Here is a 144,179-nt window from a genome sequence, read left to right as displayed (position 1 = left end):
ATACCAGTGTGACCTCATCTTAACGAATTCTGTCTACATTGATTCTATTTCCAATAAGGTCACAGTCTGAGGGACCAGGGGTTAGGACTTTGACGTATATGGGGTGTGCACAGATTTCAACCATAACATTCCTGCTGCTTTCAGGATTAAATTGATAGTCCTTGACATGGCACATGAGGTCCTCTTGTCTCAGCATCCCAGTCATGTGTAGCTATTTGCTGCTCCTCGGATGCCCCACATCCTCTCGCCATCCTGGGATACCCCTAATGCTGGCCCTTGGCCGCTTCCTCACCTAGTGAGCTCCTATGCACACTGCCACTCAACTTAAGCATTCCTTACCTGGAAAGCCTTCTCTGCCTTATCCTGGGGCCTTCAGCTGTTGTCTTCTCTATTTTTTATGCTATTGTGTGGGGATGGTTTGCTTGCCTGGCTTTCTGCAAGGCTGTGCCGACCATGTTCTTATATGCAGAGGTGGGCACCAAGCAGGCAGCAGTGTTTGGTGAGTCAAGCATCCTGAGATCCTAGAATGGCACCACAATCCCTTCATCTCACTTGCAGGGTCTTCCATGGAAACCGGCTCCAGTATTTCATATCCAGCATCTCACTTCCAGGGTCTTCCATGGAAACCGGCTCCATTATTTCATATCCAGCTGTGTCTTCCTTTTCCACCCCCAGCCTCATCTCTGCTGCAGGCCAACCAGTCTTCCAACCACCTGGCCTTGATCCTCTATGTCCACCATTTGCAATGGCCATGCTGAGTCCTGGGCACCCCTAGGCCCGCTCAACTGTCAGTCTGTCCAGGAAACCCACACTTGTTCGTTCTTATAGACTGAACTTAGTCAAAACCTTGGGATGGTCCCTTCTCTTCAAACACTCACAGTCTGAGAAAATACTTTGAAAAGAGTCTGAGAAGTATTATAGTACAGGTGTGTTTTCCACGTTGTAGGGGGCAGAGTATGGGGAAGGATTTAGTCTGGGGGGAAAGTATCTGACTTTTAAGTTCTTTCTGATTGATGTTTATTTATTTTTTTTCCACTCAGGATTGTGGTGTATTATAGCAAAAGGATTCAGATTAAAGTCAGCCAAAGGAGGAGGAGCACAGGTCAGGGCCCAGGAGAGTTGTAAGCAGGTGGCTTTCAGTCACCCTCTCTGCTGTGTGGACAGTGTTTACCGGTCCCAGTGATGGTGTGTGATGATATACACAGAGTACTGACAACCAGGGGAGCTCATCCTGCCTTTGGTGTCCAGAGTGTTCTTGAGGCTCAGCTGTATCGACATGCTTGACCACCAGTGTGTCTGACCTTAAACTCCAGGCCCTTCAAAGGTTGAATTGATAACATAAAGAAGATTAGTTTCTTTTGTGGAAAGAGGTTGGAGGCTTCTGCTCCAAAGAAACTCCAAGGAAAGGCATTTAAAACAGAATCCCTGGATGCCCAAGTCCCTTCCATAAAATGGCATAGGGACTTTAGTCCTGGGGTTAAGACTACATGATCCCAGTGCAAGGGGCACAGGTTCCATCCCTGGTCGGGGAACTAAAATCCCACTTGGGCATCCAGAGTTTGGTATCCATGGAAGGTCTTAGAATCAGCCCCTCGAGGATACTGAGTGACGACTGAACGTCAGCCTTCCTTTAACTCCTGATCAATAAGCAAAATTAAATACATAGATGACAATGTAAACTCGAACATCCGTAGAATATTGGACTATGTTAAGGAAGCCATGTTAATTTTAAAGCTTAATAATGTTAATAAACTCAGGTGTTTTTTCCTTAAAACAAGAATCTCTGGTTCTGCATTTCTTTTCCTCCTCTGTCCAAGGAAGACAGTGGTGAGACCTACAGGAGAGTTGGGAGGTGCAGCTTTGTTTAAGCTGGAGAGCCATGGACCCAAAGGCCCAGAGGAGATGATGGTGGAACTGAGGCAGGGTCAGAGGCAGGCTAGGGAAATTGGGCACATTCAAGCCTCTCTCATAGAAATCTGCAGAAAACACCTACATTGTGTAATCTGAAGTAGAAGTTTCCAGAAGCTTAGATACCTGCATATTTATCAGTACCAACACAGAAATATGTGATTGCAAGAGCATTTGCTATTTTGAATTCCCTGCGACAGTACTGCCCTCAACGAAAGCGTTGAGGAACTGTGCCTAATTGTGCAGAATAGGGGACTGATCTTCATGCAACTTACGGGATAGTTACCTTTTCAATCCAGTCAACCCAGGACAGAGCTCTCCAGCTGTGAGAGCTGCCCAGAATACATGCTTGTTGACCCAAATGCGTGTCACACAAATGGTGAGAAAAGACACGACAGTCCCTCAGTTTTGAGCTGCAGGAAGTAAAATGGCACTGCAGACAGGAGAGGAAGTGTGGTTTAGTGGTCAGAGCTGAAGGCTTATTCTGTTTCATGTTCTATCATTGACGTTTCATCAAACTTGATTTCATCTCCATAAAACTGAGAATAAAAACAAGCCATGGGTCAGGCCTATGGATAAATTCAAGGCTAAAACCTTGCAAGGCTTTAAATGAAAATCATGATTTTCCCAAGACAAAGCTTTCTTTTCACTTTGATCTTCTAATTGACTATGGTGTTTAAAAAAATAACTTTCCCCTTTTGTTGGTTTTCTACAGTCAGACAAGTATCCCATTCAAGACACAGGACTCCCTAAAGGTATGTACAGTTAATGCAACAACTTGTGCTTGTGATTATTCCCCTGTCCTGAACAAAGCACTAGTCAGAGTTAAGTTTTCATTTGTTAAAATTGTAGAACAGAAACATACTGATAATTTAGTGAGTGATTTGATCATCTGTAGTATGAATTTTTTTATTAAAATCTAGAAATGACTTTAGATTGAATGATACATCAATTTCCTATGGTGTTTTTGGCGTGCTTAAAATGAAGACAACCAGGACTGTGGGTTGCAAGTGACAGAAATATAACTCAAATTAGTTTAAAAAGCGGGGAGGGGCAGGGACTTCCCTGGCAGTCCAGTGGTTAAGACCCTGAACTTCCAATGCAGGGGACACAGGTTTGATCCCTGGTTGGGGAATGAGGGTCCTGCATGCTGCGTGGTATGGCCCCAAACCAATAAAAAGAAAAAAGGGGAGGGGAAGGATTTGGTGGTTTAGAGTCTCTGAGTCTGTTAAATCCAAACATTTAAAATGGTGTCTCTCTCTCCCTCCCTTTCTCTTTCTTTTCCTCGTCTCCTTCTTCCTCTTCTTTCTCTCCCCACCCTTCTCTCTGTCTCTCAAGCCTCAGCCTTCTGTGTTGACTCAATTCTCGGGCCAGTTTTCCCCATGTGGTGGGAAAGATGGTCTCTGGCACCTCCAGCTTCACCTGGTGCTGCTTACGACAGTGGAACAAGAGGGAGCCTTTCCCCCGCACACATGGCTCCGTTTTAGGGGCAGTTGAGACAGGAGCAGTTTCGTCATGGGGCGATCATATTGATTGTGGTCCTCAGGAGGATGGAGGGCTGACCAGGTCTGAGCCTTGAGGTTAGATGGTACATGTAGAGGGCATGGAGACAGTTCTACTCAAACCACAGGTTCCGTTGCCAGACAAGGGGAAAGGGATGCTTGTCAGGTCCCAAAGCAAAAAGAGCTTTCTTTCATGATCCACAGATTAACATCTCAGATGTGGTGCAGACGCATCTGAAAGGAGCCTGAGCCTGTCCAAGGCTATAGTCTGCAAGGCTGTATCCAGTAAGGAGAACGAGCTGGTGGCCATCACACCGGAGCACTTGCCTTATGTTCTGCTGACAACTGAGGGTGAAGGAATGGGGTGGGGGGCAAGCAGATCTGACCAGCGTCAGAGTTGGCAGGGCCTCCCTGGCTTCCTGGAGAGAGAGGACTTCCCAGCACAGCCTGCTGTGGGTTTCCCCAGCCTCCTTGTGGTGATGGGTATCACAGGACTGCCAAGCTGCAGGTCGGAAGGGAGCTCCCTACCAGGGCCCATCTGTGGTCAAGTCTGTGGTTCTGCTGAGTCCCCTTCTCTCATTCTCTGCTCACCAGACTCCTCCCCCTGCTTCCTGAAATGACGTCAGCACAGTGTCACCCAGGAATGGCAGTAGTATAAGGGAAAGAGCCTGAAGGCCGCCTTTGAGCCCAATTCCTGGTTGTTCTAGGGGAGGCTGGCTTCCTGCATGTTTCCTTTCCCTTCCTCTTCTCCCTGAATGACTTCTCGGCATCCTGAATTCCCCACCCTGTGACTGTCTAGTTCAGCAAGAAAGTGAGAGGCGCAGGGCAAGACACCAGCGTAGATAGGAAACTATCCTGGGTAGTATTCACTGGACTTCAGGGAGGGTGCAGTGAAGAATTGTCTGGGGAGCTAGTTTAAAATGCAGGTTCTGGGCCCTGCTTCTCCAAAATCATCATGTGGTGGGTCTAGGATCAGGCCCAGAAACCTGTAGGGTTTTTTTTTTTTCACATGTTTGTTGTTTTTTTAATTGGAGGATAATTGCTTTACAATGTTGGATTCGCTTCTGCTGTACAACGAATGGAATCAGCTATATGTATACATATATCCTCTCCCTCTTGAACCTCCCTCCCAAACCACCCCAATCCCACCCATCTAGGTCATCACAAAGCACTGAGCACAGTTCCCTGTGCTTACTGCAGCTTCCCCACTAGCTATCTATTTCACACGTGGTCGTGTGGTAGGGGAGGGTGAGACACAGGGGAGATTAGGATTGATACCTGTGTTTCAATGCATACCTGAGTGAGTGGGTCTCAGACCTCCCTTTGAGAGCCTGCCCAAGAAGCTTCAAGAACGTGGTGTACCTTCCAATGGGACATGTAGGAGAGAACCGGCTGACAAACCTCACCAGCTCTGAGAGGACTCAGCAGATGACTTCGCAGCTTAGGACAAGGTAGATCCCACCTCCCAGGGTGCTCATGAGAATCAAACACAAGAATAGCGCCTGGCACCCAGGAGCTTCAGACAGGGTGGAGGGAAGTCTGGCAAGAGAACTGGGATCAGTCAGGGTTGAGGACTATGGAAAGCTCTCACAGCAGAGGTGAGAGTGGAACCACTGTTTTAAGCACAAACTGAGCCGCAGTGACTCTGGAAATGCATTGGCATGGTTTGATCCATCTGAAATCTTCTTTTTTAAATCATCTTGAATGTGATTTCCTGTTTTAAGAGAAAAAGATTGTTGCTTAGCAGCCTGATAATACAGTAACTGTACTATAACTGTTTCTTCAATAATTTAAGTTTTACAAAACTTCAATTAAAACGGTGGTGAGTTGACAAGTAACATGACTGTTAAAAACCATACTCTAGACCTTTCCTCTGTCTTTATTCGTGGGGTAGAAGAGCATTATTAAGCACATAATTTTTCTCCAAGAAATACATGATCTTAAATGTAATGAACCATGTCCGGAAGTTTGAAAACTTACTCCAACATTTGCATTTGATAATACAACAATTTAATGTCTGCAGTATTTTGTTAAAGATACCATAATGGAGCCAATATCAGTATTAAATGATTATGGTAATTTTCTTGTTGTTTTTAGGAATACAAAGCCCACATAAATTAGTGAAGAGACTAATTTATAGATTAAAAGTGAATGTAATCAAATTATATTAAGTACAGATTCAGACTCTGACATGTAAGTGAATTCTAGGGGACTACTATATTTAATAGAGGAGTCATTTGTAATTAGCTTGAACCATTTCCATCTGATTAAAAAGTCTTCAAAATATATTTTCTTAAGAAAAGAAGCATGTTTCACAAAATCTTCATCCTAATTCTAGTATATTCCTAGTTTCCCCACGGACAATATAACACTGTTCCTCAACATGGTCCAAACAAAAATGGGTCTGAATTTTGTGTTTTTTACCATAAATCAACTGTAGGCATCTAGTGTAATTTCAATGATCAGCATATTTTTGAGGTAAAACATGCTATAATCCTTGTTTTCTTGGGAACAAATATGTAGCTTCTGACTCCCCTGATTTTAGAGATTTCAGGCTGTTCATTATGTCAAATGTCTGTTATAGGTTCTCTGTGACAGTCCTTAGGCCCTAAACTCGGGACTCATTTAAGATTGGGGTTCACTATATCCTGTAGAAACTACTGGCTTGAGGATTCTAGAGGGAATGTGGCTCTTCACATTTTGAGAGAAAAATGTCTTTTGAAAAGAATTCTGATATTTCAGCTGCTATTCCTAGTGAGGGGAAATTGTACAAAAATATATTTGATTTAATCAAAATTTTATCGCCTTCATTTTCTCTGAGTTTCATTGTTCAAAAAAAATGATATAGCAAATATAGAGTGAAAGAGAAATAGACTGATTTTATTGTTAATAATTTTGTGTAATTTGAACTTCAACATGGGTGATATTTGGAAAAATTTGTTAACAAAATGTAGTAGTTCAGTTTGGAAAAGTTAGGAGAAAATAAACAAGTACTGAGGAAATCACTAAAATAATTCAGAAGTGCTGGGTTGGCCAGTAAGTTTGTTCGGGTTTGTCCATAGGCTATAACAGAAAAACCCAAACGAACTTAATGGCTAACCCAATAAAAATGTCTGCCCCCAAACAAGCAAGCCAATGTATTGTATTTTATGATTTCTCATTTTGCCGATTGATTGATGGTATTTTGCTATTAAGTTTGTTTTAAAATGAAACTAAAAACCTCTCTCGTCTGCGTGATATGATGTTACCTGGTCCCACTCATCCCACCAGCTCACTGCCTGCCTCCCACCCATCCTTGACCCAGACTCTTGGCAGTCTCCTATTACAGCAAACCAACAGTTAAACCCCCTCCCCCAAATTATAATCCCCTCACCCAATACAAAGGTGACCATTCTTTGAAACTTTTTTCTTTACTGGAGGGTGGATGGGAGGGAGAAGGTTACGACCACAGGAGTGTTTGGGAGGCCATGTAAAAAAAGTTGCCTTTTAATTTCAAGTTAACATTGTGTTGGGAAATAAAAAGCCCTGCCTTTTCAAAAGGGCTCGGGTAACGGTGATGACACTGGCCGTTGTGAGGGGCTTCCCGGGTGGTGCCAGTGGTAGAGAACCCGCCTGACAGTGCAGGAGACATAAGAGACGTGGCTTTGATCCCTGGGTTGGGAAGATCTCCCAGAGAAAGGCATGGCAATCCACTCCGGTATTCTTGCCTGGAGAATCCCATGGACCTGGCAGGCTCCGGTGCATGGGGTCACGTAGAGTTGGACACAACTGAAGCAAGTGAGCATACACAGCACGCACGGCCATTGTGAGAATTAATATGAATGGAAAAAATGTCTGTCACTGTGAAAAATCACTTTAGTATGCACCTGAATTCTATGGGGGTACTTGTTAGGTGTCAGATTTCTGGACTCCCCAAAGTTCCAAACCAGAAAGTCTGGAGGTGGAGCCCAGGAATCTGTATTTGTTAACAGAGTCAAATGATTCTCATGCAAGAGAACTGGAACTGTATCATGAGGAACACAAGCCTAGGTGAGATCTCCACTGCTCCAGCTTAGAAAGATATGGTGTAGGGATTTCCCTGGTGGCCCCGTGGCTAAGACTCTGCCCTCCCAACGCACAGGAGCCGAGTTTTATGCCTGATCAGGGAACTAGTTCTCTCATGCTGCGACTAAAGATCCTGCATACTGCAACTGAGAACCAGTGCAGCCAAATAAATTAAGAAAAAGATACCATATGGAATCGTAGTAAAAGATTGTGCTTTTAGTTTAAATTTTGCACATAATAATATTAAGGGAAAATGACCTTTTAGTTAGAATCATGTAGGCAGCAATAAATACAGCCCCTTACATGAACAAATCTATCAGCTCAGTCTGTAGTAGGTCAATGCATGTTACAGAATGTAAAAATAAATAATGGATGAATCAATCAACCTGTCATTCAGTCCTAACTTTTGAACCTTGAGTTAAGTGATTCTCTGTGTAAGGCTTTATAACTCTAAAATTTTACATGCCACTAAACTTTTGTTTCATAGTATACTGTATTTCTGTCAGCTTTCAAGGTTAGTGTGATACTGAATTCTATGGTTAAAGAGTAAAATCTAATGGAAAAATTCAGCTTTTTTTTTTTTTTTTTGCCATATCACATGATATGTGGGACCTTAGTTCTCTAACCAGGGAAGGAACCTGTGCCCCCTGCAGCGAAAGTGCAGAATCTTAACCACTGAACAACCAGGGAAGTCCCCCAGATCAGCTTTTAATGTATTTGTCTTCACCACAAATTGGGGAGCTGTGAAGTTACCACATATGTAAGACAGCGTAAGAATGGAATTTCCTTCCTCACAATTAATTATGAGAAGTATTAGATGTTTCACATGTCCATTATATTCTTCTGACTTTCACTGGCAATCCCCACTTTAGAACTGAAATGGTTTCAGTTTGACTTTTAGGAGGCTGAGCTATCAAGATAAGTATAATCCCACTCCCTGATCTCTGAAGGGCTTAGTAAACTGTCACACAGCCAGCACCCTGGAATCTGATGTAAGATTATCAGAGGGGAAAGTGAATCACCTGCTGTTCACTACGTTGGCCAGGGAGGGATCCTGCCATGGGGCTATGAGGACGGCCATGCACAGGACATCTGGCGGGTGAGACTGACAAGCAGCTTATGGGTCACGGAGCCTCATGGCCTGCGGGAGGACGATGCTGCACGCCACGCAGGGTCATACAGGGGCTGCGCTTGGGAGCAGAGTGAACAACCAGGGGCTGCGGGTGACAAGGCTGTCCTACAAACGGGTGTGTGCCCCAGGGCTCCTGGGGAAGGATGTAATTGTCTGAATAATTCAGTGGTCTGGCATGGAACCGAAACCCACCCCTCAGGAATAAGCAAGGGTTGTGCCTGATCCTCTTGAGAAGGAGAATTGTTTAGCTGGGGTCTTGTCCACAGGAGCAGAGTGAGGAGGGGAACTTGTAACTGGGCCACTCAGGGTCCTCCTGGTTTTACCAGACGTAAACAGAATGTAATATTAAGTCTTCATTTTAGGCCTTATACTACAGAGCATGTGCTTTCTTTGTCAAGCTTAGCATTTTTTTTTTTAATCCATAGAAGAGGAGTGTGATCCAATTACTTTGAACTGCCCAGCAAATTCCGATGTGCAGCACCAGGTAAGAATAATGTCAGTTATATTTTTACCCCTAGGCACTTGGTAATCCAACTAGAATTTATTTAGTAATTATCTTCTAGAGCTTTAAATATAAAGAACAGGATTTTTGGATAAGTTTGGAAATGATCTTTAAGAATCCCAGTAATGTGGTGTGTCTATATAGCTTCTGTTACTTTTAGTAACTGGGTAGCTTTACTCTACTCTTTGAAATAAATATTATCCATATGCCAACAACAGACCATCAGAGTTATTGAGTTAGAAAGGAAAGTTGCTTTCTTTTGCCTATCGTTGGTATGCAGTGGATGGGAACTTTTTCTTAAAGCCTCAACAAAACTGGGTAGTTTCAAGACAGTTTTGTAACGTTTTGTAAAACTTCTACTGCATTCACGTACCAAGTTTTAACATATTATTGTAATTGTCCTTTTACAAAATACAGCTGTTGTTTTCTGCTTTTAAAAGAGTGCTTGTTATTTTAAACTTCAGATCAGACAAAAATGTACCAAAATGTTGAGAATCACTTGGCACCTTCTACTGTTCACCTTGTGAGGAATAGTAAGTCCCCTACATAGGAATGAGATCTGTTCTGAGAGCAGTTCGTAAGTCTGATTTGTTCGTAAGTCTGATTTGTTCATAAGTCCAGCAAAGTTAGCCTAGGTACCCAAGTAACATAATCGGCTATATAGTACTGTACTGAAATAGTTTTATAATACTTTTCATGAAAATAATATATAACAAAGCAAACACGAAAAATAAAACATTTTTAACCTTACAGTTTAGTACTTTGAAAAGTACTGTAGTATGGAGTACAACAGCTGGGGCTTCTTAGCACCACCAGCTGCATCACCGCTGCTTTTACGTTTGCTTCCAGACATCCTGGGCTTGAAATAAAGGCACTGTACTACTGCCCACATACAGTAATGTACAGCAAAGTTCACAAAAGCACAGCCACTTGTAGGGGATGCACGCACGTGACAGTGTACATCAGACACGTGAACTAATTTATGTGATTGGACGTGTGAACGCACATTCACATCTTTGAAAGTTCTCAGCTTGAAGATTTGTATGTAGGGGATTTACTGTACATCCTTCCAGAAGCTTCTCTGGGTCACTGTGTGCTTCAGTTACTTCTGACACTTCCCAGTCTATCTCTGTTTACTCCTTCAAAGCACATTGGCAAAACTACACAATTCCTCACATCCGCCTAACTATAGTTAGGACATTAAAAGTCTCAAAAAGGATGTCTTGCCTCAAGACAGACTGGCTGGGTCCTGCTCCCTCTGTAATACCAAGTTAATTGTTAACAAGACTGATTTGAAGCTTACCTTGCCTGGAGAATCCTACTGACAGAGGAGCCTGGCAGGCTGTGGTCCATGGGGTCACAAAGAGTTGAACACGACTGAGTGATTAACTTTTTTTTTTTTTTAAGTCTTGCTGTTAAAGCATCAGTCAGTAATAAATCAATAATAGTGATATTCTTAAATAATCAAGTCACTTTTGTCATAAAGCAGACTTATACAGTAGTTGATAAGATAAGCAATTTTAACCATAAACACAGTTCTCTTGAAAATTGTCAATAGTGCTACTTCTAACTTTAACTTGGCAGTCTTTAGTCACCAATTGGGAATACCATTTTCTTATTTATTAATCCTGATACTCAGCATTTTCCTTGGAATTATAACCCGATGCTGGACTTTGACAGTGACTGAATTTCAACTATTTTAGTGAACTTTAGGTTCACAGAAAACTTAGTATAAGTTTTTCCTTTCTTGCAATCCTTAATTTGTTTAACAAAGTTTTGCTCCTCACATTTTTTTGTGACAAGATACAAGAATGTTATGTTGTTTGTTTAGTTTTAGGGATTTTCCAAAATCATATAAGATTAGATACAGAATATGTTTTAGGACACTGTTCAGTATATTTTCTAATTTTAGTATTATAGTTCTGGTTTGATCAAGTATACTGCTGCTAAGCCGCTCCAGTCGTGTCCGACTCTGTGCGACCCCATAGATGGCAGCCCACCAAGCTCCCCCATCCCTGGGATTCTCTAGGCAAGAACACTGGAGTGGGTTGTCATTTCCTTCTCCAGTGCATGAAAGTGAAAAATCAAAGTGAAGTCGCTCAGTTGTGTCCGACTCTTCGTGACCCCGTGGACTGCAGCCTACCAGGCTCCTCCGTCCATGGGATTTTCCAGGCAAGAGTACTGGAGTGGGGTGCCATTGGCATCAAGTATAGACTATCTTCAAAGATGGAAAAAGGATTTTTCAACTAAAAAAGCAGGGTGTGTGCTCCGTCACTTCAGTCGTGTCCGACTCTTTGCAGCCCTATGGACTGTAGCCCACCAGGCTCCTCTCTCCATGGGATTTTCCAGGCAAGAATACTGGAGTGGGTTGCCATGCGCTCCTTCAGGGGATCTTCCTGACCTGAGGATCAAACTCGTATCTGCCTGCATCTCCTGGATTGCGGGCAGATTCTTTACCCACTGAACCACTTGGGAAGGTCCCCCACCCCCAAAAAAGGGGGGGACCTATTTGAGACTTTTATTTAAGTTCTGTTTTAAAACAGGATGTCATATATACCAATAAAAAGTAGCACTGTACCTACTACTTCAGTTGGTTATTTCTTTGCATAATCTGTAGGACTTGTTCTAACCGCTAGGGATCTTTGAACCCAACTTGGCAGTTAGAACAAAGAAAACTCACTAGGGGAGAAATGTTTAAAAAAAAAACACACAACAGCACTTAATTTTCTGTAGCTCCGACTTTAAAAGCAAGTTGAAAATACAGTCTTTAGAATATTTATCATTTGCTGTTTCTTTGATTTTTCTAATTTATAAACTAAAATCCATTTGTATGTAAGATCTAATTTTAACCAGGTTTTTTGAATGATGTCAAGGGAAAACATTGTGATGTCCTGTTTGTCAAAAATGGAAAACTGACATCTCATAAAATTTCATAAAGGATCCTTTTAGTAATTTGAAATCAATACCCCATCAATTAGAATTATGCTACTTGTCCAGTTTGTTACAGCTGGTACTTACCAAGTCTGTGTCCTGAGCTTGGGTATTCTTAAATGTGCAATGCTCAGGGTGGGGGTTGAGGCGGTGGGGGGCGTAGGGAGGAGACCAGACCCAAGCAGAGCTTCTAGGCTTGTTGAACAGCAGTGTACACAGCGTTAGATTCTAGATGTGGCTCTGGTTCTGCTGTTTAAAAAATTTTTCATGGTTCTTTATGTTTAATAGAAAATATTTCCCAGAACTTTTAAATCAAATAATAAAATTTTAACTACATGCACACATGTATGGCAAATGATAGCAGAGCAAAATTTGTTTCAGTTTTTAGTTAAGAATCTATGCCAAGAGGAAACTGAGATAATAAGAAAAATAGTAACTATGAGGATGCTAAGTTGGAGTTAGAGGTTATGAAAAAATGACTTTTTCCTCTGTTTATGCTGGTTATTTGGTTTTACCAAACTATAATTTTTTTAAGTTTTAAAAACCACATTAAATGATTGGTATTGGTATTATTGATATTATATTGATACCATACCATATTGATATGGTATTATTAGTGTGATACTAAAATATGATGTTGCTAATAAGGGAAACCACTGTAGGGTGTATAGGAATGCTCTATATTATCTTCTCAAATTTTCTGTAAATCTAAAACTATTTTGAAACATACATACACTCACACGTATAATATTTTTTAAAATTTATTTTTCTTTTTTGGCTGTGCTGCACAGCATGTGGTATCTTATTTCCCTGATGAGGGATGGAACCCCCACCCCTTGCTGGGGAAGCAGAGACTCTTTTTTTTTTTTTAACTTTATTTTACTTTACAATACTGTATTGGTTTTACCATACATCAACATGAATCCGCCACGGGTGTACACATGTTCCCAATCCTGAACCCCCCTCCCACCTCCCACCCCATACCATCTCTCTGGGTCATCCCAGTGCACCAGCCCCAAGCATCCTGTATCCTGCATCGAACCTAGACTGGTGATTCATTTCTTACATGATAGTATACATGTTTCAATGCCATTCTCCCAAATCATCCCACCCTCTCCCTCTCCCATAGAGTCCAAAAGTCTGTTCTATACATCTGTGTCTCTTTTGCTCTCTCGCATACAGGGTTATCATTACCATCTTTCTAAATTCCATATATATGTGTTAGTATACTGTATTGGTGTTTTTCTTTCTGGCTTACTTCACTCTGTATAATCAGCTCCAGTTTCATCCACCTCATTAGAACTGATTCAAATGTATTCTTTTTAATGGCTGAGTAATACTCTATTGTGTATAAGTACCACAGCTTTCTTATCCATTCATCTGCTGATGGACATCTAGGTTGCTTCCATGTCCTGGCTATTATAAACAGGAAGCACAGACTCTGAACCACTGGACCTCCAGGGAAGTCCTGAAACATACATATATTTTAAAAACCACACTAAATAGAATTTAGAATCTAGAAAAATGAAAAGACTCATCCAACATTCTACCACTCTAATATAATTATTTTTGTCATTTTAATGTATTTCTTATATATTTTTATCTGGATAATTATTTTTAAAAAAACCTATTTGCAGACAATTTTGCATCTTGCTTTTGTTGTATAATATGATCTCACAAGTTTTCATCCAGTTTGAAAACTGGATCTCATTTCATCCAGTTTGAAAACTGGATCTCATTTCATCCAGTTTGCTGCACGCCTTTACCATCCATCAATGGCTGCATGATACTATCACCTCTGATATTTATTGATAACAGAAATAGACTTGAGGATGTGTGCCTAGGGGCAGGGTGAGAGCACGCCTCATAGAAGCAACGCTCTGAGGAGAGTCAGCAACAACTAACTTTGCCTGGAGCTGAAGTATTGCAGATTGAGGCAGTGAGGCTGGAAGATCATTTGGATCCAGGACCCTAGAACCTTAAATGCCAGAAGGAGGCAGATGGAAAGTGTTGGTGGCTTTCAGGGATGGTCCTGTGACCAAATCTGCGACCCTGGGAACTGGAGAGAGATGAGACTCGGCCTGTGAGCAGAGAGGGATGCTTCAGTAGAGGATTAAGGGGGAAGATAAGATTTGTGTGTTGTTAGGACTGAGACTGGGTTTTCCTGATGGCTCAGATGGTAAAGAATCTGCCTGCAATGCAAGAGACCTGGGTTTGATCTCAGAGTCAGGATCCCTTGGAGAAGGGAATGGCTACCCACTCCAGTATCCTTGCCTGGAGAATCCCATGGACAGAGAAGCCTGGCCAGCTACAGTGCATGGGGTCGCAAAGAGTTGGAAATGACTAAGCGACTTTCACTTTTCAGGATTGAGAGTTGTCTGTTTATGGACTGCAGAAAAAGGAGATTGAAGTCTGTAGAGTTGAGATGTGTGGCAGGAAGTGATTGGTTTAAGATGCCTGCTTCAGGAGGTTACAGTTGAAGCCCGAGAGGAGGATGGGACTGTCAAGGGGAGAGTCCTTGTTGAAAAGCAAAGAGAGGTGCCAAGGATGGAGCCTTGAGGAACACTTCCGTCTGGAGTCCAGAGGAAGAAAAGGAGCTGAGCGGCAGAGAGAGCAGTGGCCACAGAAGAATGCTGTGTGTGGTGGAGGCATCTGTACTTTGCAACACTTTCCCGGTCGATACTCAAATGTTTGCTGATGGTCTCATTATCTCTCCCCATGAGCCAGGGACTACTATGTCTTTTGGCTCATAAGTGTATCCTCAATGCCTAGCACATAGTAAGTCTCTATGTACGTTGAATAAAGACAGAAAAAAGTCAGGGTTGGGCATTGCTTCAAGTGCCGAGGAAAGTACTGTTAACATCATCTTGTAGTCAAGGGCAGGCCCTACAAAGACCCCTTTGCATTTGTCCTTTCAGATGTTACTTTCAGGAAGGACCTTTTAGGAAGGAACTCAGTTATAGGGACAAAAACATAATTACAAAAGGCTTGAGGAGTGAGTGGGTGATAAAGTGTAGTTTTGTCAGATTTACTAAGGTAGCAAGGAAAAGTAGTAAGCTTTTATTTAAAGGTGTTGGAAAACATGGCAAAAGTTTCTTTTTCTAAGGATGGGAAACAACAGATTTTAAAGGATATGGTGTCACCAGGAGTGTAGAGATTAAAGATTAAGAGGGAAAACAGAGAGAAGTGGAATAATTAATGGGATTTGTTTTCCCTGGGAAGGCAGAGAGGATTAATTTTCTTAGCAACTATCTACCAGTAAGTCCTTAGCATTTTCTATTGGAGAAGACACAGCACACTGATTTCCCTCAGGGAATTTGTAATCTGGCAAATGAGATATATATACACCCATGTTAGATAAATAAAGATACCAAAAACACAGAGGGAGGAGTGGATTTTAAAAGTAAGAACTTCAACACTTTTTCAGAGGCAGGACGAAAAGAAGGGTTAGATGGGAGAAAGATAGAAACTTCTTTTTTAGATGTAAAGGCAAGTAGTTGAGTTAGTCAGTGTCAAATTTGAGTTGTGCCTTGAATCGTGACATGTGGATGGAGCAGGAAGAAAGGAAATCCAGCAAAGATATCAGGGGACTAAAGAGTTTGTTCCATTCATACAGCACTGAGGCCATAGGCCTTCTTGAACTTGGTAGTGGTATGACAGTGTTTGATAAATGGGAAATAGATTGCAAGAGGATAGATGATGACACTTCCACCCACCCACCCACCCATCCACCCACCCACCCATCCACCCATCCACCCATCCATCCACCCACCCACCCACCCATCCATCTACCCACCCACCCATCCATCTACCCACCCACCCATCCATCTACCCACCCACCGACCCATCCATCTACCCATCCATCCACCCATCCATCCATCCACCCATCCATCCACCCACCCACCCATCCACCCATCCATCCACCCATCCACCCATCCTCCCACCCACCCACACACACACCCACCCATCCACCCATCCATCCACCCACTCACCCATCCACCCATTCATCCACCCATCCATCCATCCATCCATCCACCCATCCATCCATCCACCCACCCACACACCCACCCATCCATCTACCCTCCCACCCACCCACCCACACACCCATCCACCCACCCACACATCCATCCATCCATCCATCCATCCATCCATCCATCCATCCATCCACCCACCCACCCATCCACTCACCCATCCATCCACTATTTGAGTCCAAGAATGTATCACCACTACTGTTAAGTGCTAGGGGTGTACAGTGATGCACACTCAGAGCTTTCAGTGAAACTGAGCATTTTTAAATCTCCCACATGGAAAGCTGAATCAGAATGTTTAAGCTAAGAGCCTTTCCCTTAGATTCTCAGAGTGTCTCAACACAGAAATATAGAGAGAAAAGAAAAGAGAGAAAACACTGACTGAACTCGTTCAATAGGTAAGCAAGCTTCTTACCTGTTGAAGAGAGACAGACTTGTTTCTCCCACTTTAGCGTACCTGTCTCTCCACGGTCCATGTTTTCTCCAACTGCTACCATAGGAGGTGCTGCTCCAGCTCCTCCCGTCCAGGCTGCCACATAACGTTGAGCAGAGTTCTCTGCACTATACACAGGACCTTGTTGGTTATCCATGTTAAATACAGCATTGTGAACTTTCATTTTCAAAATGACCCTATGGGGGATATACTGTTATTCTGCCCATTTTACTGAGGCACAGAGAGGTTGAATCATTTGTTTAAGATCACACAGCTATTGCATAGTAGAGCCATACGTAGGCTGACTCTGGAGTCCATATTTGGAACCGTAACCAGCCTTACCATGGTCTTTGGAGCTAGACAGACCTACCAGGTCCCTAACTCTGCCACTTAGCTATATCACTTTGAACAGTTAGTTCACCTCTCTGTTAGTTTCCACCTCTGAAAAATGAGCATAGTAATATGTCTCCTAGCATCCAGTAGACTGGTTAGTATATTTAAATGAGGCGAACTCCATACAGTAGCTAAATCTCTCATCCAATTCATATCTTTTCTCTTCACTTCCAACTCAAGCCTGATATGAAACGTTGAGGCCCCCAAAGAGGGGCAAGTGGCCTTGGTTCTCCTCCCCTTCCGCAGCAAGTGGGAATAACACTGCAGTTACCTGATCTGGGCAAACCATCCCCAGCTGAATGTTCACCTTTGCCTCCAACAGCTAACCCTAGGTCCTTCTGTCTCAGGAATATGTCCTGCACCTCTTACCTTGGGCAAGGTCCCACACAGGCTAGGTCTCCCAGTGGCAGAGCGGTTGGGACTGTGAGCATCCACCGATCAACAAGCAACAGGCTAAGAGTGAGAGGCCATTTCCTGCTTTTGGCAAGCACCCCTGACAAGCGGTGACCTTGAGGCCCCCCTTCACTTGGCTTGGGGGTGGGACAGAGAGCCGTAGGGATAGAGGAAGGAAAGCAGCCTCAGCTCTCAGTTCTTCTACCGATTCCTTCAAAGAAATCTCTCCCTCTTGTATCAGCTGAAGGCTGGTCCTTTGGGATTAACCGGGCCCCTCTCTGTGGGAGGTGTGCTTCCCGTCCTCTATCCTGTTACATTCTATGCCATAGAGCCACTTGAGCTTCCTGACTGTGGTACTTTGAGCTTGTTTTACTGTTCTCAGTACTGCTGTGGTGGGTGTGCATGCGTCAGTCCCCACCTTTAAGGCTATGTATTTCCTTAGACTCCATTTACATCTCTATTAGGTTAGACCTAACAGACCACACTGCCAGTTCTTCCACTAAGCAAGTTATAAGGGCTTGAAGTCTATTTCTAGTCATAAATACCACCAAATTTTAAAAAAACATGCTGTCTTCTCTATGGAAAGCCTAACAACAGCTAACTGATTTCTTCAAAATTAAACAAGCCTTTCAAAGTTAATGTTCCTCATTATGTTACTCTGAGTCAGTGGAGGGGGTGGGGGCACAGGGAACATCCACCCAGTTTTAAAGCACAGAAGCTCCAAGAATGCTAGCCCACTGATAAGTGTTACACCAAGTATAATGCGATGGCCAAGACACCGAAGCCTAAAAACTCTCAGTTATTGATTGATGCTAGAGTTGCAACCCCTGGAGATGATTAATTTTGTATCTTATTAATTTACCAACCAAACAGAAGTCTTTTATTTCTAAGGACACATGCTTTGCTATCTTAGGCAGGACTCTCCCCCGACCCCATAGCCTTGACCCTGCATAATACCCTCTGGACTCCCCCCTTCCTCCCAGGCCTTCCACACACCCTCCATTGTGACAGAGGCTGGAGTCCTGTCTATGTTGTACCTTATATCCTGACCTTTTTGCCACCTGATACTAAAGCAGAGAGAAGGCCTGGCCTTGCTAATCCTGACCATTTAGATAGTGGGTTTGGACTTAGATGCCCAAATTGACAACTTGGCATCGCTAGAGCTAAAGTGGGGGTGGGAGGCATAGAAATCACATTGTTTCATCGAGGGGACTTGAGCCAGTGGCTGAGTGGCAGAGTTAGGACCTGGCGCCTTCCTCATCAGTGCCCCTATGCCTAGCATTTCTGATCCGTAGCAGTTGGTGTTATCAGTTGTTACTGGGCCTCTTTCCTGGCCTAAACAAGGGGAGATTTTAGGCTTTTCCACAGTTCTCAGTGCTGTCAGTCTGGCAGACCACTAGTGTAAAAACTTTGGAAACAAAATTGGTAAATAGAGGGGTTGCTCTTTTTTTTAAATTAGGCTGAGAGGTGGCTGGCAGAATCCCATCCGGCAGCCTCATTGCCTTGGCAGAGGTAGCAGCCCATCAGACCATCTGCAAACCTGAAGCAATTACATGTGTTTTAATAACAGGGAATGGGCCCACCAGCAGTTGCCATGGATGGTGTGTTCTGTGAGTCAGCCCAGCAGGCCCCTACCTGCCCTCCTTGATACGCAGCAATCCTTTCAAGCTCCAACAAGATCTGTTTGATCAATTGGCGAGTCCTTTTGTTTGTTCTCTAAGGGAAAAGCAGATCATTCTGCATTTAGAAAATATTCAGTAGCTCCTTACTTCACCCTGATGGAAGTTTAGAGATGTGGAACCAGATAAAACTAGAGAACTTTGCCCAGAACCTATATTTGGCATTTTTCAGGTTTTTTTTTTTTTTTTTTAATTGTCAGATATTGTCTCCTGGTTATTAATCAGATTTTCTTACTTCTTTGTATGATTTTTAAATTCTTTTAAAGATTTTTTTTTATGTAGACCATTTTTGAAGTCTTTATTGAATTTATTACAATGCTGTTTGTTTTATGTGTTGATGTTTTGTCCTGGAGGCATCTGAGATCTTACTCTGGGACCAGAGATCAAACCTGCACCCCCCGCATTGAAAGGGAAGTCCTAACCACTGGACTACCAGAGAAGTCCCCTGTTTGTTTACTAACTTGTTTATTGGATTGCAAACACTGTGAATTTTGCATTATTGATCTGGATTTTTTTTTTTTTTTTTGAGTCCCTTTGTTTTATTTTTGGCTGTGCTGCTCAGCTTTCAGGGTCTTATTTCCCTTATTGAACCTGGGCCCTTGGCAGTAGAAGTGCGGAGTTGCAACCACTGGACTGCCCAGGAGGACCTTACACTTGGTGTTTTTAACTCTCATGAGAGGGACTCCCTTTAGCTTTACAGTCACCATCTCCCAGTCCAAACAGATCGCACTTTCTTGAACCAGTAATTTATTTATCCTGGATGGTGACCTGCTTGCCTCCTCACTGTGCTCGGCCATCCATGGGAACCATTGTGTCTGTGGTGGATTATCCCCAAGGATAATCCCTCCCATGTCTCTGACCCAGCCTAGTCTCTTTTCTTTTTTCCTCCCCCTTGTTGCTTCTATCCATCAACTTAGCTGGCAACAGTCTCAACTCATCAGGCATGTTGGTGTTGCTCTTGCTAATTTGGGGTGGAACCTGTCTGGCCCAGTCCTAGGTTGGCTGAACCAGGACCACCTCCTCTCTCTGTCTTTGATTCCTGGAAAATGATGAAATGTGAACTATTCCTCCCACCACAAATTTATGCCACCCAACCACAGTCATCATCTCAGAACCTTGAGTCCTTTTGTCTCTAGTGAATATTCCAGATATGAAATTTTAAAAGAAAAATCATAGTACTCTAATTTGATAGAACCTATTAATGTCTATGTCTTTGATTTATTTATACTTTGGTACCAAGTCAAAAGACAATATTTGTGATAAGACAGGTACATGCTAAAGGGCAAACATGCCTACTTTCTAGACTTCATAGTTATTATCCTGAGAGCAGCATAAAGAGTTTACTAACCATTAAAATTGTACAGCCCTTTACTTTTCTTAATTTATTTTTTAGTTATTTTTATCTTTTGGCCGTGCTACACAGCATGTAGGGTCTTAGTTCCCTGACCAGGGATCGAACTTGTGCCCCCTGCTTTGGGAACATGGAATCTTAACCACTCGACCACCAGGGAAGTCTCTAGTTCTTTACTTTATCTGCTCTAATTGACTTCAGTTCAGTTCAGTTCAGTCGCTCAGTCGTGTCTGACTCTTTGCGACCCCATGAAGCGCAGCATGCCAGGCCTCCCTGTCCATCACCATCTCCCAGAGTTCACTCAGACTCACGTCCATCAAGTCCATGATGCCATCCAGCCGTCTCATCCTCGGTCGTCCCCTTCTCCTCCTGCCTCCAATCCCTCCCAGCATCAGAGTCTTTTCCAATGAGTCAGCTCTTCTCATGAGGTGGCCAAAGTACTGGAGCTTCAGCTTTAGCATCATTCCTTCCAAAAAAATCCCAGGGCTGATCTCCTTTAGAATGGACTGGTTGGATCTCCTTGCAGTTTTAGTGGCTTCTATTCTCAGACACAACTGAAGCGACTTAGCAGCAGTAGCAGCAGCATTTTCATTATCATTCAGTGCTCTGTGAACTATAATGACTTTAAATTTCACAAGTGTGCTACATTTCACTTAAACTTCCGGTTGGTGTGGAAGCTGCCCTCATACGCAGTTGAGACTGTAAACTGATAGAATTTTCAGGAAACTGCTTGGCAGCATCTGTTACTCGTTGATGGCAGTGATCCCCCTTTAAGGACTTGATACTGGAGACATCTTTGCAGAGTGCGTTTGAAGCAGAGAAGAGTTGCTGGTAGCTTACATGCACATAGGTAGGAGGTGGTTGATGAATGATGGTACTTTGACACAGAGTAATATTAAGCCATTGAAAAGAGGAGAGACTACTGACCTTAAAAGATATTCACAATATAATGTTAAATAAATGAAATTGTAGACTAATATGGTTTTGGGCTAAACAACATCTCTGGGTAGGTTTTGAGTGTGGCTATCAATAAGGAATGAGGAAGGAGGCACTCCAGATTGTAACTAATGATCTCTGGGGAAGGAGCTGGGATGAGAGATTAGGGGACAAAAAATTTTTGTTTCACTTGTTGCTGTTTTGAAAAATAATATAGCTTTGAATACTTGTTATTTGTGTTTTTGGAATTTTCTTCAAAGAAAAGTGATGGGTTAAATCATACGCATTTAGATGGTATTTTGGTTCAGTAACCTTTTCATATATTGGCCCTGCATATGAAGCCAAGCAGTCTTTCTTCAGCTAGCAACATAATTATGCAGGGGAGGAAAATCAGAAACTGAAATGAGGAGTTCTCAAACGCACTTCCTCGTCTGGAACCTTCAACTGGTCTGTGCTCTAGCATTGCTTGTATCCTCCAACCCAGGATTTGTGAAGGAAAGAAGCACAGGCAGAACCTCCCTGCCTCGCAGTAATATCCATGTCCTCACTGTCTGCTGGCATTTGCACATGCAAGCCATAATCTCCTGTAAAATACTTCGTGATATTTCTCAGCAGTAATCGTCTAATGCTTTATACACAGAGGGAAAACCCCGCCCTCTGTATCTCTGAAACCAGAGGCGAGGTATGAAATTACACCTGAGTATCCCTGCCTTGAAGTCGTGGAAAGAGCCGCTGCAGTCTTTGACCTTCACTTCAACTCCACAAGTAGCAGGTCTTCCTTGTCATTCGATTGAGATCTCCTTGAAGAGAAGAAAGAACTAAATGTACACAAACCCACAGATTTGCTCTCATCCTAGCGAAGCACTGTAACGTTCATTTCAAAATCCCTTTCTTCCAGATTTAGTTCTTTCATCCTTAGTGAAACTTGCCCTGTTCCTGGAGGTCTCATTTGAGTTCCTGCCCACCTTTGTGTTCCCTTGGCACACTGCATGTACATTTTTCACACGCTTTTCCTTGCGGTTTGGATATTTATGTGTGTGTCTTGGTCCCATTACTGGATCGTAACCGGCAGCATCAGGGATTTGTTTCCAGCACTGAGTAGGTGCTTGATGAACATATTGACTGAAACCCATTTCTAAAAGCCGGTTCTGAAATACAGGCGGACCTCGTTTTATTGTTCTTTGCCTTTATTGCCTCTTTGCCTTTGCAGAGATTGCATTCTTTACAAATTGGGGCAACCCTGTGTCCAGGAAGTCTGTTGCCACCATTTTCCCATCTGCATTTCCTCACTTCATGTTTCTGTGTCATGTTTTGTAATTCTTGCAATATTTCAAACTTTTTCATTTTTATTGTATGTGTTATGATCTGGGAGCAGTGATCTTTGATGCAACTGGTGCAAAAAGAATATGACTTGCTGAAGGCTCCAATAATGTTTAGTATTTTTTAGCAATAAAGTATTTACAAAATTTTTATTTTTACATTCTGGCACGCCACGAGGCACGTGGGATCTTGTTCCCCAACCAGGGATAGAACCCACACCTCCTGCATTGGAAGTGCAGAGTCTTAACCACTGGATCAGGGAATTCTCTAGCAAGAAAGTATTTTTGAATTAAGGTATGTAGATTGTTTTTTAGATAGAATGCATATTTAATAGACTATAGGATGGTATAGACATAACTTTTATATGCACTGGGAAACCAAAAAATTCATGCGGCTTACCTTATTAGGGGGTGTCCTTGGTGGCTTTTAATTGTAAAGAATCCGCCTGCCAGTGCAGGAGACGTGGGTTTGATACCTGGGTCTAGAAGATCCCCTAGAGAAGGAAATGGCAATGCATTCCAGTATTCTTGCCTGGGAAATCCTATGAACAGAGGAGCTTGGTGGGCTACAGTCCATGGGGTTGCCAAGAGTCAGGCAGGACTTGGTGACTAAACAATAACAACTGCCTTATTGAGTTATTCAACTTACTGTGGTGGCCTAGCACTAAACCTGCAATATCTTCAGACTGTGCTTGTATACTTTCAAATAGATATGTCCAGCTTTCCCTCTGTATATTATACTTCAGTAAGAAATAAAAATAAATGTAAACAGTTATTACAATTGTAATTGATTTGCAGGAAAAGAATTGAGTATAAACTGCTTTAGAAAAACCCAACAGGAGACTGATAGTCAAGTCCTAATGTTTAGAAGTGAATAATCAGTAAATGCATTCAGAAGAGTTACATAGAAGACAGGTCTATCTTGGAATTCATAGCACCAAAAGGTGCTTGCTTGCAGTGGCAAGCGATGGGAGAAAATTTAGAACAGTCTAAACCCATGCTATATAAGCCCTATTTCCCTGGCACACTCAGGCATTTAAAATCACATTTTCAAAGCCATTTACTAAAATATTTTCATGAAGCAGAGACATCAAGCTTTAGCATTGGTTGTTCTCCCAAAGAAGTTGATTAATTCAAAGGAGGCGTTTCTTCTCAGGCTCTGCCTGTTGTGTAGGTTGCTGCCAACAGGGGGACAATGACAACTTTGTCTTTATGGTGGTTTCCAATCAGACTTAGGCTACAACTGGGTTAACCAACCTGTTGAGGGCTTTCCCACTGAGTTCTCTTCTCCTTAGTTTTACAAGGCATAAAGATGGGACTCTTTATTAGTGAGCTAAGCATAGACTCATAAAGATGGACCAAACTAGGATTTCCCAGACAGTCAAGTGGTTAAGACTCCTTGCTTCCAGCACAGGGGGCTCGGGTTGAATCCCTGGCCAGGGAACTAAGATTCCACGTGCTGTGCAGTGCTGTGGAAGGAAATAAGGAAGGAAAGGAAAGAAAAGAAAGAAAGGAAAGGAAGAAAGATGGACAAAAGAGGCCAGCAGATCGTGTTTCCCTGAAAACGTGTCTAGCTCCTGGGTGCTGGTTTGTATCTTCCTCATCAGTCTGTCAGCGTCTTCAGCCCATCAGGCCATCCCCATGTGTGGATGGCACATGGATCGTGTGTTCATCTCCCCTTCCCCCCAGTGTCTTCTTGGCCCCGGGGTTGCTGCTGCTTGGAGCCTGGTGTGAAGTCCCCACGTGTAAGTCCCCAGGGCAGACTCTTGTTCATCACCTGATCCCTGCAGCTCCCTAAGCAGACATGGGACCCAACGACTAGGTTATAAACTCACCCAAGTGCAAAATTGATGTTGCCTAGCCAACTTTCTTTCTACTCAAAGAATTCTTGGCAGCAGTTAACACATTTGCCCAAATATAAGGTAATTTCCACATATTCACAATGGAAAGGGTTTGCAAAATGGGTGTTTTCTTTAGCCAGCTTGAATTTATACAACACTGGTGTTCAGTTTCGTGGTTACCTTCAGATTTCCTAAGGAGATATTTTAAAAATTGTAAGTGGTAAAATACACACACGATGTTTACCATCTTGACCAGTTTTAGGTGTACGGTTCAAAGGCGTTAAGTACAATGACACTGTTGTGCAGCCCTCACCACCCATCTTAAGAGCTTTTTCATCTTGCCAAACTGAAACTCTATACCCGTTAAACACTAACTCTCCATTCGCCCTTGCTCCACCCTCTGGTAATCATCATTTTACTTTCTGTCTCTTTGAATTTAACTCCTCTAGGTAACCCATATAGATGGAATCATATAGTATTATCCACCTGTGACTGGCTTATTTCACTTAGCTTGCACTAAAGGTTCATCTTTATTCTAGCATGTCAGAATTCCCTTCCTTTTTAAGGCTGAATAATATTCCATATTTTGTTAATCCAGTCATCTGTCAATGGACATTTAGGTCATTTCTACCTTTTTTCTTATCTAGACCATTTCCCTTTGGCACACAGACCCAATGGTATCCAAAAACTATTCTCTTCCACAAAACTAATGCATTGCACTTGAACTTCACTCAGAATTAAAACAAGTCCTCCAAACAGAAATCTGCAGTGTTTCATCATTTGTGTGTGGTGGTTCTCAGCTCCTCGGCATCTCAAGGAGGAAATGAGCTAACCCAATAAAGGTTATCGGCCTGGGGATGACTTCCCTGATGGTGCAGTGGTTAAGACTCCACACTCTGAATGCAGACAGCATGAGTTCGATCCCTGGTCAGGGAACTACAGTCCCGCATACCTCATGCCCCCACCTCCCCCCAGAAAAAGCGTCATCTGCCTGGGACATAGTATGCACTCGGCAAAAGTCAGCCATCGAGAAGTTTGGAAGGAGGAAGGAGCAGGATGGAGGAACTGGTTTTGGGAGTTGGCTCAGAAAAGACCCAGGGGTAGGATCCCTTGGAGGGGAAGAGACAGACATGAAAAGGAGAGGATTAGCCCTTGTTTCATGTCCCCTGCCGTCCTGTGTTGCTCACAGCTAAGCCCACTGCTGCTCTGACCCACGACTCTGTCCTCTGTTCCTGGATCAGTTTTAATGGAGCAGCGAATGCTTAATTGCACTCATACCCTCCAACCTGGATTCAGCGCCCCCGGGATGCTGCAGGGCTGGCCTCCGTGCCTGAGTCACAGCTCCCCGGCCCTGGACTCCTGTCCCCAGAGCTGCACTTTGGTTAGGTTCCCACCATCAGACTCCCCCTGAGGATTATTGGTACTGACCTTACGTGTCACCAAGCATCATTCAGGTCCAGAAGGCTGTAGGAGCACCCAGGGCACATCACCCTGACTGTGAGCCTGGACAGCTTCCTAGAGCTGGTGATGCCTAAGCTGAGGCCTTAAAGGCAAGAGAAAGCGAAGCAGCAAGGAGGGGTGGGGGAGGGGGTTCCCCACATCCTCACCACCCGCCTGGCAGAAGCTGCTAGAGCTGCTCTCAGAACCTGCTCCTCTCCTTGCCAGACCACGTCTTCATGTGGCCCTTGCTCTTTTCTCTCCTCCCCTCTGACTTCCCTCCTTTCTCATTCCCTCCCTTGCTACTGAAATGTAGGCCCTGGGTGTTCCTTGAAGTTGAGACTTCACACGCCCTCCACTGCCTGACTTTTCTCCCAGCGTCCGTGTCTTAGTCTCCTAACCCAGCCTCTCCCGAGGACCAGCACTGTCTTCAGTTTCCGCCAAGCTCTTGTGGTCTCATCCGTCATATCTTCTGGACTCACTCTTCATCTCACTTCCGCTCACCCGCCCCCATGCTGGCTGTATCCTTGCCATGGCTCTAGTTTTATCCCTTCCTCTCCCAAAGCAGTGGTATGGAGACTTCCTAATCCTTGCCTTTGAGCCAGTCATGCTTCCCCTCATCAGACTGCCTGGCTGCCCCATTCTCCCTGGCCACCCGTGTGTTCCTACCTCCTACAGTTGGTTAGGTGTTCCCGCTCTGATCCTTGACAGCTCCAAGGATGCCCAGGTTCTGATGACAGCCTCTTAGTGACTCCCATTGCCTGAAACCAGGTCTCAGACCTCAGCCCATTTTCCCATCTCATCTCCCTCCATCACCCCCTCAACACCTTTGCTTCAGACAAAATGCCCTGCAGGGGCCCCGTGTGTTTTCATTTCCTTTTGGGCTCCCATGGACCTCTAGCTCAGTGCCCTTTCCTCCTGATTCCCCACTCTGCAGGCCCTCAAAAAGGCTCATCTCAGACATCTCTGATTTGAAGAATCAGAATATGTTTTGGTTGGAAGAAACCTCTCCCCTCTGACTTGATCTTTTCCTCCCTATCAGAACACACCGTCTTCTGCCTTACGTTTTAATTAGTCTGGTGTGTCTCTATTTCCCTAGCATCTCTGAGCGGTCAGGGTTCAGGTCCTTTTACCTTTGTAGATGGGTTGCCCCACAGGAGCCGGTACCTATTAGTTACTCAGAAAAGAGGTGCCGAATGAGGTTTCAGTAAGACCCTGGAAACCACCAAATGTAAGTCTCTTCTGACTTCACTCTTAGGAAACCATCTTTAAAAGTAGCATGACATACTAATCAAGGCCAAGAACAAAAATCTAAATTGTGTCCCCGTCAACTGTCCCAAGTAACTCCAAGTCTTGCCCCTCACCTACATCAGTGGGGTGAGGCTAGCTGGACCCTGATTTTGGTAACATTTTCTCCAGATGATGAGAAATCAAATCAGCTATGCCATGTAACATCATCTTTACTTAAAGAACAGCCCACGCTTTAGCAGGACCTCATCAGTAGCACAAAAACCTGTCCAGTGCTAACGTTTGTGTCTCTTGACACTACCTGAAGGTCCGGTTTCTGCTTCCTCCGCGAAAGTTTCCAATTCAGTGAGCATAACCGTGACTGTGCTGGTGGGAGGGCGAGCCTGCCTGGTCCTGCTGGAGCTGCACAGATGGGAAAAGGCAGGTCCCCACATGACCTGGTGAACACTGAATAGTGGCCTTAATGTTGTGGAGCTCCTGGGTTTTGTCTTGCAGAAGTAAAAAATTGCAGAGAGAGGCATTTTTGCTCTTTTAGAGACTGCCCCTCACTGTTGTAAACTGTATATACAGTATAGTGAACATGTTGCTTTTTGTTCTAGTGAGGACAGTGAGAAAGAATAGGATTCAAACAAAGCAAGAAACAGATGAGTTAGGGGACAAAATCTAGCTGGTAAGACACACGGATGCTTCTTGTGTAAAAGAAAAAAAATAGGCTTGTAATTAGACCACTGTCTGTATTCTGCAGAAACATGGGCACTTATTTTTGGATAAAATCTGTTTGTGGCCACACCCTGTGGCATGCGGGATCTTAGTTCCCAGACCAGAGATTGAACCCATGACCCTTGCAGTGGAAGCTAGGAGTCTTAACTGCTGGACCACCAGGAAAACCCTGAAACATGGGAATTTATGAACTCAAGAGCAAGGAGAAAGGCTTCTTAGGGGATTAAGAGGAAAAGACTGTTTAAAATGTTTGACTCTAGGGAGCTAGCACATCTTTAAGCGAAACTCTCAGAGGCCTGAGAATGTAGAGCCTCTTAGGGATAAGGTCATCTATCAGCCCCTCAGCATGCAAATGAGAAATCAGAGGCCAGTGCTCTGACTCCAGGAGAGTGAGGTGCCTGTGGTTATGAACGCAGGTGAACTCACACCCGGGGCCTTGACCCAACCCTTCGTGCTTCTTCTGTAGTACTGTGGATGGAAGGGGTACCGTTAGCTGCTGAGAGAGATTTAGTTGTATGTAGATAGCGTTAATGTGGGCTTTCCCTGGGGGTTCAGTAGTCAAGACTCTGCACTTCCACTGCAGGGGAGGCAGGTTTGATCCCTGATCAGGGAACTAAGATCCCGCATGCTGCATAGCCAAAATAAATAAATACATAAACATTTTAAAAATAACATAGAGTTAGCATGAACAGATAGACACTGGGGTCATTCTCCTCTGCTGACTCCTCTGAAAACACACACGCACACATACCCTACAAGGAGATCAGCTAACTCCCTCCAGGTAGCACAGCCTTGGTAAAAATAGAGCCTCAAGTAGGTGGGCAGAAATACATTGCTTCTAAAGGGAGTTAGTCACTGTTTTTTACCAGTTTTTCTTTGCTCCTATGACTTGGCAACTGAACAACAACAACAAAAAGTATAATAGATACAGGCAAGAATTATAACTTGGACTGACAAACAACAAGCCCGCCAAAAAGCAGATAGAGAATAAAATGAGGGAAATAGTCCATAGTGTAAAATTTAAAAAAAGGAAGAAATGGCATCTTGTATGCATTTATACTTTAAAAAAATGACAGTAATTTAACAAACATCTGTTGAGTGTCTGCTGTGTGCTGGGCATTGTTCTGACCGCTGAGGACCCAGCGCGGAGAAAAAATAGACAAGGATTCCTGCCCTCTGGGAGTTTATATTCTAGGGAGAGACACATCATTCACTACCCTTTTTTTTTTGACTTACAACATTATATTAGTTTCTACTGTACAGCAAAGTGAACAGTTACACATATACATATATCCACTCTTTTTAAAATTCTTTTCCCATATAAATCATTGCCAAGTATTGAGTTCCCTGTGCTACACAGTAGGTCCTTATCAGTTATCCATTTTATATTTAGTAGTGTAAACATGTCCATTCCAATCTCCTAATTTATCCCTTCTCTCTTTTTCCCCCAGTAACTGTAAGTTTGTTTTCTGTGTCTCTGACTCTCTTTCTGTTTTGTGAGTAAGTTCATTTGTACCATTTTTTTTATACCACATACAAGCAATATCGTATGATATTTGTCTTTCTCTGTCTGACTTACTAGTAAAGTACCATTCTTAAGATCCATACCGCCCTCCCAGGTTCTGGTGGAAATTTAACTAAATTGGAAAACTGATAACATCTCTAATCACATATGGGTATGGTTTTAATGAAGATTGCATTTTTGTTTTTTAAGGGAGAAGAAAACGGCTTTCGAGACAGTACTGGAGACCCCCTTTCAGGTAAATGATTGACTTTAAAGGTATCTAGGCATCAGTGCTAGCTAGCATGGCTAAATTCAAGATCATTCGAGAAGGTGTTTATCATTAACTTTCAAAATCTGTATTACCGACTAGAGAAACTTTCCAACCACACGCCATGGTGAACTGCAAAGAAGTCTTGCAGGATTTCACAAAAGCCTACAAGGAATATTTTCTCGTGTTAACCCTCCTTTGCTTGTGCAAGGCACAGCAGGGTTTTTAACTGGATGGCTTTAGGATCTGATGAGGGTCAGAACTGACCCTCCCTCCAAGTTCCAGGAGCCACAGTGTTGGTAGAGAACTTTGTCAGGAGGAAGCAAATGATGGGATGTAGCCAGACCCAGTCACGGTAAGAAGGGCCACTCAGACACCCACTGCCTGCCTTCCATCTCCGCACCTTAGGGAGCCAGGCTATGTGCTGGTCCCCACCATTTTCTGCTTCTAATGTGTTTCACCAGAAAACATTTTAAAATTAATTTTTATTGGAGTATAGTTGCTTTACAATGTCATGTTAGTTTCTACTGTACATAAAGTGAATCAGTTATACATATACATGTATCTCTTCATTTTTAGGTTTCCTTACCATTTAGGTCGCCCCCGAGCGCTGAGTAGAGTTCCCTGAGCAAACAATAGGTTCTCATTAGTTATCTATTTTATATGTAGTATCAATAATGTATATAAATCAACCCCAATCTCCCAATTCCTCCCACTTTTCCCCTTTCCCTCCTTGATGTCCATACATGTGTTCTCTATGTCTATGTCTTTATTTCTGCTTTGCAAATAAGATCATCTATACCATTTTTCTAGATTCCACATAAATGCATTAATATACAAGAAACATTTACTTTGCCTCCACTGCCTCATCCCCCACCCCCTTTTTCTGTTTCTTCATTGTAAGACAGAAACTCTGGCAGTATTAAGGGCCTTCCTTGGTGGTCCAGGGGTTGGCACTTCACACTTCTAGTGCAGGGTTGCTGGTTTGATCCTTGGTCAGAGAATTAAGATCCCCATGTGCCATGTGGCATGGCCCAAAAAATGAAAAAACAAAAAAAAATTGGCAGTATTTAGATTTCTCATTAATTAATCATGGGGAAAATATGGAGTGAGCATTAAAATAAGCTACCAAAATAAAGGGGGAAAAAAAAACCTCGCCAACATTTTAATATATCTTTTAAAACACATATTGAATGACCCAAATCATCAGGGGTTTGTTCATTTCTTTTTTAAAGAAGGATGGGGGTACTCATCAAAGTCTTAGGATATTCTATCATCAATCCCAGGCTGTGCCCAGGTAACCATGCTGAAAATCAGAATTTGCGATGCATAATCAACTTTGATACATGATGTTAGGAGCAGTTTTATCTCTGGGTGATGAGATTCCAGGTGTTTTTTTGTTTTTTTCATTCAACGGATTTTCATTTCTTAAAGACCCACTGTGTGCCAGGCTCTCTGAGGAGGCCAAGTGGCAAAGGTACAATTCTGAAAGACAGAAGTTGGGATGCTGGTTCCCGTTCAGCCACTATCCTGCTCAGCCACTGTCCTACTGTGATTAGAGACATCAGGGAGAAATCGGGCCAGGAGAACGTCCGGTGGCACCTACCCACCAGCTTTCATGGGACAGGCCCAACATCTGGGGTCCCAACCAGGAACCCATGGAACTCGTCTTCCTTGGACCACAGTCCGCCCCTGCTGGAGGCTAAGGCCATGGCTAAGAATTATCCTCATCCACAAATGCTCCAGTGGACACAGGCTCATATTAGAAGCACCTCACTGAGTGAGGTGAAGGAACGGAAAGTATCTTTTCATACAAGCAGAGACAGTTTTAATTTTCTCTTCACTCCGCTGTATTTAAAAAATTTCTAGCATGAGTGGGTATCAGAAAAACCTACCCCCAAAACTTGTATATTCAAACATATATAACACCAATGATCTGGTGTAGGCACATACATATAATGAGTAGTAAAATAACCTAAAAGGTGAACTGTGATGAGCCTGAGTGGTGAGAATGTGAAAATTTTTTTCCTATACTCATCTGAGTTTTTAGATTTTCTGTGACAAGCACATATTTCTTTTCTAATTAAAAAAAATCTATAGTTAAACTTTTTAAAGACTAACATCCTGCCTACCAATGTGAAACGTCAGCTAAAATGAGAATGAATCAAGTAAGTTGGTTAGTAATATCTGTAAACCCTTCCAAGACTCTTATGAGGTCAGGTCATTACTAGATTAATCAAATTACGGTTTGTCTCTAAATGTCTTTACCTGTGTCAAAATGAAATGAAAGATTTTCAGAGAGAACCAACTTTTCACAGTGATAATAGGTAGCATTACCTAGAGCAGAACCCGTGCTGCTGAAGTCAATATCTTTGCCACCTAGCATGATGCTTTGCCCAGAGGAATGTTCAGGTGTTTGGTTGGGGGTGTGTGTGTGTGTGTGTGTGTTTTCCATAAACAAGCAATTGAGAGACATTGACTTCAGGGCTTTGCTCTTGGAAGGTGGGGCAAAAGCAGATCCCCATTATTTCCTCTTTTTTTTTTAATCTAAAGATCTATTTATTTGGCCCCACCGGGTCTTAGTTGCAGCGCACGGGGATACTTAGTTGTGGCATACAAACTCTTTGTTGTGGCATATGGGATCTAGTTCCTTGATTGAACCCAGGACCCCAGCGTTGGGAGTCTTAGCCACTGGACCACCAGGTAAGTCCTGCCGTATTTCCCCTTTGAATGAGAGCAACCACCTAAGTAAGGTTTACTTACTGTTGTACTTGCACAGATTTAGCATTGGCCACAAACCAGGTCTCCTTCAAGTACTTTTGTTGTCCTTCAGTCGCTAATTCATGTCTAACTTTTTGCGACCCCATGGACTTCAGCAGCCAGGCTTCGCTGTCCTTCACCATCTCCCGGAGTTTGCTCAGACTCATGCCCATCGAGTCGGTGTTGCCATCCAACCGTCTCATCCTCTGCTGCTGCTTCTACTCTTGCCCTCAGTCTTTTCCAGCATCAAGGTCTTTTCCAATGCGTCTGCTCTTTTTAGAGATGCCCTTAGAAAAAAGCGTTAATGACAGCTTTGTGGGTTCAGCTATTCACCAGGTGGATACAACAGAAGTAGCGCCGGGTCACATGACTGGCACTGGTCACGTGACTGGCACGCCATCGCACAGGTCCTGAGTGGGATTCAAGCCCCAGGCCTGGCCTGACCGCCCACCCTACCGCCACCACCAGCACCACACCACACTGTCTCCCTACTGGCCAGACCCATCGCCTACGTAGCACACATGTCAGATGCTGGGGTGTCATTCCCGGGGGGTGAAGGTCAGACTTCCAGCTCAGAGTCTCAGGCTGGAACAAAGCCAAAGTCCACCCGCTTCCCCCAGAGTCAGTCTTTGAGCCATTGAAACACTTTTTGCAGACGCTTGCTACTTTCCCCTAATCAGGCCCTTGGTCTAGCCTTACTTAACTCAGAGCCTGGCTTTTATTTAATTCTTAAAATCTGAAAACCTTAGTTATCTGCCATCCAGTTTATATCTAGTTAAAGTAAGCAACGTGTGGAGGATGGAAGGCTCTAAGATAAAAGGAGGGATTCAACCAGAGTGAGAAATGACAGCTGACAGTTTGTAGTCAAGGAGAGAATAAGAATACAGTTCAGAATCAGCTACTGCCAGAAAAATAAAGCCCCCTCGCAGAACCACTGAGTACAGGAGCCAGCCCCCAGGAGTCATAGAAGTTTCACAATGTTTCCATGCAGTTTTTCAAAATGAAAACATTTGGGCTTTAAAAGAGTATGACTCAGTTATAAAAAACAGACAAACAAAAAACTCCTCACAAATTGGAAAGTTAAAAACCTTTTCTAGGGACTTACCTAGCAATCTAGTGGTTAAGACTCTGCGCTCCTAACGCAAGGGGCACAGGTTCGATTCCTGGTTGGAGAACTAAGATCCCACATGCTGCAAGGGGAAGATGATATAAAAAAAAAGATATGTCGATTCTGTAAACTACAGAAATTAAAACAAATAAATAATTTTAAAAACCAAAAAAACAAATAATAACCTCTTGTTCTCCCCTCTGGTGGCACTATTTATCACTTGGACCATGACTCCCTCCCTACCTCTTCACAGTTACCAGGTTTTCAGGACTTGACTTTCTGACCACCTTGCATAATTCAGCACTTGCCTCTTCCAAACCTAATTTCCCTATAGAAGTGAATGTGCAAAAAGATTTTCTTTTTTTTTCAACTGAGGTCTATACAGTGACACTTAGTAAATATGTTGTGTCACGTAATTTCAGAATGCAAGCTCACGTAAAATTCTCTGCTAAATTTTAACCTGGGTCCTTTCTTGTGTGTGTGTTTTGTTTTGTTTTTAAACATACCTTCTATGCCTCAGTGTTGTGTGATGACAGAGTGGCCCAGTGTGATTTACTTGCCAAGATCCATCCAATTTGTCAGTTAGATTTCCTAGTGCTGCTGCCAACTTGATGTCTTCTTAAAAGGGTGTTTCAGAGAGGGAAAATGAAATCACATTGTTTTTCCCTTTGGTTAAGAGATCAAACACCCACCAAAAGCCCTGGGGTCAGTTTCTTAGTAGATAAAAATAATTCTTCACCATTTTCAAGCTCAGAGCAAATAATTACCTCTGATGAGTCATGTGGTATGCACGCACCCCAGTGATCTCGCAAAGCCGTAAACTGGCATTTTAAATATGTTTATTTCTAGCCGTGTTAGAAATTACACACAGAAAAAAGCGTGAATTTACACCATTAACAAACATAACTATGGAAGTATTTGACAGTACTTTGACACTTGCTGGTATTTTCCAAATCTCATAATTTATAGACACCCAGGAGTTATTTTAGTTATTTTAGAATAGAACATGTTTTGCTATTTGCGAAGCTGCCAGTATAAAATGTTTACTATTTAATTGTTCGTGCCAACTGAAGACCTGGTTATCATGGGGAACATTATTGTAAATGATTTGAGAGCCTGCAGTGGCACTGAGCGCTGTGGAGGGAAACACCTGTGTGGTAATAGCTCCCAAAAAGCCAGGGTGTGCAAGATAAAACGGCACCTCCCCTGCAGGGAGACGCATTAAGTCAATCTGTGATCCACTGCCAGCACCCCGACTGGAGCCATTTTCCAGGCTCAGCCAATCACGACCCTTGTGAGCTCTGCATCTTGTTCCAATTCACAATTAACTGTTAATTGACCAGCATTTTATGGTCTGCCAGCCGCCAGCTTGAGAGTACTGCATCTCTGGACGTGAACTGTTTCTTACTTTGTTTGAAATGACATGGACATATCTTGTCACTGAGCATGCTTGATTTCTGAACTCTTCTTTAAGGTGTGATGTAAAAGGTGTGTGAGATGAAGAATAGTGGAAGAAGGGGGAAAAAAAAAACCCTAGGAAAACCCATTCTTCTGCTTGTGAGTGTGCGGAAATATTATCCACAAACTCCCAATCACCAACCACACACTGTATTCTTCAAAGAATCTACTTTTGCTGGCCCATCTGATTGAGAACTTCCTCAGTAGATATGGTTTAAGGCAATGGTTTTCAACCCTGCTGCACATGAGAATTTCCAAGAGAGCTTAGAAAACTTCCCGTGCCCGGCCTGTACCCCAGACCAATTAAATAAGGATCTTGGTGGTGGAACCAGACATCAGGATTTTGTAATCTCCGCAGGGGAGAGTGGGGTGGGGCGGGGGCGGAGAGTTCCATCTTTAGCCAAGGTTTGGGAACTACTGCTTTATTTATTCATCCATGCCTGTCATGCATGGGATCTTAGTTCTCCAACCAGAGATCAAACCCGCACGCCTGCACTGAAAACTCAGAATCTTAACCACTGAACCACCAGGAAAGCCCTGAGAACTACCACTGTTATGGTTCCTCACCTGCAGCTACTAATGCTTTGTTGCACTGCTGCTAAGTCGCTTCAGTCGTGTCCGACTCTGTGCGACCCCATAGACGGCAGCCCACCAGGCTCCCCCGTCCCTGGGATTCTCCAGGCAAGAACACTGGAGTGGGTTGCCATTTCCTTCTCCAATGCATGAGAGTGAAAAGGGAAAGTGAAGTTGCTCAGTTGTGTCCGACTCTTCGTGACCCCATGGAATGCAGCCCACCAGGCTCCTCCGCCCATGGGATCTTCCAGGCAAGAGTACTGGAGCGGGGTGCCATTGCCTTCTCCAACTACCATGAACTAGGATAAGGCTTTAAGGGATGGCTTCACTTAATCCTCTCCACAACTTTATGAAATTCAGTCCTCTCAGTTGTTCAGAGAGGGAGGACGTGGCCATAGCAAGCTGAGTAACCTGTCCAAGCTGCATGCCTGCACAGCGTCGGCTTGTATCAATAGTTGGTCAGCATGCCTCTAAAGCTCATGAGGCTCTCTCTGTGGCACATGGTGTACTCCTTCTCCATAGCAACCAGTCACCCTTCTTCTGCCTTGTATATACGCAGCACAAGAAACCTTTCAGTTTGTCTGAACCTTTCTAGATAACTCTTCATATGCTGCCCAGAAGTTTCTGATTCTCTGTGTCATGTTTTTCATTAAGTAGATTTACTCAGCAGACATTATTGAGTGCCCACTGTGTGCCTGGAGTTAAGTGGAGACACTAGACATCTAAGTCCCTTTCGTCTTAGACCTTATATACTAGTTGGGAGTGACAGACAGTAAACACAAGTAATTACATATGGTGGTAGGTGCCTTGAGGAAAATAAATGAGTGTACAGTGGGGTTTGCCTGCAAGGAAAGGATGCTGTGTTAGCTAAGAAGGTGCACCAAGATCTAAACAGTGCAAAAGAGCCAGCCATGTGGAGATCTGAGAAAGGAGGACTTCAGGGGGAAGACCCAGCTGGTGCAAAGGTCCTGAGCCAGGGTGGAGTATATGTTCCAGGGACAAGGGTGGGCAGTGAAGGGCACTTGAAAAGGGAATGAGCTGGGAGGTGTCAGCAGAGGCCAGATGACACAATGACACACTCTTTTTTTCCCCCCCATTCTACTTAAAAAAAAATTGTAAAACCTAACACCCTTAAATAACATTTATATAAGACTTGACAAGAATGCTTTCATCTCATTTAATTCATGAGATAAAAGAATATTATATTATCATCTCCATTTGATAGATGAGGAATCTCAAGTCCAGGGATATTAAATGCCATTTCAAGCCCTGGAAAGCTGGGGCACCAGGGTTTGAGAAGGCCCGTCTGATGCAGCTGATTGAGGATTATGCATGTGAAGCAGCGGTCCCCAACCTTTTTGGCACCGGGGACTGGTTTTGTGAAAGAGTTTTTCCACCATCTGGGGGTGGGAGTCGGGGATGGTATCAGGATGATTCAAGTACATTACATTTATTGTGCACTTTATTTCTAATATTATTCCATCAGCTCCACCTCAGATCATCAGGCATAAGATCCCAGAATTTGGGACTCCTGATAAAAAGGGCACAGTGCAGGGCCAGTTATATATTAATAAATATATAACATTTATATATAACATTAAATATATAGCATTTAATAAATAACAATTACTGTGGTGATAAAAATCACTGAGAAATTTGGCCCTTCCTCCACTGACAAATTCTTCCTTAGTTCAAGCCAGGACTCAGACTAAACTTACAGAAGGCAAGTCCTTCCAGGGTTTTGGCCTCTAAGAAGTTATTATGAATTAATGGTGCAATCCGTTCTTGTTTTTCATCAGTGGAAAATATGCAAGTTAAGTGTCAAAACATGACAAGCAAGGAGCCTACTTGTTAGAGAATCTAAGTGAATTTTTATACATAACTGACTTCTCTCTCCTCAATAACACTCTCCTTTCCTTCCCCCAAATCTAGAATCAATCTGTCTTTTGTATTTTTCTGTTAACAGCCAACAGACACCAGTAAATTCTCTTTCCTTTGCTAGTAATTGTCTCTTCACATCCTAAAATGCATCACACAGTAATAAGAAACCTACCTTGTCTCCGGAGGAGAAAAAACAATTCTCATTCATTCATTTAGTAAACAGTTTTTGAGTTTATCCTGTACGGATATCCTGAGCTTGCCACTGAGTAGCATCCAATAATAATCCCATTTCCCCCCTATTTCTTAGGAAAACTTCTTTGGTTCTAAATGTTTCTCTTCCCATGATTTTTCTTAGCCCAAAGCATCAGCCATTCTTTCCTTGCATGCACACGAATACATGATAGGTGTTTACAGGAGGGCAGGACAAAATGTATTTCATAGGGGAAAAAAAAGTTTGTCTGCTTAAATCCTCAGAGAACTAATTATAGTTTATGATTCAAAAGGCAACTTTAAATTCATGACTGTTGGCAGTTTGTGTAGATTCCAGTTGGGAAAATGGCTTAACATGTGTGTCACTGAAAATAAAAAAGGAAAGAATAGATTTTTGACACATCATGCTTTTAAAACACACTGATAAATGGATGGTGGTGGTGTTCAGAGAAACAGAAGCTTCTCATACACTAGAAGGCTTAGAGGAGCTTCACAGAAACCGTAACGATTTTCATTCTTCTTGACACTAAAGGAGAAAACATTGCTAAAACCCTGAGTCTTATGCAGGTAATACAGGGCAGACCTTCAGAAAGCAATACATTTCATTCTGGACTTAGAGATATAAATTGTTTATTTTTCTGTGACATTTAAAAAATATATTTTAAGTATCCAAACAAACATACTAACTATAGAAAATTAGGACCATCCATTGTTAACATTTTTATGCATACTTCTAGATTTTTCCTATGCCCATGAATGTGTGTATAATATATGCTTTATGCGGATAAAAATGACTGTATTATTTTGTTTTTACAAAAACTGAATTATACATACCCTTTGGTAAACTGCTTGTTTTTCTACTTGACAGATTATTATTTTGACTGAACTTTTTTTCTGTATACCCACCTTTATTTTTTTAATTAATTTATTTTTAATTGAAGGATAATTGCTTTACAGTATTAACGTTGGTTTCTGCCCTACATCAACATGAATCAGCCATAGGTGTACATATGTCCCCTCCCTCTTGAACCTCTGTCCCACTTCCCACCCCACCCCACCTCTCTAGGTTGTTACCGAGCCCCGATTTGAGTCCCCTGGATTTTGACCCTACTTTTATATAAGGGCAAAGAAAATTGCACAGTTTCCCCCTTGTATGCAAAAGCCACCTTCAATGTTAGAAAGCTCTTTATAAATAAATTTCTGTCCCATCATGGAGCTAAAGTCTTGCTTCCAGATACACCACACCATTATTAATGGAACAGAAGAATAACTCTCACTATGTTACACAGAAATGGAATTCAACATTTTAGAACTCTAAGATGTGTACACATTGCAGAAGGATATGGATCCTTTTTCAGGGCCCTGAAGGTGCAACAACAAAGATCATATGGAATATCTCCCTGCAAGGCAAAGTCAGGAGATGCCAACACAACGATGAGACTCTGGGTGAGACGGCATTGCAGGCAGAGCCAGGGGTTTTAATGAAGGGGTGCTTCTGAGGTGGGTTTCATAGGATAGATAAGTTCAGTAGCTGAGGGGAATTTCAATGAGAGGAATTCAGTGAGAGGGAGAGAGAAAGAAGAGAGATAACTGATCAGAGAGAAAACATCAGAAAAGTCATGGAGGAAATCTTTATTTTCCACCTATGCAATTGACAGATATTTTTTAAAGTGTTACTTGGTGCTAACAAAGGTCAGCTGAGATATGCACCATCACTATTCTCTGTTTGGAGTGTAAATTGGTACAACATTTATTTCTGGAAAGCAGTTTAGGATATATGCACTGTTAGCCTTAAGATGGTCATACTTTTCAGCCTAATAGTGCCATTACTGGAGAGATAATTAAAGAGGTGGCCAAAAATTTAGATGTAAGGGTCTGCATCAAATTGTTACCCATAATCATGCAACTATGGGGAAACCCTCGATGTTCAAGTTTACACAAAATTCATAACTGAATATAATTTTTACATGTTCTACACTGAGCTTGTATTTTTTTCCTTTTCATTTTATTAAACTTTGAAACAAAGAAAATACAGGTTGTCTATTCAGGAAGTGAGTAGTCCCCCTTCTCTGGAGCCCAGATTATATTCAAGGAAGTCAAGGGAAATAAGATGGGAAGAGAGGTATGGAGAGCTTCCAGGGGAGATTGGGACCCTGGTAACTGGTTGGATAGAGAAAAAAAGTCTATAACGATGCTGAAGAATTGCAGGTGTCATTAGGGGACTTGAGGTGCTTTGGGTGCACAGTAGGAGAAATGTAAGTACTGTATTGGGCCCTTTGAGTTGAAGATGTCATCTGAACATCAAGAGATGCTTTCTAGTAGTCATTTCTGGAGCCCAGGTGAGCTGGCAGTGTTGGCCATTCATTTATTCACTGAATCTATGTTGGTTAAGTGTTTGCTGTGTGTCAAGAGCTGTATTAGATCCTGCAGTTGCAAAAAGAAAGTGTCTTCCATCCTAGTGGGAGATCTTTGTAGAGGTTGGGAGCAGAGAAGACCAAAGGGACACAGTGCAGAAGAGGAAAGCTTTGGGCTAAGAACAAGACTAGAGCACCTCCTTGTAACTCCCAGGGACTTGGCAGTGAGACAGGCTGGGATCGCAGAGTGTCTCTGGCAGACAAGAAAAGGGATGTGGCCGGGACAAGGTAGGATGTGCTTGGGGATAAGGGGCTTGAGTTCTCGGAAAAGAGTCTTCAGTGCAATAGACAGTGTTCAAAGGGGCACAAGAGTCTTGGGCTCAGTTCTAGAGGCAGGCAGGCCCAAGGGGTGTGATGTGATGGGGGCATTAGCAGCAGCAGGGGGTCCAGGAGATCCTCCAAGCCAGGTGGGGATCTGCTTCTCTGGATTTATCTACCCCATCAGAACTGGACTCTGGTCCGCAGGTGGGGCATGGGGAACTGGGTCTGGTCTCTACAGGGTTGGCAAGAATGGGGCTGGTCAGATGCTGCTCAAAGCCAAAGAAAGTAAAGATTAATAACATGGTGAGGCATTGTAGGCAACAGGTTTTGATTTCTCCTTTTAGAAGTTTAATAGTAAATTGGGACTTGCCCAGCAGTCCAGTGGTTAAGACTCTGAGCTTTTACTGCAGGTTGTGTGGGTTCCATCCTGGTTGGGGAACTAAGATCCCATATGCCATGTGGTGTAGCCCCCCAAAATAATAACAAATATTTTTAAAACAGTAAGGAAATGAAGAGTAATAGAAAGTCCTTCAGTGAATTATAAACCAGAGAGTGGCAGTTTGAGGTTCTTATTTTTTATGATAGAGGAGCTATATACCTATCTGTGGAGAAAGGAAAGAGAATCAGTAGAGATGGGCGTCTGGAGGTGAGGGAAAAGAAAGGAGGTATTTGACGAAACAAATCATGGGGAAGGTAGGAAGAGGTGGCCTCAAAGGGGTAAGTGAAGCTTGGCAAAGGGGAGGGTTGCTGCGATAATACGTCGGCTCAGTGCTGAACAATATGTTTGTTCATGTAATACATGGGTTTCATTATTGTAGAAATATAAACACCACTAGAGAAAGTTTGGAGAATAGAAGCATAACCCCAGGTGGTGCAGTGGTAAAGACTCTGCCTGCCAGTGCAAGAGACACAAGTTCCATCCCTGGATCAGGAAGATCCCCTGGAGGAGGCATGGTAACGCACTCTAATATTCTTACCTGGAGAATCCCATGGACAGAGGAGCCTGGTGGGCTACAGCCCATGGGGTCACAAAGAGTCAGACACGACTGAGCACACAGCTCACACCTAAGCATACCCCAACATACACACTGAGAAAGTTTGGAAAATAAAAACATAATCCTACGTTAACCACAGAAGCTATGATTGCTTTTGTATATTTCCTTCCACGGTAATATTAACAGACACTTTTCCCATGGTTTTAATCAGAGTACATAAATGCCTTGCTGCTGCTGCTGCTCCTGCTGCTAGGTCGCTTCAGTCGTGTCTGACTCAGTGCGACCCCAGAGACGGCAGCCCACCAGGCTCCCCTGACCCTGGGATTCTCCAGGCAAGAACACTGGAGTGGGCTGCCATTTCCTTCTTCACATAAATGCCTTACATCTTGCATTTTTCACTTAACATGACAGCATACACATTTTCTAGGTTGCTATATAGTTTTTATAATTTCTTAAATAATATTCCTTCAAATAGTAACAATAATTTATTTCACTAGTCCCCTAACTTTGATTTTAAGGTTTTTTTAAATGTATAATAAGAGTAAGACTATAATAAAAAATGTTCCAGTACATACATATTTTAGAGGATCTCCTTTGGCTGGATTCTCAGAAGTTATATTAGTAGGTCCAAGTATGAGCATAATTCTCATGGTTTTTGTTATCTTTTACTTTGTATTTGCCTCAGATTTTCTAGTTCTCAATTTTATAATAACCAGAGTGATTCCTTTTTTTTTTTCTTTTCTCCAAATGTTTTAATTTCCTAAGTTGGGCAGTCCACACAGTTCAGTGTAGAAAAAGGCATCATAACCTCCCAGAATTTTCCAAGCCAGTGATCTTTAGTGTTGCCTTTGATGGTTAAATATTCCCAGTGAGAGGGGCTAGGAAATTCAGTGCAGTTGCAGAGTTTTAATTCACTTGGGTTGCTGTGCAGACCCCGCTTACACCTGTACTCTGAGTTCTCTCTTGCCTACTAACCTCTTCCCTCTAACCTATTTACTGCTTACCTACTAGCTTCATCCTCTGCTCACATGGCAGATCCTGCAGGGAGGCCAGAGATGATGCATGGGAAGGTGGCCCTTCCTCTGTGCTGGGGCTGCTTTTCTTGGTGAAAGCAGTCATGTCCAACCCTTCACGACCCCATAGACTATAGCCTGCCAGGCTCCTCTGTCCATGGAATTCTCCAGGCAAGAATACTAGCGCGGGTAGCCATTCCCTTCTCCAGGGGATCTTCCCAACCCAGGGATCGAACCTGGGTCTCTAGGATTGCAGGCAGATTTTTTTTATCATCTGAGCCACCAGGGATGCCCCCTTCTTGGGGAGGCTGAGCTCAAAGTCACCCACTCACCCAGCCTGCTGCACACACCTCAGGGTATTGGCTCCACTTCAAAGGCAGCCCTGTGTGTTAAAAAAAAAAAAAAAAAAAACACATAAATAAAGGCAAAGCCATGATAAGGTAGACATAAATCTGAAAAGTCTGGCATTATCAGTTATCACTTATTTTCAAATATGCATTTGGAGTGGATATTCCAGTTTGGGGTTGTACATGTATTTTTTTTTTTTTTTAATAAAGACCTTTTGAAGAATTGTGTAATACTTTACACTCTGACATGCTGTGCTTGACCTTAAAAAGCTGACAAGGCTGACTTGTAATTTGGAAGGGGCAAGAGGGTTGAGGAGCAGGTGAGAATGGGCTGGTTTCTCCTGGGATGGCTGAGTCCAACCCCCCTGGACTGGCTATCTGCCCATGGAAAGAGCTCTGCTTTTTGGAGCCCTTATCTGGCCGGCAGGCTCACAAACACACAGCCTGGGGAGACAGACAGTCTCAGAAAGGAACACTGGCTTTATGAAGTCTTGCCACTGCTTCCAGCAGAGCAGCTCTTCTTGACCACAAAGAACAAGGCGTTATTGGTGAATATGTAGAAGTGAGTATCCTGAAATAGATGCTGTGCTCACCCTAATGCTATGAGCAATTCAGTAGGAAAATAAAGGACTGAAGAGATAAGCATGTGTCCAGGGCCTCTTGCTGACACATGTACCCTGTGCTTTACCCTGCAGATGTGAGCAAGGATGTGTCCTGCACGGAGACCTGTTCCTGTCCCTCCTGTTCGCTGCAAGTCCCCACCATCAGCGACTTGCTCAATGACCAGGACTTACTAGATGTGATCAGGATAAAGCTGGATCCCTGTCACCCAACAGTCAAAAACTGGAGGAATTTTGCAAGCAAGTGGGGCATGCCCTACGATGAGCTGTGCTTCCTGGAGCAGCGCCCGCAGAGCCCCACCCTGGAGTTCTTGCTCCGGAACAGTCAGAGGACGGTGGGCCAGCTGATGGAGCTCTGCCGGCTATACCACCGGGCCGACGTGGAGAAGGTGCTGCGCAGGTGGGTGGATGAGGAGTGGCCCAAGCGGGGGCGTGGAGAGCACCCCAGGAACTTCTAGCCTCGGCTCCTTCTCACTGGCCTCTCGGACACTGAAACACGCGCAGTTTAAGGAGCAATGTGAATCTGTTCTTTTTCTTCTCTTTTCCCACATTGTGCTGTGTGCAGGATCTTAGTTCCCTAGCCAGGGATCGAAACCATGGTGCCTGCCCTGGGAGCGTGGAGTCTTAACCACTGGACCACTGGGGAAGTCCTGACTCTGTTCTTTTCCAGGTTTAGGAGAAGGGCCCAGAGCCATGGACGCTGGTTTTCCCCAGAGCTGGCAGTTTTGTGGAGGGGTCGGGTATGTTTTTGGTGGTGGAATTTCCTTTAGTTTTGCACATCTGTTTTAATTTAATATTTGAATCTGGAATTGGGGAAAATGTGTTGTAAGCTCCTACGGGGACCACGGCCAAATCTATAATTGGAATGGATTCATGCCATGATGAAAATAAAAGTTCCCCTCAATACTGAAGATTGAGATTGGAACTAAGATGGTTGATGGCCCCTAAAAGTCATCATCCGCAAGATCAAGATCCCGGATGAGTATTGACACTCCCACAGCTTAGAAGAAAACCACAGAGAGCAGTCACCCTTTACTCTGTTACTCTTTTTGTTACAAAGTGCGTAAGTGAACTTACAGGTTACTGGCATTATGCAGTGATACACTCTAGGACACAGGTGCCCTCTTTCTCATTCAAGCACTTGCATAATCTGGATGCTGTCAAAGAGGTCTTTGCCTGAGTATTTTTGAAAGAAATGTTTATTAAAACAGTTGGTTATTGGGAAGACAAAGTCAGGAATTAGCAGGGTAATAAGGACCACCACGGGAAAGGTATTGACAAAGAGTTGGCCCTCCCAGTATCCTTGCCTTTTCAAAAGTTAATTTAATATTTATTTCTATGTCTTTTCTATCAGGTCAAGTGTTTTGCCCCAGAGAGAAAGCTCAGTTGAGAAATAAATAAAAATCTGGGGAGGGAGGAGGGGTTCAGGATAGAAGGGACACATGTATGCCTGTGGTCAGTTCATATTAATGTATGGCAAAATCCATCACAATATTGTACAGTTCAGATATTGTATATCACAATTCAGCCCATAGGTGAAAGGCAACCCCCTCTAAAACCTACTATCTCAGCTTAAGACAGAGCCTCAGTATGACCCAGCACATTAGCCAAGAAAGAGAAATCTTTAATGATGATATTGGAAGGGGAGCTGTGCTTTAAAATCCAAATTTTAGAGGATTTAAAACCAAATGAAAGATTAGATCCAAAGAATATCCAGAATTCTTGTTTGATGGTTTACTGTGGAAGGTGTAGAGGATGGGAGGGAAGCCTTGGTTTACTTGACAGTTTCATAAAAGTGCTATTTGGTTTTGGCTGTAGGCTTAGAAAATTAAGGTACTTCATCCAGTTTGGGAGGATTCTGCATAAATCCCTGGCTAAAAGAAGCCAAAGTGGTGACTAACATTGATAGGAGTACCAGAAAGATTAGGATTAACTCAAAGTTATTTTCTAAACCACTGACATTTTTTCCCCACTGTTTACAGCAGTTACAGAGGTTGCTGGTATGTAGTCATCAAATGTTATCTCTAAACTTGCAAAATTACTGTAGAGACCCACCGATCACTGCCGATTTAGTCAGTGTTAGTCACACCTAGTCAGATTTAGCAGATAAATGCCAAGTTTATCAAAAGATGTACTTAAAGCAGCAGTCAGAAATAAAAGGTAAATTTTAAAAACTGAGTTCTTTCGCAACTTGATGTCCAATGGGGTGGTTGTTACATGTTGATTGTCTGCCGTGTTCTTGGCACTGTACAGAACATCTGATTTTGTACCACGTTTGAGATCCCAGGTGGAGCAATGGTGAAGAATCTATCTGCCTGCCAGGGCAGAAGACGCAAGAACTCGGGTTCTATCCCTCGGTCGGGAAGCTCCCCTGGAGGAGGAAATGGCAGCCCTCTCCAGTATTCTTGCCTGGAGAATCCCATGGACAGAGGAGCCTGGCGGGCTACAGTCCATAGCGTCACCAAGACTCGGACACGACTGAGCATGCACAAGCACGTACACGTGGTGTTTTCGTTGGGCTGCGTGTGACGTGTTCTCATATGTTAGCCCAAAATGTACTATGGGAAAGTGCGGATGAGCCTTTCACATTTATTATGGACATTTAGAGTAATGGAACCAAAAGGGTGCGCTTATTTAGTGTTTTGTGGTTCCAGACCCTCAAGTCAGAGGGTCATCTCTCCTTGGATCCTGACACCCCTTTGTGATAGGAGGAGGGGGTCCCAGCATGACAAATGTCCTGGACACATTTCCAAATTTCCAAACTGCAGATTTCAATCTCAAAGCTGACTTTTTTTCCAAGTTTTTTTTTTTTTAATGTGGACCATTTTTAAAGCATTTTGAATTTAAAATTTGTTTTTACTGCATTTTTTATGATACTGTTCTATGTTTTGGTTTCTTGGCCAAGAAGTGTGTGGGATCTTAGTTCCCTGATCAGGGATTGAACCCATACTCCCTGCATCGGAAGGCGAAGTCTCAACCACTGGACCACCAGGGAATTCTCCCAAACTTAGACAGAACTTACCTCATAGACACCCGAACGTGGCTATGGTTCATAAATGTCAGCTGAAATTACCTTTGAGTTGGATCAGAAATGTTGACACAAGAGTACAGATGGTTCGGCTATGGGCAGAGCTAAGAACGCTCCTTTATCTTTATGTTCAGGAATTACAGAGACACCAGAAGACCACAGAGTACCACCCACTCATCTCTCCATTTGGCAGCATTAGTTCCAAAGCCCTGATGGCTAATAGCTTCCATCACTGGGTATAAAAGCTTAAGTTTCTATTATAATTGCATAGCAGAAGTGCCAGGGTAGAAGGGATTTTTTTTTTATTAAATAGGAGTTGATATAAGTATGTTGTTTTAATTTCACTCTATCATTATTTGCACATATCGACATCTACATTCATTGGCATTTACCTTAGGAAAAGTTGTAATTATTAACAGTATGATATTAGCAGAGAGAGATTTAACCAAAAATTCTTTTTAATTAAAGTTGATTCAGATTATAGACTTTGACCAAATGGAGGATGACTTTCATCTGTGTTACATACATAAATATCAAAAGTAAATCTCAACTGAAATAGAACTATAACACAATTCTGTAATAATCCCAAATAATTTTCTTTAAAGTTTATTTTTAGTAGATAAATACTGTATTAGCCTGACTATGCTGATACTTTACAAAGGTCAAAGTGGAAAGGAAGGAAATTACTTTATGACTGATTGATCAAATAATTGTTAAAATGTATTCATTAATACTTAAAAGCTTTGTTCTATAGGAATCCATGTTGAACTGACCACACTATGAACGAATCTGCTTTTGATGAGGTCCTTTTGCTATTAGAAAGATGAATTCTTTTTAGCTAAGTTCCAAGGTACACACTTTTAAACCAAATTCTCACCTGCAATGTTGTGGTGTTATGTGTTGTGACTCTATGTAATATGCATTTTATTTGGTTGCAATAGAAAATTACTACTTGCATGGGAATGGAAAGCAAAGTAGACACCACACACACACCCAGGACGTATGCACACAGAGGAAGACTCATGTGGAAGGAAGAAATGGGAGCCCACTCCAGTATGCTTGGCTGGAAAATCCCATGGACCACGGAGCCTGATAGGCTACCGTCCATGGGGTCGCAAAGAGTTGGACACGACTGAGTGACAAATAAAGCACAGTTATTTAAATTATTAAATAACTTAATTTAAATTAAGTTAAATTTAAATAACTTAATTTTATCTTAAAATTATAAGATTTTAAATAGTTAGGGCTTAAGTTGTTTGCCTGGATTGCCCATCAGTATTCAAAATAACTTGTATGGACAAGTCTCCCATTTTTGTGACACTAAACAATAAATATTCGATAATATAGAGGGCTTCCCTGGCGATCCAGTGGTCAGACTCTGTGCTTCCACTGCAGGGGACCCAGGTTCAATTCCTGGTTGGGAAACTAAGATTCCACAAGCTACATGGCCATAAAATAATGATATGGAAAGTGCATGGTGACAGGCAAAGATGCTGCACCGCGTCATCCTGTAGGGTAATTTTTATGTGGTGCTGCCCTCTGCTGGAGAATGAAATTTATTTGCATCCTTTGAGGCTTGGTTAAGACCAGCCTGTGTGTGAGTCAGTCACTAAGCCGTGACCCCATGGACTGTAGCCCACCAGGCTCCAGCTGCTCTGTCCATGGAATTCTCCAGGCAAGAATACTAGAGTGAGTAACCATTCCCTTCTCCAGGGGTCTTCCTGACCCAGGGATCAAACCCCTGTCTCTTGCGTCTCCTGCCCTGGCAGGCAGATTCTTCGCCGTCTGAGCTACCTGGGACCACTAAGCCCTAAGACCAACCTAGAGCCAACCTCTATTGATTACTGGTTGTATGTTAGAACCCTTAGAAGTAGCCCACTAAAAAATCGGAAGAGTGCAATTATTTTACAGATAAGACAAATATTAATGGAATGAGGCTGGCATAATTGAGATGAGGGTTCCTGTCCCCTGAAGGTGTCCCCACCATGACAACATCCATCACTCAGATGAAATGTGGAACAGTCAACCCTAGTTACAGTTCCTCACTCTGGGAATTCTCCCTAAACACTCAGTAGGACTTTTCCTCTGTGGAGATTTAAGGTTAGCTGTCTGTGGTCTCTTCTGCTTTCAGTTTAATGATGCTTCGTCTTGAACATCACAAGAATAGTGGCTTCTGTGTAAAAAGGCAAAGGGATTGATCTCCCTCGGTTACAGCAGACTTCAAGGAAGAGTGCTAGCTTCCTCTGTGATACATAAAAGAAACACGGTATTTTAAATACAGTCCTAATAACCAAGATCTAGCAAATTTTCTTTCTCTCTTGCAGATGAGTGAATATATTTCATTTAGTTTTGAGGCAAGACTATCCTCCTTATATTAATAACATTTTTCCACTTCTGTCCTCCCTGTTCTAGAATCTTCCTCTCCTCTGGGTTCGTGTTTCTGCTCTCTGTATTGCTTGTTTTAGGGCCAGTTCCTCAGTCTTTGAATCAGATTTCTTCTATATGCCTGTCCTTCTTAATCCCGGTGACCTGCTAACATTGGCTTCCTCTTTTTTGCTTATACATACAGAGGATTGTCTTTCATATGTAATGACACTTTGTACCTAAGAACATTGAAACTGTTTTCTACCCTTGTAACCAAAACATCTGCAACTGTGTGTACTCGAGGAAGTGACTGAGGAACAGTCTCCCTCCTGATTCTGTGATTTCCTGCCTGAGAGTTCCAGCTCCACCTTCTGAAATGTGTGCACTTGGGAATAAATGGACAAGAGCAAATCTTGCCTCCCATTTGTTTGGAGGGTTGTGGCCGTAATGCTGAACCAAGTGCTGGGCAAGTGGGCGCCGCACCTGGGGGTCCCGTCACCTAGAGGAAGACCCAGAGCAGAGGATGGGAGGATGTTCTCTTTGTCCCCATGGCCATCTTAGCCAAGGACACCCTTGAAATCAACTCTGCAATTGAAGAGATCAAAGCAGTCAACAGTGCAACTTGAAATGAAATGATTATCAACCCTTTTGGAAATGTAGATTTCAGCTTCTCATGGTCCCAGAGCTGAGCTGAGCTCTTATGTTTGATGTGACCTCCAACGACCATTTTCCTTTGAGACATATCCTCGAAATCTCCATGGAAGACTTCTTCAGCAATGCTTTTATATGACTGAATTTTTGTGATCCTTTATATGTCTTCATGCTGTACTTTTGAAGATGGCTTCATTTTAATGTCCTGCATGATTTTATATGTTCCTTTATAAATAGAGATTATTTTAAACTATCATAACGGGTGCTATAAAATTAAGTGGATGTCCACCATAACTCTAATTGGTGTTTTTATGCAGATTCTAACACAATCGTTGATTCCTTTGTTCTCTTGGTCAGTCATCAGTCAGAAACCTAGTGACTTTCTACAATACATCCCAGAGATGCAAAGGTAAGCAAGACCTTCCTACCCTCCAGGAGCTTTAGATGAGAGAGAGTCATTGTACACGAGAGACATTCCTGGAGAGGGTGCCCCACACACCCAGGAATGGGCAGAACACAGTGAGAATCGCTGAGGTAGGAGGAAACTCAGGTGAATTAGTCGTCTGACGAAGTGTTTCGGATGTTGTAATACCTGCATGTGAAGAGTGTTTTCACAGTCACTTTCTGCCTCTCCTAACCTTCTCTGCCCAGGCTGGTCTGAGCTGCCAGACACCCCAACTACCAGCTTGACATCTCCATGCAGCCGCTTCCCAGGTACCTCAAATCCAACCCGTCCTGGAGAGAACCCGTGGCTCCCCCGTCCACACTTCCTCTTCACCAGGGTTCCCTACCTGACCATCTAGCTACCTTGCTGGTACACCACGCTCAAGACCCGCCCCCAAATGTCTCTTAAATCTCTTCCCTCTACTCTACCCTCACGACCGTCCTAAGCCAGGCAGCCACCCTTTCTCATCCTGCAGCAGCCTCCCAAGTGGTCTCCAACCGCTGGACGAATCCTGCCAGGCCCACATTAACTCCTTCAATGGGCTCCCACTGAAGACAAAATCCCAGATTGACAGCATGGCCTCTAAGGCTCCGTGACTTGCCTGTGTGGCTTGTCATGTCCACTCTCCCGCAGCTCCTGAAGCTTTAGCCGCACTAGACTGAGGCCCTCAGCTCCCCACACTGCAGCTGCACTCAGACCTGGGCCCGCCGCCCTTCCCTACCCCAGCCTCTTCAGGCCCCAGGTCTTGCCTCTAACACTGCTCTTACCAGGAAAGCGCCCCTGCCTCCCAGACTTGGTTGTCTTCCTGTTATATTTACCCCACAGCACTCCTCACCATAATAACCTGATTACTGGCGTGAAAGCCCGCTCGGCTGCAAACCACAGAGGATGTGGCCTTGTTTGTGGTTCACTGTTATCATTAGCACTAACTGGCCTGGAGTGATTTGAAATATGCTGAAGAAATGAAATGGAACTAAGAAAGTAATACTTTAAATAAAGTGAAAGCTTTAAAAAAATTTTTAAACAGTATCATGGTTCTTGAGGAGGAAAAATGTTATAAATAGAAAATACCAAATGAAGGGTTTTACATACCAAACCGTGAATGCCTCTGGGACACAGGATGCTTTTATTTTAATAAGGCTCATCCCCTTCATTTTCTGGCTTCAAAGATCAAAGCAAAAATCTGGAATTAGATGGCAATGAATCTTTCAGAGTTGTGAACTTACTACAAAGCCCCTGAATTGTGTGCTTGAAAGTGCTTTTTCACATGGTGAATTTTATGTTATGTGAATTGTATCCCAATAGGAAAAAAAACAAACATAGAAAATTAAGCTGTCCCCACAGGGGAGAGTGAAGCAAAAACACCAGCTCCCAACAGCTGAGGGGAGCCGGGCGAAGGCGGAGAGGAAAGTGAGGAGGAGGCTGGACTTGAAAAGATTGCTGAGTCCAACCTAGCAGGGTGCCTTCCGTCTCCCTGACAGCCAGGATGCTGAAAGCGCTCTGGACCCCTTCTGTCCTCTGCAGAGCTGAAGACCCTGCTTCTCAGAGCGGCTGTGGAGCTTAGGACCCTGCTCCAAACACCACCATCTAGCCCACCTCTTTGCCCGCAGGCCCCTCAGCCTCTTTCCCAGGAAGACAGGCCAAAACACCAAGACAGCCAAGAGATCAGGGCAGTAGCAGTTGGATTTGTCCAAGGTACAGAAAATCATCATGTTTGCTGTGGACTCAATACAGTAGCAGCATGGGAGAACTGACCGGAAAAGGGAAACAAAGAGAAATAAATGGCAAGAATTGGGTCTTCCTCCATGTGCATGTCTCTGAAAAAAAGCCGGATCAAAACAGGGTTATTCTTCTGGAGTGACAGATTTGGAAGAGCTGCTTATACCTCTATTAGATGATTTCTGTTTCTAGTTTTAAATAGAAACTAACAGGGGAAATCACATTCAGTCAGTCAGCGAACACTTGCCGACCACTTACTACGGTCAAGCCCTCAACTGAGTTCTGAGAACACAATGATAGACCCCAACCCTCAAGGAACCGACAAATCCAGGAACGCAGACAGACGAGAAAACAGGCATCTGTTGCATTAGGAAGCCAAAGTTTATCTCTGATAGCTAGAATTTAGAACCCAGTCAGCATGTTTATGGGGGAACAAATGGTAAGTTCTACCAGGACAACTTAATAAGGGAACGAATTACAAGAGTGAAAGGAAACCAAGGAGGGACAACAGATGGAGGCATCTTTAGGTCTAAAGGAGCAAGTCGAGGGAGAGGTCAGCGGGAACACAGATGGTAGCTCATGGTTTTAGCACTGATTATTTGATTATAACACAGTTTATCACTCACCTTACTGACGGATATCTTGGTTGCTTCCAAGTCTTGGCAGTTATAGTTACATTATATTACTATGTAAACATCTATGTGCAGTTTCTCGTGTGGACAAAAAGTTTTGTGCTTATTTGAGCAAATACCAGGGAGTGCAATTGCTGGAACACACGGTAAAAGTATTTTGGTGTTTGTTAAGGAAGGTCTTTGATCCATTTTTAAGTTGGGTGGCTTTTGTTGCTTTTGTTAGGCTTTAAGAGTTCTTGATATATTCTGTAGAAGTCCTTTAATAGAGGTGTTCTTTGCCAGCGTGTTGTCCCAATCCGAGGCTTCTCCTCTCATTCTCTTGATACTGTCTTTCGCTAGCAGAAGTCGTTGATTGTACCGAAGTTCAGATTACCAGTTAATTATTTCATGAACCTGTCTTTGGTGTTGTATCTAAAGTCATCACTGTACCCAAGGTCTTCTAGGTTTTCTCCTGTATTGCCTTCTGGGAGTTTTCTAGTTTTCCATTTAACAGTTAGGTGGAAGATCCATTTGGAGCTGACTTTTGTGAAGGACGTAAGGTCTGTATCTAGATTCATTTTTTTGAAGGTAGATGTCTATTTGTTTCGGAACCATATGCTGAAAAGGATATCTTTACTCCATTTTATTCCCTTTGCTCCTTTGTCAAAGACCAGTTGCTTCTATTTATGTGGCTTTGCATCTGGGCTCTCGGTTCTGTTGGCCTGTTTGTTTATTCTTCCGAGAATCCTATGGAATTCCTGATTGCTGTACCTCAATAGTAAGTCTTGAAGCTAGGGAGTGTCAGCCCTTCTGTTTTGCTCTTTCAATATTGCGTTGGCTATGCTAGGTCTTTTACCTCTCCGTATAAACTTTATAATTAGTTTGTTGATATCCATCAAATACTTGGATTATATTTGATTTGGATTACATTGAGTCTATCAGTCAATTAGGGAAGAACTGACATCTTGATAATATTAAATGTGCCACTTCTAGGACTCAGTCCCAAAGAGAGAGTGTGGCTATATACAGGGACACGTACCCAAAGGTATCACTGAAGCATTACTTACGATAGACGAGAAACAACCAGGTATGCACAGGTTAAGTAAACTATGGAATGTTGACACAATGGAGTAATATGCAGCTATAGAAATGAAATGAGGAGTATCTCTGTGTACTACTGTGGAGTGATCATCAAGCTATATGTGAAGTAAAAAGAGGAAAGTACAGAACTATTCATGGTGTGCTACTTTTTGTCTAAGATGAGAATATGAACGGGTATAGGTAACCATCCACAAATGTTACCTGTAGAAAGAGGGAGGAACTAGGATGGAGAGCACAGGGGGAGAAGTTAGAATTCCTTGAATGTATCTTGTTTGTAAATTTGGCTTTGAATTCATGTAAATACTTCACAAAATTATAAACCAGAATTAAACCAAAGTTAAATAAATACAAAGCAAGCCCCAAGAATTGAAAGCACAATGAAACTAATGAGTGTAAATGGTATATTAAGGTGGTGGCTTACTCACAGAGATATATTATTTCAATTACCTTTTTTAAAAAATTGTGTTTGACACATAAAATGTAGCACTGTAACCATTCTAAGTGTACAGTTCAGTGGTGTTAAGTACATTCACACTGTTGTACAGCCAATCTCCAGAACTTTTTCATCTTTCAAAATTGAAACTCTCTACCCATTGACAACTTCCCATTTCCTCTTCCCCCAGCCAATGGCAACTACCATTTTACTGTCTATGAACTTGATTACTTTAGGTGCCCCATTTAAACAGAATCATACAGTGTTTGTCTTCTTGTGACTGGGTTACTTCACTTTGCATAATGTCCTCAAGGTTCATCTACACTGTAGCATGTGACCAAGTTTCCTTCCTTTTTTAAGGCTGAGTAATACTGTATCACATGAATATATGACATTTGGTTTATCATTCATCTGTCAGTGGACATTTGGGTTGCTTCCACCTCTGCGCTATTGCGAACCATGCTGCTATGAACATGGGTATGCAAATAGCTCTTTAACAGCCTGTTCTTAGCTCTTCTGGATATATACCCAGAACAGGGATTGCTGGATCATATGGTAATTCTATTTTTAATTTTTTGAGGAACTTCCATACTGGTTTCCATAGGGGCTGCACAACTTGGTACTCCCAACAGTGCAAAAGAATTCTGATTTTCCATATCCTTGCCAACACATTATTTTATTATAGCCATCCTAATAAGTGTGGTATCTCACTGTGGTTTTGATTTGCATTTATCTAATTGCTAATGATGTTGAGCACCTTATGTTTATTGGTCATTTGTATATTATCTTTGGAGAAATATCTTTTAAAGTCCTATGCACATTTTTGAACTGGATTATTTGTCTTTTTGCTGTTGAGTTGTAGGAATTCTTTATATATTCTGGATATTAACCCCTTGTCAGATATAATTTACAAATACTTTCTGCCATCCCACAGGTTGCCTTTACATTCTGTAGGTTGCGTCCTTTATACACAGAATCTTTAGGTTTGATGTCCTATTTGTGTATTTTTAAATTATCTGTGCTTTTGGTGTTATATTTAAGAAATCATTGCTAAAATCCAATGTCATGAAGTTTTCTTCAAGGAATTTTATGGTTTCAGGTTTTGTGTTTAGTTCTTTAATCCATTTTGAGTTAATTTTTATATAGAGTGTAAGATAAGCATCCAAATTCATTCTTTGGCATGTGGATATTACAATTTTCCCAGTATCATTTGTTGAAGGGACTGTTGTTCCCCCATTGAGTGGTCTTGGCACCCTTGTTAAGGGTCATTTGACCACACAGATGAGGGTTCATTTCAAGGTTCTCTATTCTGTTACGTTGGTCTAGGTGTCTGTCTTTATGCCAGTACTACACTATTTTGCCTACTAACTTACTTTCTGAAATCAGGAAGTATGAGACCTTCAACTTTTTGTTCTTCAAGACTGTTTTGGTTTCTCAGGGTCCCTTGAGATTCCATATAAATTTTGGATTTTGTTTGTTTGTTTCTGCAAAAACATTGTTGGGATTTTGATAGTGCTTGCAGTGAACTTATAGATCACTTTGGGTAGTATTATCAAATTACTTTAAAACACAGAAATGTAATTATTAATATATGTTTGTGTATGTGTGTGTGTGTGTGTGTGTGTGTATATCTGTATCTTATGAGATATAGCCTAAGGATAGAAAAAGACTGCAAATAAACATTGGTTTGGTTTTGTAATCATATGGTTATAATATTTATCCTTTTACCCTGAAACTATTATATAAGATAAAGCAAATAAGTAATTATACTAATTTTGTTTGAAACTTTTTTATAAGAAAAGTGAGGTATAAATATAAAAAAAGCTCAGTGAAAACACTGTAATACTAAAGTGAAAGAAATCAGTATAAACTCAGATATTTAAAAAATAAAACTCTTCTTCTAGCTCTGTTCACTAGGAAGTCTCGAAACCAACCCAGATGTCATGAGTACCCCTCGTCAAAACTGTAGTCTCTATATGCCATTTCCCACTTCAAGTTTCCTTGGAGAAACTGCTAAATCTAAGTTTGGCAGGAAATGAAAATGGTAGCTTGGGACATCTTGTCATACCAGAAAGCAAGGAAGTTAAGATCACTATGTTGAGTCAAAAGAAGTCAGAAGCCAACTCCAAGGGTTGGTTAAAGATGGGATAACTTAAGTATCAGGAAAAATAGAAACTTATCAAATATATTAATATTCATAATGATATTTTAGAAAACTAACTCATTGGTTACCTTTGTGGAGGCTAGGAAACCAACTTATTAAGAAAACTAAGTAAAGGGAAAGAATCAAGCAAATGACCTGCCTTTCTGGCATAAACTTCAGCTTGGGGTTACCAAATAGGAAACAATATTTCCTTTTAGAAGAAATCCAGCTTATAAATGCAGGAGGAAAGTTATCACTGATATATCACTTCTCAGTTCTTCATGGAATAATGGATCCAGGCAGTGATGGGGAGAAAAATAACTGATGGGAACTTCATACTAGATCGATGGATCAGGCTGAGAACATCTCAAACCACTGACCAGTCTTGATATCATACAGAGAAAAACCACCAGTGTCGCACAGGTGAAGTATCATTAGCCAATGAGGTTTCCCTGCTGCTGCTAAGTCACTTCAGTCGTGTCCAACTCTGTGCAACCCCATAGACGGCAGCCTATAAGGCTCCCCCGTCCTTGGGATTCTCCAGGCAAAGACACTGGAGTGGGTTGCCATTTCCTTCTCCAATGCATGAAACTGAAGTCGCTCAGTCATGTCTGACTCAGTGGCCCCATGGACTGCAGCCTACCAGGCTCCTCTGTCCATGGGGTTTTCCAGGCAAGAGTACTGGAGTGGGTTGCCATTGCCTTCTCCGGAGGTTTTCCTGAGGTGTGGTTATTGCTAATAGGAAAGCAACCAGAGGACTTTCCCAGTGGTTCAGTGGCTGAGACTCCATGTTCCCAGTGCAGGGGCCCGGGTTCAATCCCTGGTCAGGGAACTAGATCCTGAAAAGCCACAACTAAGAGTTAGCATGCCACAGCTAAAGATCCTGCATGCAGCAACTAAGATCAGAGATCCTGCGTGCCACAGCTAAGACCTGGTGCAGTCAAATAAATAAATATTTAAAAAGAAAAGAACCACCAGACTTGAGCTGCTTCTGTTGACTTGTAATTGGAAATAAATTCCACTATGAAGTCATCTGGGCAAGAAACTGAACCTGATCTTATTAACATTAAAGTCTAACAACGAGTTTTGAAGTTTTTTCAGATTAATGGAGTCTGAGATTTGCTTCAAAGTGATCTGGGGGTGGGGAGAGAGTGGATTAGGAGCAGAAACAAGATAGGACTTGCTGATAAGATCTGTCCATGCTGGACCTAGACTGTGACTGGATGTGAATTCATCCCACTCTCTCTTACATGTATGTTTTGAAATTTTCAAAACAATTTTTTTTTAAATTTTGTAAGTATTTGGACTCAATAACATTTTTCTATTTGGAAAAACCACCTGGATTTCTTACTTGCTCCAACCTGTCACAAAAATTCTTCCCTTGAGCTTTTGCTTGTCACTTTATTTTACAATGAGCTGTGTAAATACAAGCTAGAAGGAGATTAGCTGTGTGCAGGAGGGGTTGGTTAAATATCGAGAGAGGGAGACTGAGGGAGGCCTTTTAACGATTTTATGTATTGTAGCAACTATGTAGGAACAAAGATCACGATGAAGATTAACAGTTACTAACATCACTCTTTTGCACTTTAAAAAAATTCATATATGTGATTACTGAATGTCTAACTCCCACTAGATTTAAGGAATGATTGGGCTTTCCTTGTGGCTCAGCTGGTAAAGAATCTGCCTGCAGTGTGGGAGACCTGGGTTCGATCCCTCGGTTGGGAAGATCCCCTGGAGAAGGAAAAGGCTACCCACTCCAGTATTCTGGCCTGAAGAATGCCATGGACAGTATAGTCCATGGAGTTGTGAAGAGCTGGACACGACTGAGTGACTTCCACTTCATTTCATCTTCCCAGGTTGCACAGTGGTAAAGAATTCATCTGCCAATGTAGGAGACACCCTGGAGAAGGAAATCCAACCGGCTCCAGTATTCTTGCTTGGAAAATTCCATGGACAGAGGAGCCTGGCAGGCTATAGTCCATGGCGTCAAAGACTGAGCGACTGAGGACACATGCGCGCACACACACACAAACATATATATATATATATATATATATATATATTTTTTTTTTTTGGCCACACTGTGCAACATGTAGGATCTTATTTCCCCAACTTGGGATCGAACCTTGCCCCTGGCATTGGAAATGCAGAGTCTTAGCCACTGGGCCATTGGACCTCCAGGGAAGTCCCTGAGAAAGCTATATTTTTTACCCACTGTATCTCTAGTGTGTAACATTTTGTTCAATTTATATACGTGTGTGTGTATACATAAACTTTTAAACGGTTCTATTTTGTTTTGACTTTTAAATACTTTCAGGTATATTCTTATATCAAATAACAGTACAACATATTCTAGTTAACATACCATAGCCTGCCAAGGCATTCAAGAAAAGTATTTTGAAAATGGGACAGCATCTCATTCTTGGAGCCACTGGGATAAATTAATCCACACTCCTCTGAAGAGCTCTTCTGTCTCCAAGATTCTTTTATGACAAAGCCATGGTTCTAGAAGCTTGTTTCTCAGACCTGAAAAGACTAGATTTGGGACATGATCCTGTAGGACATAAGAGGTAAGCCTAATCAACCAACACAGGGGGTCTCGGGGGTGAGAAAAGACTTTGAGTTCTATGCATGGTACCAGTATTGGGGTGTGGGAGACATTAGTTTAAAGCTAGAGGATTCAAAGAGGACATGAATCCATGTAGAATGAGGGGGCGGAGGAGTCAGAAGAAGTAGATGACACCAACCATAAAAATTTCCCTGGGAAGGAGACATACGTATAAGAAATATGAGTGCTATGATTGTGTGAAGAATGCATTCCTAAAGACTGCATAATTTAAAGCCTGCAGAATTCAAGACTAATTTTCTCACAAGAATAAATGGAAAGCAGTGTATGTGTTCTCAGAGTTCATAAATGTATACATATTGTGGCAACTTTTTAATATTGCTTTTATTTATCATTATTACTGCCAAACATTCTAGAGTTCTGGCTCCTAAATTCATGGTGGGAAAAAAAAAAAGAGTAATTATTTAGATTTCTTTATAATGTTTTATCACATGTAACTTGTATCCCATAATTATTGATATGGGAGCATATTTTCCCAGCAGTGGCACCACCATTTAATGAATGTTTGGAGGGCCAACATTTCAAAAAATTATTATAATAACAAAAATAACACAGCAGCACAATAATAAGCAAAATCACTACCAGAAATATTTCCTGGCTTGAAACAACATAGTTCACATCATTGACAAAATATGGCAGGTGTTTGTTTAGTCAATTAATCCTGTGAACAGTATATACAGTTTAAATTCATAAGTCTAAAATCATGTGATTTTTAATTTTTTTTTAAATGGGGGCAACATATATTACTTCATATTCTAATTCTTTAATTAAAGTATAGTTGATTTACAATGTTAACATTAGTTTCAGGTTTATATCAAAGTGCTTCAGTGCCATATATTGTTGTTCAGTCAATAAGTCGTGTCTAACTCTGCGATTCCGTGGACTGTAGCACGCCAGGCTTCCTTGTCCTCCACCATCTCCCAGAGTTTGCTCAAATTCCTGTTCATTGAGTCAGTGATGCTATCTAATAACCTCATCCTCTGCTGCCTGCTTCTCCTTTTGCCTTTGATCTTTCCCAGCATAAGGGTCTTTTCTAATGAGTCAGCTCTTTGCATCAGGTGGCTAAAGTATTGGAGCTTCAGCTTCAGCATCAGTTCTTCCAATGAATATTCAGGGTTGACTTTTTTAGGACTGAATGGTTTTATCTCCTTGCAGTCCAAGGGGCTCTCAAGAGTCTTCTTCAGCACCACAATTTAAAGGCATCAATTCTTTGGCACTCAGCCATTCGGTGCCATATGTGATATATACATTTAGGTATATACACACCTACATATAGGAGAGATATATATATAGGATTGGGTTGGCCAAAAAGTTCATTTGGGTTTTTCCGTAACATCTCATGGAAAAACCTGAAAAACTTTCTGGTCAACCCAATATATATTCTTTTTCACATACTTTTCCATTATTAGGATATTGAATATAGTTCCCTGTGCTATACAGTAGGTCCTTGGTCCTTGTTTATTTTATATATAGTAGTGCATGTGTATTTAGTATTTTTATATCACAGTTTTTAAATTTGTACTTTATGAATGTGGCTTCTTGAGTAAGGAAAGAGGACAATAAAGATAGATGAAAAAAAAAATTGATCCAACCAGAAATGACCCCTTCATCTTTGGGAGTCCAAGGCAATTGTCTACAAACAATTTGTAACATTTAGTCTTGTGAACATTTTAGAGAGTTTTAAGCAGTATTTTAAAATGAAAAAATGAGAGTGCTTCATTCAAGAGTACGGTTTTGTGAAATTTTTGTTTCCGTGATTTTTAATAGGTATGTAACAAGTCACAAAGTAAATGTATTTCCTATTGTGGCTTACTTGATAAAAGGCACCACTGTAGTATCTTCTGCTTAAAAAGCAAAAAAAGAAAAGAAAAATAGTCGCTTTACCTCACTGCTTCCTTAGCCTTAGCACTTTTTCTTCCTCTTCACAGCAAAACTTCTTGAGATATTTATAGTCATTGTTTCCACCACCTCACATGCCTCAGTCCACTTCAGAGTTAGTCATCAATGACCTCTACGTTGCTAAATGCATTGGTCACTTCTGTGTTCCTTGACCTCTTAACAGCACAACTGGTTGTTCAACTCTCTTGAAGCACTTCCTTCCTTTGGCGGCTATGACACGTTTGCAGCAGGTCTCCGTGGCCGCCCCTTCTCAAGTCTCTATAATTGTTTTTTCTTCTTTCTTTTTTCTCCCGGGGGCTCTGTCCAAGTCAACTTGTCCATCTATCTACCCTCCCATGTGACCTCATCAAAGTCCATGACATCATCGCATATCATTTCTCCCCCATTTACTCTGCTTGGCCGTGCTGGTGGTCTCCGTGCCTGAAAACCTTCGATGTGTTCTCAAGAGCCCGAAAGACTGCATTTATCTATCCCTTCAGTCAACAGTGCTCTGCCCCAAGATCTTCATGTGACTGCCTCTCATCTTTTTTACTTTTTAAATTTTTATTGGAGTATAGTTGCTTTACTTTGAAAAAAAATTGAAATATAGTTGATTTACAATGTTGTGTTTCAGGTATACAGCAAAGTGATATATATAATATGTAAATTTTATATATATATATAAATATATATATATATGCTAAGTCGCTTCAGTTGTGTCTGACTCTTTTCAACCCTATGTAGCCCATCTCTGTCCATGGGATTCTCCAGGCAACAATACTGGAGTAGGTTGCCATTCCCTTCTCCAGGGGATCTTCCTGACCCAGGGACTGAACCTGAATCTTCTTTGTCTCCTGCCTTGCAAGTGAATTCTTTACCACTGAGCCACCAGGGAAGCCTAGATATATATATAAACAGCTCATGCAGCTCAATATTAAAGAAAAACCCAATAAAAAATTGGCAGATGACCTAAACAGACATTTCTCTAAAGAAGATATACAGATGGCTGACAGGCACATGGAAAGATGCTCAATGTACCTAATTATCAGAGAAATGCAAATCAAAACTGCAATATGCTATCATCTCTTAATGGTCAGAATGGCCATCATCAAAAAGTCTACAAATAAGTAGTGCTGGAGAGGGTGTGTGTGTATATATATATGTGTGTGTGTGTATAATATATACTTTAGAGATTATTTTCCATCATAGGTTATTGAACATAATATCCTGTGCTATACAGTAGAAACTTTATCCATTTTATACACATTGCTGTATATCTGTTAACCTGAAACTCCTAATTTATCCCTCCTCTCCTTTTCCTTTTTGGTAACCAAAACTTTGTTTTCTGTGTCTGAGTCTATTTCTGTTTTGTAAATCAGACCATTTGTATCATTTTTTTTTTTTTTAGATTTCACAGAGAAGGGATATCATAGATACTTGTTTTCCTCTGACATTATTCCCTTAGTACAATAATCTCTAGGTCCATGCAGTGCTGCCAATGGCATTATTTCATTCTTTTTTACGGCTGAGTAATGTTCTGTTGTACATACGTGTGTATGTGTATTTATACACTACACTTTCTTTACCCATTCATCATGTCAGTAGACACTTAGGTTGCTCCCACATGTTGGCTATTGTAAACAGTGCTGCTGTGAACACTGGGGTGCGTGTTTCTTTTCAAATTAGTTTTTGTCTTTTGTGGATATAAGCCCAGGGGTGGGATTGGTGGGTCATATGGCAAGTCTGTTTTTAGTTTTTAAAGGACTCTCCATTCTGTTTTCCACAGTGAGTGTACCAACTTACATTCCCACCAACAGTGTACGAGGGTTCCCTTTTATCCACACCCTCTCCAGCACTTATTATTTGTGGACTTTTTGATGATGGCCATTCTGACCAGTGAGAGATGATAGCATATTATATTTTGATTTGATTTGCATTTATTTTGATTTGATTGCACTTATTTTGATTTTATTTGCATTTCTCTAATAATTAGGAACTCTGAGCATCTTTCCATGTGCCTGTCAGCTATCTGTATATCTTCTTTAGAGAAATGTCTATTTAAGTCTTCTGCCAATTTACTATTGGGCTGTTTTTTTCAGTATTGAGCTGCATGAGCTGTTAATATATCTTGGACATTAAGCCCTTGTCAGCCGCATGCTTGCAAATATTTTCTTCCAGTCCGTAAGTTGTCATTTCATTTTGTTTAGCTGTCTCCTTTCTTTACTAGTAGCTTAAACTTTACCTTTTTGGAGACTTTCCCAGGCATGCAACAAAAGTCACCAACGTGCTCCCAATTACATCATCTTAATCTTCTCCAAAATGCATCACTCCCTGTGTCCCCCACTGGAATGCAGTGCCATTGAAACAAGAAGAGGCAGGGTAAAGACTGGTGGCTCAGGGGTTAGACTACATGCTCCCAATGCAGGGGGCATGAGGTTCGATCCCTGGTTGGGAAACTAATGTCCCCATGCTGCACAATGAGGTCTAAAAGAAAAAAAAAAAAAAAATACTACCTGCCATAAACAAGAGCAGTCAAAACTGCTCCTGTCCTCATGGAGCTTGTAGTCTGGTGGATGAAATAAAAAAGTAAATAATACAGCGTATTAGACAGAATATGGTAAATGCTAGAGAGTAATAAAGCAAGAAAGAGTGATAGGGGATTGTGTGTGTGTGTTTAGGGAGGGTGTCTACTATTTTAAATACAGTGGTCAGGAAGGGCCTCACTGAGAATTGACACTGAGTAGACTTTTAAGGAGGTAAAGGCAACATCACAAGGAAAGGTTCTGATCTGGGAGTGTGACAAGCACACGGGTGTGGTAAGGACACCACAAAGGCCAGTGTGGTCAGGACAGAAAAAAGGAGGAACACGGTAGGAAGTGAAAAGTCAGAGCGCACAGAGGTGGGACCAGAACATGAAATGTAAGGGACTCGCACCCAAAGAATAAGCAAAAAGTAGACGGGGGAGCCTGGTGGGCTGCCGTCTGTGGGGTCACACAGAGTCAGACGCGACTGAAGTGACTTAGCAGCAGCAGCAGCAGCAGCAGTGGAAGGTTTGAGAGGAGGAACGCTGTTTGGATCCTGTGTTGTCATAATCTCTCTGGCTGTTGTATTGGGAACAGACTGCAGGGGGGAAGGGCAAAAGCAGGGAAATCAATGAAGAAGCTATTGTAAATAATCCAAGGAATAGAGGTGGGACTTCCATATATTATATCTCTTCTCTGTGTTTAGAAGGGCCCTGCAAGGCAAATACTACAAAGCTCTTTGTATACTTGTGTTCCTCACCACTGTGCCTTGTCATAGTGGGCACTGAGTATGTATTTGTTGATTTTTAAAGATATAAAAAACATACTGAGCTCACTGAACAAAACAGGGACCAAAGTTTTTTTAAGAATAAATTTTTTGGATTTGCACTCCTTTTAGTCCAACATTACTGCACCAACCCAGGATTTCTGGCCCTTTCACAGTCCCATGTCATGCTTCAGTCATGTTGGACTCTTGCAGACCCCATGGACTATAGCCCACTAGGCTCCTCTGTCCATGGGGTTTTTCAGGCAAGAATACTGGAGTGGGTTGCCATGCCCTCCTAGATCTTCCCAACCCAGGGATGGAACCGGAGTCTCGTGCACTGTGGGCAGATGTTTTTTTACTGCTGCTAAGCCACTGTTGTTTAGTCGCTCAGTCGTGTCCGACTCTTTGCGACCCCATGGACTACAGCAGCCAGGCTTCCCTGTCCTTCACTATCTCCAGGAGTTTGCTCAAACTCATGTCCATTGAGTGATTGATGCCATCCAACCATCTCATCCTCTATTGCCCCTTCTCCTCCTGCCCTCAATCTTTCCCAGCATTAGGGTCTTTTCCAGTGAGACAGCTCTTTGCATCCGATGGCCAAAGCCCCTGGGGAAGCCCATTTACACAGTCCCATTTGTACCTAAACTCCACTTACCAAAGAAATAGAGCACTGATGTATATTTATTTCAACTTTGTGGAGAAAGGTAATCAACCCAGGCAAAGTTGTGAAGACATTCAATTGCTCCTCTTTATCAATAACCTGTCATTTTAACCTAACATTTAGAGTGTCAACTTCATGCAAAGCGTTATTACACTAGGCATTGGGGAATATACAGGACAATTTCCTCTTCTCAATTTAAATCCGTGTTGAATAGATCAAACAAAGCTAAGTACAAATTCCAGGTAGTGTATCTTAAAGGTTAAATTCAGCTACTGAAGTTGAATCCTGAAGAGTGAAGCAAACTTGGAAAATGAATAGGAGGAGAGAAACGTAATAGGGAATCAGAATGTGAGTTCGATGGTATGGGGTGTGTAATGAATTCCTCAATTTAAATAAAGAATAATGAAGCCCAAAGATACAGAGAAGGTCCAGGGCAGGGACAGCAAAACCTGCCTTTCAAAGGAAACCTGGATAAAAGTCAAGCAGAGACAAGTAGGAAGATAAGAACTTCATGGTCCCTAACAGAAAACAAAGTGGACCAAGTGTTCAAGGTAGCTTACATAACTTTGTGCTTGTCGCTGACTTTTTTTTTTTTTTTTTTACAGCCAGTAGGTCAATCTGGCAGTCAGTATGGGCCCTGGATAGGAAAAGCTGGTTATTTGTGAACACCTACCGTGCTCAGAACTGGGCTCTGTACCGCTGACATTTTCCTCAGGGAAGTCCTGATAAAACTAAGAAAACGGCAACATACAAAACTGGCGGAGAAGCCGCAGTGACTTAAGTCCAAGTTAGATTAAATGTTTGGCGGCTCCAGACTGGACGAAGTCCAGCTATCCTGAACCCATGTCCCCATCACTTTACTTACACCCGAAGGTGTGGCCCAAAACGGGGTGCTTCCAAATCAGGTTCTCCTTCATTGCACTGGTTGGCCTCTGACCCCAGGCAGACAAGGAAGCTAACCTAGAGAAAGAAATACCTGGCATGTACCCCGTTGACCCCCGCGACCAGGGAAGGTCAGAGACGGCCCCCGTCCGCGTGGAGGGGGCCTCGCCGGGTCCAGGGGGGCCTGTGCGGCGTCCACACCGGAGCTGGAGGCCGCGGACACGCGGGCGGAGGGAGCAGGTGGTCTCTCCTCTCTTCCGCACTCCCCGGCCCCTCAGTCCCGCCTGCAGGAAAGTCTGGGAATTTTGTAAACACACTCTGCCCCCTCCCTCCCTGCTCGTCCCGCAGCAAGCCGGTCGCGCTCCGCGTCCCCAGGCCGTGCAGGAGGCGCAGCCCGGTGGCGGGCCGCAGCGAGGCCGGGCCCCCAGCCCAGCCGAGCCGGGAGCGCGACCCGGCCACAGACGCAAGGCCGACGGCGACGCGCGGCACGCGCCAACCGGGAAGTGGCGGCGGACTGCCTCCTCTCGCTTCCGGTCGCCGCCCGCGCGCGCCCGGCCGGGAACGCGGACGACGCGCCGCGGTGGACAGCTTCCAACGCTCCGCGCCTGCGACGCCAGTCCCGGGGTGAGTCGTCGGGGGGCCGTCGCCGCGGTGGGTGCGCCGGCCGAGCAGGGGGCCGGGCGTTTCTGGCCCCGCGTCAGAGTCAGACGGTGGGACTGGCTCCCGTCTCCCCGTCCCGCGTGTCGTCACCGCGGAGGATCCGGCTGGGCGGCCGGCACTGCCCGGCGCGCGGCGCCCCAGGGATGAGTCGTGGTCCCGGGTCGCGGGCCCCGGGCGCCCGGCGCTGGCCCGGCTGCTGACCACCCCCTCCCTCGGGGCTGCCTTCGCCCCACTGACCTCCCCGCCTGGGGCCGAGCGCCGCCTTCACTCGGTCGGATCGCGGTCGTTTCCTTCCCAGTGTTTTAAATGACGAGCTCTCCAGGGAATGACCGACCTCCGTGGTCCTCCCGGACTCTGAATACGCTTTTTGTGAGATGCAGAGTCATTGACTGCAGGATTAAACGATAGGGAACGCAAGTCCTTTAACTGCTTCAGCATCCTGATGGCTTCTTGGGATGCGAACCAAGTGTTAATTAATTAGAGCAGGACTCGTGCCTGGGGATGTTTCCGGGAACGATTGGTTTCACACAGGCCTATGGCTTAAATTGGATCACTTTCCGCTACTGCTGCTGCCAAGTCGCCTCAGTCGTGTCCGACTCTGTGCGACCCCATAGACGGCAGCCCACCAGGCTCCCCCGTCCCTGGGATTCTCCAGGCAAGAACACTGGAGTGGGTTGCCATTTCCTTCTCCAATGCATGAAAGTGAAAAGTGAAAGGGAAGTCGCTCAGTCGTGTCCGACTCTTCGCGACCCCACGGACTGCAGCCCACCAGGCTCCTCTGTCCATAGGATTTTCCAGGCAAGAGTACTGGAGTGGGGTGCCATCGCCTTCACTCTCTGGTCACAAGTAAATTATGAATGGGGCCGTGGAATCTCTGTATCCTTTTTTTTTTTTTGGTCTTGTTGATACTTCCCGAGTTTGATGGAGTAAAACAACAAGTTTTGAGTTTTTTGGCTAACGTAGTAAGTTAATAGATTGCGGTCACATTTATAAACCAAGAGGGATACCGGTTTTGTTTTTTTTTTTCTGGGATTTTTTTTTTTTGCCAACTTTATTGGGGTATATGTGACAAACACAAATTGTATATATTTAGGGCATAAAACTTGATGTTTTGATTACACCCACTTATTTCTTACAGATCTTTGGGGGACCAGGATGAGTGTTACTAGCTCAGTTAGGTGATTAGGATGTCAAAAGCTAAGTGCAGGTGTTTTGCAGTTTGGGCTCTATTCTCTGGGGAATAGCCCACTTCCAGGATACTTGAGTTTGTTTTAGGAGTTTCTTAGTTTCCTTGTGTGCCCGCCTGCACTCCCTCTCGAATGCCAGCAATCCTGTGTCAAATTCTCATGCTTCACATCTCTGATTTCTTCTACCACATCTCTCTGACTTCCTTCTTTATTAAGGGCTCATGTAATTACATGGGGCCCACTAGATAATGGAGGACAATAACCTTGTCTTGACATCAGCTGATTTGTAACTGTAATTTCACCTGCAGAATCCCTCTTGCTGTAATTTAACATCACCACTCAGTTTGTTACATCCAGAGTTGGAAATGCAATTTTTTTTTCTTAATAGATTCAACGTGATAGATGTGATCAGTGTGTATTGCCCTTTGGTATAATGATAGAATTAGTGGAAGTAAAATGTCAGAAGCTTTAGTTTTGTTTCTCTTTTAGTTCTGCTTTGTCTTCAGATCTTCCCTGGAGCTGTTAAATGGTAGTACTGATGGGTCCTTTTATCTTGAAAACTGTGGCTGTTGCTCCATACCCCACTTTTTTTTCTAAGCCACAGGGAAGTTAATATTTGAGGCATTTGATTTTTTTTTTCTTTCAACTTGTTTAATTTGGAGGAGGAAGAGCATTCCCTTCTACTAATAACAGTATATAAAACTTCTAAAGCATGTGTTATTCCATTGTTTTATTTATTCATTTAATCCGTAGAATAAACCTGTGAGGTGAACACTATTATTATTATTATTGTACAGATGAGAAAGTTTAAATGAATATCTTTGATGATTTATAGGAGTATTTCCTGCTATTTGGTTTAGTATTTTAATAAAAAGTTTTTGGTTTTTTTTTGGCCATGCCAAACAGCTTATGGGATCCCAGTTCCTTGACCAGGGATTGAACCTGGAGCACAGCAGTAAAAGCCACTAGGCCACTGGAAACTCCCAGTAATAAGTATTTTTAATAAAGTTTCCACGTTAGAAATGTTCTACAGATGTATTTTTTAAATTTAATATGTGCTGTCCTCATAATACAAAATTATTTAGTAGAGTACATTTGATAAGAGTTGGAGTCAGATCTTTGATTGTAATAGCATCCTGTTATTTGATAAATATTAGTAAAATAATTTATATATTTTAAAATAGTTATAATATGATGAAAAATGTTGTATGCTTATTTTTCTTTCCCTCTGTTTTGATTTTACATAGGGCACGTGCCTCGGCTTCAATCTGGGAATACTTTAAGTGAAACGTATTTAAAATCTTAGACCATACCCGGAAGAAAGCCCAGTCAACAATAAGGTGGAAGAGAATGATGTTGTCCTTAAACAATCTACAGAATGTCATCTATAACCCGGTAACTGATCTCCACAATCACTTTTTGCCTGTGGCAGTGTTGAGAGCAAGTCCAAAGAGTAATATCGGATTGGCTGGAAAGTTAGTTCAGGTTTTTCAGTAACATCTTACGGGAAAACTCACATGAAGTTTTTGGCCAACCCCGTCATTACCTGGGAGATAGTGGAGGACAGAGGAGCCTGGCATGCTGTAGTAGAAAGAATCAGGACACGACTTAGACTGAACAACAGTTACTCAGTGCATGGGGTGGGTGGGGGCAGAAGTTCAGTAAACATAAACGGAGCACGTGCTATGTGGTGGAACTGCAGTGGGTGCTGACTAAAAGCCATTTCCAGCCCCTGCAGCCCCACAGGTGCTTAAATTCAATATTCAGCTCTTCTCTCAGTACCCACAATTCGGCGTCTGGGAATTCAGCCAATTGCCAATAGATTGTACGTATTTTCTGGAAAAATCCAAGTGTAAGTAGATTGAGACCTGCGCAGTTCAAACCTGTGTTGTTCAAAGGTCAGCTGTACGAGGTGATGAGACGTGCTGTGAATAAAGAACGTGGATGAGGAGTGATGGGAAAGCCACTCTGATCGTGGTGGGTAAAAGACTCAGACCATCGTAAGATGTAATTTTCAGAGGGAATGGATTTCTTTCCGTACACGGTTTCATTTTCTTTTTTAACTAGAGCTGTTCGTGAGAAGTTCATTTCTCAGCTTTGCCTCTGCCTTTCAAATCCTGCTTGTTACTTGAGCAGGGGAATGTTCAAAGCCAGGGGTGAGGTGGAGAAGGAGAAAAACTAATAGTCTTGTGTGAACCTCAGGCCAGTTCAGGAACCCGTGAACGTAATTACTAGAAATTTCAGTCATGAACTGGTTTCAGTTCAGGTGGTATGAGACTCTTTAGAACTGTCTAGTTTCTATCTGTCCGAAACTGAATCTTGAATTTAGATCCAAGACAGAGCTGCTGCTTGTTTGTTTGTTTTTTTCGGTAAACCCTCTGTAGGAGACTCCTGGTAAGAGCCCTTCAAGTGAGGCCTTCAGCCAGTCTTATTAGAGTGAGTGAGTTCAGTTTTTTGCCATTTACTTTGTAGCTCTAGCTCTCCTTTCCCCGCTAAGGTTTACTGTCATTGTGTAAGAATGAGGTACGACCACCATGTAAAGCAAAGTCCGTGTTGGGAGAAATAGCCTTCACTTCTAGTAGGGTTAAAAAGGAGCACTTGCTGAACTTGAAGTCAGCTAGACGTTTTCAAAGATTTTGTGCATCTCAAGAATTAAAAACATCTCAAAGTTGTAGACTTGACTTTCTGCAAAGATTGAAAGAAAAAAAAAGAAATATTCTCCCTGCCAAGGGGAACTGAAATGTAACCCTTGCTCAAGCCAGGAGGGGTGGATGGTCGGGTTAATGTTCAGCACTGCCCTGCATCACAGAGACAGCTTATCTGAGTGTCATTTAGGAAACAGTTTTATAACCTGAGATCCTCGCCTGTCTTGATACTAGCACGCTGACGTTTTCTGTGGTTTCTGGGGTTAGCACCCTCGACTACAGGGCTGAAACGAAAATCAGCTGACGTTTCATTTCCTGAGGACAGGGCTCTTGGAACAGATGCTGCATTCAGAACTCCGGGTAGTTCTGAGAACGGTTCATGACAGCGTGTTTCCAGAGTAGATGTCTTCCTGCATTCTGGGTGTTTCCTTAGTGATCGGTTCACTCAACTGGGAAGTGTTTATGGAGTTTCTACTATATTCTTCATTAAGCCTTGTGAAGACACAGAACTGCCATCTTTCTATTTTTATCTCTTTGCGTTTCTAACATTTTGGTCCACGTGTATTGTCTCTTATATGTTAAATTTCAGTTCCTACTGATACGAATCCTATTCATTCATATCAGTAAAGAAACATAGAGTTAGTTTTAGGGCATTTCTTATTTTGAGAGCATGAAGTACAGAATGTGTCAATTATAAAACTGAAGCTTCTTTCAAAATTATTTTTTAATGAAATGCGTAATGTCTTTTTGAATAATATATTGGTTTGGCCCAAAAATTCATCCAGGTTTTTCCGTCATGTTATGGAGAAACCCAGATGAACGCTTTGGCCACCACACGTGTCTGCATTGTTTGTTTGATTGTATAATTTCAAAAGTATAACTGTTTTAACAATATATTCCAAATGCAAAAGCAAACTGGATTACTTTGAGGATGTTGAATAACCTTCACAAGGCCTTTATCTTGGTTTGGGGCAGCTGCCACCAGCTAAATCAGTATAATTAAAATCAGTTCAATAAAAATGACTTAAAATATATTTTAAAATTGTGGTAGACAAATTCTGTTCATAAGATTAAGTCAATTGTATAACTGGCCTGTATAATTTTTTTCCTATTTAGTATATTTCATTGACAAGTTCAGCTGATAGAATTCCAAGACTTAAGAAAGTCCAGCTCACTTTTCTTTCTACTCAAATTGAGTGACTAATTTGGAAGACAGTATCTTCATACCAGAAGTTCCTTCAGTGAAATCTCTTGTTTGGCAACTCAATATATCTGCTTAAATATTTTATTATTGTTGTTTATAGAGGTCTTAGGATGTGATCAGTTGTGAATTGAGAAGTTATTTAGAAATTAATCCATTTGCTTCTCGCTTTTAGTTAACAAGCCGTCTGCTAATATTAATCCCACCCTGAAAAGTTCATGATTCCAATTTCCGTAGGAACCTTACTTCCACATTGATCCTTTTTTCCTTAGTATTCTAAGGAACCTCCCTTTCTACCTTGCAGTTTAACCTTAAAACACAAAACGATGAAGTTTCTTTTTAATCCCTGAAGATCCTTCCTATTTGTTCTCTTGTTCTTTTGCTAACTTCCTTCCTGAGACAGTCGATTTCTGCTGTCTTGATTTCTGCACCATAACTCTGCATTTTGATTTTTTTTTCCTGAATCCTAATTTTTTTGAAATTCCAAGTTTGTATTGCCATATTGGTGATTTACAGGGTTGTGTTAGTTTCAGGTGTATAGCACAGTGATTCAGTTATAAATATACACATATCCACTCTTTTTCAGATTCTTTTCCCATGTAGCTAATCACAGAGTACCGAGTAGAGTTCCCTGTGCTATATGCCGCTGCTGCTGCTAAGTCGCTTCAGTCGTGTCCGACTCTGTACGACCCCATAGACGGCGGCCCACGAGGCTCCCCCGTCCCTGGGATTCTCCAGGCAAGAACACTGGAGTGGGGTGCCATTTCCTTCTTCAATGCATGAAAGTGAAAAGTGAAAGTGAAGACACTCAGTTGTATCTGACTCTTAGCGACCCCATGGACTGCAGCCCACCAGGCTCCTCCGTCCACAGGATTCTCTAGGCAAGAATACTGGAGTGGGTTGCCATTTCCTTCTCTCCTATGCTATATAGTAGGTCCTTATTGATTATCCATTTTGTAAATAGTAGCATGTATATGTTAATCCCAAGCTCCTAATTTATTCCTCCCTGCCCTCTTGAGTTTTTACCCTTAGTTTCATTTCTTTTTTACCACTCTCGTCTTCAGTGTCTCTCTTTATTTCTTTGCTGTCTTTTCAGTTCACTCAGTTGTGTCCAGCTCTTTGTGACCCCATGGACTGCAGCACGCCAGGCTTCCCTGTCCATCACCAACTCCCTAAGCTTGCTCAGACTCATGTCCATCAAGTCGGTGATGCCATCCAACCACCCCATCCTCTGTCGTCCCCTTCTGCCTTCAGTCTTTCCCAGCATCATGGTCTTTTCCAGTCAGTCAGCTCTTTGCATCAGGTGGCCAAAGTATTGGAGTTTCAGCTTCAGCATCAGTCCTTCCAGTGAATACTCAGCACTGATTTCCTGTAGGATTGACTGGTTTGATCTCAGGGACTTCTTTATAGCTCAGATGGTGAGGAATCTGCCTGCAATACAGGAGACCTGGGTTCGATCCCTGGGTCAGGAAGATCCCCTGGAGAAGGAAATGGCAACCCACTCCAGTATTCTTGCCTAGAGAATTCCATGGACAGGGGAGCCTGGCAGGCTACAGTCCATGGGGTCACAAGGAGTCGGACACGGCTAAGCAACTGACACACGGTTTGATCTCCTTTCTGTCCAAGGGACTCTCGAGTCTTCTCTGACACCACAGTTCAAAAGCTTCAATTCTTTGGCCCTCAGCTTTCTTTATGGTCCAACTCTCACATCCAAACATGACTACTGGAAAAACCATAGCTTTGATTAGATGGACCTTTGTTGGCAAAGTAATGTCTCCGCTTTTTAATCTGCTGCCTCAATTTGTCATAGCCTTTCTTCCAGGGAGCAAGGGTCTTTTACTTTCATGGCTGCAGTCACCATCTGCAGTGATTTTGGAGCCCAAGAAAAGAAAGTCTGTCACTGTTTCTGTTGTTTCGCCGTCTATTTGCCATAAAGTGATGGGACCGGATGCTGTGATCTTCGTTTTTTGAATGTTGAGTTTTTCACTCCTCTGTTTCACTTTCATCAAGAGGCTCTTTAGTTCCTGTTTGCTTTCTGCCATAAGGGTGATGTCATCTGCATATCTGAGGTTATTGATATTTCTCCCTGAAATCTTGATTCCAGCCTGTGCTTCATCTATTTCTCTGTTGACTGAGCACTTTTGAATACGTGTACAGTTTGTATATAGCTCTGTGACCTCCAGCTCACTTAGATGCCCTGCCAGCCCTTCAGGACTGTGAGTTCAAAACGAAACTCCCATCTTCCTTTCCAAACCAGTTTCCCTTTTGTGGATGTCCATTTCTTTCAGTGTCCTTCCATGCTGCCAAGCCCCCAACAGTTTGAAGTTAATCTGTCTTCAAAATTTTAAATTCATTTATCCCAAATTCAAATGACTTTTCCTTATTAATACGTTAAAAATACAAGGAAAGATATGTACAGCATTTTAAAAATTCAAGCAGTATTTCAGGATTTCATTAAAACATAAATTTTCCTTCTACCTTGGTGCTCATTTACCCTCCCTAAAGGTAACTTTCCTACCAGGTTTTTGTATACCCTTCCTGAGACTATATGTGAATATCCCAGAGTGAACGCATGCTGTGTGTATCACCTTTTGTATGTTGTTTCTTTACATGCATGTATCATATTGGATAAACTGCTATACTGTGCTTTTTCCCATTTAGCACATTTTGGAGGTATCAGCATAGAGTTTCCTCACTCATTTTAGCAGCTGCGTAATTTGCCCACTGTGTGGATGTTCTGTGACTTATTTAACCAGCCCCCTGTTAAAGGGCTAGATCTATCCATGATTATCCAGGGCTGTAGTGTGCATCCTGAGAGGTGCATCTTTGTGCACATGTGCTAGTATTTTACAAGAGAAATCTATAGGAATCGCTGTGTCAGAGAGTATGATATCCATTTCATTATCTTTTGGTGGAGGCAGAGGTGAGGTCTTCCTTATCTTTCCATGTTAGAGACATTCCCTTTTTGAAACTGACTTCGTTGACACGACTGCCCTGCTCTGTCAGGTCCTTCTTTCATCTTTCTCTCCTCACCCCCTGCATCGAAGTCTCCCACATACCCTCAGTTGTAGTGATTCACCATCAGTCATACCCGTGGCTGTGATGTGTCCCAGTGAAAGGATGTAGAGCAAAACCACAAAGGGAAGAGGCACATGGGGCGAAGTCCCGGGGGAATCGGTACAGGATTCCAGGGAATCCTGCCAGTGGTGTCACACAGGATGGACTTCAACCTCCCGGCAGCTAGCTGTGACCTGCGTGAAATTTTCTCCACTAGGGAAGCTCATTAGAGACTCACCACCCAGGGTCTTTATTGAGAGATGTTGTGTAGATAGCATCTGCCTAGCAGGCACCAAAACCCCAGACTCCCAGCAGGAAAGCAGGTGTTCAGCATAAATCATGTTTGCACAAACAGTTGAGGTGGGTAACCCACCCTCCTCAGTTAGGGTGGTGGGTGCTGTCCGCAAAGCCAAGTTTCTTGGAAGGAGGCCTTTCAAAGCCAGCAGCCAGGTCTGCTGTGTTGACACTGCACACCCCGTAACTGACCACCACTGCGGGTTTGCTCCCGACTTCCTCTCTCAGTTTGTCTCGTATCTCTCATTTTGTTAAGTCATCATCTCTTCTCTGACTGCTGAGTCTCGGTCATTCACTTAATGTTGGTCCTGAGTCTCCACTCCTTGCAGTGTGTTTCCCTTTAGAGGTCTTGCCAACCTTTCACACTAAGGGTGTTCACAGCTAAAGTCATCTTCCTTCTGAAATTTGTGTCTTCCATAGCTTTACCATTTTAGGTGGGGGCCCCACGTAGACAGTTCTCTTTGATATAGCTCAATGTGTTTATCTTCTCCCACGCCCACCCCTCAGCGTCTGCTGCCATCCGCGTGGGTCAGGTTCTTATCTCTGCGCCAGGCTTGCTTGCTGCCAGGCAGCCTCCCAGATGCACCCCTGCCCACTGGACTGGTGTTCCCAACCCCCACTTTTGTCTTGTTAGTCTGAAGCCTGCCTCTAACTCTGTCTCTAACTGCTCCCTTACTGTTTACTGTCTGCCAGATAAGTTTTGTCTCTCCCTGCCTCTCTGCCTTCGTAGCTGGACATTTCTACCTGAACTGGCTTCCTTCTCCTTTCTGCCTAACCGTATTTTTTCCCCAGGTCACACCATACCTCATTCATCAGCTGTGGCCACCTCAGTTACAGCTCTTTATACGTTGTTCTGAAGCATTTATTCAACACTTCCTTCCTGCCCCATTTTTGTGAAGATGTTGACTTGGCCAGGGCTGGTAGTTGCAAAAACAGAAGCCAGCCGCTAATTTGAGCAGAAAAGGAATTTATTAAGTGATGTCAGCAGGCTGGACCAAAGAACCAGCCTTGTCAACGATGTCATCACAGACAACAGCCCAAACCCGGCCCAGGGTTGTTCTCCGCAGCGGACCAACACGGTGCTCCGTGCCCTGGCGGCGCCGCCTGCTGCCTCTGACCCAGGTGGCACTGCTGCCCCCTCGGCCGGAGCGGGCACTGCAGGACTCTGGCTGCCGCTTGTCCTGGCGTCTAGCTTAGAGTCTGAACTGGGGGTGCTGACGGACAGATGTGCGTCATATGCCTGCATCCCAGTCTGGATGAGGGCTCGTGTTCATAGGATAGAGGGTTTCCCAGCTGGAAGCAGGTTCCGATTCAAACAGCTGGACAGAGTGTCACGTTTCCACTAATCATCTTTTGGAGGGTATCTGACTTCTTCCCAACTGTATCATCAGCTCCTCCCGGATGGACGGAACTCATACTTCTTTCCAGCTGCAGGCTGCCTGACCCGACCCTGGTGTAGGGCAGACATCTGATAAATGACATAAGAAAGGCAAAGCAGTCTGAATCAGCTGGGATGTTTAGGCAGGTTAATGCCAAGCCTGACTAAGGCTTAAGTTTATGATACTGTCCCAGTGTGTTCAGATCTGTATGGTTTTATGTAAATTATTTGTGACACATCAAAGCCTCAAAGTTTGGAATTGCCTTGAAAACAGCACCCTTCTCCCTTTCCACAGGAGCCTATTTGTGAGGGAGTAAGCGGGCTGAGGGGCTTTTGTTTCCTTCACATGGTCCAAAAAAGTTGAGTATTGCTGATGGCTCAGCAGGTAAAGAATCCGCCTGCAATGCAGGAGACCCTGGTTCATTTCCTGGATCGGGAATATCCCCTGGAGGAGGAAATGGCAACCCACTCCAGTATTCTTGCCTGGAAAATCCCATGGACAGAGTGGAGCCTGGCGGGCTACAGTCCATGGGGTCACAAGGAGTCAGACATGACAGCAGCAGCAGCAGTGGTATTAATATAAATTAGGGTACATTCCTGAGTAGAAGCATTACTATGGAAAACAAACAGCAAATGGCCCATATTTATAGCACAGTTGTTTCTCAGACTGATATAATAAAAAATCTGTGGTAATAAACATTATAAATGCTTATTATATAAATCTGGAAAATACACAAATAAATTAAAATCTCATTCCTCAAGAAAAGTGTTATAACATTTTTGGCTTACTTCTTTAGTGTTTTCTCTTTGCTTTTTGATGTTTATTGTTAACTTGGTTAAGACCACACTGTATGGAGTTTTGTAGGCTAGTTTCTCACTGATAATTATTTCACTAACAGTTCTGTGTTATTAAATATTCTGCATAAATATAAGTTGTGCTCAGTTGCTAGTCACGTCCGACTTTTTGGATTGTAGCCTGCCAGGCTCCTCTGTTCATGGGATTCCCCAGGCAAGAATACTGGAGTGGGTTGCCATTTCCTACTCCAGGGAATCTTCTGGGCCCAGGGATCATACCTGCCTCTCTTGTGTCTCCTGCATTGGCAGGTGGATTCTTTACCACTGAGCCACCTGGGAAGCCCAAATATAGTTGAAAATATATTTTAAAAAATTGAAGTTAAAAAAACGCTTCTCATTTTATTAAGAGATATACGTCATGAAAGATGCTGCTGTTTATTCTTGCCTGTGGCCAAGAGACTTCCATGTTCTCTATACACAGAACCCATCCAGTCTGATGTGTGGCTGTGGCCGTGCTCTACACATCTGTTATGTTTTTCCTTTTCTGGTTTGATGCCCTGTTCATCTCCCCCACGCTGCCCCCAGCAGTGACTGTGACACCAGATGGCCACTGGCTTTGGTGAAATCTTGTCTTACTGCTTAAGGCAGCAACACTCCGTTCAGCAGCTGTTTAGTTGCCATGCCTCTGCATATGTGAGGCCTGTCAGAACCCAGTTTCCAGAATGGTGGGAGCTCATTCATTCACCAAGTGATTGTTGATCATCGCCTGACCTCTGTCCTGGGGGTGTAAAGATGATGGCTGGGTCCTGCCCCGTGCAGCTCAAAATCTAGGCATACGTTTGCACAGGAACAGAGTAATGAGTACCATGATGACCCTCAGAGGGGGCTGACTCAGTTGGCCCAGCGAGTCCGAAAAAGGCTTCACACAGGAGACTGTGTTTGAGGTGGGAGTGTACGGCCTCTTTTGTTTTATTTCTTACTTCTTGACAATCAGAGCTACCTTGATCAACTTCAGCACAGGTGTCATAACCCAGGTGAGCTTGGTGTAAGGCACGCTGGTGTCTGACCTGCTTGTCTCAGCTGGTCAGAGGCTCCAGGTGGAAGTGGGGTGTGGTTGGGGAGCAGGAGATGCAGCCACATAACCAGTGGTCAGGGAGGATGGTGGAGCCACCAGGGGAGGGGGCTGAGTGTCAGGCCCCGGACAAGAGTGCTGGCTTCCAGGTGAGGGAGGGGCAGGGGGGAGACCCGAGTCCTGTGTGGGAACACCTGTCAGGGCCCGGGCCTGCACCCTGGACCAGGCGAGGTCTGTAGATGCCGTGTCTCGAGAGACCCCCAGGCACCCTGAGTGCGTCCTTCAGACCGTGCAGGTCCCTGGTTCCCATGGGGGTGCAGTGTGGAGGCCCGGTGGGTAAGGTAAGGCACCCAGTCCCAGGTGTGGCGGAGCGGCTTAGTGGAGTGCTCTCTGCAGGCAGTGCGCGCTTGTCATCCTCTTCAGCGCTAGAGAAGGGCCTGGCCTGGCCTACATCATGTTGGCATCATCCACGGAACCTTAGGAAAAACAGAGGGGCAAGGTGTGGCATTTCATACAACCCTCTGCCAGATATTCCCACGTGGCTCAAGTGTAAAGAATCCGCCTGCCAAGGCAGGAGACTCAAGAGACGTGGGTTCAGTCCCTGGGTTGGGAAGATCCCCTGGAGGAGGAAATGGCAACCTGCTCCAGTATTGTTGTCTGGAGAAACCCATGCTCACAAAGCCTCGTGGGCTACAGTCCATGGGGCCACAAAGAGGCGGACACACCGAGCATGAGCACACACTCCAGCCAGATTAAAAGGGCTGTGAGTGGCACGCATCTATTTCTGAAGACCCCGGAGTGGTTTGCAGGCGTTGTGATATCTCCAGGTTATGTTGTTCCTGCGCAGCTGTTTGCATGATGAGGACTTGGAAAAATGCTAGGGTCTGAGCAAATTCGTGTGCAGCCTTTAAAGAGTGTAGTCGTTTGGTTTTGTAAGTGAACGTTTGTTAAAATTATTTTTCCTAGGTAATCCCCTATGTCGGGACCATTTCTGAGCAGTTGGAGCCGGGAACTTTGATTGTGCTACGTGGGCATGTTCCTAGTGACTCTGACAGGTAAAGTCATTGTGTTAGGCGAGAACACAAGAAGTGCATCTTTGTGGTTGTGGGCAACAGCAGATAATGTAGGAGAGACCATCTGGATGCTCGAGGCTGATTTTGCTTTCATAACAGCCTTGGCCAAGGTGCTGAGGAACCTGGAATGAAAAACTGCAATACAGGTGCTTTGGATTTTTTATTGCCATGAGTCTGACTTTAGTGTAAAGAATTAGAAACATAGCTAGTGGAGGGAATTGTGGTCAGATGACAAGGACCTGGCCTAGTTACAGTGTAACTTCCCCACAGCGTCTCTTTAGACCTGTCCCAGGCGGCTTTATCTAATGCTTGCCTTGGGCACAAAGTCTGGATGAGGCTGTATCAGCGGGAGTTGGACTTGGCTCTGTGTGACTGATGCCCGAGTAACAGTGGTTTAAATAAGAGGTGAATGCGACGTCTAAACGGGACAGTCCAGATGGCTGAAGGCCGTGCCATCGAGCTGTCAGAGGCAGGAGCCCCTTCATGCTCCCACCCACTGTCCCAGGGTGATGTCTTCTTTCTCACAGTTCCTGGAAGCTGGGACTCTTATCCTCACGTTGTGTTTGTGTGGCTGCCTGGGTCCATATGTGGTTTTTTGGGGGAAGGGGTGGGGTGGACAGAAGACAGATGTCAACTGACTGTTGAGGCCGTTTCCTTTAGTTTTCCGTGAATTCTTCCCTTCCACCCTGTTGGCAGAGCTTGGGACCCCTCGGCCAGCCCTCCTGCAGGGAGCCCGGGAAATTAGGTGCTTATTCTGGACCGTTTGGGCCCCCTGGGTGGGTGAGTAGAGGAGCGGTCAGGTGTCAGCAGGCCTGGGTTTCCACACGGCCGCCTGCCTGAGTCCCCACGTGGCCGTCTCTTCCCTCCACAGGTTCCAGGTGGACCTGCAGTGTGGCAGCAGCCTGAAACCCCGAGCAGATGTGGCCTTCCATTTCAATCCACGCTTCAAAAGGGCCAACTGCATTGTCTGCAACACTCTGAGAAACGAGAAGTGGGGCTGGGAGGAGATCACCTACGACATGCCTTTCAAGAAAGAGAAGTCGTTCGAGATCGTGATCATGGTGCTGAAAGAGAAGTTCCAGGCACGTTTTGGAGGGTGGAGGTTGACTCCTCACCCGTGACAATGAGCATGAGGGAAGCCCTTCACACACGTGAACTCGCCTGTAGATCTCCTAAATCCAGAGAAAGGGTTTGGCTTTCTAACTCTCCTCAGAAGTAGGGCACGGCGGGTACCTTCCTGTGCGGTGGGCACAGCCTGGCTCCTGTGTCCCTGCTGATGTCACCATGCAGGTCCATTGTGACTGGATCTCTGCTGGATTGCGTCTCCTTGCAGGACTGAGTTCGTTCCGAACTGGCTCAGGCTTACACTGATGATGGAAAGTGAACTGCAGGCACCAGAACCCTGAGCGTGGGGGAGTCTGAATTGACAGACAGATGGGTTCCTGGCATTGGAGTCAGGGCCAGGGGGGTTGTTCAGTTACGTCCTGCGCTGCCTCGTCCCGTAGGATCCAGAGATTCTAACCAGAGGAGATCTTAGAAAGCCCACATATTGTCAGGACCACCGAGCACTTTATCCCTAGTGTATGCAGAGGTCGAATGTGGTCCCGAGGCTGCTCCAGCCTGTGGAGCCTCCCAGAGTAGAGACTCGATGGCACAGAGGGAAGCGTCCCACCCGAGGTGCAGACCCCTCTGACCTTCAGAGCCTGCTCCCACCATCCCTCCTCCCCGAAACCTCCCCCACCCCCATTCCTCCTCTTCTGGCTGTTGGAGTCCTTGCGTCTGTATCTTTCTGTATCTTTTTTTTAAAGCTTGTCTGTACTGTGGTGCTTTGTTTTTTTCCCCTGCCTTCCTTTTGCCTTCCATTGGGATTTTCAGCTCCTTGAGGTCAGAGACCGTATTGTGTTCTGCGTGTCTTCCCGACACTCCGTACACGTGTACTGGCATCTGGGAGGGAGGAAGAAGGAGCCCGGAGCACTGGTGCTCTCTCAGTCAGGCACTGGGCTGGAGTCTCACGAGAGGGACCGGGTCATCTCCCAACAGCGGCGTCTGGAGGGCGCATGCTTCCTGCTCACAGATAGGAATCTCAGAGAACTTGGGTCATTTGCCCAGGTTCATTCATTCAGCAAATTACCCAAATGTGTGTGGAGCACCTGCCTCGTGCGGGGTGGTCTCCAGAGTCTGGTCCTCAGGACAGCGGGGTGACCTCAGGTCTCTCCAGGGCTCATGGGCACCCAGGGTGTCTCGTGTACAGGCCTGCGACACACGGGCATGCGGGCGTGTGTTCAGATGCGTGATCCGTCTGGAGAGAGTGTCCCTGGTGTTCAGTCAGATGAAGAACTCAGAGGAAGTCAAGAGTGCTGCCCGTTGCGGGTGCTTTCATCACAGTCTGCTCAGACGTGTCATGGGGAGACCCGTGGGGAAAAGTCGCAACCTAAATCTGAGTCAGCAGATTTAAACTTGGATAAATTAATAAAATTCATTTATTGACTGCTTTATTGGAGGGGGCTGTTTTCTGTTTGTCCAGGTGGCTGTCAATGGAAAGCATACCCTGCTGTATGCCCACAGGATCAGCCCAGAGAGGATCGACACGCTGGGCATTTACGGCAAAGTCATCATTCACTCTGTGGGCTTCAGCTTCAGCTCGGTGAGGGCCCTTCCATGGGCAGGGGGCAGTGGTCTGGGGGTCTTCTTTGTTGACGTTTTCTGATGAAATGGTAGGAAACATCTTTAACTAACATCATCTGTTGAGATGAAAGCAGTGTAAATATATCCCTCACTAGTGTGTTAATTTCTTAGAAGTAAATATTCGGACTAGTAGGATGCTAATCATTGACTAGAGCTTTATTGCCTGTAGATCTCAAATCTAGCATGGTTCTATAAAAAACCCAAAGTGATAACCACAAAATAACCAGCCAACCCTTTACAGCTGGAGTGGGGGTATTTCCTTGACGTGGGAGTACAGTGGAGTAGTTCTCTCTAAAACTGTTTCCCAGCAGTGGGATGTCCAGTTGAAATTGCTAACTCGCCCTCCACAAACAGTAAAACAAATTAGTCTCAAGATCTGTATACATTCATTCAGAGTCTTCACACTTGTTCTTATCTCTGTAACTTTTGTCAGTTTGGTAGTAGGAGAAGGATGCTAAAGTTGCTGCATTTTTTGATATTTTGGATATTTGCATATTTGCATGTTTAGTACCATTTATGATTTTTTTGATATGTCAAGATATGTTTAGAATTCTGATGGATGTTAAAACATCAATCTGAACTTTTTTTCAGGATTTAGGAAGTACCCAAGGATCTACTCTGGAACAGACAGGGATAAGTAAAGAAAATGTAAATATTAAATCTTTTAAAGTTTAAAAATGTCTAAAAATGTTTAAAAATGTCTTTTAGTTGCCATGTAAATTAGGTGGCAGGCAGGCTGAGTTTTCTTTAAGTTATGTTTTTAATATGAAAACTTACATTTTTAATATGAACACTTACCTTTTTAATATGAAAACATGTTTTTAATGTGAAAACTTACATTTTTAACAATTAATATGCTGGAAGTTGAAAATTGAGGGATATACTTCAGGGTGCCGGTTACGTTAAGTTTTGCTGTTTAGACTCTGATCTGACCACTCTCCACCAATCTTATGTACCAGAAACTCTCTTAACTGCTGAGTAGGGCTGGCCAGGAGGTGTTTATACACAGTGAGCACAACCAGTGCGTCAGTAAACAGCTTCCACGTTTCCACTTGTTCCCCATGGAAACAAGTACAGTTCAGACCTTTTAGCTGTTATTAGTGGAGAAAAGTGAGGTCTTAACTATCTCAGCACGTTCATTAAGTAGACTCTAATCTCAGCATCTGGGGAGCACCCTGGAAAGAAGTAAAACATGTTTGACCCCATGTGTGGCCTTTGGAAAATGCTTCGCTCATGGTGGAGGTTACAGAATTCAGACGATGAACTGGACAGGCAGACTGTCCCCAGGCTGCGTGGCACTCTGCAGCTCCTTGCACATGTTCGGAAGCCACTGGCACCTGCATGTCCCCCACCCAGGGCCGGGCAGGCCCTGCTGTCCCAGGCTCTGAGTCATACAGCCAGGAAGATCCGATTGCTCATGTTATACCATTTATTTCTTGCCTGTCACACATTCTCCTTTTGTCTTTCTTTTCCAATAGGTACAAAAGTCTGGCGGGTCACAGCTTGTAAGTATTTTTGCTATATAACATGTGGAACCTTTTTATAAGAGTGTCCAGGAAATGAAGTTTAAGCCTTGGAAGACAGCTTCACTTATTCCATACCTTATTGCAGAACTGTTTTCCTACAGCCTAGTAATAGAGGAGACATTTCTAAAATCGTCCCCAGAACTGTCTACACCAAGAGCAAAGGTTCGCCGCCAAATCACACTTTGACTTGCGCCAAAATACTACCTACCAACTGTTTGTCAAAGGTTTGAAGAGCCAAAATTTTCCTAATTCTGTGTAACGAATTAAGTTTTAGTTAGCTGGTTGCGTAACCTCCACCCTCAGTCCAAGCCTGAAGCAGCCACTTGGCACTGGCATTGTGTGTCGTGGACGGAGAGCAGGTCCCTGAGCCCCGAGTGTGTTTCCGTAACTGCCCCCGCCTCGGCCGCCTCCCCTCCAGGCTGGACACAGAGCATGCGTCAGACCCCAGCCGAGGTGACTTCTCAGAGAGAGTGTCACTCGGAGGCTCAGGGCCCTTCCCACATCCGTTCACTTCATGGTCCGAAACATGGAGAGTCTGCTGGGAGCCGGCACAGTGCTGACGGCCGGGGCCCCCCGTGGGACCAAGGCAGGCTCATCTGTCCCTTCACGGGGGTCACAGGGTCACGGCCTTTAAACATGTCCCGGTGTCTTCAGGCAGTTCTCCCACAAGATCTTTTTCTGAGGTTGCCTGGCACTGACGGGGGTTTCTTTGCAGACTCTGCCGTTTGTAGCAAGGTTGAACTCCTCCATGGGCCCTGGACGGACCGTCGTCATAAAAGGAGAAGTAAATACAAACGCCAAAGGGTCAGTATCGTTAAGTGCGGATGCGGCCGTGTGTGTCTCTTACCCTGGCACAGCAGTCTCGTGAGGTGCACGTCGGGCTAGCATCATGAGCTTCATTTGAAAAATAAGACAGTTAAAGCCAGAGGCAGTTAGACTGCTAAGGACAAGTTGGTGGCAGAGCCCTGGGCTTCCTGTGGCTACACAGGAGAGGAGGGTGGCTTTTTGTCCACAAGGCACGCCCTCGCCTTGAACTGCAGGGCAGCCTACGAGAGCAGATCAGTTTTGTCAGGACTCCTCTTGTCATGGGACTTCAAAATTCCTGCTTTTATAATCTTTTCCAGGGATGTCCAGAGTTCTGAAAGTTTGAAGTGAGAGCTATTTTCCCAGGTGGCACTAGTGGTAAAGAACCTGCCTGCCAGTGCAGGCGACATAAGGCTCAGGTTCAACCCCTGGGTTGGGAAGATTCCCTGGAAAAGGAAATGGCAACTTGCTCCAGTGTTCTTGCCTGGAGAATCCCATGAACAGAGGAGCCTGGTGGGCTGCAGTCCAAGGGGTTGCAGAGTCAGACACGACTGAGCGCACACAGTACACTTTGAAGAACGGGATACTTGTAAATGTTGAGAGAGCTTCTACTTTGGAGGGACCCTATTCCTGTGACAGATGTGATCCTTCGGGTCACTTATTCTAACCCATTAATTTCTTCCCAGTCGGAGCTATAAACACTGATTTTTAAGCTTTCCATATTTTTATTTTGCAAATAACATACTTATACCAATGGTATACTGACTGACAGTTTTAAATATCACCTTCAGTGGCATTCCTGGGTCCTTGAGTCTGCATGCGCTGTGTCATCAGTTAATTCTTATTGTTAAAACTGTACCCCTCTCTTCTCCTTGGCTAATTAATTTTTCTTTAATTCTCTCAAAAGCTTTAATGTTGATCTGATATCAGGAAAATCCAAGGATATTGCTCTCCACTTGAACCCACGCCTGAATATGAAAGCATTTGTAAGAAATTCTTTTCTTCAGGAGGCCTGGGGAGAAGAAGAGAGAAATATTACCTGTTTCCCTTTTAGTCCTGGGATGTACTTTGAGGTGAGATGTTTATCTTTTTTGAAAACAGTACAGGAAAAAGAATCCTGGGGGCAGGGGTAGGATAAATTGTCCATCCTGGGCTTCCCTCATAGCTCAGTTGGTAAGACTCCACCTGCAATGCAGGAGACCCTGGTTTAATTCCTGGGTCGGGAAGATCCACTGGAGAAGGGATAGGCTACCCACTCTAGTCTTCTTGGGATTCCCTGGTGGTTCAGCTGGTAAAGAATCCTTCTGCAATGTGGGAGACCTGGGTTGGATCCCTGGGTTGGAAAGATCCCCTGGAGAAGGAAAGGCTACCCACTCCAGTATTCTGGCCTGGAAAATTCTATGGACTGATAGTCCACGGGGCCAAAAAAAAGTCGGACACGACCGAGCGACTTTCACTATTTAAATCAAGTACAGCTTACTATGTGGAGCTTGTGTGTGGTTTTGTTGAGCTGGAGACTGTTATTTTGAGTGCCATTTTGTTACATAGGTAATCAGCATAAATGGCCAAGCCAGTTGAGTGCCACATTATTTACACTGGAATTATCCAACATTTGTTTTCATGATGACAGTGTCTGTGTAGCCCCTATTAGTTAATAGGAATTTTAACAGGAACCCAGTCTCAGGGCTGAGTAACATGTTGAACCCTGAGAGACCACGAGGACATGGGAGCCGAGACTCCTTGCCCTGTCGTCTTGGTGACATGCAGCTGAGGTGGCAGCACCTTCTTCCAAGCGATCCTGCTTGTGTACCTTCAGAGAAAGACGCATTTAGACCGTCAGGACTTGAAGGCGTGTGGTCCTGAGCCCCCAGAGGCGGAGCATCACAGCACAGCCTTTCCCCAGGCGTGTTTCCAGGCTGCTGTTTCCCCAGGCGTGCTTCCAGGCTGCTCTTTCCCCAGGCGTGCTTCCAGGCTGCTCCTTCCCCAGGCGTGCTTCCAGGCTGCTGAGCCCAGTCTCCTTGGTGTGTCTGATGCCACGTGGTCGGCGGGGTTCCCTCACGAGCTTGCGTGACTGACTCCTCGTATGGTCACTGAGGGTCACTGATTTCGGTCATGCCTCCGCATTTTAAATTGTCACGTGCTCTGGACAATTCAAGCTCGCCAGACTCCTCAGAGTTGCTGAAAGCATGAACATCAGGCTGAATAAAAGGTGGCAATTTGACACTAGTTTTATTAATAAGTTCCAGTCTAAGGCATGCCCCAGTGTGTGTGGAGTAACAGAAATGAGCCAAGCACAGGCTCCTGGAAGTGACGGACACTGGTTCGGGATTCAGAAGGATGTGGGTACACTGCGTTTTTCAGATGTTGTGGACGTATGGACAAGTCACTGGAGGTGGGACGTGCAGCCCCAGGGTTGCTGACGTGGCAGGTGTCAGGGTGTGTGGGTGACGTGGGTTCACTGAAGGAGCAGTGGATGCTCTGGAAGAAGGTCAAGGATTGTGTTTGGTGACTGGGAACTCGTGTCTTTTTTGACCTGTTTGAGTCCAAGTTTGGGACTACTGCATTAATATGAAAGAGGACAATAATAAATTCTCTCAAATAATCTTTTCCTGGTTTTCTACTTCAGGAAGGGCAATTGACCTCATTTTGGATCATTGTGGTTTTTTGTGGTGCTAATTTTTTTCATTTAAAAAGTGTCTTTCGGCTCTTTATCTGTGCGCTCGTTTCTAAATTCAGTTGGCACAGTAACGTGTGCAGCAGGCTGTGGGCTACTTATCTCCCATTTGAACATGTTGGCTCTCCACTTGCTCTGATGTCCCGTAGGAACTGTTTCCACAGTGTCTGCCAAACGCCAGCCTGGTTTTCCCTTCTGAGCTTGTTGGGGTGGTGTGTCCTCCGTTCTGTAGAGATTGTTAAATGTCCACCAGAGAAGTCTTTGTGCCTGGTTCAAACTGGGGTTGCCACCACTGTTGTGGGCACAGGACCGCCAGTCACAGATAGCTCCCCCAGTTCCCTACATCACCCTTCTGCCTTCATCTGTGTCAGTTACTGCTGTTATCTGTGGAATTTCTCCCCTTCCTAATCTCCCCCAGCAGTCATTTCTACTAGCTGTATCAAAAGAAGACAGACACTCAGTTTGCTGCTTTGAGGATCCAGACTTTGTGCCTCCGTCTGCCTCTGGGGCAGAGGCAGGGAGTGAGGGGAGAGCCGTGGACTCGCCCCGCTGGGCTGTTCAGTGAGGGTGGAGACAAGGTGGAGTGAATGGCTGGACTGGCACGGGGGATGGCAGCAGGGGGATACGTTGAGGCGGACGGGAGATTTAAAAGGACAGTAGACTCTCCTGTTAACTCTGAAGGGCTACCACCAATGACGACTCTGAACTGCAACTCTGCCAGAATGCAGAGGCTCACAGAACAAGGAGATTTGACCAGCGTTAGAGAAGCACAGTGTGCTGAGTGGGGGTGGGAATCAGAGTCACCAGGCAGCCGTGCAGTCCCCACCAGCTGCCCTAACCCTCTGGGATTTCGTATTTTCTGAGCTGCCCCAAACCCAAGTTTCAGGCAGAGAAGTGAGGATCGAAGGCCCGGGGTTCCTAGCCCATGGGCAAGAAGCAGCTCCCTCTCCTCCTTCAATTGAGTTCCCGTGTGTCTCAAGGAAGACGACTTCCCACTTCCCTGAGAGCCGGGGCAGGAGTGGGTGCATGCGGAGGAGCGGGGGATGGAGTGGCCAGCGGGCCTCAGGCCATGGTGAGGTTCCAGGCACATGAGAGCCACTTCCCTGAGTGGGACAAGGCAGAGAGTGCCACCACCAGATCCACTTCTGTCAGAGCTTAGAAACCATGGCAGGGTGTCAGCGCTGGCAGGCTGGGAGAAGAACTAAATGGTGTGCTTTTTAACACTGTGTGCAAGACATAAAAACTTCTAAAGCCTGGGGAACCGCTTGTGTGTGCTTTCCTTCCAGATGATAATTTACTGTGACGTGAGAGAATTCAAAGTCGCGGTGAACGGTGTCCACAGCCTGGAGTACAAGCACAGGTTTAAGGAGCTGAGTAAAATTGACACGCTGGAGATCGACGGTGACATCCACCTACTGGAAGTGCGGAGCTGGTAGCTGTCACGAGGGCTGCAAATGCTGAAATACAGTATGACCCCTGTAACACTGGCCTTGGTAAAACGCCTCTATCACGACATGCTTTATATACATTGTTAGAGTCCTTAAGTCCCGCTGGGTGTCCTCAGTCGGTGCTGCGCGACCTGCCGAGCCCAGAGTGAGAAGACTGATGCAATGGTAGTCACAGCCATTACTGTAACAGGCTTTCCTGCTCTCTCCACTGCACCTTGACTGCCTCTTTTAAACCCACTGCAACAGAGAAAGCCAGCCTGCACTGAGCGTTTCTCTTTTCACGTGTGGTGGGAGCCAGGGGTACACAGTGGGGCGTGTACATTCCCTGTTCTGCCAAGCTCTGGGCCACTGTTGCTCCTTCACACACTAGACTCACCAGGGACTTAGAAGAATTATTCTATTAAATCACCTAAGGACACAAATTTGTAGGTGACACTTCCTCCAGTGCTGGCTCAGGGTTTGATCGTATGCCATAATTGGGAGGACTGATGTTGATTTATGTCTGGAGATTTTCTTTAGCATGATAAATACTTAGCTCTGCTAGCTGTAAGCATTACCAAATGATTAACACTATGAACTCTAAATACAGCACAATGATAAAGGCAAAAAGCAAAGCAAAACTGAACCAGATGCTGTTGAAATTAACTTGATGTCAGTCTCAAGGCCATTGATTTCTGTACCAGTAAATGCACATTTTAGAATACTGGAGTTTCGAGTGAGCCAGAGGTCTCCTATGCACATACTCTACAGAGAGTGTAAGGTAGACAAGAGATGGTCTCAATTTGTAAAATGTCTGTGGGTAACAAAGCAGTGTCAAGAGTAGACTTAATGACTGCTTATAAAGCAGGCCCTATCCGAAAAGTAAGCTACAGCGGCCGAGACCAGTGAAGTGGAGAGGCGCTGGTCTTCTGCCCCTTGTCAGCGCAGACTGGCACTCCTCTGCCCATCTGAAGACGGGTCCATCATCATTAGTGACAGAGATCAAAACATTGTTCTGCTTTTAGTGATTAAAATCAAAACCTGTATCAGCAAGTTAAACTGTTGCATTTCTGTAATTTTTGTCTATTATTCTTTGAAGCAAGTTGGCAGAACTTCTTTGTAGAATTCTTACAGGTCAGATCTTGTTACAGGGAATTTCAAAGGTTTGCAAGTGGGGAGGGAAAAAAAAGATCAGTCGCATCATTTTATCACGTTAAATTGCTGGGCTGAATTCTGCCAGGATTTGGGGATATTTTCATAACAGTTTGTGGTGAGGTATTATTTGTATCCCTATATTACAGAAAATACTATTACCAATCTTACTCCTAAAGGTACTCAGTGTGGATACTTTGAGCACTTAATTCTTTTCCATCTTTTCACGTTAATTTATTATGCTGAGTCTCACCAAACTAAAAAAAAAAAAAAAAATAGTGGAGGTGGGGATGTTGGGAAAGCTGTACAAGGCAAGAAGGGTCTAGAATCCCCAGGGTTATTTTTTTCCTTCAGAAAAGAACATCAGAGGGCCTGGCAGATGGCAGAAACTGTGGACCACTTAGAAAAAAAGAAAAGCCCCCTTACCTTGTTTTAAGTCTTCATCACAGTACATTTTCCTTTTATGTGGACAAAACTAAGTCAGACAGTTCTTTGATAGAGTAAATATAAAATCTTAAGATCATTTTTAGAAAATAAGGTGTTACCATTTATTAATAAATCCTGTTGTGACATTTCTTAAAGAGAAATACACACTCCTAGCAAGCTCTGTCTCCAGACGCAGACCAGCCTTCTGCTTGTCACAATTCCACACTAAATTTCTATATTAAATTAGATCAAGGGCTTTCAGACTTTAACAGCTTTGGAACAGTTCTTAGATGCCTTAAATTTTTAAAAGGCATCAATTAATGTCTTAAACAAAATAAAGGCAGATTTAATTCCGCTTGAACGTTCTTTCTAGCTTCATCATGACATGGTATAGAGAGAACTTTAAAGCTTTGAAAAAATTCTTTTATTTACTTTATTCCTCAATTCTTGGTTAACTGCCAATGGAAATGTGAGCACTTCTGACTGGAGGGGCTCCTTGCTACCGAGGGTTTCAAGGCCCTGGCTTCTTGTAGGATCATGGGGTGTGGTTGCTCTGTAACAGTCTATTGCCTCCACCACCACCCTGCCCCCAAGAGACTGAAGGATAAAGGAGAGACAGTCCAGAGTAGAAGCCGCATTCCAGAACTGCCTGCTCTATGGGGCACACACAAAAATTAAGACTGAAGTGTTATCCACCCAGAACGAAAAGTAAAAATCCAGTGGCTTCAGGGCTGAAAGCATTCTTGTTGGGGCTGAGTAACTGTCGTTTTCTTAAAGAGCTCCTTTGAGTGAAATCCCTGACATGGATACCATGTACAAAGCTATGCCTTTACCACGAACGTTCAGGCTTTATAGTCCAAAGGCAGGTCAGCTTTGAGTGCTGGCGTCAGACACGCCTGCAGTGACAGCAACATCGATCGGGAGAGACTGCAGTCCGTGTGGGGGCTTCCCCAGTGGTGTAGCGGCACAAGAACCCACCTGCGATGCAGGAGGCCTGGGTTTGATCCCCAGGGTCGGGGAGTTCCTTTGCAGGAGAAAACGGCAACCCACTCCAGTATTCTTGCCTGAAGAACCCATGGAAAGAGAAGCCTGACGAGCTATAGTCCAAAGGGTCCCAAAGACTGAGCAACTGAGCACACACTACCCACATGATCAGCGCTGAACACACACAGCAGTCTGTATAAAAATACCACGTATCATTTACTTTCTGTAGATTCTGTACAACTGCCAGGAAAGGCTTCTGTGGTCGCATAGATCAGGTGGAAATTTGGTAAAGACATCCAAGTAGGGTTAAGGCACCAAAAGTAATATGGTCCTGAACACCCAGAATAAAGATAGGAAAAAGCAGTCTGATCTGTGAACAAAGTACGAAATACCCAAACCCAGAGTTTCAGAAGTAGCTCTGGAGAGGCTCTCCCAGGATGGCCTCCAGCTGCTGGATGGTCTTCTGGCACTGGTGCTCTACCTCTTCACACTCATCTAAAAATAAAAAATCAAGTCAGTCTTCCTGCCTCGGTTCTCATCAGCCTGGGTCTGCACATCCTGCTCTCGCTGCGAGTCCCTGAGTCAGGAGAGAAGTGAAGCACAGTACTGAGGCGGAAGCCATCCTGAAGTCCCTCCTGCCTTTCTCCTTCCTGCCTGCCTCCCCGTCTTATGGTCTTAGACTTGGAAAGTGGAGAAAGACCCCAAATAGTGGTGCACAAATGAACATTCCAGATACCTAGCAATGCCGCTCTGTTTAGTCATTCACACAGCCCCTCCCGCGGCGGGGGGAACAAAGGTGCAGGCACCTGGTTTGGGATGCGCAGTGAACGCCCAATGTGAGAGCATCTGTCCTTGCCTCCGCCACCCCTGCTCGTACCTGTACTATTTCCGGGGCTGCACGGTAGCACCGCGCTCACTCTGCTCTGGGTGCAGAGCTGCGCAAACCTGAACTTCAACCCCAGTTCCACCTGTCATACTTGTTATCAGATAGATTACTTAATCCTGTTAAAGCCTCTAGTTTTTTTCCTTTATTAAAAAGGGGGATAAGGGCATGTGCCTGGTGAGGATTAATGAGCTCATCCACACAGAGTAAGTGCTGGGCGTTAACAGTGCTACTCCATCACACCCTTAGTGGCACTGGATGTTTTGATATAACAACCCTGCATGTGTGGACCAAAATATTCAATCACAGTCATGTATGAGGTTAAAGCAAAACAATATTATAGTCTGTACTGTCAGCCAAAAACACAGAGGCAAAGACAGTAAGGATTATGCTGTAAACAAATCTCAAATGAAGAGGCATTTGCTTTCTAACTGTTCCCTCCACCCCACTCAAACAGGAGCTCAGCCTCCAGGCAAAGGGCTGGAGCCAAGAGCTCATCACAGTCTCTCCAAATGGGCATTCCCACTGGGCACATTCCCACAGAGGTTTAATTACTTCTTAAAAGATTGGGAATTACCTTCCATCAATTCAGCTAAGAACGGAATGGATTCTGGTAACAAGACGATATAATTCTCTCTTAGTTTTTCAGCCAGTGCTAACACAGTTATCAGAGCAGCAAATCGAACCTGAAAAGATGAAGAATCATTTTTTTAAAACCAAAGAACTATTATAGCTCTGTCTGTTAATTTATGATCTAACTTGAGACATGCTCTGAATTTTAAACTGTTATTTCACTCTCTCCACTCAAGCTTCATCTTAGCATACTAGTTCATTTAACAGTTTGAGATCTGTTTTATAACATGGGCAACCTTGTACGTCAGAGCCTTTCAATCTGTGTTCCAGTACTGCAGGCCTTTCATGTGAATGTTTTTTTTGTAACATTTTCCTTAAACAAAAACAGTAAAAAAGCCACGTGCAAATTCGAGTGTGTCATCAAATGTGACTGCACTGGAGCTGCTGGCTGGCCTGGCTGATGCCCACCTGGCGGGTGCGTGCCCAGCCACTGCAGGCAGGACTCCTGCCCTCAACCCCGCCTGGGGTCACCGTGTGGTGGTGTGAGGGGCCGCACCCTCCTCAGCCTGACTGGAAGACACTCAGTGTGTCATAAATGTCCCAGTTTTGGAACTTAAAGATTGGAGTGCTGCTCACGTGTCTTGTCTGTGACAGGAACCCAAGTTCCTTGCTTTGTTAACAGCTGTTTGCTTTGTTAGTCATTCACTCTGAAACAAAAGCCCTGTTTGTTAGTCCTCTTTCTGGTTTGGGGTAATTTAAAGAATATCTGGATACAGCAAAGTGAGATGTTTAAAAAACATTTGCAACTGCCTATGTTCAATCAGGATTTTCCTTATCTGGTACAGTCAAAACAACAAGTTGCAATAAATCTAATGCAGCCACTTTGTACGAACCTACAGTTTAAGATGCAGGGGTACACTGCAAGAGCCTCACTGTTTCCATGACTTCCAAAAAAATAAATGCTGTGAATTTCAACCAATAAATCGATTAATAAAACTCTGCTCCGGTCTGTTTTATCCACTGATAGTCCAGTGTAATAATCAGCTTGAGAAATGGTGACCCATCACTAGGACAGCTTGAAAACTTCAAACCTCCACACATCACCGCCCCATGCTGATGCACGTTACTCCACAAAGTCCTAGGCCTGCGATGTGTATACAACAGGATAATACACCGCTCTAAGTCACAGGAATGGTCTGTGGACAAACCCAGCATGTGTCTGGGAGCACACGGACATGTGAACGGTGCCTAAGAAACACGAGGAACTAAAGTCTTTTCAATATTAAAAGTATAAAGTATACTTTTTTAAAGTATAAAAGTATAAAAAGTATTAAAAGTATAAAGTATACAATATCAAAAGTATAAAAATTTTAGTGGTCCTGTCTAACACATCAGGGGCATGGGAAGGACTGCTATTTATAAACGGCCTGTAGATGGAATTCCCGTTTCTCAGGGTCAGTCTTCTGCCTGACACAGGCCAACCCCTGGTGCTAAACGCAGCAGAGCAGGTCCTGCGCCCGCGGCCACGGGGCAGGTGCACAGCACCCATGTGGCACCGTGGCGCCTGACCTTGGGTGAGGAGTCCCTCGTCTTCAGCAGAATCTGGTAGTTGAGGGGCTTCCAAAGCGAGTCGTCCGCCATGGCCACTGAGAACTGGGCAAGGCATGGTATCAGGTGCCCTGTCACCCGTTCCTGGAACTTCTCTTCGCCTCCAAGCCTGTTTTCCAGCTGTTGACAGTGAGACAAGGACATCGGTGGGTCTCTTGCTGTTTGAAAAAAATACTCAGCATATATGGTATTTTACTATCCTTCCTAATAGCAGGCTGAAAAACCAGGTACTATTTATTCTATTACTCTCTCTAGAGCAAATTTACCACCTTTGAGGAACTTGAATGGAATCACAGCCCATAGCATCACCCCCTTCCCTCTGCAGAAACAGAGAAGAGCAGCCAAACCCTTACACATTCTCAAGAAACTCAGTTTTTAAGAATTAAAAATTTAATAGACCTTAATCATGCCTTTTATTTGAAAAATTAAAAACTCAGTCAATGCCACTGTGAAGACAAGTTACATTCATGAGAAACATGAAATCAGTTTTGAAATAAAAATTTCATAAAAAGGAAAAGAAAACCCAGCAAACTGTGGTTCTGGTCAACATAAACCCTGCAGGCATGTACCACTCACTGACTGTCCCAACTTTTAACAGCAGATGGTTCTACCGGTTACCTGATCTACCAGGGGCATCATCAAGGCTTCCGCTCTCTCTTTACTTAGAAAATGCTGGGTGTCAAAAAGGAAGATTTTGTATAAACAGTTCAGAATAAACTGTAGTAGCAAGCAGCACTTTTCAGGATCATTTTCAGAGTCAAAAAACGCTTCATCTGTAGATTGGGGAGAGTGAAAATGGAAAACCCGAAAAAAGCTGAGTTTCAAATCTCCAGTGTTTAAATTCAAATCACTATTACAAGAACTATAAGTAGAGGGGCATTTCTAAAATGATCTAGAAATCAATCAGGATGAAGGAAAATGGACGTCTCAGGGGACTGGCTCACTTTCAGAGTTGTTAACATTCTCAGTTGTTAAGATTGCTTAGTTTGGCAAATGGACTGCTTGTTATTAGCAAGCATTAAAGAATAAACCAACTTTAATGTTTTAGAGTTAATTCTAGAAGCAAAGGAATGACCTTTATTCTTTCTCCCAAGTGAGTGAATTAATATTGTGTGTGTGAAAGTTGCTCAGTCATGTCCAATTCTTTGCGACCCCATGGACTGCCAGGTTCCTCTGTCCATGGAATTCTCTAGGCTAGAATACTGGAGTGAGAGCTGTTCCCTTCTCCAGGGCATCTTCCCAACCCAGGGATTGAACCCAGATTCCCCACATCGTGGGCAGATTCTTTTACTATCTGAGCCACCAGGGAAGCCCCAATTAATAACATGCTAAAACAGTGTCTGACAACTGACTATAAAGTAAGAAATTTATCTTCCTTACTACACCTTGTGTAAGGTACACAGAGCAAGCATGCCAACTGACCTAGAGTCCGCTACCTACCTGTTTTGGAGATGTTCACCTGGTTCAAGGTATCAGCAAAAGGCTTCACTAGGTGACCAGCAAACAGGGAAAAAAGCCCTTTCAGTTTTTCAGCAATGCAATCTGCCAAGTTGTAAAATGTCAACAGCCTGTCCTTGGGAGCATCCTCTGTCTTAGCCCAATCAAATAGCTAAAAAGATAAAGAGTAATAATATTAGTTTCTTCTATGGATCTTATAACTGATATGTGAGTAAGAGAAAGAAAGCTCACCTTGAAGAACAGGGGTCTGAATGTGACCTCAGAAAGTTTGACCACCATGGCTACAAGACAGTCAATGATGTAATTTTCCGTTTTTCCGATTTCCTCCAGATCATTCTAAAAACAGAAGAGCTAATTTATTAGCCAGAGTACTGACATCTAGGTCTAACTCTGGCAGGTACAACAGGTTACACAGCTAAACTTTTCTCTGGCTCTGAGCTAGGTGGTAACTTCAGGACAGGTGGGTGGAAATACGCCTACCTCAGCGTGCTGGGTGCGGAAGTCCAGGGCCTCCAGGAAGAACGTGGTGAGCTCGGGCTGGTGGGAGGTGAGCTCTTCCTTCCTCATCACCCCAATGTGCTCACGCAAGATGCTCATAAACGGGCCCATGAGATTCTGAAAACACAGAGGAGATGTGCCCGTTTTTACTACTTCTAGAGTTCATTAATGCATCTGTAATGGCATTAAATAACCATATTCTTTAAATGAAAATCTGAAAATTTCAGTGCCACATCTCCGTCCTCCCAAGTCTAATACCCTGTACAGTCTGACCTTCCAGTTCTTCTCAATCTGCTTGTATGTCTTGTTGATGGCTGGCAGTAACACTCGGGGTGACAGCGTGGTAGCCAGTGTCTTTTTAAGGGACGTGAGACGCACATTAGCCTGGGAGGCAGGACCCATTTCACTAGTGATTTTCTCCAAGTGAATCACCTGTAGGAAATAACCACCACCATTAAGGCCACCACAGGTCCTCGCCGAGCGTGTCTGTCTACACACGCACAGAGAGTCGTGCTGAGGATGGAGAAGCCAGTCCACGTGCTGGTGATTGGGAATGCTCAGTGCACTTAGCCTCACACAGAACTGCTCATGCACCAACCCCAAACAGAAGAATAAACAAAAATAAAGACTTATTTTTAATATTTAATGTAAATTAAAATAGAAAAAAATGGACAGATGCCTCTTTCCAGCGAGGAGTCAGGGATTCAGGCAAATGGTGGGAGGCAGGACACAGAGGGCAGGGCTCAGGACAGTGATCTTAAGAGGACAAGGATCCAGGGACCATGAGGAGAGCTACATTCTTTGCTAAAGAATCTAGAAAGCTGCTCAGATGCAGAGGTCCCTTTCTTCATGATGTCTACCTTCAAGGTGTGGCTAGAAAGTATGTGAAACCATTAAGTCATCTGTGTCAAAGCAGCTAAGGCTCCTAACCTCATAAATGGCCAGTGATCAACACAACACAACAGATCGGGGGCCATTCTCAGGCATTTTCATGTCGCTAGAAATGCCAATGGCCCACTGTCTGAATTGCAGCACAGGCATTCCACTCTGAAAGACACACCTTAGGGTTAAGAAATGCTCACGTTAGGAACAAAGCAGGCATGCCCATTTCTACAAGAAGCTCTATCAGCCCAAGTCCAAAGAGGTCACAGCAAAAGAAATCAGTAAAATACATCCTGCAAAATCAAAGAAGGAAAGAGCCTCATGACAAAGCAGCGCCCATATCAATGTCACGACTGAACTGGAGGGACAGTGAAAGCAAGAAAGGCACACATTTAGTAAGCAGCAGCACATCTCGTCAGAATAAGAGTCTCCGTGCCAAACGAAAAGCTTCAGGCACAAATATAATGATCAAATCTATAATGTTTCCCTTCCCCTACTGTGGTCACTGACTCACCTGAGACAGGACCCCTTCCAGGTAGGGGCTGATGAAGTGCGGCAGGGTCTCGACCACCTTCTGCAGGGCTGCCAGCGCGCTGAGCAGGTAGACCTCACCCAAGACCAGCTCACGGGTGCTTCTCATGGTTGTCAGCAGTGGCGGCATCAGGCTGGAAAGAAAGGACACAAGTTTCGAAACTTAAAGCAGAAACAAAGAATGGAAGATGGAACAGAAGTCACCATGAAAAAATCCAAACCGCCATCCGTGCCCCTTACATTCTAACGTCCGAGCCCATGAAACATCTATACATTTCACGTGACCAAGAGCAAGAGCTCTCCCAGGGCCCATAGCACCAACACAATATCACTTTACTTAAAAAATGACAATGTCTTTCAGCTGAATACTTGCTACATGTCAGGTAAAAAAGCCTTGCATGGAAGCAACTGTACTCCAATTTTAAAAAAAGACAAAAAACCTGTTACTGGTCTACAAAGCAGTAAGTAACGAGACTGTGAGCAAGCTCTTAAACATTTATAGCAGTTTGGCAGAGTAATTTTATGTCTGTGACTCTAACAGTAATAAGAAATTTTGTGTGCCTGTGTTATTTCATTTTTCTAGTTGTTTTTACTGTATTTTCTGAAAACAGCAGTCTATGCAATTAAAAAAATTTTTTAATCTAAAACAAAAAAAAGCCTTGCATGCACTGCCCCATCACTACCCCGTGAGACAGGCACAGTCTCGGCTTGTAGGTGGCAAAGCTCTACAGGCTAAGTAACCCTGGCAAGGCTGCACGGCCAGCAGATACCGGAGCCAGCGAGACAGCCAGGAGTGGCCACTTCCGGTGTGGCCGGCACGGGCCAGTCAAGGCCCGACCATGGAAGGGCTCCTCCATGAGATGGCGCTGCCACCACTGCTTCCTAGGACTGCTGGTCCAAGGGGAGCAAAACCTGCGGCAACGCACATCATAAAGGTAAATGAGAATGCTGTGTTTTCCAGTTTGAAGAAAAGATCACCTCTCCAACAAATCGAATTTTATGAAACTTCTACTAACGGGCAAAAAAAAAAGTCACTACGGTTTTACTTCCCAGTTGGTAGCAGAAACCTTGTACGGCGGTCCTGCCCCAGGTCCCCTCGCGTACCTGGGGAGCTGAGGGATGGCCAGGGCTTCCAGGGTGGAGACCACCTCGGCCACGCAGAGCAGGGCACTGCCCAGGACGTTCTTCTCCTCCTTTGCACCCAGAGCAATCAACCTCACAGTGGTATTCAGCACTGGGACGAAAGGCTCTGGATTTTCTGCACCAAAATTCTTGCATAAGAGCTTTAAGGTATACAGAGCCGTCTGTCTGTTTATTGGATGGTCTTCTAACGTCTTTCTTTTGTGCTTCACCATGGCCACGAGGACGGGGACCAGGTCGAGGAAATGGTAAATCTGAGGAAGACAGCCAGAATTCCCAAACAATTAAAGCTGCAAAGAAATGCTAGTCTTCTGTCCATTTTTACTGCTTGAGATTGCTTAAACGGAGATCAGACCAAGAAGTCCTAAGCCATACGATGATACACAAGCAACCATTTCCTCACTTGTGTTACTTACAAATAAATAAATGCATGTGCTTGCAATCAATTCTGTATTTATATAAAGCACCCTACCAGTTTAGAGTGAAAAAGGACTAGAATCATGCTAAAGTTAAGGCAACATGTGGTCAATATTAAGCAAGAATTCCATTTAGTTCCAATTCCACTCTAATAGCTCTTATAACACATATATAGTGCTCCTACCAGAGTTAACATCACATTTAAACACACAAGCAACACAACATTATTGGATGATAACATACTTATTTAAATTGTACCATTAGAGAAACTACAAGGAGTTAAATGCAGCTCTGATAAAGCAAGGAATGGGTAATGGGTCTGTAGTACAGTCTTCACTTACAATTTTCTTCTTCCAGGAGGTTTTCTGCTGTAGCTTGTTGTTCAAAAGATCCAAAGCTTTCCGGCGAACAGACGGCAGTGGGTTCTCTAGCAGTCCTCTGATCACAGGGATGAAGGTTTCTGTGGGCAGCAAGGCATTGACCTACACAGCAGTTTCACATTTAACAAAAGAGGAAAATATAAAATACAAAAGGGAAGATGAATCATTTAAGACAGACTTCCACTCGCTGCACACCTTCAAAATATGAGGCGTTTTCACACACCAATTCTTACCTAGTTTACATGCACGTCTCAGGGAGGCATGACTAACCAAATTTATCAAACACACAACAAAAGAGGATGCTATCATTAAGCTAACTGCTCATGCCACACAGATAAGCAGTTTAGCTCAAGGTTAAACAGTGGTCCTGGCCAGTGATTTTACTGGTGAACTACACACCCCATCTAATAGGTTATCATTTATTCCACTTGAATAAACTGGAACATCATACAGTAGGATATGACTCAACATTTAAAGCTAATGCTTTAAATTTACTGAGATACACGATCTCATAATCAGTAGGTAAGCAACTGTTTCTCAGATAAAATGATCTCCAGGCATCAAATTCTTTTCCAAGAAAAATCTGAGCTGCATTCTATTAAGAGAAGGTATCACTAACTTTATTCTTAAAGTAAAACTTTCTGATAAAGAACTGAACAATGACATAGCACAGCAACAAAACACAGAAGATGGAGAGAAATAAACGCCCACCTTGTCCAGCAAGTCGTAAGCTTTGCTGAGGAGTGCTCGCCAGAACTTCCCAGTTAGCTTGTCTGCATTTCTCTCCATGGACTGTGCTACAGCATTGATGTAGCCAAGAACGGTTTCTAGCAACCTGGAACACAGGAGACTCGTGTGAGTTTTAACTTCTTCCAGCTTTCTGATTAAAAGTTTGAAATTATTTCCAAATACAAATTAAAGAAAGAAAGGGAACATACCTCTGTTCCAGGCCTGTCAATACCTGAGGACCACCACTTTCAACTACCTGATTTTTAAAGAACAATATGGACATATGTTCATTAGAACAATATGGAAGTCAGTGATGAAAAATCACTGAAGTAAGTGAAGTGAAACTTCAGAAATTCAACTCACTCCCCAGTGTTTTCTGATATTACAACTTAATCAGGTCCAAATCACCCCCATCATACTGTATTAACTCCACTTCCCTTAATTTATTTTGATTACATTTTATAGATATTATCTGTAAAGTACTACAAAGATTCAGAAAAATACAGCAAATGATTTAACACTTACATATTAATTTTATGAAATGTTAATCTTTTGTGAGGCCTGTATCTAATTTTAAGATGTTAATAAACATGAAGGGCACAGCTGTAGTCCCCACTTTACTGCTCTCTAACCCCATCTCCTCCCACCCCGAGCCCCACAAACTTCAACCTGCAGTGAAATGTCATTAGAGTACATACGTGGCAGCACTACGCTTTCCTTGATGACACTCTATTTGGCGGGGGGTCTCGCTAAGTGACTCATGTTGCTCTAGTCACTTATTTTAACTGCACACACTACTCTTCCTGATGTATCGCAACCTATTAATTCACCTCTGTCTGTGGATATGTCACAAAGTTTATGTCACCCCCCTCATCCTTTTTTCCTTTAGTAACAGTGCTAAAAAGAACCTTTCTCCTTGAGCATCTAGCCAAGTTTTGGTAGAGAAAGGGAACTATTAGATCACAGGGGACAACATCCTCATCTTGACTGGACACTGCCCAGCGCTTCCTGAAGTGGCAGTACTGAGTCCCGCTACCCAACACCGCGCAGAACAATGATCGTGTCCCCACAGCCTTGCGGCTGCCTGTATTAACAACTTTAAAATTTCTGCCAGTTTGATAACATCACAGTGGCATCCCCTTTAATCTGCATTTTCCTTCTTACTAAGGAGGCTGTTTCATCTCACTGGCCATTTGAGATTCCTCTTCAGTGAATTCGTACTGCTTGCCAACTGTTCTAATAGAAATGGATGCCTCCTGACTTATAAACAGCAATAATCTTGTCTTGGTCTGTGGTTTTCTTTTCATTTTGCTTATGGTGGCTTTTTATTGAAGTTTTTAAGAAATTCTTCTCCATCCTCTGGTTATGTTTTCTTTGATTTTCTTCTCAAAGTGTCAAGCACTCCTTTTCACACTGAAGTTTTTAATCTACCTTTTGTTTAATCTAACTTTATATGTGATGTGAGCCTTTCCCCCCTACTTGGCACAAATCATACCAGACCTAGGTCTCACACACTTCTCTCTCCCCACTGTCACATGGTGCTGCCTGACATGGGAAGTGCTTCTTACATCACGTGGGTGTGGCCAGCTGATGTCCAGTCACACTGATCCACTCGCAGCATCAGGCACCACCACCATCCTTGCCTCTGCTTGACACAAGCAGTCTCTACACTGGTCACTCTCAAGCAAGCTTGCTTAGCTAATTCCTAGTTGAGCAAGTCTGTCAAGTCCTTTTCTGATTCTTACACTTTGTTCCTTTAGCTGAGTGTGAACAGTGACCCAGGGCACCCTTGTTCCAAGCTCTGATGGGCACACATTCAGGACTCATGACGAAGTGTGGTATAAACCATGTCTTTATCAGGCCAAGGAGTTCCACTGACCTCATGATGCCGACGCTCACTGTCCTTAAGTCATGAGTAAGTACAGAATTCACTAAGCTGTTTGTCTGAATACTTCAGTGATCAGAGATTTCCTCTCTCGATCAGTTCATACATTATAAGGACAGAGATATTCAAACGCTCAGCCATTCTTGTGTTCCTGGTTGTGACCCGGTCTCTTTTTTCTGTTTCTTCATGTCTTCATTTCCATATGTACTTCTTTCTCTCTTGTTGTTTAAAGTTTAGCACACAAACAGAAAGGTGCACAAATAGTGTGTGCAGAGCTCACTGTATGTGGTAAAGAAACAACGTATTATCAGCATCTCAGAATTCCTCCCCTACCTGACCCTGACTCCTGCCCTCTCCTCCTTCCAAAGACAGACACCGTTGTTACTTCTAAAACCACAAGTGTGTTCTGCCTGTTTTTGAACTTAATACAACAGGAGCCACAGGATGCATTCTTTCTGCCTTCTTTCCTTCGATGTTACACTGATGAGTGTCAACAGTGTGTCAGTGAGGTTCACCCACGTCCAGTGACGATGACAGACAATTTATCCACTCCACTGCTGATGGACACTTGGACTGTTCCCAGTCTTGGCACCATCAATAATGCTACCATTGACATACTTTCCAATGTCTTTCGATGCACACAGTCATACACTCTGCAGGTATGTACCATGTGAGGATAGAACTGCTGAGCCACAGGGTTTATGCATATACAATCTTAGTAGGTCGTGCCCAACACATGTTCATGTTGAAGTGAATAGCACTATTTGTTTTCTATTATAGGCATGCCTCATGTTTTCATGAGAGACTTGCCAAGCTATTTTTACTAGCCTAAATCACAGTTTCTTCAGGAAAAGCAAAATTATATCATAAATACATTTAAAGAACATCTCACCTTTCTGATAAAATTGTTGGAAGCCAGGAGCTGAGACATGAAAGACACAGACAGAAATTTAAAATGCCGCAGCTGCTTGCTAGTGTGAGCATCTATGTTAAAGACCTGTAGCATTTCTTCTTGTGATTCGCTCTTGTTAGATACTGATTTGGGAATGGTTTCTGAAAAAGAACAACGAACAAGTGACCTCACTCATCTTCGACCTGATATTTTAGTGTATAGATACAGAATGAGCATGATAAATGCATACAAGTTTTAGAGAGAACTCTGTTATGCATTAAATACATGTATATTACTAAACATATCCATATAATATACATGAAAAGAAAGTGAAAGTGTTAGTTGCTCAGTCATGTCTGACTCTTTGCCATGCCATGGGCTGTAACCTGCCAGGTTCCTCTGCCCACAGAATTCTCCAGGCAGGAATACTGGAGTGGGTATCATAGCATTCCCTTCTCCAGGGGATCTTCCCAACCCAAGGATCAACCCTGAGCCTCCTGCATTGCAGCCAGATTCTTCACTGTCTGAGCTACCTATAATATATACATACATACATATATATATATATATAATTTGTTATATCCACTTTTTCCTCTTCTAAATTAGCGAAAGATATATTTACAAATAAAATATCCAACAGCCCTGAGAATAAGAGTATATAAGACAAAAGCAAACAAAAAAAAACAAGGCAACTGAGACAAACAAATGGAAGACAAAGATATTGCAAAAGGAGTCTAAACTGGCTCCATGCCCCATTTCTGAAGCTACAGAGGCATGTACTTTAATGGCCCACAACGGACTGAAGGAGGGTCATCCCTCCCCTTCAACATTTAAACCTAAAAGTTGAGGACGTTTGTCCTTAAACTCTAAAATTCCACACTCAAATGTATCGAATATAAAAGGGGTATGTGTCTACTGGTGGGCCACTTACAAATCACTGTCCTAGAGGGTGAATCAAAATTCAAGCTTTGTTGTACTTAGCCTGGCTCGCATTTTAATGGAAAGCCAAGATACAGCTAATAAGGTCCTACTAACTTGCTGTCTTTTTACTATAACTCATCCCACTCAGAACACTCCACAGCCCACATACCAGCACAGAGACACAGAAACCAGCGTTTGAGGAATGGCAGGGAGAAATCCTCCTTACTGTTTCCTACGAAGATCTGAGAAGGTGACAGCCATATAAATGACTGACTTCCTTTAAAAAAGCCTTCTGAGACACGCCTCGGGTTCTGAGGATTCAGTGCATCGTCTCCTGCTTCTCTCAAGCTTCCGCATCAGACAGTAATTAACATCTGACTTACACCCACCTTCTTTGTCCTCTGGCAGCTTCAGTAAGTACTCAAGGATAGTCATCAAGCTTTGGATCTGATGTTGGACACTAAACTCACAACAGACGGAAATCCAAAATTCAGTGTCTGCCTCTAAAATAGCATCCTGCGTAGAGGAGAGAAAGAAGTAATAAAACCGTACCTCTCCAATTTATATTACTTAACAAGTACAAATAAGGGAAACATTTAAAAAATACTTCTCAGCACACAAAGCCACTCCACACTGACCATAAGGGTGGTCATGTGTATCACTAGAAGAATCAGATAGTGAGCTCCTTACATAATGAAGCCAACTTACAAGAATTAAGAGGTGTTAAGTCCAGGATAAACTGCACTATGATTTCTGGTAGAACTGAATTACTTAACACAGGTTCTAGATCTATTCCTGGATCCCACTGTCTAAGAAGTCATTGAGAAACAGCCTTGGACCTGTAAGTCCCCCATCATCTCTCTCAACAGGGCTCTTCAAAACAGTTACCTGCATCTCACTGGCCTCTATAACACTGACTCTCCTCCCCTGCCCCGTGAAATGAGACACAGTTTAATTCCTGTACAGCCCTATGCTGTTGGGCTTAAAACAGACCCACCCAGCATGGTACCAATTGTTTCTTAAATTCCAGTCACCCACAGAAGTCCTGTTACTCCCAAGGATATTCAGTGCCTCAGGCTCTGGAAGTAGGTCCAAAGAACATAAAAAATGCCTTTAAAAGCACTTCTGAGCTCATGCGGATTAAGCATCACCAGCCACAAGTTTAAAGTGAAAAGTAATGCAAAATCTATGTGAAACACCTCCCATTTTCTCTTGTTACCCCGCTCTGCACTCTGACCTTTTCTCCACAGGCGGCCGCCAGCACGGTTTTAGTGACGTACTGTTCAAAGAGCAGGACCAGGAGAACCCAGAGGAACCTCTCTGCACCCAGTGTGTCAACAAGCTGGACAAGGACGGGCAGGCGCCTGTGCTCGGGCACGTGGGGCAGCGCGTCCACAAACACGTTAATGATCTTGACCACGATGTCCTCCACGTTCCTCGTGACTTCGGCGGAGTCGCCACCATCAGACTGCAGGGCAGTAAGCAGGGGACAGCAAGGAGAAGCCAACAACTCGCCATGAGACAAGCTTTAAGTAGACTCGAAAAGGCTTTCTGATGTGCTCCCAAGACAGTCATCAAAGGAATTCTAACAATCAAAGACCAATCAGTAGGTATTCAAGGAGCACAGACTACGTTCCCATGAGGGGGCCACAAAGTGCAAGACGTGAGCCCTGCCCGGAAGGAGGCACATCATCTCCGCCAGACACCATGCTCCCGTGAAGAGACTGCAGGGGCCAACCACGGGCCCTGAGAGCAAGGCTGCTCTTGGGGTGTCCAGAAAACCAAACAGGATTTGAGCTACACCTGGAGAAGGACGGTATAATCTAACAAGCGCAGCAGTACAAAGCCAACAGCCCCCTGCTGCTTTCAGAATACAGTTCTGACCACCTGGTATGGGTGCATGAAAGACAACTGCTGAATGAATCAAAGAATGAAGAAAGAGACACGACCAGCTAACCCAGCGCCCCTACTTCCACCCGACTTTGCTTTCCACATCCCTCACACACACTGCGCACAACCCCAGGCTGGGACTGCCAGCCGTTTCAGAGAACAAATCCTACCCTCTTCATACCAGTTTGAAGTGCGTTTCTTATGGAAGTCTGTGGTCATGCTGGCCATATGGGCCTTCCCCTACAGTGAACTCTTCAGTGTTGTATCTACCCCACTGGCATACATCACATGAATGCATAATGTTATTTTCCTTTTTATATATGTGTCCTACACTGGCTAATTTGCTGGACACAAAGAATACCAACCTTACACCAAGATTAAAAGGAGAAGGTGCTCAGTATGGTCACTGAGGAAATGGTCAATAACATGAGAAAAGAAAGGAACAACCGTGGAGGTGAAGAAAAAGCACAAGTGGATAACCACGCCTGTTCATCTTCAAGGCTATTTTTTAGCTTCAAAGTCTTTACTTCTTCCTGAGACTAGGCTGATAGAGACCAGGTCTCAGTCATTTCTTTGTGTACTAAGCTTCAGAGACCACTTGGTAAACGTCTGTTAAACTGTATGTTAACACATTTGCCACCGTACCTTTAAAACCTCCTATCTGCACAGACCTACTTAAGGGTCTCGTCAAACTGATGCATTGTCCTGAGATATACCCTGACTGTAAATTCACTTTGTCAGAAGAACATTAAGGTACTTGTATAGTTTATACGCTTGTAGTATAGGACAGGTATTTCTGGAAAAGATATTTCCAAGACTACTCCTTAGCTTCACCACTCTAAAATTTAATGGTCACTGATACCTGAGCATTCTGGAGAGGCTTTTAATGTCATTTATTAACTACTATTTGAATCTCACACTATGTAAAATCTTAAAAATTAAAAAATATAACACCAACGATGGTAGAAAACTCACCTGAATAAGCGCTGGAATAACCATTTTCACTGTCTTGTTGATAACCTGAAAACTGTAAGTGTCATCGAGACGCATCACATTGGCTCCCATGAACGTGAAAATAGACATGATGTTGTGCAGAACTTTATCCTGAAAGCAAACACATTTTTCAACATTTTCCATCTTAAGCAGATCAAATATCAATGATTCATTACAACTCAGCAATAAAAAAATATAACCCAGCTTAAAAACAGGCAAATGATGCACAAAGACATTTCTTCACAAATAAACACTTGATAAGCACATGAAAAAATGATCAACATCAGTTATGAGGGAAATGCAAAATCCAAATCAGAAAACACCGATTTGGACGAATATAATAAAAAAGACAGTAATAACTGTGAGGGAGTGGACAAATCAGAACCCCTGGACACTGCGTGGTGGGCACAAAATGACCTCACTTTGAAAATGGCCTGACAGTTTCTCATGAAGTTAAAGTTAGCATAGACCCAGCAATTCTACTCCTACTGAAAATACTGAAAACACATTCACACAAAACCTCCTATATGAATGTTCACAGCAGCATGATTAACAACCAAAAAGTGGAAACAACAAACACGTCAATTAATGAAGATAAAAAGTGGAAACAACTTAAATGTCCATCAATTACTGAAGAGATAAATAAAATAATGTACATACAAAGGTGTACTGTTATTGCTGTTATTTAGCCTCTAAGTCGTGTCTGACTCTTTATGGCCCTGTGGACTTAGCCTGGCAGGCTCCTCCGCCCATGGGATTCTCCAGGCAAGAATACTGGAGTGGGTTGCCATGCCCTCCTCCAGAGGATCGTCCCAACCCAGGGACTGAACCATGTCTCCTGCATTGCTGGCGGATTCTTTACGATTGAGCTACTAGGAAGAGTCCTACAACGGTTTACTACTCAGCCATAAAAGGAGTGTTGATTCAAGCTTCCAAATGGATTAGCCTTGAAAACATGCGAAGTGCAGAAAGTCAGACACAAAAAAGGCCACGTATTATATGATTCCATTCACAGGAAAATGTCCAGAACAGAAGAGCAGATAGCTGGCTGCCAGAGGTGGTGGCGCTGGTGGTAAAGGGAATGGGGACTGAACGCGAACGCATATGGGGTTTCTTTCTGAGGCTGATGAAAGTGTTCTGGAAATACATAATGGAGATAGCTGTACAACTCTGTGAGTAAGCTAAAACCACTAAATCGCACACTTCAAATAGGTAGATTTTGCAACAATACGAACTATATTTCAATAAAAACAAAAGAAAAATATCAATGATTCGTAATTGTTTCTGGATTATCAACCCCTTTGAGGGCTACTGACTCTATACCAAGGGAAAAAAAAATCCTATACACATTAAATCTTACACATGATTTTAGCAGATTAAGAGACCCACAGAAGCTCATGGAGAACCAAAAATCGTCAGTTAGGAACATATCTCTTAGATGCAAATAATTTCCATCTCTTCAAACATCTTTAAATGAAGTATTTCTATAAGGAACACGATTTCTTTAACTGAGGTAGTTTATAATCAAATTACTTTTAAGTCCACTTACTGGAGTTACCTTGCACCAAGTGCCACGCTAAGTGCTAACCATAAATTATCCAGTCCCACTCTCACAATTCTATGAAGGTTACTGCATTTTACACTTTACAAAAGGCGGAGCCAAAGCTTAGAAAGATCAGCCAGCTCACTGCCTCAACTAAAGAGGCAGGCCTGGGAGTCCCACCTGCACCGTAAGATCCAAAACGCCACAGAATCCCAACCATGTGCGCCTATATATGTCCACGGAAGAAAAGATCCAAAATATCTGCATAAGCCTTAAAATCATTAACACTTACAGGAAAGATTCCAGCAACAGTACCCAAGAGCAGAAGGGCATGGTGATGGGTCTGAGGCATCTCAGAAACACGGATGCACTGGACTATCAGTTCCACGTTGAATTTCTCCTCATCCAGAATGTCTACAGGGCAAGAAATAAAAAATCTCCAAGTGGTAGGTACATTCACACTCAAAGCAGACAATCCTTCCCCACTTGCTTCCAACAAAGTACGCACCTCTGGGTATTCTGCCACCTTCTGGAGACAGTTTTTGGCAGATGTTAAGCAGACAACTAAGAATTAACTGTTTGGTGTATTCCATGCTTCCCTGCTCTGGTGGCAAAGGCTCTAAACACCTTCAGGAATTCCGGAAGAGAAACGATGGGAAATGAAAAGGTTGTACAGTTTCAGTTCTGCAGTAACGACCAATGCCTAGAGCATATATTAAATGAGGAAGAACTAAAATATTAACATTATGTCTATAAACACTGTGAGATTTCTAACGCTGATTCTTCTATTGCGGGCAGGCGCTGACGTCACATTACCTCTCCTTTCTACCGAACTTTCCATCAACCCATTTTGAACCTTCTTAGAGGACAACCTTGAGAATTACTTTTTCTTCAGACGAGAGCACACATCCACCATGCAAGGCACACACTATGGCTATCTAATGATGCAGGGCTAAAAGACACTAAGTGTCACACTACATCCTTAAACAGAAGTCATGATGCCCCAGGGACACAGTACTGAACATGAAGCAGAAAAGCAGGCTGCAAGGTAAGTGCTCATTTACTACACAATACAGGATGAAGGCTAGCTTCAGGCCTTGGCAAACAGGTTCCTATAACCATCCTTTAAATCTTCCAACCATAGTATTCAACTTGCATTGTTTTACAGACTAGCTGAGCAAGAAGAGAGTATGAAAACAGGCAAGAATTAGAATCTTATTCTCTCATAAATCAAAGCAAGTGTCATTACCTTGACAGCAGGTTAAAGAGAGTTGGTATCAGTATCTGAGGATTTTTGAGTTTCTTTTTGTGCTGTAATAATTCCAGGATGAGGGTTACTCTTTGCCAGTAAGAACCTCCAACTTCCTGGACAGATTCTTGATCTTGTGATTTTCTGGGAATCGGACAAGACAAAAAGAAAAGCAAATACTGTCAATGTTAAGTAAAAACTATTGAAACCAATTATGCCACATTGATGGGCATCAAAAAAAGTCACAATGGTTCCAAACATTCACGGCCTGGGGACAACCACGCTTACTTGGGCTGCATCTTCTGCCTCCTCGTCTGTTGAATTGTGCCTAAGGACTTGGCTTTATCTGGTGGCTCCAGTTCTATTCTGACTTGTTCAGCATTAACAGAAATCTAGAATATTAAGGAGGAATGGGTGATGATAGGATTCCACGGGATTAGAGCAGTTTACGTATATTTAAAGAGATACAATGCAAATGTCTCTGTCCCATTTTACGTCTCCCTATGACCCTAGAGCCCAGTCCAATACCCAAAGGGAAACTTCACTGACAATCCCTTATGTATTCCTTGGGGAAATTTTCCATATACCAACAGCTCTATAAAGATTAGACACACACAGGAGCACATTATCACACTGCTCTGTACCTTAATTTGTCCCACTTAGAACAAATTTTCTTAGAAACCTAAGAAAATATGTTAGAATTCTGAGAACTGCAGAATCTGGATACTAGGACTTCACCACGCTATTATGTATTTTTGTGAAAGAAAGTTTCCCTAAAAAGCACAACAAAGCAACACACAGGGTAATTAGGTAGTTTTTCAGTTCTACAGCTAGGTTTCAACATACATATAAACCAATGAGCAGATTCTGAATTCCATTCTATGTGTCATTAAACAACTTAAATTAAGTAGAATAATAATCCGTGACCCTGCTGAACATCAAGCCACTACTCCTTCCGGTTCTTGCCTAGGAGGTGAGTAACACCTAAACTAACAAACACCTTACCGTTCAAAACTAAATATTTCATACCATAAGAGTAATAGTGAGGACTTACAACTTTGACTTTGCCCTTCTCTATGACCCACTTTTCTATGATTCTGTCTAATGGGAATATCTGACTTCCTAAAGGAATTACAAAAGGGAGAAGGCTTAAACATGGCATTACTTGGAAGAGAATAAATATTAATAAACAAATGACAAGTTTGCAACTTACCCCTTTGAAAACACTGCTAACAGTCTGAGAACAATGTGAGTTCCTACAGTTCACCAGTAAATCAAACAACATGCACAAAAGCTTCTGCTGAACCTTTTCATCTGTTATAGCTGCGAAAAATGGCTTCGTAATCTAGAGGCAGAAAAAATGCAATTGAGATCTATGAACAAACTTGAATTCTAAAAAGGATGTTTCCATCATTGTCTTACAATGTAAAATTGGTCCCCATTTTGTCAATTTAAATGACTCACGTACATCATCCAGTTTTGAAAAAATGGGTCAAATATATATTCCTTTGAAACATGTTCAGACCATTTTATCTTCTTGAAGTAAACATTACAAATTTTCAAAGCTTAACATGCTTTAATGTCTGAAAGAAATCACTGACCTTTTCGAGAGCTGTAATCTGAATGGTTGGCATTCCTGTACAAAGTTCCTTTGTTGTGTGCACAGCTTTTAAAAATATATCTAGACTCTTCGGGTCCTTATGTAAAAGAGAAACTGAATATTCATTATATTTTCCGAGAGCGAGATGCAGGGCAATGGCCTCATCTTTCAGGACAGCTGTGGGCTCCTTCTCGCTCTTTTCTAAAAGTTGGTCAATCATTGACAACAGCTGAGAAAGCACCAGCTAAAGTTTGGAAAATTTATTAGTAAATAGTTATTTATACTGATGCAAGTTTTTCCTTGCTGTACAAAAACATCCAAAGATACATTGTAAGACTAGAAGCTTAACACAGAAGAAAAAAACCAACAGTAATGGCCTCTTAGACATAAGGACAGCTATTAATCCAACTAAGGCACCCAGGTCCCTCATGACAGTTCAGTCTGTAATAATCAAAAGCTCTGAATCTTTCAGCAGTAATAATCTGTGGGCATTCTAAGGCTTTCTAAAAACATGAAATACAAACTGAAGTTTTAGACTACAAAAATAAAATTAAGCTTTTCCACACAACATTTCCAACTTGGTATAATTAATATTAATTCAAATTATATATGTGAAGTCTTCAATAACTAAAGCAGCAGCCAGCAAATTATGGCTTGCAGGACACATTCAGAGGACCATCTGTTTCTGTAAATTTTGTTGAAAATCACAGGCATGCTCTTCTGTTTACATACTGTCTGAAGCTGCTTTGGCAATATGATGGGAGAGCAGAGCATCTGCAACAGAGTCTGTACAGCCACAGGGCCTAAAATAGTTATTATCTGCTCCTTTACAGCAGGGGCTGTGGACCGGGGCTGGGCTGTGGCCCATTAGAAACTGGGCCACACGGTAGGAGGTAAGCAGCAGACGAGTAAGTGAAGCTTCATCTGTATTTACAGCTGCTCGCCATCACTTGCTTGACCACCCGAATTTCTCCTACAATCAGATCTGCGGTGGCGTTAGATTCTCACAGGAGCATGAGCCCTAACCTGAAAGTCAAGGCGGACTATCCCAAGATGGCCACAAAACAGAAAGAGAGTGCACAATAAAAGTAATGCCCTTGAATTATCCCGAAACCACCCTGCCACCCCTTCTGTGGAAAAACTGTCTTCCGCAAAACCAGTGCTTTGTGCCAAGAAGCTTGGGGACACTGCTTCATAGAACAAGACTGTCAATTCCTAGTTTAAACTGTATCAGGAACAACACAGAACTGACACAGGCCATCTATTTTCTTGGCCTGGACAATATAATGAAATGTCTTTTACTCCATTTTATCCTCTTTGGGGCTTCACTAGTGGCTTGCTGCTGCTGCTAAGTCGCTTCAGTCGTGTCCGACTCTGTGCGACCCCATAGACAGCAGCCCACCAGGCTCCCCCATCCCTGGGATTCTCCAGGCAAGAACACTGGAGTGGGTTGCCATTTCCTTCTCCAATGCATGAAAGTGAAAAGTGAACGTGAAGTCGCTCAGTTGTGTCCAACTCTTCACGACCCTATGGACTGCAGCCCACTAGGCTCCTCCGTCCATGGGATTTTCCAGGCAAGAGTACTGGAGTGGGGTGCGATTGCCTTCTCCGTCACTAGTGGGTCAGTGGTAAAGAATTCATCTGTCAATTCAGGAGACTCAGGTTTGATCCCTGGGTTGGAAAGATCCCCTGGAGAAGGAAATGGCAACCCACTCCAGTATTCTTACCTGGGAAATCCATGGACAGAGGAGCCTGGCGGGCTACAGTCCACAGGGTCACAAGAGTCAGACTTGACCTAGCGACTAAACAACTCTCTCTTACTTCAACCCTCTCTTACTTCTTCAACTTGAAGTCAAGTCCCAAGATTGGTAAGGTCCAGAGGAGTTTTTGGAACACAAGAATAAGGAGCAGTTTTCTCTGGCTTACAAGCACAAACCATTACACGAGTGGTTCATAAACCTCATTCTTTCGTAACACAGGCTTCCCTGGAACCATAGAGAGAGCTCTGTTTCTCCCCCTACCTCTCCAGAAATGTACAGCCATGTATATTTTTAAAAAGTAAACAATTTTGAAATATACATAGACTTATATGTTCAAATATTATTATTTCGTGGAGATTTTCACCTGAGAATAAACACAAACTATTTTTCATCAATGCATTGTCATCGGTTTTCCCTGTGATTTTAAAATTCATTTAACATCAAGTCAATGATGAGACAGGGATAACACACAATTTTAAAATGGACAGAAATGCAGTACTACTTGTTTTTGTACCCTGTATCTTTTTCCTCCACCTCAGCTCTTCTCTCTCTCACATTAATATGAAAGTATTCACGCCTGAGTGTGTATAACTCTCACGCAGTCTTGTACACACATGACTAATTAAAATAATCTTCACTAACATCACCTGGAATGGATATAGCTCACTTAAATTACACATACCTCATTGTTGATGTCCTGAAGTACTTTCATCAAATCTTTTGTAATATAAGATGGGCAACTATATACACAATAAAGGAGGTTTTTCAAAGTTTCAGTTAACTTTTGATGAGATTTCAGCTTCTTTTCACTCTGCAGTTCCTCAAATAAAGTTGCCAAGTCCTAGGATACAAAAAAGAAAAGTGGCTTAAAAAAAAGGGCGGGCGGTGGGGGGGGGGAGGGGGGCTCCATGTGCTACTCAGGGAAGATGCTTTCCCAAATGATGCAACGATTTTTCATTTCCCCTTGAAACCTGAATAGGAAATGGTATCACTACCCATCTGGTAGCTTCCTACCAACACTGGTCTTTTAGCCAGTGACAAGATAGCAGAAATGCAACATGATACTGCTATCTTTTTAAGATTAGGGGATAAAGATGTGCAGATATTGACATATCAATTTCTAAATTCAATGACTTAGCCAATCAAATGCCCTGCAAAGCAGAACATCAACGAAGGGGAGAATGGCTCGCGTGTCCACAACGGTCTGCACACACTCCATCTTCTCTGCCACCGAGTTTACCTGAACGACGTAGGTGGCATCTGAGGTGATCTCCTCTGCTTTAGGAACCACATGATCTATGACCAGCTGAAACTGGGACGCCACTCCACTGAGGGCCTGGAGACAGTGAATGGCAGCCCTGCGCACTTCTTTTATGGGGCTGCCCAGATTAATGAGTAGAGACATCACCACTGAAACCAAAGGGAAAAACATTTAAGTAACAACTGAAAACACTGAAGCAGCATAAAACTGCAACAGTATCGAGCGGCACATGATGAGAGCTTTCCTCCCGGCTCACACCCCCTCCCTGAAGCCACTGTTCAATCATTTCGCTACCCTAGAGAAATGCTGGATGTGCACCGGTGTGCTTGTCTGAAAACACATGCGACCAGAGCACACACGTGCTATTCTGCACAGCTGCTCTCACATCTCAGTGCACACTGGGAGTGTTTCCCATACCACTATCGATACATACATATCTAACTTAAATAGCCTTTTAAAATTGTACAGAAATGCTAGATTGTGCTGTCCATATTTTTAAAAACGAGTACCTTACTAGTAAAAGTTCAGATTGTTTCTAGTCTTTTGGCATTAAAACCGCTGCAACAAACGTCCTGTACATACACCCCTGGGCAAGTGTGCAGAGGGAAGAACCCACTCATGCGTCAGGCTTGGCAGACGTTTTGTCCTGAACTGATGTTTGCTTTCCCATTCTTTTTGGCGTGGAAACTTTACAGCTTTATAGAAGAATCTTTCCTCTGGCTCTATATGTTGCTTAGAAAGGTGCTCTCTTTAAAAAGTATCGGCCTCTATATTTAGATAGTGACCATATGTACTCCACATTTTCTAACACTAAAGCCAAGTTGTCTTTTTAACGTGCAACCTTTAGTTCAGCTCACAGTTTTGTCTAAGGAATAAGGCTGGAGGCAAACTTCTTTAATATTTCCAAATGACTAACCAGATCTCCTGTTTAATATTCAACCTAAGAACCCCACAGATCTGGGATGTCAGCTTTATCATTCATACATCTCACTAGTATTTGAAAGGCATCTATTTCTGCCAACTAGAACCATGTTCAATAAAATTGATGAATTTAACAAGAATGTTTCTGTTTCCCCAATTACGTGGCAAAAATACTAGCTTCTGATTTGAGAAGTATTTTCATCATGCTACTCCTATTCTGCTGTCACTTAATTAGGAATAGTTACTGATTTTTATCTCATGCCTTTTCAGATCTTTGGACATGATTATATGAGTTTTCTCTAGCCAATTACATAATAGAGTTCCTAGTTTTGAACCAATCTTGTCCTGCTGGAATGAACTCTGGGGAAATGTTTATTCTCTAAAATAATGCTCCGGGACCCAACAAATATTTTATTTAGAACTGTTGCATTATTATTCAAAGCACCCATCGCCTTTTGTCTGTCAGCATGCCGTGCTGGTTTTAAACAAAATCTGGAAGCTTTCCTTCATTCTATGCCCTGCCCAGCTCAACAACATTGAAATAAACTGGCTTCAAGGATCATGGTAAAATGAATCTGTGAAAGCGACTGAATCAGGGTTTTTTGAAAGAGAAGTCTCTGGGATAAAGAGAACTAAATTCCTTTTATAGTAGTGAGTTATTTATGCTTTATTCCATGCTATTTACTGGGGCAAATTCTGGTACTTTTTATCTTGCTAGAAATGATCCATTCTATATATACTACTTCTGGAATGCCAAGAAACAGTATGACAAGTGTTCATACCTTTCTGAGGTCACATAAAAGTTAGACTTTCCTGGTCTCCAGAAAATTAATTTACAAAATAAAGCCAGAAATGAACAGCTGAAAAGTTGAATTCAAAAGGGCAGCTTCAGGCCCAGGTATCTATTTGCTAGAATTTCCAGTCCTTTTTCTTTTTCTTTTAAACAACATCATGTTTTTTGTAATTATATGAAAACAAATACCAGCCAAGATTCCTTATGGATAAGGTATGGCTACAAGCTCACTGCAGAGAAGGAAATAGCAACCCTCTCCAGTGTTCCTGCCTAGAGAATCCTGTGGACAGAGGAGCCTGGTGGGCTGCTGTCCATAGGGTCGCACAGAGTCAGACATGACTGAAGCGACTTAGCATGCATGCATGCATGCACTGGAGAAGGAAATGGCAACCCACTCCAGTGTTCTTGCCTGGAGAATCCCAGGGACAGAGGAGCCTGGTAGGCTGCCGTCTCTGAGGTTGCAGAGTCGGACACGACTGAAGTGACTTAGCAGCAGCAGCAGCAGCTCACTGCACACTCGCAGTGGAGTGGTCTGAGGACAGGTGCAATGAGTAAGCGGCCTCTATCTGGGCCTAGGCGATGCTAGTGGTCCTTGAGCTTTCAAGCAGAACGGAACGCACCTCTCCTGTTTCTAACAGTCCTGTGACATGTCTAGGGAGCATAAATGCAACAGCACTTTAGGAAGGGGGAGGTGACAGAAAGCAAAGCAGCAGGAGTATGAAGGGAGCTCATCTTGCTGCAATGCCACAGGAAACGTTAGGTCCGCTGTCGTGCTGCCCACAAAGAGGCATGGCCCTGAGAAGCCACTGCCTTTGATGCTAAAGAATAGCACATTTCATACCTAACTAGAAAATCTAACTACTTGTGACTTTTTTTTTTTAAACTCACAAGTTTAACAGTGAATAACTATTTTCATAAAATATGGCATATCTCCATATAAAATATTCTGCAGACATTTAAAAAATATACAATTATATATATTAATATAGAAAGATGCTTACAGTGTATTCAATGGAAAGTTAAGAAATGTGCATGAAGTTCACATCCAAAAAACCTAAATACACCTTCTTAAAAGTAAATCCAGGACTTTCTGGTGGTCCAGAACCCACCTGCCAAAACAGGGGACATGGGTTCGACCCCTGGTCTGAGAAGACTCCACATACCAAAAGGCAACTAAGCCTGTGTACCACAACTCCTGAAGCTGGAGCATCCTAGAGCCTGTGCTCAACAAGAAAAGCCACCACAACGAGAAGCCTATGCATCAAAACTAGAGTAGCCCCTGCTCATCACAACTCGAGAAAGCCTGCCTGCAACAATGAAGATACGGAGAGCCAAAACATAAAAAAAAAAAGTAAACCCATTTAAAAAGAGGACTGCAATTTTACAGTAAGCAGTGGAAAAAGAATTACATTCATGGGATTAACTTTGTAAGCAAAACTTGAAATTGTATCTATCTCACATATAACAAAATTTTGATTACAATCATAATTATGTCCTCTTTCAAGCAGCTAATAAAACACTGAGAAATTGTTCTGAGGAAAATGTAGGATCATTCACTTTGCTTTCACAGACCACTTATAAAGAGTGATTTGGGAAGACAAAATCAAGAGCATGTTCAGATTTCCCACGGGCCACTCTTCTTCCTCTCATACTAAAATGATTCCATCATCCTCATCAATTTTCTCACCTTCAGTCACTATAGGGTCTGATTCTGCCAGATCCTCTCATTTGTCAATAACTTTATAAGTCAATCCACTTCTCAAAATCATATTCATATCAACTTTATGAAATTCTGCATGTTTTGAAAAATTTATAATTTCACTTATAAAAAGCATAAGTTTTATTTTTGGCTGTTTCATTACTGAGTGCCCAACCTGAAAATTACTTTATACCAGATAAAAGAGATAAATCCAGAAGGGTTGCCTGAATGGAGACCAATTTTATACAATCAATCACTTAAATGCTGAATTGTATTAAGATGGTTTGGTTTCCCTAGATAGCTTGTGACTACTCAAAAAAATGAACAGTTGGATAGTAAAATCCCAAAATTAATCACCTACCATTTCTGTTATTTGTTTTGGCAAGATTTTGCAATTGATATTTAGAACTTAGAAGCAATATAAAAGTAGCCACAAACAGCCTACATATACATAAATACACACACACACATTCCCCCCCTACAGAGAGAGAGAGAGTGCACTCACACTAATAAAAACAAATTCTCCAAACCACAACCTTCACACATCTCACACAGAGAAAGCATTACCAGCTGGTCATGACAAAACAGGACAAGGCTACTTGTAGTACCTGGAGAAGACGCAGACGCCAGCTGATGTTTACACTGCGCCTTCTGAGAAGAGAGCAGGGCACAGCCCACATAAAGAGCTTGCGTCTGCAGCGCTGCTGTTACTCTGCAGTTGAGTGGGTCTGAAAGGCTAGAACCATAGGTCCATAAAACAGAAAAGAACTTGAATAACTGAAAAACATCTTCTAAATGTACCTAAAAAAAAAGATAGTGAAGTTAACCTTACTCAAATAGTATGTAAAGTGTTAGTCGTTCAGTCGTGTCTGGCTCTTCATGACCCCATGGACTGTAGCCCGCCAGGTTCCTCTGTCTGAGGGACTCTTCAGGCAAGAAGACTGGAGTGGGTAGCCATTCTCTCCTCCACAGGACCTTTCCGACCCAGGGACTGAACCTGGGACTCCTGCATTGCAGGCAGACTCTCTACCATCTGAGCCACCAGGGAAGCCCTTTACTCAAATAAGTTGGTTCCAATTTGTACACTAATTTCCTCTAGTGTACAATTACAAAGAACAATTTACTGCAATGTTTTGCTTTGTCTAGTCACTTTAAAATTCATCTCTGCTGGGTACTTTAACCCACTGGGAAGGATATGGATGAGTTCAAAGGACTTATTGGCAGTGGTATTCAGAGGACTTCTCTATAATTTTGGGCTCAAACAATGAAAAGGATGAGGTCACAGCAGACAACCCAGACTAGAATGATGCTAGGAAGCCTCACTGAGAAAGTACTTTAAGGGCGGAGTGACCCATGTCAACTGTGTCAAACACTGTTTAGAGGTTAAGACAGGATAAGGCCTGGCAGCATGGAGGTCATGGTGCTGTGACGAAATCTCTCCACTGAGTGGCTCTGCACATCCTAAACTGCCTCTCTGAACCACAGTTTCTCTTTGGTAATGGCATTAGTCAGCCAGATATATTGGGCTGTTGTGATTACTAAATACCTGAGCAGGACTAATACATTAGGAGGCCGGCAGCAATGTCAGTCTCTGTCCAACCTATGGGCTGCTGTTATGATTCAGCACAGCTTTACCAGCCTGCCTCCATCATCACACACTCCACTGCTTAAAAGTCTGCTTTCTTTTTCATTAAAAACTACCAAAACTGAAATAATCTATAACATCATCTTCAAGGGAAGAATATGTCTGAAAAAGATGACCGGGTACCTTTATGAAAAGTTTCATCAGAACCCGAAAGTGAATGGCATCAGCACCACTGAGAACCGTCTCAAAGAGCCCAATGAGCAGACGCAGGTAGTCTCTGCTGTCTTCTTGCAGCTGTTCGGGATTCCACCATGTGTCATCTACGGGGACGCGAAGAGAACGGGAAAGGGCGTAAGCTTCCGTGAACACACTGCTGGGAACTTTTCATTCAAAACAAGCAACACTGTAGAATTAATACTTCAGTTTTCCACAGTATCACTCAAGGGATTCATGGCTTGTCCTACCTTTAGGGAAAGATTTAGGAGCCTTTAGAGTATGAATAAAATTTTTCAGTGAAAACAAGAGTAACACCGAGTCCTCCACGTCAATCCGCTGGGCAGTGTTGAGTTGTTTTACGTAATGTGCCCACAGCTCCGACGGTATCCCTCTGTCCATCATCAGCTCAAAATGCCATTCTGGGGCGATCTCCTGAAATGTTAAAGCAAAACAAAAACAGCACTAATTCAAAGGTGTCCTGAACATGAGTTATAGAGATGGACTGCAATGGCTGCACAATTGTGTAATTTGAAAAATTTTGTCTATACATGTATTTGGGTAGGGAGATTAGTTGTTTTAATCAGATTTTTTAAGACGTCTAACCATCACTATTCACAAGAAAAGACACAAATAAGTTCAGCATGGCTTCATTTTTATCTGTGTTTTCTTAAAACCCATCCCTAAATCAAATGTTATTCCTGTTAATTATGCTTTATCAAATAAAGGGTAAGCATGTTTCTAAATAGAAGATAAGGAATTGCATTTCCAAGAGATCCTTAAAGAGACTTTTCTCGTTTCACACTTTTACTGCTGATCTGAAGAATAATACATGGTCAAATCCCCAGATTTGCAGATGATTCTAAATAAGCAGCATAAGGTTAAGGTGCATAGGAATTACACTAAAATGCCAACAGGAAGCATGAGAAGTGGTGCAGGAAAATGACAAATGAGACTCCGCAAGGCAAGTGCAGAGTAATAACTTGGAAGTAAAATAACCCAAAGCCAGACTTTCAAGATAATGGCTCTGGTAGTGGAATTCATTGGCTCAATGTGCTACTACAGCCAAAAAGATGCTCAAAACTTTCAGAAAGGGTATCAGGTATAAAACAACATGTTATCTATCCATTAATAAAATGTTCAATTTGTCTACACTTTATCACTGAAAACAAGAAGAGTCCAGGTCACCATGCATTCAAAAATATAAAGAAAGAAGTTAAAAAGGGCTCATCTGAATTATGTTTTATTTTTTAATTTTTTTTTGGCTGAGCCTCATGGCTTGTGGGATCTTAACTCCCCGACAGGGATCAAACCTGGGCCCCAGCAGTGAAAGCGCAGAGTCCTAGCCATGAGACCACCACGGAATTCCCTGGGCCACTTTTTTAAAATATGAAAATTCATTTCTATAAAGTTTACAAAAATTCAGCTATAATGGCTATGATAGAACTTATAAAATCCTGAAGGGTACAAATGAATGTGAAAAACACGAGATCTGTTGAGCAACTCCTGCAACAAGGAACCCAAGAAATAAAGAAGACACTACTTTGAGACGCTATTTATGGCAGATATTAAAAGAAAGACATTTGTAACCTCAAGGTGCGGTAGTAGGTAAAAATATCAATATGTAAGACTGTCAAAGATAATAATATGCTTGGAAAATCCAAATAAAAATAATAAAAAAGATCTATTTTAGTAAACAACAGAACAAAACAATATTATTCAAACAGTAATGTATCTAGTGAATTCCTTATCACTAGATGTAGTTAAGTATAACTCGGAAAATGGCCCAATAGAGATAACACAAGTCAATTATCAGACACAAACACCACAAACCTGAAATCTCACTACTCAATCACATTTCCTGCAAAAGGAAGAGAGCACCTAATTCATTACCTACTACTACAAAAGGCCACTTCATATTCTACTCCTAGAATCCAAAGACTCAGCATCTCAGCCTCCAATTTTCAGTTCTACTGTGATTGACAAAGTGGTCTCAACATTCGACTCTCCAGAGCCTCTGCGCTCCTTACTTACCACTGTAGTAATGACACTTTCAAGCTTCTTTATTTTTTTCTGCAACAAACTGAAGACTCTTGTTGCAAATGGAAAGTGAGTTTCTTTCAAGGACGAACAGCAGGAGACAAGCACAGCCATGACTACATGAAAAGTCACTTTCTGCTTCAAGCTAAAGGATTCCTTCTCTCCAACACCTATTAAATCCTCTACCTTGAAAAATAAACAACCTCCATTAATGGTGGCTCTCGGTTTGTATAAAAACAATTTTCTCAACCTCTGCCTATCTAGGTATCATTTGTTCTAATATCAGAGATGATAAATATAAAACCTTAAAAAAGTAATAAGCATTGACTTCTGAGTAATTATAAAAATAATCTGAGAAATTACAATGAACATAATTGCACCTGCCAACTAGATAAATGTTTTTTATGTTTTTAAAAGGTTTATTTACTAAGGCAAAAGAAAATTTCTCCTCTTTCAGATTCTATTTTGTTCTTTTTAAAAAAAATGACTTTAATACTTTAAATGAGAGGAAAAAAGATTTAGAAGTATACATTATATTCCTACTGGTCCAATAAACAACCATGATGAAATAAATTCTCCAAAATGTTAAGGATTTCAAACAATCTGCAAGATACACTAAATAAGACTATATATTTTTAAAACAAAACAAAGTACTCAAGAATGGAAAAGTTATTTTAAATAAAAGAAGAACCTAGTCAAGTAACCACTGAGAGTCCAGAAAGATTCTGAGACGGAAACCCAAGGTGTGGACTTCAAAAGTGTACCTACCATCTTTAACATTGAAGAGGGATTCCCTGAATTTATATTGTCAGCCAGCAACTCAATCATCTTCTGATTTGCTACACCAATTAGTTCTTCTGACTTTGTGCTTTTAACCACATTTTCAAGAGCTGTTTACAAAAAAAAAGAATGTATACATAAGAATCAAACACCAGGGACTCTTATGTCACCAACATTCACTTGAATGCAGAGTAAGGAATTTAGACAAAAGTTTTACAATCTTCCTGTGAAGGTATGGTTTTTATTTTTCTTTTCACACAACTTAGAATTCATCAGTGGGTCAGCTTCCTTTTCAAAGTATACTTTTCACATTAGCAAAAATTTTTAAAAATCTTGCTGGCATGTAACATAAACAATTTCAAATAACACTCACTGTCCATTTTTAACTGTCATTATCTTCCTTCTTTAAAGTGTCACTTGCTTACCTTTTCTGAAAAACACCTTCATCTCTTACCTTCTTTCCAGCCTCTTAATAAAGGATGCAAAGAGCAAATTCCTGATTTTGATAAATAAACAGCCATTTTCATCTCAGCAGATTCCATATCGTCACTGTTAATGATCATATATGGCAACAGATGCACCACCACCTGATTCGACAACTGATCATCTTCACCCAGTATTTCCTCTTTAATCAGTATGCCTGCTGCGATCTCAAGTACCTTGTACCTAAAAGATACATAAACACATTTGGTTGAGATACATTAGACTTCAGTTCAACAAAAACTCATCATTATACTTTCCCAGCTCAACTGACACTATCCTGGTCTCTTTACCAAATACATTACTAAGAAACATCAAGATATCACTTAAAATCCATGCTAACAAAGGGGTTATTTGGGGCATGAATTTTTAATCAATTCTGTCAAATCTATTTTTTTTGAAAGTGAAAGTCGCTCAGTCGTGTCCGATTCTTCGCAACCCCATGGACTTAGTCCCTGGAATTCTCCAGGCCAAAACACTGGAGTGGGTAGCCCTTCCCTTCTGGAAATCTTCCCAACCTAGGGATCGAACCCAGGTCTCCCACATCACAGGTGGATTCTTTACCAGCTGAGCCACAGGGGAAGCCCAATTTTTTTTTGAGAGATCATTAATTATAACATAAAACATAGATCACACTATACTATGTCTCAACTCCACTAGAAATCCAAGATTCACTCTTAAGTTCAAAAAATAATATCTGAACAGATGTTATGCTCTGTTCAACTACATAGGATATAAAAACTTGTAAGACACGCTCTCATTCTCTAAAGAGCTTAGTCAGTTTTCCATGTAAAAAGAGTAGGTGCCAAAAATGAAATAACAAAAGCTCATCAAATATTACAGAAAAGTGTCATGTGCCTCTGAATCTATTTTTTATTTAATGTATTTGTATTTGTTTTTAGTTATAAAGTATTATATTATTCTTGTAAAAAAAAAAGGCCCCACAAAATTATATAAAGTAAAAAATTAAAGTCCCCTCCCATCCTACTTCCCAGATCTTAGCATTATGTCACACATTATATTTTTTCCATTTTATTAAGAAAAATTTCAAACACAGGGAATATTATGACCCATACAAACCCAAATAAAAGTGAACTTCATTCAAGAATTTCACTAACTTATTTGTAAGAGGAGATATAAATACTTACCATCCCCTATTTTTTGAAAGTTCTGCTCTTCGAAAGAGATTCAGGAGATGTGAAACTGTCACTTCTGAACTAAAGTGTTGTTTGAAAATCTAGAGAGAAAAAAATACCCATGAGTAAATTTTTACTTGCTTCAAATATGGTGCTTATTAAACTTAAAAAAATTATGAATTATAAAGAATTCATCCCCCCCTCCAAAAAAGGGAATTTATCTCCCAAGAATCCCAACATAATTTAAAAGTTGTATGTGAGCAGTTTCTCAAAAGTGGCACCCAGGAGCCAATTTCCCATGAACCTTGGGAAATTTTTACTATTAATAAAAAGCACTTTTCCATTTTAAAAGAACTTCCAGATATATAAAGCTGTGTAATCTAACTACTCCTATGTGCTCTCCCCAATTAAAAGTCTGTGATCTCAACAGAACTATTTCCAAAAAAGAATAATTTACAAATATATTCCTGCCTAGAGGTGATTCATGTGAGAAGGGTAAGTAAATATTTACAAGCAAAACATGCACTTCAATGAACAACAAAGTCACTCACCTCAAAAGCACTTACAGCCGACAAAACAACATCTATATTGTCATCATCTAATCGGGTTAAAATAGCTTCTTTTATAAAAGACTCATCGATACTCTCCTGAACAATAGGGGAAAAAAATTAGTTGTTGCTAAAATCTCTTGAGACTTTAAATTAGAAAGGAAGTATGGTTTTGTGAAAGGCATTCCAGAATTCCAGTCAAGGAACACAGGCTCTGCTGCCCCTGGTGCAAAGTCAAAACTAAGCACACATGAATTGAATTGGCATTGAACTAGGCAATCTCTAAAAGTCCTTTTTAGATGAATAATTGTTGGGTACAAACTTTTTCCAGTTTCCACTGAAAATATAACACGTGTAATTGAAATGCAATTTTTATTTTGTTAAAATGAGAAAAACCTACATATTGGGAGCGCAGAGATTACAGAACCAGATTGTCTAGGCTGAAATCCCAGCTCTACCACTGGATAAGCTATGAGATCTTGAGTAAGTTACATAACCTTCCTAAGCCTCATTATTCTCATCTATAACACTCAAAAGGTTGCTACAGGATCAAATAATACATATCAATGCTTAAAACAGCGCCTTAGACATCAGCAGTGTTAAAATGAAGCATATTAATTTTCAAAGTTTTTATAAGGATGATGACATGCACTCTGCCAAAAAAAAGTTCATGTTTTTCTTTTAAATTACGAAAGAAAATAAAACACAAAATCATTCACAACAAAAATATAAGACTCCTTAAGAAACAGAGGAAAACAACAGAATGGGAAAGACTAGAGATCTTTTCAAGAGAATTAGATACCGAGGGAAAATTTCATGCAAAGATGAGCTCGATAAAGGACAGAAATGGTATGGACCTAACAGAAGGAGAAGATATTAAGAGGTGGCAAGAATACACGGAAGAACTGTACAAAAAAGATCTTCATGACCAAGATAATCAAAATGGTGTGATCACTCACCTACAGCCAGACATCCTGGAATGGGAAGTCAAGTGGGCCTTAGAAAGCATCACTATGAACAAAGCTAGTGGAGGTGATGGAATTCCAGTGGAGCTATTTCAAGTCCGGAAAGATGATGCTGTGAAAGTGCTGCACTCAATATGCCAGCAAGTTTGGAAAACTCAGCAGTGGCCACAGGACTGGAAAAGGTCAGTTTTCATTCCAATCCCAAAGAAAGGAAATATCAAAGAATGCTCAAACTACCACACAATTGCACTCATCTCACATGCTAGTAGAGTAATGCTCAAAATTCTCCAAGCCAGGCTTCAGCAATAAGTGAACCATGAACTTCCTGATGTTCAAGCTGGTTTTAGAAAAGGCAGAGGAACCAGAGATCAAATTGCCAACATCCGCTGGATCATGGAAAAAGCAAGCAAGTTCCAGAAAAACATCTATTTCTGCTTTATTGACTATGCCAAAGCCTTTGACTGTGTGCATCACAATCAACTGTGGAAAATTCTGAAAGAGATGGGAATACCAGACCACCTGACCTGCCTCCTGAGAAACCTATATGCAGGTCAGGAAGCAACAGTTAGAACTGGACATGGAACAACAGACTGGTTCCAAATAGGAAAAGGAGGACGTCAAGGCTGTATATTGTCACCCTGCTTATTTAACTTATATGCAGAGTACATCATGAGAAACGCTGGGCTGGAAGAAGCACAAGCTGGAATCAAGATTGCCGGGAGAAATCTCAATAACCTCAGATATGCAGATGACACCACCCGTATGGCAGAAAGTGAAGAACTAAAAAGCCTCTTGATGAAAGTGAAAGAGCAGAGTGAAAAAGCTGGCTTAAAGCTCAACATTCAGAAAACGAAGATCATGGCATCCAGTCCCATCACTTCATGGGAAACAGTGTAAACAGTGTCAGACTATTTTATGGGGCTCCAAAATCACTGCAGATGGTGACTGCAGCCATGAAATTAAAAGATGCTTACTCCTTGGAAGGAAAGTTATGACCAACCTAGATAGCATATTCAAAAGCAGAGATATTACTTTGCCGACTAAGGTCTGTCTAGTCAAGGCTATGGTTTTTCCAGTGGTCACGAACGGATGTGAGAGTTGGACTGTGAAGAAGGCTGAGCACTGAAGAATTGATGCTTTTGACCTGTGGTGTTGGAGAAGACTCTTGAGAGTCCCTTGGACTGCAAGGAGATCCAACCAGTCTATTCTAAAGGAGATCGGTCCTGGGTGTTCATTGGAAGGACTGATGCTAAAGCTGAAACTCCAGTACTTTGGCCACCTCATGCGAAGAGTTGACTCATTGGAAAAGACTCTAATGCTGGTAGGGATTGGGGGCAGGAGGAGAAGGGGACGACAGAGGATGAGATGATTGGATGGCATCACCGACTCGATGGACATGAGTCTGAGTAAACTCCAGGAGTTAGTGATGGACAGGGAGGCCTGGCATGCTGTGATTCATGGGGTTGCAGAGTTGGACACAACTGAGCGACTGAACTGAACTGAACCCAACTGACTATAGCTCTGGCTGTAGGTGGTAAAAAAAAAAAAAAAAAAGTAAATAATCCTATAGAAGAAAAATGTAGATCAGAAGGGAAGGTTAGAAGAGAAAAAGTAAAATCCTTCAAATCCACAAAACTAAGTCAAAGTATAATGTCAAATTTTCCTCAAAAGCTAACAAGTAGCCCAATATCTCAATCTGGAATTCGAGAACAGAACCTACCTGTGTCCAGACATTAATGGAGAAGTGAAAGGAAATCAATGCATGCGAAGACAGACATTAACTGCAATTACAGTACTTAAGCCTGTAAGTTGAACGTACGTATATACTGCCCTTCACTGAGAAACTAACAAATCCAGGGTAGGACTGGATAAAGAGTAAAAGAAGGATGAGAATGAGTTCAATAATATTAGGAGATATCAGGAACTCCTTTCTTATTCTACTCACTGAAATCTTCCGATTATAACGAAAAACAGTACTCACTGGGTTTACTTATCCAACAAGTCAGTAAGACAAATCTACCAGCAATTTATGAAAGAAACATAATTTGTACCAGATCAGGAATGAATCAAGCAAAGCAGTATTTTTCAAATATGAGTACATCAACCATTTTCAAAAGTAAGTATAACTGTTTAAAAATCTAAATTAGAACATTTTCAAAATATTTATAAAATTGTAAGTTAAAAGCTAAAAAACTAAAAAAAACAGTCATGAATAAATTTAAAGCAGTAATTATGACTAGCTGTAATTAAATTCTACATGCAATATGAATCTGGTTTTAATGGCCACGACACAAGTTCAGAGCTCAGCCTGTTTACACTGCTATGTGCTACGAAGAGATGAATTTCTCCTACTGCATTTCTCTAGTCCAAAAATTTCCCAAATATGCAAGCGGTAGAGCACGAGGTGATTTTAGATACTGCATAGATGAATATTCTTATTTCCAACTGTACTAACTATAATAAAATGTACACACAGTTAGCACTTCAAACTCACGATGTAAAAGCTATGTGAAACAGATGAAGAGAATAAAGAAGTACAAGCCCACTAGGTATAAATTCAGTAAGCTACAAGGAATTAATTCATAGCACAGGGAATATAGTCAATATTTTATATTTACTTTGTATGAAGCATAACCTATAAAAATACTGAATTACTGAGCTGCTGCTAAGTCACTTCAGTCGTGTCTGACTCTGTGCGACCCCGTAGACAGTAGCCCACCAGGCTCCCCCGTCCCTGGGATTCTCCAGGCAAGAACACTGGAGTGGGTTGCCATTTCCTTATAATACTGTACCTGAAACTATTACAACACTGTTGGTTAATCGGCTATACCCAAAAACAAAGTAAAAAGTTAAAAAAAGAAAAAAGAAATATAATACTTAAATCAACCATTGTTGTAGCTTAGTCACTAAATCATGTCCGACTCCTCTGTGACGCCATGGACTGCAGCCCACAAGGCTCCTCCTTGTCCAAGGGATTTCCCAGGCAAGAACACAGACGTGGGCTGCCATTTCCTTCCCCAGGCAATCTTCCCAAACCAAGGATCAAACCCAAGTCCCCTTCATTGGCAAGCAGATTCTTTACCACTGAGCCACCATGGAAGCCCCAGTCCACCATATTTTAAGAAAAGGAACAAACAAGGCTATGTGAAAAAGCAGTGAGTCCATTTAAAAGGAGCTAAAAAATAACATCAGTTGTAAGCTAATACAGCAAAAAAATGCGGCTGAATGACTAAAGTTCGGAAAATACCGCTCTACTCGAATCACTGCAAAGTCTTTGTAAAATATTATTTGGGCAAAAGCTTTTTTTACAAATTACGCCAGCTTCTGTACTTACTATTTGGAGTCACCAAAATTTTAGACGCAAATGAGACTGGCAGGTACCAAATCTGAACAGGATTCCAAAAGCTATCATTCTGATATCCCCAAATGTGTTCATGTTAAGTCAGACTGTCAAATTCAAATTCCAAAACTGAAAACTCAGATAATTTGTGACCCTCTATAAATTCATCCCTAATCCCAGCTTGAAAAACTCTCAATTAAAGCTAACCTAATCATCTGCAATGTGGAAACATTGATAACAAGTTGTTACTAGGACATGAAAGAAAGCGAAAGTTGCTCAGTCGTGTCCGATTCTTTGCGACTCCATGGATTATACAGTCTATAGAATTCTCCAGGCCAGAATACTGAAGTGGGTTGCCTTTCCCTTCTCCAGAGGATCTTCCCAACCCAGGGATCGAACCCAGGTCTCCCACACTGCAGGTGGATTCTTTACCAGCTAAAACATATACAGGTTAAAAATAGAGGCTTTCAGTATGTATGGTCTTAAATCTTTGTCCAATGAACTCACATCTGTTTTATTAGGGTTACCTCTATAATTAAACAATATTGACTCTAGGTGGTAACTTCAATTTCTTACATTGTTCATCACAAGGATAAAAACATCAAAAATGAAAGCTATTTAACACAAACCTCTGGTGTTGTCATGACATTTTTCAGGTGATTAATGGCCAGAAGTCTCACAGGAGCAAGCGGATGATTCAGACTGAGCATCAAGGAGGTATCAGAATCTGCTAAAAACTGTAGGATTCATCACAATTAGCAAATGATCTCACCATTAAATCTGAGCAGTATATAATCAAGAACCAAAGAAAACCACACCACGCTGACATATTCAGTAACCATCTAATTTCAGAAAGCAAAATGTAAAGTAAACCAAAAGTAAAAAGTAAAGCAAAATTTTTGCCTCCAAAACACAGTATGATTTGTAAATAGATACAAAAATCTGTACTGTGAATGCTGTGACTTCGTGTATGCTGCCACCGCTGCTAAGTCACGTCAGTCGTGTCTGACTCTGTGCAACCCCACCAGGCTCCCCCGTCCCTGGGGTTCTCCAGGCAAGAACACTGGAGTGAGTTGCCATTTCCTTCTCCAATGCATTAAAGTGAAAAGTGAATGTGAAGTCGCTCAGTCGTGTCCGACTCTTAGTTCCTCCGTCCATGGGATTTTCCAGGCAAGAGAACTGGAGTGGGATTTCATGTATAGTTGTGTCTATATGTAGGTTTAAATCAGTGAAGTCATTTATGAAGTGATTCTGTGTTCTTTATGTATATCTGATGGCAAGGTGAAAAACACCTAAGATAAACCACGGGGTATTAGCATCTAAATGAAAATATGCATCAAAAAAACTGATCACTGAAGAGAGAATGCATTTCATCTATTAAGAAAATGATGTGACAATGGAGTTGTTGACAACTTCACTTATTTATGTAATTAGACTAAGAAGGAAGCCTATCAACCTGTGATCTGGAAATGAAATACAACTAAAGATGCAAAAGTCTAATTATGGAAGAGAAAAACCAAAACAATCACACTTCTCTTCATAACATTTGTTTTCAAGGCAGACAATAAGAACTACGTTAAGCATCTAACTTCCAGCATAAAGACTTGGGGCAAATTGTCCCTAGAGAATTTCTGAAATCCTAACATAATCATGAAACAAAATCTATTTCTCTTTTCCTAATCAATGACTTTAATAGCCACATGTGGCTGGCGGGTGCTGTGCTAAGAAGTGAAGATACAGGAGAAAGATAAGGATCTCTAGAAATCTAAGTTAGGCCATCTTTTGGTGATTGCTAATGAGCATGAGATATAAAATTTCCAAATAACACTTTTCCTGAAATAAGCATCAGGTTCACAGTTATGTAAAAATTACTGTACCTTTCTGCAATTATTTAATTCCTGCCTCAGAGTCTTACTTCTGGTAACTAAGGCAAACTGAGTAAATCTTCTCTCTCCATGGAACTTCTCAAACAGAGGAGTGAAGTAGCAAATTTCCTTCCCAAGCTCTTCAAATAATCCCATGAATATCCATGTCACAAATCCCCTGAAGAAAAAGTTACCTGATACTTTCCTCCACTTGTAGAAAGAGAGATAAACTGGTGAAAAAGCTCCTGCTTTTTCAGGTCTGTAATTTCCTTTAGGCGTTCCTCTAATACAGCATCTAATGTTTTGGGGTATCTGGGATGAAATTAAAGAGTCAGTTCATTATTCTTAATAAAGTTATTAACTACACAGACCATCTAGGTATAAAAGAAAAAAAAGGTAACTTTTTCAAATTACTGAGATTAAGACTTAAATTTTTGACAAACGGAATATGTAAAACCAAATGACATTGATCGAGTTGTTACTATGACTATCTCAACAACAGTTTATATAAAAAATTATACTCTTCATTGTCCCCATACAACCTTTACTTTCACTTATATTTCAAATACATTTAAATCCTATAATTGTCCCTTCCTAAAAGGTAAAAAAGAAAAACAATCCCTTTATAATTCCTTCACTTTTTAAGTAACTTGTAAATCATCAGTTTATAAAACCAGCGGTACACATTAATAAGTGCACACACACACATCCACACAGCTTACCTGCTTTCTAAAAGTCTGATAAGTGGAAGAAACTGTTCATTAAGCAAAGCTACTTTATCAGAATCCATTTTGTCCTGGGAACTATATGAAATATACTCTTCAAAAAGAAGGCTGCAAAACAAAACAAATACTAGCAGCATGAGAGTTACTATGTACTGAACACCTACTACATACTACGTGCTTTAGAATGTATTCTCTCTGTCCTCCACAGGGTAAAAATTAGATTAATTCTACAGGTACAAAAACTCAGACTAAGAAGTCTTATAATTTGCCTTAGGTTAAACAAGAACAGCAACAAGAGGCAATACTCAGTGAGCACTATTATATCATAAAAAGTGGAGCACAGTTTTCAATCCCTGTCTGAGTCCACAGCCAACCTCTCAACAGTACTTTGCATATTTAACCTCATTTAATTCACAAGCCAACTTGGGAGCAGGGTGCACGAATGACACACCCTGTAGGATTTCTTTGGAGGGAATGATGCTGAAGCTGACACTCCAGTACTTTGGCCACCTCATGTGAAGAGTTGACTCATTGGAAAAGACTCTGATGCCGGGAGCGATTGGGGGCAGGAGGAGAAGGGGACGACAGAGCATGAGATGGCTGGATGGCATCACTGACTTGAATGGACGCGAGTCTGAGTGAACTCCGGGAGTTGGTGATGGACAGGGAGGCCTGGCGTGTTGCGATTCATGGGGTCGCAAAGAGTCGGACACGACTGAGCGACTGAACTGAACTGAACTGAAGATAGGTACCTGCCCAACGATACACAATGACAAAACCAGATCCGCACAGCCTGGCTTTCAGAACTCACTATTCTACTTGCCTGGAGGTGATAATAGGAAGGATATAACTTATGTCTGGGCTTCCCTGGTGGCTCAGATGGTAAAGAATCTGCCTGCACTGCAGGAGACCCAGGTTCAAATCTCTAGGGTTGGGAAATCACCTGGAGAAGGAAATGGCAACCCACTCTAGTACTCTGGCCTGGAGAATTCCATGGACAGAGGAGCCTGGCGGGCTACAGCCCATGGGGTTACAAAGAGTGACTGAGCACCTAACACCTCCACTTTTTTTCTGACTACTATGACTACATCCTTTACACTGTATCCAGTTGCCCTTCCAGTAAGAAAAGAAAATGGGAGACTCTCAACTATCTTTCCTTAGTGGTTTAAGTTTCTTAATGACATTTACTGATTACCAACTGTGATAGACTGTTTCTTGCATTTTGGTCCACTTAGTATGAGGAAATTTTAAACAACCACAAATTACATATAATATAACCCAAATTTATCTTCACTATTAACTCAGCATGATCACATATATACACTAAAGACAAACAAGAGAAATTACCTCTTTTTCTGTTGCCACAATCACTTGACTAAGTACTTACAATTAAATGAACATGGACAAAGCAAGAAATACATTATAAAGGGATACTGGAAAACTGTTAACCAACCCTGAGAAGTATACTAAACCACAGAAATACAAATATCAAAAGCATATCAAAAGTAAGAGCTTACCCAGCCAACAAATGGTCTAAGTTGTTCTTCAGGGATATATTTGTAAGTATGGCTTCTAAGAGTCTCTTATAGACTTGACCATCCATCTCTGCAGTTTCTTCTCCTTAGCATACATAACAAATTAAAATTGACTGGAGAAAAATGTTTTTGCATGTGCATGCTATTAGGTTTTTTTATAGCAGAAAATCTTTCTACAGGAATAACTTTAAGACATATATCCACATCCAGCTTTATACCTATTTTCAAGTGTACTTCACCTATTTGGTCATTTCTATCTTTTAAAATCATTTTGTATACATGACCCTCATTTATCCTTTACTTGAAATCCTCTATATTTTTTTAAAACAAGTACTATCATGCCTCTCTCATTAATGAAACAGAAGTCCAAAGAACATAGTCTTTCCCCAAGCCACATTACAAGCGGTGAAGCTGGGACCTGAATCTACATTTCAATAAACTATCTGAATACAGACTAAACTTTCATCTCAATGCCTCCTGACTGAACCAAGAGCTGTCATCTTCCATTATGTAAGAATGAATGTTGGCCCTGACTTCATTACTCACCACCTGAACAGGAAATGTACCCTTTCATTTGTGCTAGTCATGTTTCTGAAACTCATGTTTAAACCGAGACTGGGTTAAGTAAACCTTGTTTTCCAATAAATGGATGTAACTTTAGAGACGACTTTCTTAGTATGTCTTTCTTATTCTAGTAGCAACAGCACCAAGAATGTCTTTCTTGTCTTTCCATACTTATCGAAAGGTGAAAAACATATAAGGCCAATAATCACCTTCTAATTAACTTCTGGGCTTTTTAAAATCTGGATTTTCACACATGAGATTTTTCATCTTATATTTTCAATGACTCAGGGAGAAAAACTTTTTTGGGCGACTAGATGTTTATTATAAAGGAATCATTAAAGTTTATTAAATATCTAGATGAAAAGGGAAAGTTTGACTCAACAATGTGTTTTAACTATTTCAAAATAATTCCATAGTCTTTTTCCATGTAGCAACATGTAAAAGAACACACATTAAAAAAAAATAATACTATCTAGAGAGTGTCAGAGTGAAGTAAGTCTGAAAAACAAATATCGTATATTAACACATACAGGTGGAATCCAGAAAAACTGTACAGACGATCTTATTTGCAACAGAAACAGAGAAACAGATATAGGTAACAAATGTATGGATTCCGAGGGGGAAAGCTGGCAGGTGGGAGGAGCTGGGGGATTGGGACTGACACACACACACTACTGACCCTACGCACAGAACAGGCGGCTCATGAGGACCTGGGCTTCCCTCAGAGCTCAGTTGGTGAAGCATCTGCCTGCAATGAAGGAGTCCCACTTTCGATTCCCGGGTTGGGAAGATCCCCTGGAGAAGGAAATGGCAACCCACTCCAGTATTCTTGCCTGGAGAATCCCATGGACAGAGGAGCCTGTCAGGCTACAGTCCACCTGATCCCAAGAGTCGGACACAACTTAGCAACTAAACCCCCACCACCAATGAGAACCTACTGTACGGCATGAGGAACTCTACTTAATGCTCTGTGGTAACCTGAAAGGGAGTCCAAAAGGATATAGGTACATTTATAACGGATTCATTTTGCTATACAGGAGAAACTAACACAGCGTTGTAAAGCAACTGTACTTCAATAAAAATTAATTTTAAAAAATACTGAGTGTATCACTCAATTAACAAGGTTCTCCCTTCAACCAATCTGCTCCCCACCCTAAATGTTTCTCATGTCAGAAAAACAGACAAATTACACAAAAAGAGTTGGACAGCAGAAACTCTAGGTACCTAAAAGATATTAACCAGGGTGTGGTTTTTATCTTAAAATCAAATATGAGAAAGTAAGTTTTTGGACACAACATGTAAAACCATTTACCTGTAACCTGATTAACCATGGAGACAACCAGGTGGGGAAGCATGTAACGCAGAAGAGGACTAATGTCGTGTGTTTCAGAAATCCCATGAAGTAGCGTAATAAGATTAGGAACATTACACAAGTGAGGAAATGGCCTTTGAAGAAACAAAGACATAAGATATTGACTTTACATGTTAGAAGACAGTGAGTGGCAATTTTTAAAAATAGCATAAAATTTATCCTATGAAAAAACTCCTCAAAACAACTTCATTCACCTCCAATTATCATCATTCTCAATTCAAGTGTACGTACTTTTTCCCCAGGCTCTCTGGCTTCTGTCTCTGAAGGAGCACTATCAAGCAACTCAATCCATCCTTGATCAGAGAGGGAATTCTGATCAGTGTTCTGATAATCTGTGAAGCCAAGGAGTTAACGAAGGTATCTTCCATGGCCACTTTCACGGAAATCTGACATATTATCATGTATGTTGCAGCTCTGTAATCTGGTAAAGATGATTTCAATCCCTGAATATTTTTTAAAATATAAGGAAAAGTGACAAACTATGTTATTTTAGCCTACTGAAAAATGTTACGTGACTTTGACAAATCCAAAGTGTCATAAATTAGAGATGAATACAACCTAATGCACACTGAGAGTCAACACTCCTTGGAAGTGAAAAATCAAGATGTTGGCCCCCTTTCCTGAGGGGACGTGGAAATGAGACAAGGCTCTCGAAAGACAGAAGGCGATCTCAGCAGGCCTCCTAATTCAGACATCCACTACACACGCTAAAGGAGCAAAGGAGTCTCCTTTACATGCAAACATCCACCTGTGTAAGGGAGACTTCAATCAGAAACAAAACAGTATCTGATTAAAGACAATAATTTAGGGACACTGGTGGGGGGGCTTCTGCAGTTCGTCTATGGGGGACCTGGAAAGGCGGAAGGCTATGAGGCACTCGGGCAGGAGAAACATCAAGAAGAAATCAATACAAAAAGAATGAAAAGAGAGCCTCTGCCTTGAAGAGATTTTCTAACCCATTCTCTTTTAAAAACAATTTCACTTTTTCTTTTTTTTCCTCAAATATTTTCTGATTTAGACCATTCTTTAAAGCCTTTACTGCATTTGTTACTATATTGCTTCTGTTTTGGGTTTTGGGTTTTTTGGCCACAAGGCATGTGGAATCTTAGCTCCCTGACCAGGAACTGAATCAGTACCCTCTGCGCTGGAAGGCCAAATCTCAACCACTGGACCAGCCAGGAAGTCCCACAGTGTTCATTCTTAAGGAGCTTCCTAACTAAGACTCCACTCTGGTAGGTTTTTAAGAAGTCATTTTTTTTAACCTAAAAATTAAATTTCATCAACCATCTGAAATCAACTGCCACTGTAAAAACATTTATGCCTAAGTGAAATTTTCAATAGCAAGAAAATTTCTTCCAGTACAAAATAATCTATTTTACACATAAGCAGGACCAACCTTTTGAATATATGGAAACAGCTTGGCAACTATATTGTCGGATAAGTCCTCAGCAGCCACCAGAGCAGACACAATGGTAGAGGCATAGAAAGTAAAGAGCACCCTCAACTGAGTGGAATTCCCAGGATACTCAGCAAAAGCCTGGAACAAAAACCACAAACCAAACACATTTAGGAGTGAAAAGCTAATGAGATATAGGTGTAAAAATATTCATAGCTCTCAACTACTTCAGGCTGACACTAATTTTACATGGCAAGAATAAACAACCTTCCTGACATTTTTAGACTGTGTCTTTGTTTAAACAGTCATTGTAAAGAATTTGGCAAGGAAGACAATAATTTATTTTTGTAGGAAAACAGCTTTGATGATGAAAGATTGATCAAGCTGCTCATGTTCCAAAAGTGGAGATCACTTAACAAAAGGCACTTCTTCAAAGTCCCACTATTACTACAAAAGGCCTTCATTTGCTTTCTCCAGGCCGAGGAAACAACCTTCTAATGGAATTACACGTTCATGAAACAGTATACTACTCACCTTCACAGATTTTGTCACCAGACTACAAATGAAATCCATGAATCCAAGATCTTTGTAGCAGTGGGTAACCAAAGTTCCTTTAGCTAAGGGCACTCCAGATTGCTGTTACAGACAGGAAGAACCAACTGGTAACCAAGGATAATTCATCAACTCATCATTTAAGTACCTACCAAAGTAACAGCTTCAAACCGCTACAGTTCATTAATACAAAATATAGTCTTCCATTATAACTGGTGGTAAAGAAGAGATTAACATATAAAATTGTGCAAACTTAAGAAATTCAAACCAGAAGGGCCAGCAACGTGTGTGGAGGTACTCAGTGAAAAATGGTTACTTCTCATGTGTTGCATTTTGATATGTATTTATCTGAACCCAGACTCTCGAGATTCTTCGTAGCTCTACCATTTAGACTTGGTTTGTGAGTCAGTGTGATACGGCTTTGTCACTGCTTTACAATAACACGAGTAACAGAAATAGACTAGGAAGCCAGTCAACTCCTACCGCTCCTCCCACGGCCTAGCACTGCGCATGGCATATGTAAGTGCTCAATCATTCTGAACAGATCAGTGAAAAGATAATCTGCAAACTGCAATAGGTAAGTGTGGTTTGGATACCTGAAACAAGTGTGTCTAGAGAACAGCAGGGTCTCTGTGTAGATCAGGGAAAAAAATAATGTTACTAGCAGAATGAGTAAAAGTTTGATAGGCTTTCCTACAGGTTGGCCTTCTCTTCCTGAATATTCTTTAGTTTAAGTGCTTTACATCCAAATTCTTTTCTTCTTCTAATTAAAATTCCCATTCCTTTCTCTTTACTAATTCTGATCATGGACCACCTGTCATCAGCCAGAAAGTTACTCGTTCCAAGGTCACAGCCTGTTGGCCTACTGTCATCCCATTTGCTGCCTGCTGGCCCAAATCACCACTCAACATTTAACAAAATTCTTGCTAACAACATACATCTACTTTCTTTACTATAGTTACAAACAAGGTGGTAATGGCAAGTCAGTTGTTTTCCTACAAAATCATGCTATCTTACCTCAGTCAGAGCCTTCCTGTAAGGCAATCATCCTATTACTTATCTGTAAATTAATTCTAAGCATCTTCTTCACAATAATAATTTCCTGAAGTCCTTCAAGTCTTTTTTTTTTTTTTTACTTTTTCTAAGTATTTTATGCTTTTCTTCACCTGACTTTTTTAAGCTTTTCAGTTCCAAAATTCTATATGCCAGACAGCACAGTATAATGGAAAGACAAGCTTTAGAATCAGATCTAGATTCAAATCTCGACTCTGCCACTTTAGAGCTGCTTGAACTTTGGTGAGTAACTTAATTCTCTGAGCCTATATTCATCCATAAAAAGTTTTTTTGTGAGAATCAAAGATAATAAAATACAAACTGCCTATTCTACTATCACATACCAAATAAAAGCCAGCTATTATTCATAATAGTTTCAAATGGAAGCTAGGAAATAAAACTGATGAAGGTAATACTTGGTGTACTCTCAGGAACACCAATGGATTTATTTTTTCCAAATAATACCTTTTATGAAGGCTTGCAATTACTACAGATACATGTCATTCAACAATCATACCTTAATTGGTAATAACCAGAACCATTTGTGCTTTGAATTATTAATTTTTAGAAGCTGTATAACCCGCACAAATATTCTTGTCTCATGGTATGGCAATACACAAGCAATGAGGCTATCTTGATTATAAAGATGGATATGGAACCTGGAGAAAAAAGAAGCAAACAATTCAAACGGATACAAAACTTACAAGCATATATTTCCTTATGTGCCCAAATGTTACATCAGTGACATAAACCCACTTAAAACAACAATAAAACTGGAAGCAAGGTATAGCACACTTAAACCACAGGCATTAAAGTATTCAATAGGGTTGGCCAATTCTTATGCAGTGGTATTTTTAAATATTCAACATCAAAATTGACATCCATTCACTTTTTCTCAACTTACAAAAAAAACCCATTTATTACATTAACATGATTTTAGGATCACTGCAGTCAAACCAACAGAAAACCAAACTGGGTCAACTAGGCAACACTCAATTCCTCTCTGTTCTCCAAAGCTCACCTTCCACAGCTGTTTCCTCAGTTTACCTAACTATTAATATCATGATCTGAAAGCCAGAAGACTAATTACAAAGAAAATCATATTACCTTCTTTGAATACAAAAATTATGTAATTACAAGCATATTTAATTTGTCCATGAATCTTATAAAACTTGGTATTGGTCATGCCACCTAATTAACATAAGAGATGTATTAATTCTGTCAGATTCATTAAATGGCAACCTACTCCAGTACTCTTGCCTGGAAAATCCCATGGATATGGAGGAGGCTGGTAGGCTGCAGTCCATGGGGTCGCTAAGAGTCAGGCACGACTGAGCAACTTCACTTTCACTTTTCTCTTTCATGCATTGGAGAAGGAAATGGCAACCCACTTCAGTGTTCTTGCCTGGAGAACCCCAGGGACAGAGGAGCCTAGTGGGCTGCCATCTATGGGGTCACACAGAGTCGGACATGACTGAAGCAACTTAGCAGCAGCAGCAGCAGCAGCCTTTAAGATCTAAATCCTTTCCAGGCTTCTTTCTCAAGATGTTTTTCTTAATTCTCCCAGCCAAGTGATCCGTCTGTCTGTCTAAGCCCTCCTATCCCTTCTCTCTTATAGCACCATACCTCTTGCCTTTCATTAGTTCTATATTAGGGCTTTAGTACTAGCCAAGACATCATTTCTTCCATGAAGGTTTCTTCAACTACTTCAGGCATCACCATACACTCCCAAAACCTTGTATACACCCTTACTGTGGCATTTATTTCACAATGGTAAGAAAAGGCAGCATATTCATCCTTGCATTGAACTTAATGTTTGCTAAATAAATAAGTTACATGAATAAATAAATGGAAAAACCAAAGGCAAAAAGTACTCCTTACAATAATGATTTATCTGGGGAAAATTAAATGCTAGAAGACAGAGAGAAATAGTACAAATTTGACTCTTTTTTTGGTCTGAAGAATCTAATGATGTGATCATCAGAAGACCCAGGTTAATTGTTTTCTCAATGACCCACTGGCTTCCCTTACCCTCATTCCTTCAGTTAATGAAGTGGAAGCCTTTCTACTTTTAAAACATCCATACGAAAAAACAATGTGTTAACTATGATGTGATACCAATGTGATGTAAATAAATGAGAAAATAAACTGAGTAAACTTAAAACAATTTCAAAAGGAGATGAAAGATCAGGCCTTGGAAACAAATTTATATCACTGCTTACTAGCCATGTGACTCTGCCAGCTTAACTTTCTATACCTGTTTTCTCAATTGTATAATGGGGATAAAAGAAGCACCTCCCCCACAGGAGTGTTGTAAGCACTGAGGTAAGGCATACAACGTGCTTACCATCAGGCCTGGTGTAAAGTGTTCCATAAACATTAGCTAGTACTGCTTTTCTTAAGTTATGGTATTTTAAAGAATAATATTATTCTCTTCCCTAACCACCATTTTTGTTATTTTGGCAAGAAGTTCAATAACACTCATTGCCCCAAATATGCAGTAGCAATTTGTAATAGTGAAGTGACATAAGCCCCTTAGAACTAACGAGGTTAGACTGTTTACTCAAGATCTTCTAAAAAGTAGTTTTACTTTTCACTATCAATAAAAATGAGTTCAATATAGAAGGACACACTTATCTCACCCAATACAAACCATATTTATCGCAATATTTAGATTAATAAATGTTCTCAGACATCAATGTTATCATCCCATAATTATTTCTGTAATTTCATTTGCTACCTGTGGATCAACCACTCCAGACACTTCTGTGCCGGCTTCAGCAGGAAGTAAGGAGACAAGTGAATAAGAAACAATGAAATGTTTTCATCCAGCTGTTTGTTCACTGCTTTGGTCTGAACGCTGCGCTCCAAGGTTTTTGCTAGCTGGCTGAACAACGGTGTTTCGAATTGCTCAAAGGAAGGATCAATTCCAAGCAGCTCTTCCAGGCCAGTGCATCCTAGGAAAACTCCAGTTTATTTAACAATTCTTAGCAAGTAAACTCACCTCGCACTTCTTTTACAGTTTTTCTCTAACACTCTCTCTATTCTTTTAGAATAATACAGTCCCAAACATAGACTTCTATCCAACATAGAAAATAAATTTCATCTCACCAAGGAGAAGAAAAAGTACCACCAGGCAGGGGGCCTTTTTTCTTTTTTTCCAATACAATTTCAGTACCATAACTAGGCCAGTCCTTGGAAGACCCCTCCCTGACCCCCCAACCACTGCTTCCAGCCTCTTCCTTTCTACACCTTAGATGACTCCCCCCAACCTTGGTGTGAAATTCAGATACCGTTACCTATACACATTTTATGCATCTAGAGCGTAGTTATTTGCCATTCTCTTTTCCGTAACAACATAAGTCGAGTTAGCAGGTTACAAACCGCTAAGAGAGCGGGTCAGAAAACACAGCAACATCCGGGTCACACATGCTTCCCAGGGCTTTTTCTAAGTTAAAAGGCAGCTCACCAATGGCAAAGGCGGTTTCTCTATCGATGGTGGCCGCTTCCTTGGGGTCAAACAACAAAGAGGCAACTTCATCTCTAGATAAGAGACTGGCGTCACTCTGAGGGAGGGCGAGTCGTTGGAGCTGCTGGGCTAAGGACGTCATCTCTCACGTTGGCAGACTTCTAAAAACACAGGTTAAGAAACAGACCCACCGTGAGAACCTTCTACAAAATTGTAAGACGGTGTGACGGCGTGACGGCAAACAGCAAACGTCTCACGTACAAGCAACTTTCCTCCGCACTCAGCGCGGCTGCGGACGCATCACCTGCTGTCCAGGAACCCCCAGACGCCAAACGTGGAAACCCCAAAGCAACAGCGATAATAGCTAATGACATCCCCGAGGGCCGCGCCAAGCGTTTTTCAGCTCCAACTCCGCGGAGACTTGAAAATTCGAGGACATCTTACCCTCCCCTGCATACCGCCCCGACTCACAGCCCCTGCTCACCCAGAGCTCAACTCTGGACAGGACTCAGAAGCCAATGAATCTTCACAGCAGCTCCCACATGGGTACCAAGAAGTCCAGCTCTCGACCGGAAATGTAGAGCACGCCTCGCGAGAACTTCCGGTTTCAGGCACTACGGCAAGAGAAGAGGTACAAGCTTGCCGGAAAGCGAAACGATGACTCCGCCCCCAGGCGGCGAAGCCCCGCCCCTCCGCCGCGCGGTCCTGATCTGCTGGAGGCTTGTGGTCTGTACTGGGCTCGGTGCTGCGTTTCAGTTTCTGACTGGGCCTTTTGTGAGCTTTGACGTTCCGTAGCAGGAATCTTTCATTCAACGTACGTATCCAGATTTTCACTACGTACCGGCAGCATGGCGCGGTGGTTAAAACTGAACCATGCAGTCACAGCCTGGGTTAATATACCCACTCTAGGGTCTTTGAGTTGCCCTGAATTCTCGTCTCTCGGAGTTCGGTATCTCCTCTATAAAATGAAAACAGGCTGAGAATTTCATCAGATGACCTACTGATCGCAGCGCCAGCCGCTCTGCAAATAAATGTTGGCTACCACTATCCTGAAGCTTGGGGCCAGCCACTGTATTTCCGGAGTACACGCCCTGTGTGTTTTGCTGTTTTGTTTTTCACTAACCCTGGTGAAATACAATTTACAAACTACATCGCACACTTCCGTTTAGCAATTCGATGAGTTTTAACAAATGAATGAGTGGGTATCACTATCTGTCCATTCAAGACATGGAAAGTTTCCGTCGCCCCCAAAAGTTCCCTCTGGGCCCTTTGCTGTGTTGCCTGCCCCACTCCTGGTCCCAGGTAACCACTAGTCATCTTAGTATCACTATAGATTGGTGCTGCTGAAGAGTGTCCCATATGAGTATACCACAGTCTGTTCCCAAAGCAAGGGCATGTGCCCAAATGGAGTGAACTGGCCGCTCCAAGAAGCTGCGCAGGATGCGGGAGTGAGATCGGATATCCTACCTGTATCTTTTAGATGCATTCCTTTCTCTTAGGACGTGGAGCTCTCTTTGATGCCAGGGTGTCAGTTTTTTTTCTTGAAGATTGTTGGAAACAGAGTTATACTTTCAGAGGCTCCCTTCTCTACTCCATGCAGATCTCTCTTTTTTGTGAACACAACCTTTCATTTTTGCTTTAACCGCATCTACAACAACCAAAACAACTTCTCAGTTACTTCCAGAGATAGCTAATGATCTTTTGCATGGGTTGTTCACTGCCTTGCAGAGAATGATGTGGTTTTTTTAAGTTCCAAGAATGTCTCTGTCATCCTTAAAAACAGATCTCTCAAAGGAATTTTTGTTGTTGTTCTTTACAAAAATGATCAGGTTTGAGAGAAATGAAAATAGTGAGAAATGAAAATCAGACCTATTTTTATGCTTGACATATTGTTTTTTTTGCTTAAAAAAATCCTCGTTTTTTACAAGCCTCATCAACGTGCAAATAAACAGAAAAATGCCACAAATGTTTGGTTCAGTCATGTTTATATTAGTTCCAATGATATATGGTACTGTGCTGAATTTTACTTTAGCAGTAAATGAGAAGAAAAAAAATTTTTTAAGTAAACTAGAAAAGTAAAAAGAACAAGTCAGAGATTCGTAAATATTCTATCTGTTTTAAAAAAGCATGCTGTGACCTTGAATTGTGTATTTTTCTCCATTTTAAAAGAATTGTTTGGATATATTCTGGATTGTTTTCTGATTACTACCTCCTCAGTTTTTGTGATTATAAACTTATCTCCTGGTTTGATTATTCAGCTGAGGACCAGAGCAAACTTCTTTTCTGTTGTTACTTGAATTTAAAATATTGGTCATAGATTATCGGTTGCTCTGCAGTTCCTCTTAATAACCCTTTTAATGCATTTTGCCATTAAATGCATTTTGCATTTGTCATTTTATACTCATTAAATGCAAAATTTTAGCCATAGTGATACGTATTTCTTGATGCAAGGGTAAGCATTGTTTTCAGACATGGTATATTAACCATTCATTCATTCATTTGATGGGAGATGTCACATGGCAGAGTGATCGATTCTGCTGCTTATTTCAATCACTATTCATGGCAAGGACTCTAACCCCCAAAAAACAAGTTTGTAAGAGTGACTTGAATAAATGAGCTCTTTTTTAAAGGACTTTTAAAAGCCCTCCCTCACCGCATTCTTCTTTACTCCAGAGCACAGATACTTTCATTCCACGTGTACTTTATACCAAGTTAGGCATACAGTGTGGACAAGACAGGTTAAGTTCTCTGCTCTTCTGGAATTTATATCCCACCAGGAAGTGACAGGTAAAAGGCAAATAGATAAATCAGAAAAACATTAGGTAATGTAATAAAAGCTCTGCTGGCAATAATAAAAAGCCATAGGATAGGGGTAAAAGAGGGAAGGCATCATTAATTTGAGTATTTCGGAGGAGGGAACATTTAAGCCAAGACCTGAATGACTAGTCTTGATAAACTAGAAATACTCTAGACAGGATCAGTCTTGATGTTCACTCCAATCACAGCAAGGCTCTTTTCTGCCTACCGAGTATACCAAGCTTGTATTTTCTTCACAGAGTTACAACTACCTGGAATGATCTGATTTGTTTGCTTACCTATTTATTTCTTGTATCCACTCATAGAATACTGTCTTCACACTGGCATGGAGCCCATCCCTAAGATTTTGGTCCCGGGGCAAAGGTTCAGAGGGAAACGCAGCTGTCAGTCTAGGATACTTGAGATATAAATCAACCTAGCACACTGTAACCTCCGACATGTTATAACCTTTAACTTTGATGAAAAAAAAACATGCATAATGACAAAACAAAAATATTTTCATATGACTGAAAGACAGCAAAATACAAAAGATGACAGCGTTTGATTATTGTCATACCTGTCTGGATGCAATATGGGCTTCCCTGGTGGCCCAGTGGTAAAAAATCTGCCTGCAATACAGGAAAGGCAGGATCAATCTCTGGGTTGGGACGATCCCCTGGAGGAGGAAAATGGCTACCCACTCCAGTATTCTTGCCTGGGAAATCCTATGGACAGAGGAGCCTGGTGGGCTACCGTCCATGGAGTTGCAAAGATCTGGACACAACTGAGTGATTAAGCATGCACACATGCACACACTGGATACAATATTGATTGATTGAGAGTCAATAGATTTCCTATATATTTAACCCATAGAATTTTGCCTTCATGTCAGCATAATTATCAATTATGTTGTTTAATTCAGACTTTCACAAATTGTGTCCTATTGACAAAAATGATTGAAAAGATTAAAAAATAAAATTTAATTACATTCAAAGTGTACAAAATTTAAATGTATTTTCATAAAAATATAAATTATGTAAAAATACCCCATACATTATATTTTTCACTTATTCTCAATGTTTTCAAAAGAATTATCCTCAACAGGGCAAAAAAGCACAGGTTATAATGTCAACATTTTAAATAAAATTAAATAAAGCTAATTTTTATTTTTGGAAAATAA

At 42.4% G+C, this 144,179-nt stretch overlaps 3 protein-coding genes across 4 annotated transcripts in view; 2 read left to right on the top strand and 1 right to left on the bottom strand.

Moving 5' to 3' along the window:
• Positions 1–43,667, top strand: part of EDARADD (EDAR associated via death domain) — a 45,780-nt gene extending 2,113 nt beyond the window's left edge. The window contains exons 3-6 of the mRNA XM_052640525.1: positions 2,624–2,663; positions 9,012–9,070; positions 29,512–29,557; positions 43,285–43,667. Of these exons, the coding sequence (XP_052496485.1) occupies positions 2,624–2,663; positions 9,012–9,070; positions 29,512–29,557; positions 43,285–43,667 (528 nt within the window). The remainder of the gene's footprint in view (positions 1–2,623; positions 2,664–9,011; positions 9,071–29,511; positions 29,558–43,284) is intronic.
• A 21,905-nt stretch (positions 43,668–65,572) lies between these two features.
• LGALS8 (galectin 8) lies at positions 65,573–88,720 on the top strand. 2 transcript variants are annotated; one of them, XM_052640035.1, is made up of 11 exons: positions 65,573–65,663; positions 68,134–68,281; positions 78,295–78,383; positions 79,273–79,483; positions 80,926–81,045; positions 81,678–81,734; positions 82,565–82,591; positions 82,714–82,836; positions 83,328–83,416; positions 84,324–84,489; positions 87,377–88,720. In XM_052640035.1, exons 2-11 carry the CDS (start codon positions 68,237–68,239, stop codon positions 87,524–87,526), a joined length of 1,077 nt encoding a protein of 358 aa, XP_052495995.1. In that variant the 5' UTR covers positions 65,573–65,663; positions 68,134–68,236; the 3' UTR covers positions 87,527–88,720. The 2 variants fall into 2 exon arrangements, with proteins under 2 accessions (XP_052495995.1, XP_052495996.1); XM_052640036.1 differs by lacking the exon at positions 82,714–82,836.
• A 543-nt stretch (positions 88,721–89,263) lies between these two features.
• On the bottom strand, positions 89,264–140,766 carry HEATR1 (HEAT repeat containing 1). Its single transcript, XM_052640112.1, has 45 exons — positions 140,688–140,766; positions 140,204–140,364; positions 139,475–139,691; positions 137,252–137,393; positions 135,664–135,765; positions 135,130–135,270; positions 133,965–134,176; positions 133,674–133,807; positions 131,780–131,882; positions 130,260–130,370; positions 129,732–129,849; positions 128,302–128,409; positions 123,371–123,466; positions 122,832–122,920; positions 121,658–121,869; positions 121,192–121,313; positions 120,418–120,609; positions 118,635–118,818; positions 118,354–118,490; positions 117,194–117,386; positions 113,152–113,321; positions 112,594–112,752; positions 110,153–110,395; positions 109,765–109,896; positions 108,840–108,943; positions 108,552–108,695; positions 107,811–107,929; positions 107,595–107,716; positions 105,742–105,870; positions 104,114–104,344; positions 103,266–103,392; positions 101,956–102,116; positions 99,388–99,434; positions 99,161–99,284; positions 98,411–98,551; positions 97,617–97,906; positions 96,496–96,646; positions 95,373–95,531; positions 95,082–95,216; positions 94,833–94,937; positions 94,584–94,752; positions 93,762–93,916; positions 93,105–93,263; positions 91,540–91,648; positions 89,264–90,574 (listed from the first exon to the last, which is right to left on the bottom strand). The coding sequence occupies exons 2-45, from the start codon at positions 140,343–140,345 to the stop codon at positions 90,486–90,488; spliced, it is 6,429 nt and encodes a 2,142-aa protein (XP_052496072.1). The 5' UTR covers positions 140,346–140,364; positions 140,688–140,766; the 3' UTR covers positions 89,264–90,485.
• Positions 140,767–144,179: the final 3,413 nt, after the last annotated feature.

This window comes from Budorcas taxicolor, chromosome 5 (assembly GCF_023091745.1).
Source record: "Budorcas taxicolor isolate Tak-1 chromosome 5, Takin1.1, whole genome shotgun sequence".
Taxonomy (NCBI): Eukaryota; Metazoa; Chordata; class Mammalia; order Artiodactyla; family Bovidae; genus Budorcas; species Budorcas taxicolor.
This window is presented reverse-complemented; position numbering and strand designations above follow the sequence as displayed.

Bases quoted from the DNA above. Each gene is read 5' to 3' on its own strand.
- HEATR1 (XM_052640112.1), bottom strand. From the start codon at position 140,345: ATGACGTCCTTAGCCCAGCAGCTCCAACGACTCGCCCTCCCTCAGAGT. The intron at 93,917-94,583 runs GTAGGTAGCGGA...CCCAATCTACAG, and splicing joins GGTGAACATCTCCAAAACAG to ATGAAGCGTTTTTTGACTCT. The intron at 91,649-93,104 runs GTCAGGCGCCAC...TCATCTTTTCAG, and splicing joins CGAGGGACTCCTCACCCAAG to GTTCGATTTGCTGCTCTGAT.
- LGALS8 (XM_052640035.1), top strand. From the start codon at position 68,237: ATGATGTTGTCCTTAAACAATCTACAGAATGTCATCTATAACCCG. The intron at 68,282-78,294 runs GTAACTGATCTC...TATTTTTCCTAG, and splicing joins AGAATGTCATCTATAACCCG to GTAATCCCCTATGTCGGGAC. The intron at 82,837-83,327 runs GTTTGAAGAGCC...GTTTCTTTGCAG, and splicing joins CTACCAACTGTTTGTCAAAG to ACTCTGCCGTTTGTAGCAAG.